We start from the raw sequence: 144179 nt of genomic DNA, 5'->3' as shown, positions 1-144179 counted from the left end.
GATTGTTGGGTTTTTCTCTGTATGTACTGTACCATATGAAGCGCCTTGAGGCAACTGTTGTTTTGATCTGGCGCTGTGTAAATAAAAGTGAATTTAAGATGGAGAAGAAACTGGACTCAAGTGGAACAAGCCGTACTGCCGTTGTCCTGGGTCTTTGATCCAAAGGTCCGTGCGTTGGGCTCCTGATTTTAATATTTTGGCGTGTGAGTTATTAGCTCTCAGTGTTCTTGATATTCTTGACATTGTTTCGTGCTTTTCTGTCTGTGTTTAGTCTTTATCCTCTCTGGCCTTTTTCAGTTGCTCCCCTGTGTCCTTTTTGTCTTGTTGTCAAGTTTCCATCTCTGGTTTTATTTTGCTAGTCTTTTATCTCTTGTGCACTTTAGTTTCGTTTCCTTGTCTGATTACTTAGATTCAGTTCACCTGTGTCTCGTTTCCTCTCTCGCTAATTATCTCATGTGTGTTTGTGTGTGACCAAACGAGATGGCGTGCTCATGCTGTTCATCTGTTTCCTGAACATAATCTCAGCTGGTTTACAGATCTCTTGGTTTGCTTTCAGCAAAGACAAGAAAAAAAGCAAAGGTCAAAAGACATTTTCTGGACAAGTCGGTTCATGTCAGAACGTTTTACAGTTTCTCTGTATTTGAGTTTTTCTGAGATGTCAAACTGGTGAAAACAGAAACGCTTCAGATCAAAACCAAACTGGATCTTTGAGCAAAAGTCCATCTCACTTCATGCAGGGGTCTCAAACTCGTGGCCCGGGGGCCACCTGCGGCCCACATCGCCCCTACTTGTGTGAAGAAATATAATGTAGTTTGAAGTGACTTTTTTATTAGGGAGGATTTGTTTGTTGTTGACTGCAATGTTGAAATAAGTTCTTTAAAAAGAACAAAATGATTTAAAATGAAACAACATGAGCAAAGAGCACAAACATGCTGAGGGATTGGCTGTTCAGTGAGACAGTCAACACTCATGTCTGCATTTTATTTTGTTAAATATGCAGGAGTGCTGCCACGTGTCTGACCAGTGTGTTTATTCAGTAGTTCAATGAAAGGCTTCAGTTAGTGACGAGTGAGAAAATAAATCGTGTCCAGGTTTCCAGTTTTGTCTTGTTACACAATATTTTACATTTAAAAAGCAAACAAAACATTTATTTGTGGCTGTTTTTTGCTTGTTTGGTTTGTTTGGTTTTTTCAACCCAATCAAGTTTGAGATGCCTGATTTAAAGGGACCGTCAAAGCCCTCAGGACGGCACAGGAACCATCTGAGATCATGTTTGGATGTTGATGAGAGAAGTCATTGATTAAGCTTGCTTGGGGTACAGATGATGGAGATAAGAACCAACAGCTAAATGATAAAAGGTCCCTTGTTATGAAGGTTAAACTATCTATAGATCAGGCTGCAGAAAAGTTTATTTGTGCTGTGAAGTTGGACACATCGGTCTGTGGGGACGGGCTCACTGCTGGAGCCTCTGCTGGATGTTAGAAGAACTGCAGGTTTTGGTGCTGGCCTTGTTTTGTCAGTCCTGGGAGTTTCCATCTTGATTAAATCTCAACTACTGTGGTGCAAATAAAGAGGCGCAGCAGTCTCTGTAAAGCATGAGGTGATTGAACCACAGCAGTCTGATAGCAGCACCTAACAGCACATTTGTGGCTTGAGTAACATTTTGTCAGGTATTGTGAAACTTTGATGCTATGAGTCATTTCATCCCGATGAAAGCTTAATTACATCTTAATACACAGATGGTAAATTCATTAGGAACAGCCCCGCTTTGAGCCGGCAGCCACATGCGGCAGGTACAAACCAACGGGGACGGATGAAGAGCTGAAAGCTCGAATGGACCACCCAGCTGGAAGCGGCCAACCTGATTGGTCTTTGTTTCTGTCGACTGGCTATCGGCTAAAGTGGGTGACTGATATTTTCTGCCTTCGGTGATGCAAAGCTTCATTTATGATCTGCACAGTCTGGATGAATTTTTCCATTGTTTATGTGCTGGAAGTCGCTGGCTAGGCTTCAAAACACGCGTATATTAATTACAGGTCATGCATACATTTCTCTTTTCCTTTAACTTAAGAGTGACTTAAGCTTTCGTGCAAGTCACCGCACAGAGAAATGTGATTTTCCCTGAGAAAATAAAGCCTTAGACGCACAAAACGAGCTGCTGCTTGGGCCGGTGGCATTCAAAATCTCACCGCAGACTGGCCCGACTATAAACACTGTCAGGTTCTCATTAATCTGTATACCTGCAGGTCAAAACATTAAGACCACTTAAACCACTGCATAAACAGCATGAAAGATTCAACTGGATATTTCATGCTCCATAAATGCTTCACAATGTCTGACAGCAGAACAGGATGCAGAGCTGTGCCAAAACCTTCCCAAGAAGACAGAGCTCTCCATTCCGACCTTCTTCCTTCCCGTTCTCATCCCTGCAGTCATCGCGGGGTTGATCTCATGTGCATGTGATGTCAGTTTATTCCAAACTTAGCAGCAGTTTTAGTCTGGAATGACTAATCATTTCATGTCCTTAGTGACAACTGATGATGCTCACTGGAAAAGTTGTGCAGGGGTTGAGTTTCTTCTTAAATGTTTCTGCTGACAGGAAGCTAAACACAACTGAAAAACCTCTGAGCTGCAATTTTACAGCTTTGATTGAAAGCATGAATGTTTCAGCTCCAGCCGATTCAAAAGGAACGCTTTAGATTCAGAAAATATTCTCACAGCTCAAAGGGACAACGGCACAATGCCGCTTTGTCCCACCAACAGATCAAACCTCTAAATCATCAGAGGTACTGAAAGGTAAAGCAGCAAAGTGGAAGCACAGAGCGGTGGTATTTTCACAGCTTTGTTTTGTTTTGTTTAAAGCATTAAACCTTTGATTGGCGATCTCTTATTCAAAAACCAAAAGTCCTACTGCAGCATGAGTCACGCAGAGTGACAGAGTCCAACCTGGAATAAACTCTGCCTGCAGACAAGTTCGAGGTGAAAACATCTTCTGAAACATGCTGAACTTTTTAATCCTTGTCTGCCTGAGACGGTTGGGCAGCTGTCAGAGTAACCAACCATTGTCTCCTGGTTATTTTAATACAGCATCCTCTGGGGAGGAAAAACCGCAGTTCCTCTGCACGGCCACTAGAGGCTGGCTCCAAAAGCGAGTCAGTCCCCACAGACACCCAACGTTTGGCCTCTGTGGACTTCAGTGGGTTTTGTTACAGTTTCAGCTCCAACTTACAGAATGTAAAATTTCAATCTACTGAGTTCTGTTTTGTTACCCCTCCCAGATTTTAAGTGTGTAATCCCAGCTACGGTGGCTCCTGTAGGACAGTTTTAGACAGACAAGACATATAAAGTACTACATTTAGATTGTAGCCCACGATGGCCACAGCTGGCAGATGTGTTTCTACTACTGTTTACCTGTGTGCCTTATAGTCTAACGTATTTGTTTTACTGAGTGAACATCTGGATTAGTCTGTCATTAATCAGTAAATGTGTTTGTTTTTTTTCTATTCTATTCTATTCATACAGCTCACTAGCCTAGCTTACTAGCATTAGCTTCTGGGTAAATAAGCCACAATAGTGGCAGCTAAAAACACTGAGGTTAGGAAACCAACTGGTTATGTTAAGGTTCCTGTGTACATCTTTGCTATACAGTCTTTGGACCCCTTGAGTTAAAATTATGCAAAATAAAATCCCCACACTGACAAGCTGAGCATTTTTCATGAGGACATTGTAACAACGATGGTGATGGCCGAGCAGACTGAGAGGTGATGGAAGCGTGGCGGGTGGGTGTCAGGCAGCAGAGCTTCGAGTCAGACTAAGGCTGCTGTGTTTTTCATAGCACCTCCAGCAAATCCAGTTTTAAGTTGACGGATGGAGCTTCAGCCCGTCCACATGTCCTTCAGGAGATTTCTTTGCCTTCATTGATGAGCATGCAGCTACAGGCAGCTCTTCGTTACAGTATGTAAAATTTTCACCTCTAGATGATCAAAATGTTTAATCAGGAAGTGGGTGTGGCTTCTGTGATGATGCCATTCTAGGGTTATCCCCTCTTGTTGACATTCAAAAATAGGAACAAATTGATGCAACTTTTTGCTTACAGGAATGAGTTGTACATACGATGACCTCATCATTTGTAAGTTTGACCATGTTTAATATGAATATTCACCATTAGAACAGGTGGAATTAAAGAAAACCAGGAAAACCACGTCCCCAATGCAAGTGGCTATCCTAAAACCCAGAGTGCAGTTTCAGCTGTTCGAGCTCATGGAGAAAGCGCCGTCCTGAGCAGAAGAGCTGAGATTTCCCCCCTGCAGTAGAAATATGTCGGCTGCATTGTAAGTTGTGACTGCTTGAAGCTGCTGTACGTGTCAGCGGGAGAGAAAGCCTGTTTCCTTTATTATTGTGTGCCTGCGAGAACCTTGTCTGCTAAATACATCCTTTCACTATTTAACGGCTGAGTGGAGAGACAGATGAAGGGAAGGAGGAAGTCGACAAACGTGGATAATATTCGTGTCCCGGGGACATCACGCCGTACACGTACGACGTTTTCCTGCTGAGAGCAAAATGATCGCTGTCGTGGTCTTCATAATTATCTCTGCTATCTGTTATACACTCGAGGTTTTTCACTGCTTTTGTGATTTTGAATGTTGGTTTGACTTCTCCTCCTTCTGGTTTTCTCTGGCTGTGTGAGTTCTGGCTCTTTCTATTGGCTCCGTGTTTTTTGCTTTAGGTTATCGGCTTCTTTGAGCCAACGTACGCCATCGCTCAACATTTTGCTTTCATTAGTTGTGGTACAGTTCCTGAATGAACACCAACCTACAGGACTGAAGCAAAGGAGCCAACGCTGCAGTTCCTCTACCGTCCAGCAGAGGCAGCAGTGAGTCGGTCCCCATAGACTCCCATGTTAAAGCTTTACAGCAGAAATAAACATGTTTACAGCCTGATACACAAACTGATTTGTTCTATAGACAATATCCTCCTTCATAACAGCTGCACAGGGGAGAAGATGTTTCCTGTTTAAATTAGATTAAGGCTTAAAGTTTGCATGATTAGGGGCGTGGCCTCTGTTTGTATTTTTAATGACACTGTCTGACCAATAATATGGCTGCTGTGAGGTTACTGTACTAACAGACCGTCCAACATGTCTAAGCTCTAAGAGCACTAATTATCATCTGCACAGTTCATTGATGAAACTAGCTAACCAAGCTTTCTAGCATTAGCTGAATGCAGAGTCCAAAACCAGTGGTTACTGTTCAGGACTAGTAAAGAAAAATCCTGAAGTTTGCTGTGAATTCCTTCTAGAGATTTCTGCATTTTTATCATAAAAGCAAGAAACATCATTATTGTTTATTTCATTGTTTTGCACATGTGCAGCAAATCAGGTTTCCTACTCCACCACTCGTTAAGTGGGCGTGTCTGTCGACTGCAGATAGATCCCTCCACAGTTTGCAGCATGCTCCATCCAGGAAATGATACCCATTACATAGAGGTGGCATGAAGTAGTGAGCAGCAGAAATGAAGTGCATTTTGAGTCACCTCAAACCTTCAGCACATCGCTGTGCATAAGTCGCATTACTTTGGATATTCTGAGCATAATTTGGGGCTTCAATAACACCACAGTTACCTCATATCACTTTTATGCATCATTAAAAAAAAAAGCCAAAGTCTCCTGTCGTGAGTCTCCAGCTAATGATGACACGAATAACACTCAGATATGGATGCAAAAGCAGTCGAGGAAAACAAATTGGCCTGGGTAGGAAACCGGTCCGACGGCCTCTGGATTCACTCCCAAATGCCGGGGCTTGTCTGTGGCTAATGAGCGGGGCTACAACATGTCGCTAACAAGCAGAAAATATTATCAGAAAGGAACAGCCTGAAACGCAGACGGAGACTCAATTTGATGTAGCCGTCCCCAACTGTGGAGGCTTCAGCGTGCCGAGCTAAAGGAGGAGCAGCAGTAATGATGTCTAATGATAGAAACTAGTTAAACCTCCAGATGTGGGTCCCAGAGAGCGCGCCAGCCAGACATCCATCTCTGGATCCTGTGTTTATTTTAAGGCTTGTTCACCCTATATGTTACTCTAGCCCTCTGCAGCTGGCCTGACTGACTTCCTTTGTTCACAGTAACCCACCACCATCACCCGCGACCCCAACCCCTCTCCTCCTCCTGCCTGTACTTTTATTTTTCCTGGCAGCGCTCACCTCCTGCAGCTCTTTTAGTCTGTCAGAGAAAAAGCACAATACCGTGGGAGGGAAGCAGAGGAGATACCTCTCCATGCAAATCATAACCACATGCTTCTCCTTGCTTCCAAATTTCTGCTTTTCCTCTTATTTTTTTCACTCTTGTCCTTTGCTCCTCTCACCTTTCTCCTAGAAGAGCTTACAGGCAACATTTGAAGAGCGCTTCAGCATCGAACGCTCAGATACTTTATTCATTTCAGCATCTCTCGCTTCGCGTTCTGAATGTATAAAATCCAGATTTTTCTAGGTTTTTACTTATTCTTATCCTTATTCTCCACTCTCCCTCCCCTGAAACTTAAAGGCTCCTAATATTTGCTCAAGGAAGTAAAGCGAATAGGAAAAGTATTTCTTGGCTCAGCATGGTAAGGGCAGCGTGTCTGCCCCCCCCCCCCCAAATCATATCCAGATGGAGCATAAAAAAGGAAGGAGTCATGGATTAGCTGGAGGTAGCTGCCATGTAAATGGATGTTTCCTGTTTGTGTTATTCTGGTAAATACAGATCTATTCGCAAAGGCCGAGGCGAGGCTCTTTATCGTAGCAGCGTGTCTGCAAATAACAGCAGCAGCTCAGGCAGCGTCGGCTTCAGCCGCCGGATGAAGAGTGGTGTTTACCAGCCAGTTGTACACAGAGCTGGTAGAAACCATGTTCGTGGGGGTTAAACTCAAGCTGTTTGCCTCATCTGCTTCTTCTGCTACAGTAATATCATTAGAAACAGTCTGCATTTGTTAGGCTGAAATACTGTAATTCTTCTAAAAGTTGCCAGAAAAGCCTTCAGTTGATCTAAAACGCTGCAGTAAGTGTGGCGACAGCGGCGAGAAAGAGAGGGCAGAGTTCTTCCATATTAGCATCTCTTCACTGGCTCCCTCACTGAGAGGGAAAACAGCCTGTGATAAACTGTTAATAACAGAAACATCAGGTAAAAACACAGACATTTAAAGTATTTTAACAGGGCGTTATTTTACACTATGTCTACCTTGTACGGAGCCCCTCTGATGACATACACAAACTGATTTGTTTCGTGCCCTCAAATAAGTATTTTGTGGCCACAATTTATTTATTTTTTGGACCATGTCATCAGAGAGGCTCTATAACTTTGTTATTTTATAGATACTTCATGCAATTAAAAATAACTGAAAAATTCTGTGGTTGTATTTATAATTGAACATTTATTTTAGTTTTCTTCAGATTAGAACTAAATTTAAAATCCTTCCCTCACATATAAAGCTCTCAATAATCAGGCTCAGCATATCCTAAAGACTGCCGTTGTCAGACTACAGGCTTTTGTTACAAAAGCACAATGTGACAGGTTAAAATTCATCCAATCAGGTCAAGAGAATATCAGCTGATCGGTAGACACTCAGTTTAAACCAATTAAAGAATGAATAAACAAATAAACGTTGGATTTGATGTATTTCAGTTGCATGTTTTTAATGAGGTTTTTGGCTGTGCGGCTCTCAGGTTTCAGGCTTCTTCTGTGGAACTGGCTCCCAGTTTGGATGCAGGACTCACGAGTCTGTTAGCATTTAACTGGAATCCTTAATTCAGCAGTGTGGTGATCATTATTGGGGTTGTGTTGTGTTTACAGCTGATTGGTGTGTGATGTGGTTTCAGGGTTTGTGTGGATGAGAACAGTGGAAAGGTTTAGTTATTAACAGCCCACCATGAGCGAGGCTCTTGAAGACATTAATGACTCCTGCAGGGTTGTCGTTTAACCCGGTGAGGTACGAGCGCGACTAACCTTAACGCGACGATGCTATCATTGTCTGATTGTGAAAATGTGCGACGCACAAAACTAGTTTTTGTTTGTTTGTTTTTAGAATGAGAAATGTTACTTTTTGGTAACATAGCATAAAGGATGTATTATAGCTACAATGTAGCAAATTTTGAAAACTAGTTGTCCTTAAATGCAAACATTGATTAGTTCAGAAGGAAGCACAGAGGAACTTGTTTCAGTTCAGGCAGTACAGTAGAATAATCACAGCGTTCATTTCTCGCATCTGTCAGTTATTTGAGACCGCAGTCAGCTGCACAGTGACCCACAAAAGACACCAACTAATCACACAGCAGATCTGAGAGCTGACAGTAAAAGTAAACATATTTTAGCAGGAGGCCTTCCTGGATTTACACTGGCTTTGAGCTGCTCTTTAGATACACACAGATGCCACATTACTTCCTTTTTTTTTTTATCAACAGCTGAAATGGATTCAATATTATATTTAACCTAAAAGCTTGGAGGGTGGAGCTGGTATTCTCTTATAGTGGCAATAACCAGACCTCCCTCTCCAGGGCCAGTCTCCATCATGTCCTGGGTCTGCAGGGGGCTCCTTCCAGTTGGACACTTCACGTAGGAGGCATGAGGAGGCATCTCGGTGAGATATTAAACCACCTTAACTGACCTCCACCAACAAGGAAGAGCAGCAGGTCTGCTCTGAACCTCTCCCGATGCTGACGATGAACTCCTGTAATGATGGGCCGTCAGGGTTTGGGACCCTTCATGTTTGCTCAGGTGGAAATAGTTGTGTAGCATTTAATCAAGTAAGGAATCCCCCAAACTGATCACTGCTGGCATATTATCACTCGCAGTAAGTTTTTATTAATAATCTATTCAATATTTATGCCTGTGGACTATATGTTCTGTGTGTTTGCGAGCATTTCATTGCAAATGTGACCCCAAAAAACAACGAAGATCCTGTTATTTATTTTAGAGGACTTCCTCATACTCACTATTTGGGATCTCATGGCTTTGTGAAGAAGCCACAAAGAAGAAAAGAAACTGAAAAACGATTCTAGTGAAGCTGCTTCACAACCAAAAAGACACAATTTGAAGACAGACCTGTGCTAGAAAAATAAATAAATAATATCTGAAAAAATAATGCCTCCTCACATCTCCTCTGCTTTGGATTTTTATGTGTTTATTTATTTTTAATGCATTTAATTTTCATTGTTTTTATTATTAACCTGTCCCGTCCAGCTGAAGAAGCTCCTCATCGGCCTTATGAGACACTTTCAGGCTACACAAGGTCATGTGACCACGGACATCCCTATGGAAAAGTGGAAACGGCATAGACTGTACACAAACAATGGACATTACTTCCAGTTCTGAAGCGCAGAGGTGTAACCGGCATCCTCCTTCATGCATCCAGTAGGGGGCGAGCCTTGCTGGATGCAGATGTTGCCGATTAGAGTGAAATGGATTAAGGAAGAAGGAAGTGACAGAAAAAGGAAGGAAGGAGAAAAGAAGGAATGGAAAATATGGACAAAGGAAGCATGAAGGGAGTAAATGACGGATAAGAAAAAAAAAAGAAGCAAAATAAAGGAGTCACCTGCTCCAGGTGAGGAAGGGCGGGTCTTTAGCAGAGGCAGACAGGAGAGCTGAGCGAAGATGTTTAGATCTTCTGAAGGTTTTTCCGTCTCTTCATCATTTATCATGAAAGAGTTTGTGAGAAGAAGGCTTTGAAGCGAACGACACGAAGTGTTGGATGTTTCCGTAATGCTGCGTTCTCTCGCCGTAAAGAATCTCCCGACTCTGTAGACGCTGCTGTTTCATCCCGATAAGACGTTTTTGTTTCTCCTTCAGATACCGCAGCTTAAACACATCCTGCATGCTGTCTCCCTGTGTGGATGTGAATGAAGCGGCTTTCTGTTCGTCAGCAGTGACTCACTCAGCCCACTGCAGGCTCTCTGTTAGGAAACTGACCTGAATTCCAGCTTCCAGAGGAGAGACGAGGCAGCGCAGCTGACTTATCCCCGGCCATTTCATCGAATTACACTGAGTGCTGGGGCCCCGGGATGCCCCCCCTGCCCCTACGCACGCACACACACACACACACACACACACACACACACACACACACACACACACACACACCTTTTATAACAAAAATCCTCCTCCAGATAAACGTGAGCACGGGGCTGACAGAGGCTCATTAGGTTTAAATTTCCTGATGCTGTTAACTGTCAGTGAGGAAGGTGGTGCGCTCTGTTTACATCATCTTCATCATCATCTATCTCATCACAATCTCACAAATACAGTAACTCCATGACGGCTGCAGGATTCTGGATTTATACTTTCATATTTGTACCTGAGGAAAAGTGTGCTGAGGTGAGAGGAGATGAAGGAAGAAGTAAATGAAGGATGCTGGGAAGGAATAATAAGTAAAGGAAGGAAAAAATCAAAATGACGTAAAGAACAGAGGGTAAAGGAAAGGAAGGAAGGAAAGGGATTAAGGAAAGAAAGAAGGATGGAAGGATGGATGTAAAGAAGAAGGAAAAAGGGAGTAAAGCTATGAAGAAAGGAGAGAATGAAAGTAAAGAAAAAGAAGACTGTATGGGGAGTAGAGATGTGGGAAAGGATGAATGAATAAAAAATAGACAGAAGGACAGGAAGGAAGTTATAAAAGTGAAGGAAAGAAGGAAAAGGGAAGAAGAGAGAAATAATTAAGCTGAAGTAACATGAAGTAAAAAGCAAAAGAAAAAAGATGAAGGAAGAAAGGAGGACAGAGGAGGAATGCAAAAGATAAAGGAAAGAAGGATGAAGGAACTGAAGAAGGAAAAAAGAAGGAATTATAAAAGACGGAGAGGAAGATTTAGGCTGAAGGAGAGAAGGGAGGAGGAAAACTAACGATGACAAAAGAAGGAAAGAAACAAGGAAAGAAAGGGGGAAGGAAGGAGGAAATGGTAAAGGAAACATGACAGGGGAAAGGAAGGTTTGACAGAAGGAAGTAAAAATTTCAACAAAGAAGGAAGAGAAGGAGGACAACAAGGAAACTGACAAGGAAATAAGAAAGAAACATGGACAAAGAAGGAAAGAGTAAAGGAGGGAGGAAACGTGTGTTTTTACTGAAACTGAGTTAAAGAAAAAAGCAGGAAGCAACACTTCCCTCTGCTCTGACCCTCGTGCACGGTTACCTCAGGCTCACTATTGATTACAGATTGAGGATTTTATAGATTTGTCAGTGCAGGAACACAACAGAAACACCCTGTGATGAACTGTCCCTTCTCACGGCCACCGCAGCTCCGCTCAATCAGCGTCCACACAAGCACAAAGCAGCAGCAATTCAAATGGGTGGGGGGGTCATGAAGTGGGGGGCAGAGAGTCACCAGAGCCACAAGGGGTGGAGGACTCTCTGTCCCTTTGTGCCCTGACCCAGCAGATCTCCTCTCAAAGGTCTTATTGTGAGCCAAGCAGAGCCCATCAATCTTCTGCTTCAGTGCTGTTGACGAAAACACGAGACGCCGGGTTAAATAGGTGCACACAAAATATTAGCAAGTTCATGCTCCTTCAGGTCGAGCTTCAAATGAAAGCACCAAAACCTGCAGTTCCTCTCACGGCCAGCAGGAGTAACTCTGCATGTGTGGTTGAGAGCAGCATAGTTTTGTAAAGTTTATTCCTCAGCTTAGCTCAAGAGTGCAGAGAGCTTCATGGAGTGGGTTTCTTCCATCACCAAGCACACTGCAGTGGTGGAAAGCACGCCGCCACTGGACTCTAGAGCAGTGGAGACGCGTTCTCTGGAGTATGAATCACACTCCTCCATCTGCCAGTCCGACGGAGGAGTTTGGAGGTTGCCAGGAGAGCTTGTCTGACTGCACTGTGCTGTGTAACACGGCTCGGCTCCCAGTTCCAGTGAAAGGAACTGCTCATGGGACATTTTGGACAATTTAATGGGAACAGTTCCAACATGGCTGCGCACCAGTGCACAAAGCAGGTCCGTAAAGACATGGATGAGCCAGACTGGTGTGGAAGAAGTTGGCTGTCCCGCACAGAGTCCTGACCTCAACCCTCTGGGATGGAGACAGAGCCAGACCTCGTCCTACATCAGTGCCTGACCTCACAAACGTGCTCCTGGAATAACGGTCAATGATTCCCATAAACACTCCTAAACCTGTGGAAAGCCTTCCCAGAACACATCATGTTAAACTCTATGGGTAAAGAATGGGATGTCGCTCACATTCATATGTGTGTGAAGACAGACAAGCAAATACTTTTGGTAATATTGGGAATTAATTGGTCTAATCTAAACATCAATCTGTTTTTCTTTATGTGCTAACCATAAAATAGCAGCTGTTTCCATATTTGTATCAGCCTACAGTGGCTCTGATGATGTTTTACTTTTATTTTTTCCTTTATTACCTCCACAGCACATAAACAGAAACTCTTCCTAATAAACCCTTTCACATGAAGAGGACGCCTCCTTGAGCTGCGTGCTCATTATCTACTGGAGACATGCATATGAATGCACGCCAGCAGTCCTGCTAGAAGCTGCCTACGTGAACAGATGGTGGAAGGATGATGCTGTTGGGTGACAGTCAGTCTTTCCTGATTTCAGTGGCAGTGGGCCAATCACATTATTCATCCATCCACAGGTTTGATGACGATGCTCAGCAGGGATGTTTATGAGTGCACCTATTAAGTCATGGCAGATTTATTAATGATGGCATTGTGCTCTGCATAGACATCGAAGTGAGCGGCAGTATATGCCGACTTTTCACGTATATGACTATATTTAAAAACCCTGCACTGAGGTCAACACGGGGAATTAACAGTTTTACAAGCAGGTAAAATATAACGACGTCCTGCTGGAGGTAAAACTTGCTTTCAAAGAGGAAGCCAGACATTATTGGCTGCATACGTTTTTGCACACTTACACGTTTTTTGTCATTTTGGCTCTGTACAGTGTCGACTTTCAGCTTTAATTCGAGGGTTTAACAAAGGATTGCATGCACTGTTTTTGAATTTCACACAATGCAGAGTCGATTTCTTTTCTTTCTGACTGAGAGAGAAATGAGAACAGTTTGTCGCTTGTTGTATTTCTGCTGGATTTATTCCACAGTCGAGCCTCACGGCCGGCAGATTATTTGGCTGCACTGTGAATAGACACAGGAGTGTTTCTTCCTCTGCTGTATGTGTGACAGAGCAATCACTCCAAGTGTAACCATCAGCTGCAGTAATGAATACATAACACAGTCCGACACTCCAGTTTAGGAGACACTGAAGAAACCAGAGCTTCAAATCAAGCAGGAAGGACTCAAGGGCTAAAAACTCCTATCACGTATATTATGTGCTTCTAAGCAGCATGTGTGTGCCAGTTACCTGCTGCTGCATCTGCTGGAAGCGTTGTGTGTGATCCTGTCACAGCTCAGTCTGCAGACCGTGAAAAACAGGAGCCCAAAGCTGAAGGACATCTGCCATGCTCAGGACCACAGGCTCGCCCAATCTGAAGGTATTTCAAGGGGCCCAGTCCCGGGATGGTAATGTTTCACATCAGCAGGTCTAAACCTGCTGCTGCTGCAGATAACATCTGTGAGATAAAGCCAGTGGAAGCTCTGGAAAAATGTTGGAACCCCTCATAAACCACAGGGATGTGCATGTGTCTCCCCAAACTGAGGGTTACCGTGTCAGTGACTCGGCACCATCACCATCTTACTTTTTAGAACCAGACATCACAAACAGATATCACATGCTGGAACACGAAAATACACCCACTTTATTTATTATTATTATTATTATTATTATTATTATTATTATGTGTCATTATTTCCCATTTTACAGTAAATGGAACCATAATTCATAAATCCAGAATCACATTCAGTGAATCTTGAAACTTCACACACAGGGTGTTACATGATCAGGTTCCTTAACTTCTTCCTAGAGTATTTAAAAGTAGAATGGGAGGCAGAGCCTTCAGTTTTCAGGCCCCTCTTCTGTGGAACCAGCTTCCAGTTTGGATTCAGGCAACAGGAGACAGACACTATCTCTACTTTCAAGATTCAAGCCTTCCTTTTTGCTAAAGCATATAGTTAGGGCTGGACCAGGTGACCCTGAATCCTCCCTTAGTTATGCTGCAATAGGCTGCCGGGGGATTCCCATGATGCACTGGGTGTTTCTTCTTCACTCACTCTGTGTTTATACACCTCTCTGTGTTTAATCATTAGTTATTATTAATAAGATAATAGCATGTGTTCGGTCCTGCCATCATCACCCTCAGTTATGCCCCGCCCCTCCCTGAGCCTGTTTCTGCTGGAGGTTTCTTCCTGTTAAAACAGAGTTTTTCCTTCCTGCTGTTGCCAGGTTCTTGTTAATAGGAGGTCGTCTGATTGTTGGGGTTTTCTCTCTAATATTAGCACCTTAAGGAGAGCGTAGCTGTGGCTTGGTGATATATAAATAAAACTGATTTGAATTGACTTGAAAAAAAATCATCTTCGTCTTTTCCGCCTGTATTTTATGCAAATGTTAAATTTTTATTTCTACAAGTCACAAATTCTCCCTTTACAACAACAGCACAGATGAGCTTGAGACCAAACCTCACAAAGCTGTTAGATTCTTTTCGATTTCTGTTTGAAACTCGGCAGTGAAGCGTTGCGTGTTTTCCCCTCAGTCATTTTCAACATTGTTGAGTATTCAAATAACCAAAACTGTTGCTTTCAGCAAAAAAAATTTCCTTCCATCACTCGGGATCAGAAACACATCTCTCTCTGAGGCCTGAGAGCTGCTGCTGTAACAGTTACTAATAGTCTGGTTAACCGACAGCATTACAGCTCTTCTGTGGGGCTTCTTGGGTTTCCCACGCAGTCCCAAACAGTGCTGTGATTACCACATCTGAAGGATGTAGAAAACTGACACGTAACAGCCAAACAGCTCAGCTACAACAAAAGTGGCTGCTGAAGGACGCAGGCTTTGCTCCTAAAAGGTTTTCAGTGAACACATGTGTGCACTATGGTTACTCCTTACATTGGAGATTAAAGGGAACCCAGGCCATTTCTGCTCACCACAAGAGCCATAAGTGGCAACTGTGACGGTAAAAGTTCAAAGGGCAACATGTAGAGAGGAGTCATAAAGCTACTGAACTCAGTGTAGTTCGCTAACATTAGCTCCTGTTTATTTTCACATGAGAACAAGTAAAAGTTAAGCAGTTCAATAATAACATTGTTAGAACGTCTTTATTCATAGAAGACTTTTTAAAGTTGAATCACACACAAAACAAAAACCCAAAGATTGGAAAATCGAGGGAAGCACCGACTTTATGAGATAACAGGTAAGAAAAGAAAACAAAAGAAGAAAAATTCAAGCAAAAGAGCAGGAGATCAATGAGATGAAGTTTCTCTGATAAGAGTGTCTAAAGGAAGACTGATCACTACATCAGGGATGATTTTCCATGTTTGGGTAGTTGGAGGTCAGACTGTCGAGGTAAACTGTGGCTGTCATGTGATTCCACCTGCAGGTGGCTAGAATAGAATAGAATAGAATTCAACTTTATTGTCATTGCACATGTCACAAGTACAAGGCAACGAAATGCAGTTTGCATCCATCCAGACGTCCTTTAGCCATGGTATAGATATATTACAGGAATGGGTCTATTGTGGGTTGTTACAATGTGCACGGTATGAAGGTATGTTATGAATATGCTATAACTATAAGTATGTACAGGGAATGAACAGGATATGAAACTATACAGAAATATGTAAGTTATAAACAGTTGTAGAATTACAATTTTCGTATGTACAGAATGATTGTTTATACAGAATCACACAGTAGTGCAGTTAAGATAAGTGAAATATGTGGCTACTTTCTACAGAGGCTGTATAAACTGCTAGTGGTTGTGTGTGTATGTTCAGGCCATTATTTTAACGTGGGTCAGATGTCAGGAGGCAGAGTTCAGGAGTCTGACAGCTGTGGGGAAGAAGCTGTTCCGGTACCTGGTGGTCTTAGTCCGGAGGCTCCTGTAGCGCCTCCCAGAGGGCAGGAGGGTGAAGAGTCCATGTGCTGGGTGACTGGGGTCTTTGATGATTTTCCCAGCCCTTTTCAGACACCGCTTCCTGTAGATGTCATTTATGGCAGGAAGTGGTGCTCCGGCAATGCGCTGGGCAGTTTTCACGACCCTCTGCAACGCCTTCCGGTCCGAGACAGAGCAGTTCCCGTACTAGACTGTCTCGATGGTGCAGCGATAGAAGTTCACCAGGATGTCTGAGGAGTAGAGGAAAGGGCTCATCACACGGCCTTGTGGCACACTGGTGTTCATCGTGATTGTAGATGAGCAGTGGTTATCTAGCCAGACATGTTGGGGCCGGTTGGTCAGGAAGTCCAGTAACCATTTACACATGAGGGAACTGATGCCCAGGTCTGTCAGTTTCCTGATGAGTTGTGAGTCTATAAACACCATTGTAGCGTAGGTGTTGTTATTGTCCAGGCGTGAGAGGAGAGTGCAGTGCGATGGAGACTGCATCCTCTGTGCTCCTGTTCTGACAGTATGCGAATTGGTGGGGGTCCAGGAGGGGGGGGGGGGGGAGACAGGATTTGAAATGTGCTAGGACCAGCTGCTCGAAGCACTTTGTGATGATGAGGGTGAGGGCTACTGGGCGGTAGTCACTGAGGCTTGATGGGCTGGCAGAAAGCCCCAGAACACGCTCTAGAACACGCCCGGGGATGCCATCAGGACCGCTCCTACATCGGTGGGGGAGAGAGTCAGTGGGTGGTTGTCTGGTGTCACGTATGCTTTGGTTGTAGTTGTTGGATGCCCTCGCTCAAAACGAGCATAAACATGAAACATGCTGTTGGGCCGTGGATACTTTCAGTCCACCAAATCACCACCAAATCAGGTGCTTTATGTTGTAAGGTAGACCCTACAATAATAGATACAGAGAAACCCAGCAATCATATGACCCCTTATAAGCAACCACTTTGGCGACAGTGGGAAGCAAAATCTCCCTTTTAACAGGAAGAAACCTCCAGCAGAACCAGGCTGAGGGAGGGGCCCCTAATATTTAGTCACTTTAGTGCTAAACATTGTAAGTTAAAGACCCTACAATGAAACATACAGAGAAACAAACCTTTGTCACTGTTCCATTCATAAGTTTTTAGGGGAGGAATTTCTGGGCGGAGCCATGTGGGACAATGCTTCCAGTTTGGTGGGCTGAGGATCTCTGCTTTTGATGTGGTTGAGTTGGCTTCATCAGCTGGTGTCCTTCAGCTCACACTGGAGCAGGACGAGTTTCTGCCCAAAGTGGAGGACTCTAAGTGTCTTGTTCACAAGTGATGGGAGTTCAGCATCTGCAGTGATGTACCTGTCCGCTGTGGGGAAAACAGAGCTGAGCATAAAAGCTGTCAGTTTACTGGTCAGTCTACATTCACGAGTTCCGGGTGCTGACCAAAAGAATGAGATCACAGATACAAGCAGTGGAAGCTTTCTCTGATGGGTGGCTGACCTCCCCCTTAGAGACAGGAGCGAGGAGCTCAGTCACCCAGGAGAGGCTCAAAGTAGAGCTGTTGTTCCTCCATATCCACAGAAGCTAGCTGAGATAGTTCAGGCATCTAACTGGGATGCTTCCTGGGTGAGTTGTTCCATGCATATCCTACTGGGAAGAGGCCTCAGGGTAGATCCAAGACTGAGTGTTGAGATTATGCCTCTTGACTGGCCTGGGAACGTCTCGGTGTTCCCCTGGATAAACTGGATCAGGTGGCTGGGGACACGACCCAGGATAGGCATTAAAAAATGGATGGAATGGTTTTGCATAAGAGTCTGTGCCACTATATGTAAGAGGGTGAGCTGGTCAATTGTCCATCCTGTAATGTGAACGTTAAGAAGTTGCTGTTCACAGGTTGAGACGGGCCATCACGCCTTCTTAGGCCTGACTGAGAGACGGTTTCTTGGAACCTGTAGGTTGTGAAGGGCAGCACCACCCTTGTGCTCGTTGTGAAAGGAACGACGAGCACATCTCCTGACAGCAGTCTCACTTTATTTCTCCTCCATGTTGTTTCCCACCGGGACTACATTATTGTCTTTCTAACAAGCCAGCAGTTTCTTCTTGGATCAGTACCTCTGAGGATCCCCAGGGTAACTTCATAAAGTCCTTCTGTGGCTGGTCTGGGCTCTTATACAGCTAATTTTGCCTGTATGATGCCCCCATTATGTGTCTTCAAAAACTGGCACTGTTAAATTACATTAATTAAAATGTTGGTCTTATTTAATCTACCTGTGTTACCTGAATTAAGCGTCAGGAGAACATTAAGAAATACTTTTTGTCATAAATCAGATTCAAAATATTTGTGACAGTAAATAACTTCTCTTATTATCTCTTGCTTGGTTTTGAAGCCTGCAGGCTGCACAAACTTCAGATCCTGTGTTAGTGGCAGGGATGCTGCATTTGGACAGGTACAGTATGTTCACATGCATACTCCACACTTTGCCAGCAGGTGTGGACAAACTGACTGAACGACTATGCAGCATTTTGGAGGAACAAACATGGTAGAAAAAATTTCCATCAGTCCCATTATTACAGATCAAATATGGCGATTCTCCCCAGCGACAGCCTCGGTGTGTGAGAGTGCGTCAAAGTGCTTTCTGCACTTTCCAGCAGTTAGCTGTTAGACAGCAGAGGAGATAAGGGGTTACTGCGGGCGGTCACACTCCAGCACACTGATAGATAAATGCGAGGAGGTCTGTGCCTCACTCTAACGCTGCACTCAACACATTTCATTTCATCTTTTCACACCACTCGGCAGCTCATTCAGTCCAAAAGGTTACCTTATTCTATTAATGGGCTGCTGCTGCCCGAGGATGTCATCCGGACCGGGGAACCGAAACACATTATTTCTTTGTTCTTCTCACCACATATTTGTGTGTATGCACGCACAGCTGTGAATGTGTGTGAGAGCAGCGGTGCATGTTTGCACAGTCAGACTCTCATCTCCTACCTGATCACCCTGGAGAAAATAGCAGTCACCTGTGGGGTTGCTCTCACTGAGACACGCTGCATTCTGCTCCCTCAGGTTATTGAACTGTGTTTTCTCTCTGCGTCAGTAAAGGAACAACCTCCCGGTGTGCTAATGTCACATCCATGAACGAAGAAGAAATCTGCAGGAAAATATTTCCATTTCTTTTACACCTTTGAGGTCCTTGGAGAGGCTGTGATTGGTCTAAATGAGAGCTGAACACCTTGTGTGTCATGTCGTTTCTCCCCCAGAGCAGTGAGGTTGTGAAGGGGCTCATCATCATTCCTTTCCTTTCTTTCCAGGCTGGAATGTGGAGCTTCTAGCTGCTCCAGCTCGCAGCCATATTTCAAGGTCACTGAAAGAATTTTTTTTAGAGTTAAAGATCAAGAGGTGATGCTTGTGATGTTTTCCTGCTGAGGGTTGCATGCTGTGTTAAAAACTATTTGGAGGATATCCTTTTCATTATATACTGCACTGCTTTGGAGCAGCCCGGGCTCCAGCAGTGAGTCCGTCCCCACAGTCTCACATGTTTACAACCTGATACACAAACTGGTTTCTGTGGATCATTCCCCCCTTTATAATACCTGTACTGGTGAAGATGTTTCTATAACTCACCTGTTTAAATTGTCTTAATACTTAAAGTTTGCATTATTGGGGGCGTGGCCTCTCTGACTGACAGGTGGATGGTGACACAGGCAGTTGTAGCTGCTAGCTGTCTGCTAGGCTTCACCTCAGCTAACTGGAGTCTCTGGACTTGACCTCTGGACTGTGTTTGTGCTGTTGGAGCCTTTTGGTCAGCAACATCCAACAACCACTCATCAACCGATCGGTCATTTTTCCCTAGCAACCAGTGGTTGCTAAGCAGTCATCACCTGGTTTCTAGGCCCATATAACTGCAGTCTAACTTGGCATGAGAGGAAAAACATGACAGAGGTAACATTATTCCAATTCTGAGAGCTGATGGCTAAACGCTGAAATCCTCTGATGTTGTGACTTCTGTCGTGGATAAATACCAGGCTAATTATCCTCATCCCTTCTGTCGGCACCACGATATGTACACAAAATGCACACGTGCAGCATGACCATATAAACATATTTCTAAGGAATTTCTGGAATGCCAGTGAGTCTGTTCAGAGTCCGGCTGCTCGTTGTTATCCTCATCTGTGAAGTGAATTCAAACAGCAGCCCTGGAAAGTGGAGGGTGGGGAGGTGGCGGGTGCTTTCTATGCTGCTCACGTTGGCAAAGAGATCTATAATTCCCTCCAGTCCCCTGTCTCCCACACACAACCATCTTCATCGGCTCCATTCGAACTCCATCTTTTTCCCTTTTTGTCTCGTCCACCTTTCTTCCTCTCTCCCTGCGTTTTGTGTGATCAACATTTTTTTATGTTTCCCTATATCAGATCAGAAATGTGATACAGAGAATCCAGCAGAGAAAGAAATTCTAAGGGTTTGATTTTGTGTTTCACCACCCTTCTCGTGGTAAATGGAGGTTTTCAGACAGATGCGGGTTAAGTTTTTCGTTTACAGCTTATTTCCTGCATGTTTTCTCGCACCTGCCTAACTGCCCACTGACTGGCAAATGAGAACAAATTGGCTCAGATTGGAAAAAGCTGCTGGAAAACAAACACTGCTAGATTTGTTATGTAACGCTGCTGTGTACCGGACAGCTCGGTCCAGTGTTGCTGACAATCAACACCCCTTTACCCTGAATTTAAATTAATGCCTCCTCTCTGGCTGGTGCAAAGATACACACTCCACGGGTCCATCTGGACCAAATGGAGTCAATAACATGACTCATAGTGCATCACTGACATTGATTTTGTGTGTTAATTGTTTGTTTTGTATCTGACAGAGAGTGAAACACAATCAAAGGCAGTTTCCAAAAGCAGGGCTGCATGATTAATTCAAAGTGCTGATAAATCACTCTCAAAATAAAGAATTCTTTCTTTGCACTTTAACCTGCTGACATCGACCGGGTCACCAGCGACCTGTCCGAGGTTAGGGAACTGAAAACTGGTGCCAGCTACTGTTTCCCACCCCAGCAGCTTATCTGTACAGAAAATGAATACAATACAAAGATTCTTTCATTTTCTTCAATTTAGATGTTGGTGAAACTGATGCTACATGTGGCATTGGGCCATATCCTGTTTCGGACTTTAGATAATAAAGCAGTTATATTGTGTAGGTACATTTGTTTCCTCGTATGCAATTGATAAACAGCCGAATCAATAAGCAGACTGGATAAACTCACTAGTATCAATAAAGTGTTATCAATCGCCAGCCCTAGCTTAGCCACATGCTAAACAGGCAAACTTTCAAAAACTAGCAGATGTTCTTTTTCCAATGAAGTCTCATAAATTAATTTCTGTTGGAGTTTTCCCATATGTGTTCCAAACAGGCAAAAATATTTTAAAAACTTCGTACACGTTAAAATAATCTCTGGTGTCACTGGGCAAGAGGAGGGCCACACCATCGACAGGTCACCAGTAAGTCCAGTTCACTTCAGTGTTTTTATGTCACGTTTGCAAGAACAAGAAGCTAAAGACCCAACGATAATAGAGAGGGAAACCCAGCAATCAAATGACCCGACTATTAGCAGCATTTCTCAACAGCAGGGAGGAAGAACTTCCTTTAAACAGGAAGAGACCTTTAACAGAACCAGGATCAGCATCTGGATGTTTTTATTTCTTCTGTTACGACAAATGGAACAGTTACCAAGTTACATATTTGAAAAAGTAACAAAATTCAGGAGCATTCGCTGGATACAAGCTACTACTTGTATCCAGTGGCTATCGCCCCCTGGTGGCCATTAAAACGAATCTGTCTGTGGAACTTCTCCATAGGGATCACTTTTTTGACTCAGAAGCTACTTCCTTTTTTTCCCCTTTGCTGCAAGTTGCCAACGTTGCAGTGATGTGTTGAGGAAACAGCCGTGTGGCGACCTCCCCACTCTGCCTGTCCTTCCTCATTCTGGCTCGGTGGGTAAGAGGGAGCACACCTGTTGCCACTTGGCTAATTGCTTAAAAGAGCCTGCCTCTCTTGTCCCAGCAGATGAGTGTGTGGTGTGTTTACGTCTCACTTCTTCTCTTCTAAAAATCTAGTTCTGTTCCAGTCGGAACACCGAGAGGACATTTCCTATAAAAGCACTCAGACGCAGACTCACAGGGTGATAACAGTGTAGTGTCTGCAAGGCTAATAATCCATATTTACCCCACCCCTCACCTCTTACCTCTTTTCTGCATTCTCTCCATCTCCGCCCCTTCCTTCACTCCTTCCCTCCCCTCTCTCTCTCTCTCACCATCTGCGTGGTAGAGCGAGCAGCTTGTCTGCTCTGCTGCCTCCTTTTCCCCAGAGCCCACGGATAGCGCCGGGCCAAACAAACACAAGTCAGCCACCAGCAGCCACACCAATGCTCTGCTGGAACTGCGGACGCACTAATGCACACACCTGCACCGTAATAGTAGCCCGTTCAACTCAAAGCAAGTCAGAGGGGCTCTTATGGTGGTGTTAGAGAGGAGGAATATGCAAAATCAGCTCGTATGTGCAGTGATAAACAGGTGTGCCGGTGAACGGAGTGTGGCATCAAGCTCGAGTGTGTGAGCTGCCCTGCGTTTAGGCACTACGGGACTCCCGGCTCAGGGAAAGGGCAGGGAGGATTGCCACAGACCCTGCAGACCCGGAACACCATCTGTTCCAGAAACTTTGTGCCACCGTAGGAGAACGGGAGCACCTTCATCCAAAAGAGCTTTTCCAACCACGGTCCAGCCCCTGTAATCAGACAGACCAGTACAAAACCACATAACAAACCAATCCCCCGCACATGAAAATTAAACAGTACTCTCGGTATCATCACCTTTTAATTCAATTACTCCCTGGGTGCTTGCAGCTTCTCTTTGCCTTAACCTGCTGATGCAGAGGTCTCCACACCCAGAACCACAGCTGGCAAACATCTGGGCTGCAACTTGAATGTGAAAATTCTTTCATCTGGGCCCCTCACACTTACACGTTCACAGTTGATTGTGCGTAGGTGGAGGTGATGGGGCAAACGTGGTTTCTCAGGTCAAAGGACTTATAAGTAACTGCAACCATCTTTTATATACAGTCTGTGTTATCATTGGCACTGATGACATGCCCTCCTCCTAATGGTATCCCCCCATGTGATCACATGACCACACCCGTGACCTTGGAAACATCCGGTGCATGTGTGAGAGGACACAGTGTGGATCCACACAGCGGCTGAGCTGAGATCGCTTTGTAAAAAGCACAGTTTGGAATTTTGGAGAAATATCGGTGCGCTGCTGGGGTGTTTTGGATGTGCTCTTCCAGCCTCGGCATAAACAGTGTCCATGCATGTTTCCTCTATATCTTCTTCTATATCTCTCTATCTCTCTCACTCCCCCTCCCTCTGCTTTTTCTCTCACTCAGCCTGTCTGGTAGCCTGGAGGCTGGCCAGCTTTGTGTTTCTCAGAGCTACGTAGCAGCTCAACACCATCAAATATTAATAAGATACATAAAAAGATCGATGGATTGGATGAATTTTTACTCTGTAATTTCAAGAGATAGATGTGTGCACTCACTGACTCTGTTAAAGACCTCAGCACTGAACGTAAATCCCCAGATTTCCTCCCATCTCGCTGCTGAAGTCAACACAGTTCACAGCTCACCTCACATTAACCGTGAGTTGGAAGTAAATTTGAAGATTGGGAGGTGATATCCAGAGCTGAAGTGAGATTGAAAGGTGCATTTTAACAAAGGTACGTTTGAAATATGCCCAACTACATGACACCAGATTTCAGAGGGACACGTGAACATTTTAGACCTTGTCTCTGGACTTTGTTTAGTTTATCCTATGTCAGCCTTCCAGCCTGTCGCTATATTACATATGTTATTTGAAAATATGTGTCAGCGAGCTGGGATTTCTAAAAAAAAGCAGGAACCACTGTGATCCTTTGTACTTTGAGGACCATTATAGTATTTATTGGCTTATTTACTACTGCTGTCAGTGTAATGCTTATAAAATTAATATGAACTAAACAAGCTTAGAATTTCAATTTTTTTATTTAACCCTTTAAGACCCACCATAGAGTCCACCAGAGCTTATCTTTATATGTTTACATGCTGCAGTGCCATGTTTGGGAGCATTTCAATTTGCTATACATCAATACAACCGTTACAGCCCAAATTTTAATAATATGTCTGCATTAAGTTCACAGTAACTACATAAATTGCAAAAAGTGCAATTCACTACAAAAAAATGAAAATCGTTGTTGTTTTTAACATATATTTCTAGTTAGAGAAATTTAAGAGGTTTATCCCTCAAAACTGTAAATACAAAAAAGTTGCACAAAATAGTTTCTAACAACAGGAAATTTATTTTGAGTCTCTTCATAGTTTTATTTTTAAGATACACCAATTTTTATATACTGCAGGAAAACGAAAATAAATATTATAGTGCAAATTTGCAAAAACAAAAACTGCATTTGCACCAAAATAAAGTATTTCCAGCGTTGCAATTTGAGTCCTCAGCATCCCAGAAACGATACAGAAAAGCACGAATTCAAACATGACTTTTAAAAACACCAGTATAGGCTCATGAGGCCCTGAAGGTAAAAGAACTACAATTTCCGCGAAATGACGTCACTTCCGGTTTCGGCCAGGTAATGGCGGACATTGGATAGTTCGCGCTGACATCTATTATAACTAGTGTTACGAACAGCTGATCAGATCGGCAAAGCGTGTTTCTGGAATATTGTGTTTTTGTTGCTGCAAGTGCTTTTTATGCAGTTTTTTGCAAAGCTATATGTGGAAGGAAACCGTGACCGAGGACAAGCTGATGGCATAAGATGTAAGTACAACTCCTCTGGTTTCATGTGCTGACAAAAAATATTGCGCTAGCTTATGTGATTGCAGTTCTACGGGGATTTATAAATAGTTACGCAAAACAGAGCGTCCTGCTCCAACCGGTCTATTTGTAGCAATCTCAGTGATGTTTCAATCAAATACAACAATCTGGATAGTTAAACGTGCCACAGTTAAATCCCTCCTTCCCCTTGGCACTGTGGCCAGCTGTGCTTCTTCATTTCCATATTTAACATGAAATAATCCCAAATGCACAACATACGGTCAATTACAAAATAAATAAATGTTCCACCAGAGGAGATGAGAGCGGTCTGCTTTCCTGTGGAGCGCCCTCTGCAGCGTGTCGCCCTTTTTTACTCACATCTGCGATCCTGCTCATTTACTGAGATCAGCAGAGGTCTCTGGAGTTTCAGATGTATAAATGACTCAGCTCTTTAATGTGTTCTGCAAGTTCTAACTTGTGAGGAATGGCAGTTATGTTTAAATGTTCAGCTCTACAGTACAAACTGTTGACTGCCTCAGTGACCTCACCCCCGTTGATATACGAGTCGTCCCCCTTGTCCCTAGACTCTGCTTCCTCTATGGAAGACATGCTGAAGTCACCAGTGCTCCACCTGCACTATATACAGTGTCTTTTTCCAGGGCCTCTCCAAACTCCTCCCACACCTGAGCTTTTGCTTCAGCCAGTCCTCGAGCCACATCCTGCTTGGCCTGTTTGTAGAATATATATATACTGGAAGTGCTGGGTATACAAGTCTGGCCTAAGTCTTCGGTCAGAAAGACTGCAGCAGTCCAGGAGTTTAGTTCACCGTCTTTAATGAAGCTTCACAGAAGATATGCACTTATAATTGTGGCAGGTGCAGTATCGGTGACTATAAGCATGGTTGTCTGGAAACAGAAACAGGTAACACTATAATTAGCAGGCTCAAAGACAACCAAGCAACAATCAGAACACATCATCTACTCAGACACAGCAATATTTTACAATGTCCACAAGGGGTCGCCGTAAGACCAGAAGTTGGCTAAATAGCACATATCTTCCCAGTTGCTAGTACTAAGGCAAGCATGTGGCAAGCTAACAACAGCTAAACTAAACAATAAACAACAGAAAAATCCTTTAACCGCGGGATATAATCATTGGGGGAGATTCTGGCCACTGGTATTAACTTAGTGCTAGTTAATTAAATAATTAAATAAACCTACTAACGTGGTAGCAGTGTACTGAGGCATAACTTTAGCTTAAACATACACAAACAACTATAACTATTATCATACCAGTTAACCTGTCAAAGGCAATAACACTTACAGTCTCATTAACGCACACGGAATCACACAAACTGCGATACAACTGCCATGCTCTGCTGCTGCTTTTCGTCCCTCACTCTCCCTCTGCGTGATGCGCACATGATCACTGGTGCGCTCATTTGGGTGCGCTTGGTTCTTGCCTCTAGACATCCTGAGGCCGAGTCAGCAGGGAATTTGCACAGCCGCCCCCAAATTCACTAAGGGAATTTGCAGAACACAAATGTCCCTGCTGGATAATATATATACATCTATATATATACACCCCTTCAGTTCTCTGGCATTTTTGGAAGAGTAATGAGTTTAGTCACGGGGCGAATGTATTTAACTCCTTTGATGTCAACCTCAGCTGTGCGTATCTTGCCATCATCACTGGAGATTACTTTAGTTACCCGCCCAACTGGCCACAGGGCTCTTGGGAGCTGTGGGTCAATCACAATGACCACTCGATCTACTGTGAGATCTGGGGTACTGATGCACCACTTGTGACGAAGCTGAAGGTTAGGTAGGTAATTGCGAGTAAACTGAACCCAGAAATGGTCGGCAAGCACTTGGCTGTGTCTCCAGCGGCGGTGTCCCAGTAGGTCACTCTTGCTGTACACTGCTTGTGGTAGGGATGCATCTCTCCGCCCCATAAGCAGAAGGTTAGGAGTAATGGGATCTGGGTCCGCAATGTCTGATGTTGCATAACCAAGGGGTTTCGAGTTAAGAATACCCTCCACTTCTACGAGCATAGTCATCAGCACTTCTTCTGGGACAGCTTGGTCTTTCAGGACAACACGCAGGGAAGCTTTGACCAACTTGATTTCCCTCTCCCAGGTGCCTCCAAAATGTGGAGCAAGTGGTGGATTGAATTTGAAATCAATACTCTGTTCAGCGAGCTGTTGCTTCAAAACTGGTTCCATGGCAGCAAAATCTTCTCTGAGCTCCCTCTCTCCTCCTCTGAAGTTGGTGCCACGATCACAGAGAATCTCAAAGGGTTTTCCCCTCCTTGCCACAAAGCGCCGAAGAGCAAGCAAGAATGAACCTGTGTTCATGCTGCACAAAAGGTCTAGATGTACGCATCTGGTGGTCAGACATTTAAAGATAATACCCCACCTTTTCTCATGCCTCCGTCCTATTTTTATGGTGTAAGGACCAAAGCAGTCGACTCCAGTGGACCAGTATGGTGGTTTAGTGATGCGTAATCGTGCAGCTGGTAGGTCGGCCATCTGGGGAGTGACTGGTTTGCTGCGCTATTTACAACATTCCACACAGCTGCGTTGATGCCTCTTGATGATCTGTCGGCCGCGAAGTATCCAGTAGGTCCTCCTCATCTCTGCAAATATACGGTCAGGACCTGCATGTAACAGACGGTTATCATAGTCCTGCACTAACAGCGTTGTGACAGGGTGGTCTGGTGCAAGAACTATAGGATGGATGGTGTCCTCTTTCAGATTTTCAGCCCTCCGGAGCCTACCTCCAACTCTGATCAACCCTACAGTATGGTCTAATTCAGGTGAAAGCGACAGTAAGCGACTGTTAGGGCTGATAGGTTTACCTGACTGCAATGCAGCCAACTCTGCTGGGAAACTCTCACTTTGTGACCTTTTCAGTAGGGCAATTTCTGCCTCCCTTTGACTGGAGGCAGTCATGGGTAGAGCGGCCGCCCCGTGGAGGGCGTAATATGTGGCATGTACCAGCTCAGTCCAGGATTTGAACTGGGTCAGATCAGGTATCAGCGGGCTGCTTGTGGAAATGTTGCCGCAGAAGGTGGTGTCGCGGATCTCTTCCTCCTGCACTGAGCTCACTATGGGGTGCGTAGGCCAGCTAGCGTGAGGCTGATGGAGGAATGCTGGGCCATCTGTCCAGCGGTTTGGCTTAATTAAATCCTTTAAGGATTTCCCACGTGTGATGTCATCAGCAGGGTTCTCTTCAGAGGGAACATATCTCCAGCTCTCAGCTCCAACAAGCTCTTGAATCTCTGCTATTCGGGTTCCCACAAACACTTTATACTGCTGGGATTCAGACTGGATCCAGTGGAGGACAGTGGTCGAATCGGTCCACAGAGTAGTTGTCTGTAATGGCAGGGTAAGCTCGGTCTGCAGAACTGTGGCTAACTGTGCTCCTGCTAGGGCAGCACAAAGTTCCAGGCGAGGTATTGAAAGCTGCCTTTTGGGTGCCACGCGAGATCGGGCCATCACAAATGCCACTTTAACTTCATTGCTGTCAGCCTCTACTCTCAGGTATGCAACCGCACCATAGGCTCTCTCTGAGGCATCACAGAAGATGTGTAGGTTCACAGGGCTCCCAGCCGAGATACCAGGAGTGTAACACCTTGGCAAGCTGAGGTTTGGCAGGTATGGCAGCTCACTTTCCCATGCTAACCACACGGACAGGAGCTCGTCAGCAATCGGCTCATCCCAACCCCTCTCCTTCTTCCAGAGTGCATGAACTAGAACCTTGGCTCGTGTTGTAAAGGGTATGATATAACCTAATGGGTCATATTGGCTTGCCAGTACTCTGTAAACATATCTCAGGGTTGGTGCAGTATGTGGAATGGCACGGTGCTTGTATCCCAATGTGTCAGAGCTGCAGCGCCACAGGAGACCAAGGGAAGACTCTTCTGGATCAGTCTTGCTAGTGGTTAGCCATAACTCACACTCAGTTGATTTGGCTTCAGTTGGTAGGTGAGAGATAACCTCAGGTGCGTTGCTAGCCCACTGCCTTATCTCAAATCCTCCACTGGCAAGGAGGGCTCTCATCTTGTCCATCAGGTATTTTGCCTGCGTCTGAGACTGTAGAGACTGTAAGCAGTTATCCACATAGAATGCATGGAGCACAGAGTGCAGTACTTCTCCATTGTCTTTGCTGTGATCCTTTACATGGCGCTGCAGGGCATATGTAGCACAGCATGGGCTACATGTGGTCCCGAAAGGAAGGACACGCCACTCGTACACGTCTGGGCTGCGCTCCCTCTCCCCATCTCGCCACAAGAAGCGTAGAAGTGGCTGGTCCTCAGGCAGAAGACGCACTTGATGGAACATGCCACGAATATCCCCACTGATAGCTACAGCATACTCTCTAAATCTCAACAGCACGCCAAGCAGTGTTGACCCAAGAACCGGGCCTGGAAGCAGGTTCTTGTTAAGTGAAGCTTGCCTGTAGTTAAAGGAGCAGTTGAAGACGATTCTGGGCTTGTTGTTGTGGTACACCATGTGGTGCGGGATAAACCATGATTCCGCAGAGCTGCTCACCTCATTCATGCTGATCTTTACTACATAACCAGCTTTCTCCAACTTGTGGATTTCCTCATTGTAGACAGCAGCTTGATCTGGACTGTTACACAAACGTCGCTCTGTCGCTCTGAGGAGTGCCATCACAGCTGTGGGAGGTGCCCGAAGAACAGGTGCATTCTTTCTTCGCAGCAGTGGAGTAGCATAGCGAGCCACTCCATCGACGGTGACCCGGACAGTCCCTTGCTCCAGTCGTTCTATGGCTGCTTTATCTTCGCCTGATCGCGTCACCTCCTTGTTGGTGTGGAAGGGTAGGGTGTCCAGCTGCCAGAGTCTCTGGACGTGTTGATGCAGCTCATCTGAGGAGGAGAGAGTGGACAAATGCAGACAGCTTCTCTCATCTGTTGATTGCTGCAAAAAGCTTGCTGGTCCCTGAATCGCCCACCCCAGCATTGTGCACACAGCCACTGGGCCACCAACTGGACCGGTACGCACAGGCTGGGTAGGTATTATCAGGTGAGGGTTATCAGAACCGATAAGTAGCAGGGGCTGGACTTTGTCAAAAGACTGCAGGGATAAGCCTCTCAAGTGTTTGTATCGTTGTGTCAGGAGGTCAGCGGCACGTGATTGCTCTGCCAGAGTTACTTCGGCGGCTGTAAAAGCCTGGTGAATGTCGTATTTCACTCCCTGGTTTGTCATACCTGACACCTGAAAGGATATAGTGGCTCCCTTCAGCTGTACGATTTCTTGTCGAATCGTCCTGAGGGACAGAATCTCTTCTGTTCCAACAAGGCCAAGGTGATGGATGGCAGCAGGTAGTATGATTGTTCTTTCAGAGCCATCATCCAGGACAGCATATGTGTCCAGTGTTTTCTCCCCATTATGCAACCGCACGGGGACAACCTTTAGCATTACTCGCCCAGAATGGCTGACTTGGTCCAAGAAAACCATGTTAGAGGACGTATTCACGGTCAGGATGCTCTCAGCAGTAGCAACTTCATGTAGTATGTGCAGATGTTGTTCTCCACATGTTGCACAGGGCTTCTTCAGAGTGCAGTTTACTGGGGAATGTCCTCTCCCACATTTCCAACATCGTTTTTTCTCTTTTATCCAGGTAGCTCTGGCAGTACAGGTTAGCGTGGCAAAGTCAGCACAGGCATTGAGGTAGTGCTCCTGGTTATTACAATAAGGACAGAAGGGCTTGAAACGGTCCCTCTTCTTCGGGTGTGGTACAGTGGCAGGGCTCGGAGAAGGATTAGCGGGCTTCGATCCCTGCTGAACCCCAAGCAGAATAGTAGCAGGTTTGACCCTCTGTTGTCTCCCTGCTTTCCGGTCCTTGTACTCAGTATGTGCTGGTATAGCTGGGAAGGGGCTTGTGATTTGGCGAGACACCTGCAATGTCTGGGCCTTCCTTTCCAGCCACTCCGCTAGATCAGGGAGAGTGTATGTACGATCACTGCCACTTTGGATAATTCCTCGATTAAAGCAATGTTCAGCAAATGCATCTCGATAGTTAGTGGGGAGTTTGGTGAGTAGGGTGTCCACATGAGACCCACACTTCAACTCTGACGATGAGGGGCCCTCCATGGTGCTGAGCATTCCCACCAGAGTTCCAACTGCGGTAGCAAAGTCCTCAAATGCTTGATAATCTCCAGCCCTGACTGGTGGGGAATTCAGAATGGCCTTCAGTTCCCCCTGCACTAGCTGCCTTGGCTGTCCGTACCTCTGCGTGAGCGCTTGCATGGCACTTGTGTATGGGGTCTGACTGTTGACATACCTCTTTGCCACTTGAAGTGCCGAGGGGAATGTGAGATGGTCAAGCAGGATCTGATACTTATAGTCTTCACTTAAATGCTTGTGCGGACCAAGTAAGCTGTCTAGACCCTTTTTGAGCATAAGAAAATCACTCTCTTTCCCTGAGCTGAATACAGTCAGTTTGGGTTTAGGAATGCCAAATGATGAAGCAATCGCCATCTCCATCATACTCGGCTGATGTGAACTATCTACTGGGTGAGGTGTTGGATAATAGTGCTGACCACGGGGTCTTCTAGGATGATGCACAGGTGGATATGGCAGTGGAGCAGACTGCCAGGCCCTGGGGAGTGCATCATACTGCTGCTCTGGCGGGACATGCTCAGGCTGTAACGGTGTGGTAGAGGGCACTGGCGGGGGCACATGTGGTTCTGGCTGCGGTGTGATAGGGAACACTGGCGGAGGCACATGTGGTTCTGGCTGCGGTGTGATAGGGGACACTGGCGGAGGCACATGTGGTTCTGGCTGCGGTGTGATAGGGGACACTGGCGGAGGCACATGTGGTTCTGGCTGCGGTGTGATAGGGGACACTGGCTGAGGCATCATTAGAGAAGCAGGAGGTAGTGAGAAGGGCAATGCAGGCTGTGTTAGCCACGGCGGCGAGCAGGCTGAAGGAGCCGTGGATGCGGGGGCTGGTACCGACATCGCTTCTGAAGCAGGTTTTGGGTTTGATGCAGCAGTGTCAACCTGCACTTGAGGAGCAGGGGCTTGTGTTGGAGCGTGCAGAACCTCGTGCTGGATGTTAGGTGCAGCTCTTGGACTGGGGGGCCGAACAGGGTAACCCAGTTCTAAATGGGGGAGGCTACTGTAATGTGGCTGAAATGCTGCATAGCGGTATGAAGGGTGAGGCAGATGTGCACTCTGTGGATACGAAGTCAATCTGACCCTGTCCATTTCCACTTCAAGTTCTTTCATCTGCTGGCTTATCGTTTGCCAACGTGCTTCCAGCCCCTGCCATCTTTCCCCTGCACTTGCCGTACCATAATGACCAGCTGCAGGGTAGTTAGGGGAACTCCCAGGGCTGAGTGGTGCTGCGTAAGTTGATGTCAGTGGTGATGCTGGTCTTACTGTGGTACTATAAAGACGGTGAGCTGGGTAGGTGAGTTCAAAGTCCTCCAGATGTCCGGGAATGCGTCGCACCCTGCTGGGACGGGGACTCAGTGCAGGCTGGTTGTCGTTGAACTCTCTGGGTGTAGCCATAGCGCAGCTTGTATAATCCGGCTCGAAGGACCACTTGTAGAATATATATATACTGGAAGTGCTGGGTATACAAGTCTGGCCTAAGTCTTCGGTCAGAAAGACTGCAGCAGTCCAGGAGTTTAGTTCACCGTCTTTAATGAAGCTTCACAGAAGATATGCACTTATAATTGTGGCAGGTGCAGTATCGGTGACTATAAGCATGGTTGTCTGGAAACAGAAACAGGTAACACTATAATTAGCAGGCTCAAAGACAACCAAGCAACAATCAGAACACATCATCTACTCAGACACAGCAATATTTTACAATGTCCACAAGGGGTCGCCGTAAGACCAGAAGTTGGCTAAATAGCACATATCTTCCCAGTTGCTAGTACTAAGGCAAGCATGTGGCAAGCTAACAACAGCTAAACTAAACAATAAACAACAGAAAAATCCTTTAACCGCGGGATATAATCATTGGGGGAGATTCTGGCCACTGGTATTAACTTAGTGCTAGTTAATTAAATAATTAAATAAACCTACTAACGTGGTAGCAGTGTACTGAGGCATAACTTTAGCTTAAACATACACAAACAACTATAACTATTATCATACCAGTTAACCTGTCAAAGGCAATAACACTTACAGTCTCATTAACGCACACGGAATCACACAAACTGCGATACAACTGCCATGCTCTGCTGCTGCTTTTCGTCCCTCACTCTCCCTCTGCGTGATGCGCACATGATCACTGGTGCGCTCATTTGGGTGCGCTTGGTTCTTGCCTCTAGACATCCTGAGGCCGAGTCAGCAGGGAATTTGCACACTGTTGGTACCTATCAGCTGCCTCCGAAGTTTCACAGGCTAAGTCCTCACCATATGTTTAATGTGTGCCAGGTCTGTCCAGCATCCCCCCCCCCCCCTCCAGCCCCTCTCTATGAGACTGATTCCTGAGTTGAGGTGAGCTCGACTATTTCTAGCCAGTACCTCTCAACCTCACGCACCAGTTCAGACTCCTTCACCACCCGAGACGTGAGGTTCCACGTCCCAGTCGTCTGCCAGGCGCTCCATTCTTGGTCACTGCCTGGCACACACTGCACCCAACCCTACGGCACCTCCTGCGAGTGGTGGGCCTACAGGTGGACCAACACAGGTGAGCTCCAGAAATCAGTGATTAAGGTTGCAGGTCATCACTTATATACAGTCTGTGATTTATTGTATTTTTTAATCTTGGGGTGACCTGGAAGCACTCGGCACATAACTAAAAATAATAAGGTAAAATGGCTCATTTACTATGCTCTGCTAAGTTTGAATTTTTTTCTGCCTCCACTGTAACGATGTTGTGCAGTTGGTCTCGTGCTGCCTTTAAGCAGAATTAACTGAAGTGACTTATCCAACTTTGGGCTGAAACCCACAAATGTCACTTTTAAACCGAAGCTTTTAAACACACCTACTGCCTAAAGACAAATGTTATATCTGATTCATTTTCCTCACCTCCTGTCTGGGGTTTGTTTAATCACTTTACTGTATTTTTATCTCTGTGACCAACAGCCCAGTGAATCTCTATCTGCAGTCTCATTTTTCCTTCACAGCCTTCCTCAGGTTCCCAGAGAGAACTACTGAAGTATTTTGTTCCAGACCACCCACATGCTCCGACAGTTTCCCCTAAATTAGACACAGAGGTACAATTTAATTGGTATATATATTAAGCATTTAGCAACAGCTTGTACATGCTGCAGCAGAGCAGCCCTGCACTGAAATAGCTGAGGAGTGAGAGGAGGGGTTTTATAATTAGTGCTTGGAGATGCAGATTACGGCCTATGGTGATTTGATCTGACCTATTTTGAAGGAAGTAGGCCAGTAAACTGTGTTTTTACGGTGATAGGTGGCCTGCTTCAGCGCTGTCTGTCTGACAGAAAGTGCGAGGTGGTCGCACACTGCAGCGAAGACACAAGCATCTCTTTATTCACCCGACCAAACACCGTTCATTTAATATTTTCTTCAAAAAGGTCCAAACTTTAAGCCTTTGTACTGCTTACAGTAAGTCCATTTACAAACCCAAGCTTGGTGTTTCTCACTCGACGCTCACAGCTCGTGGCTGTAGGCGGGGGCCCCTCGATGTCATGCATGCAGTTGCCTTACAATTAAAATTAACAAAATATACACTTTCAAATGTCGTCAGCTCTTTAACTTTGCAAACCTCATTTCTGCTGATTTTTTCCTTCAAAAGCAACTTAAATAGTTGGATGACCTATCGCAGTGTCTAAGAATAATTCATAATGAATAATCACAGATTTCAAGATAACACATCAGGGTGGGCTCTTTAGTTATCAGTCCTGAGACAAAGCTACTGTTCATATCAATGAATATGTTGCTGGAAAGCACACAAAGCATCCACGAACTGCACGTCGACTTCTCTTGTTTTTCCATCTAGCGTCACCGCCTGCACATTCACTCACCTGCTCTTCCTGCTCTTGCACCGTCGCTCTCTCCCCCCTCTCCATCCTCCTCACTCCTTCATTCAAATCACACACAACTACAACATTACACAACAATATAATCTGATGATGGTTATTATTAGAGCAGGTTGAATTTTTATATCAGTGTAAAGTGAAATCACCATCAATAAATGTGGGCAAAACAGAAGCTACAGCTTTATAATTTGTTCCTGAACTCACCTGTTTCTCTCTATGCTGTATTCATCCTGCGCTCTCAGACTTAAAGGTAAATGTGGCAGTGAAACAGAATTTACAAACCAATAAAAGCCATAAACTGATCCGTATCAATGTATAGCAATCTCAAACTGAATACAGGCTGCTGGACACTGACAGGTAACATCCTTCTGACTTCCTGTCACCTGGAACAGGAGGCGTACTGTTAAAAACACTGAAGCCTCATTGGACCAGAACAGAATCTTTAACAAGCTGAAATAAATACATTAGTTGATGATCTAGGCTACACTAGCTAATGTTGTTTGTGCTATTTAGTGCACAAATAAAAATAAGTAGACACTTTATAAGTCACAGCAACGTCCCTGCATTATCAGAACAGTTTGCACATTTGCTACAGTTCAGGTAAAATTAAATCAGAATCACTGATATGTGTCATGTGTTTATCTTATTTAGGCGGTTAATGACAGGCCACCCTGTGGAAGCAGCAACACCTCTGCGTGAGGACACTGCACTGTTAAGGAATGAAGAACACCTGGCACCTTTCACTCTATCCTGTCTGCAGGAGACAAGTTGGTGAAGCTAACATTAGGAGACGAGGTCAGGAAATACATTTTTATTTCAACTGCTTTTACTATAGTTATTTTCAGAGGTGCTGTGATGAAGTTTAGGGGGTGAGCACCCCCCAAAATGGTCTAAACTCGCCTGTGGCTGCAGGTGAGGGTAGGACTGTGGATCAGCTGGTAGAACAACAGCTTTGCCTGTGCACACACCACTGCTGCATCCTGAATTGCAGATAATGGAGCGCCTTCACCTGAGTCAGCAGCTCCTACCCAACCTGGAGTGGGCAGTCCCTGCCTTTGAATCTTGGACATGAACATTTTCATCTCTGCTGCTTCACTTTTGACCCCAACCAACAAGAATCAAAGACGTGATGCTGACCCTGCTGAGCGAGAAACGCTCGACTGTTTCACTACACCTGGAAATGCTGTCCGTAACAGTTATTCAATTCAATTCAACTTTATTCATACAGCCCTAAATCACAACAACAGTCGCCTCAAGGTGCTTTATACTGTAAGGTGGAACGTACAATAATACACACAGAGAAAAACCCAACAATCATATGACCCCCTATGAGCAGCACTTTGGCGACAGTGGGAAGGAAAAACTCGCTTTTAACAGGAAGAAACCTCCAGCAGAACCAGGCTCAGTTATGAACAGAATATGTGACAAAGGGCAGCCTCAGCGGGATCCATCGTCCACCACGAACGATTTGATTTACTGCTGGTATTTGTGGTCCCTTCACCTCACAGGATGGGCAGCTTGTGATCATTGAAAGAAGTCAGCATGAGTTTTAAGACAAAAACATGCTATATTTTTGAAACTGCTGAGAAATCTGAAGGCTTCCTCCACCTCTGCACCAAAGATGATGAAATTCAGTAATCTTGCTGACAGACAAACAAACAGGTTTGCAGAAGAAAAAAAGCTGCACAAAATGCTTAAAATGCATATTGACTTTCACATCATTTCTGTGAATCTGAACAATTGTAATGTGCGAGGATGATGAATGCACTGCTTCATCATTAGACAGAGCCAGAGGTATTTTCAGCTTTCACACATACCCACACATGCACAAACAAGAGATGAGAGCAGCAGCAGTGAGAGCTTCCTACAAAGGCTCCACAACCAAATGATGTAAATCCGAGGGGAGGCAGGAGGGACAAACACCCTCTGATAGAAGAGGAGAAATTCTCACCATTGATCATTTCTCCTCTGAACACACTGTGTCTCACCCACTGAGTATTTTTAGCACAGTTTGATACGAGCAAGCTGAGAGTCTGCGATCGCTCTCAGTCACAAGAAACTGAGCCGTCACTTGCTGTAAATGCTGCAAAGCAGGTTTAACTGCCACATCTCATTTTTTCAGCTAATATCCAGATTTTTCAAAATAATCCTTTTTTAATCTTATAGCTCAGTTCATGCCCTGTGTGGAGCAAGCTTTTACCTCCTCGAGCTTTAGGATAATACCCTCTGTGTAAGAAATCTTTCTTCCGATTGGCTGGCTGCCAGGTGGATGGGCGGGGCTTCTGTGTGGACCCGTATGAAGATAGCTGCTCTTTTTGACTTCCTAAAGTTCCAAGTGTAGAAAAAACTGTGACAAACACTGTTTAGAGCTTTGTGCGTCCATGTGGTGCACTGGCCTCATGGGTGTCTGGGAATCCTCCTTAAATAATGAGAATTATGCGGAGACTGAAAGCAAAGAGCAGAAGCATCAGCACCTCGGCACACAAACGGTGGTCTCCTGGTCGACCGTCTTATTCAACATCACCCGTTCTGCTCAGATGTTTTATAAAGTCTTATTATTTATTCATTTGAGCCACTTTCCTTTGATGTACGAGTCTTTCAACTTAGCAAAGAACCAATTTTAAAATGTATCTTTAGGCTTTTTGTTATTAGCAGCCTGTCACAAAAGCACATGATTTGTTCTAACTTCTTTAATCAAAACTACAAAAAGATGACATCAAATTGTATTTCTGCATCAACAAGGTGATTCTCAGAAAGCTGAAAACTTAGCATATCTCTGCATGACGTGTAGTGTGTCCTTAAAAATCGGACGAATCTTGACAAAAGAAGATGTGTGAGACAGTGGCGGCTCCTGAAAAAAATCTCAGGGGGGGCAATTTTTATGATATCGACTAAAATGACCCATTTAATGAGTACATCAAACAACACAATTTTAATTTAAATTTAAAATGAACAACCATATTCTGGCCATTTGTATAGATTTGTAAAAATGAACAACCATATTCTGGCCATTTGTATAGATTTGTAAAAATGAACATGAACAGATTTTTTCTCTCAGAACTGCCAACATGCAATCCAGGATCTCGTTCTGGACTGTTTTCGAGGTGCCTTTAAATACAGTAGCATTTTCAAGGTGTTGCCTCAAGTCGTGATCAATTGATGCCATCAAGTCGACTAAACCTCTAAAAATCCCTGGATTGTCTGAGGAATCACTTTCATCATGTCCCCGCATTGCTAGCTCAAAAGCACCACAAAACTTAATACAATCGATGATTTTAGATAAAATATGACGGTTTTTATCTACCTCTTCGTTGTGCCTTCTTAAAGCAATCCGATGTCCATCATCTAGCTGCGCCGCTATGCTAGTTTTCCCTAGCACAGCTAGCTTTACACTGTTGTCCATATGAACTCGTGAGCTTTCATGTTTCTTGATTCGTTCGGAGAGGTGCTTTAAGTCGGTTTGTCCAGATTGTGTCCACGTCAAATCACACTTGTCACTTTTGAACAGTATGCACGGGAAACAAAAAAGTGCATTAGCTGTTCCACAGCCTGTCAGCCACGACTTGCGCTGGAACCAACTCCGACAAAAAGTCCTGTTGTATGCTTTTGACTTCTCCTTCGTTGCCTGGATTAGTTGAATTTCGGGCTTGTCAGGTCCCAACTCTTTAACTTGCAGTTTTTCTGCCATTGTCCTTCTGGCAAAAGGGTAGGTTAGAAGCGATCTAACCGAATTTGGGGGAGGCTGTGCCTCAACCGTTAACAATACCGCTGCCATCGTCTCTCTCTGACCTTATAGCTCACTTAGGCTACTGACTGAGGTAAAATTCTAGAACAGCAAATCTTCGCGCGTTTTCTGCAGGGGCGCAATTTTAAGCGCCCCCAAACCATTTAATTCAGCGACGCTGATAGGTCAAATATTTATTATTTTCCCCTGGCAACCATTTAATGATAGGCTATTTCGCTGCATATCAAGGGCGCTTTGACGAGCGCCCCAGAAGAAGAAAAACACCGTTTGTTGGTTGAACTTTAATGAGTCAGCTGGTGAAAATGTTAAAATACGCCTGGCTGTATATGGGCACACACATAGTAAAACTATCATTGATGAATTTTTTAAAAATATATATTTTTACTCCTCCACATTTGGGGGGGCGGAGCCCGAGCGCCCCCTATGGGCCAGCCGCCACTGGTGTGAGACCAGAAAAAATCTGTCGCAGTATCTGAAAGTCGTGTCCTTCAGGAAACGGGAAATAAAACCTAGCAAAGACGTGACCGAGGACCTGCTGTTCGTGTGCTGTTCACTGAAGCCTCATCAGAAACGGTCTCAGTGGGTCAGTCTGAAGGGGAACAGGAAGAAAGGCTGAGGCAAGAAAATGACACAAGAACTGGATTGAAGCTCAGAGGACCAGGTCTGATGGAGCGATGGATTCACATCATGGTCAGTCTGTACGAGGAGGTCCAACAGTCAGCGTTACAGCCGTCTGTGGTGGAGGTTCTGTCATGCTTTGGGCTCCATCTCAGCCAGTGATGTTGCTGATCTTTGGTAAAACCGGTGAATTATGTAAAAAGTACCATCAGATGGCACCACCGGGAAATACCATCTGATTGGCAGCAGCGTGACAGTGCCGGACCTCAGCATTACTGAAGCAGTGATGCTTTTTTTTTTTTTTTTTTTTTTTTTTTTTTTTTACGGGTTGTACGGAAGCCCCAAACGCAATTTCATTGTTCTTTGACAATGACAATAAATAAATACTTGAACTTGAACTTGATCATCCTGACAGAGAACAGAACAAACGGCAGAAACATGCAAAGAAGAGCTTTGAACAGGGAGAACATGAAAATGAAAATCAGTTGAATCCTAATTTTAACTGTTTTGCTCAAATCGTCAGCATTATGTAAAAAGAAAGTCAACAGGGAGAGCCATCTGTGAAACACGGCGGAGGCTCTGTCATGGTTTGAGCTGCGTGTTGCACAGCTGTCCTGTGCACAGGCGATCCTCCTGTTTTGGAAGCAGTGAGTTGCAGGAGCATGTAAAGTGTCCACGTGTCACTAGGGATGGGTATCGAAACCCGGTTCTTGTTGAGAACCGGTTCCCACTGTTTCAATTCCTTGGAATTGTTTGCCAGTTTTGTAAACGATTCCCTTATCGATTCCAGTCGCCCCGAATGACGTCACCACGTTGCGGAGCGTCATTTACCTGGCAGGAAGCACGGCGGCTCAAACGCTCAAAAGTTTAGTCATACTTTACGAGAACGGATGACAACAGGGCAACTTGCAATACTTGCAAAGTAGATATTTCATTTAAGGGAGGAAACACTACGAATATGCAAAAGCATTTGCTCGCAAAACACGCGATGACCTTAAATGAATGTCGTGTTTTTAATTCCGCTCCGGACTCGTGAATCTCAACCCAGCAGCAGCGGTAACGTTTGCACGTCCTCTCCTGTTAATGCGGCAGGTAAATAATCAGCTAACAGTGCATATTATGTTAGCGTGATCTGCCTTATTACAAACCTGCCATTACTGTGCATTTAGTGACCATGATGAGAGAGACAGAGTCTGGCTCAGATGCTGGCAGTTCTCGCTGCAGTCTGCTGGTAGCGTCTCCTTTCAGGCAGTATAGACGAACGTCACCGAGCAGAGACTCAGTTTGTGGTCAAAGGTTTGCACCCGTTTGCCACAGCAGATGATTTTCAGTAAGTGAATGTGTTTAATTGCAGGCAGGGACATTACTGGATATTCTTGTGTAATTGCTACAGAATAATTTATGTTATACTTTGTTATTGCTACAGAAGAATATTTATTTTATTATTTTACATTTACAATGTTTTTCCCGGGGACCCTGTGACACCCCATTGAAGAGCCGTAGGCTGGATCTCTTAAGATCTCACTGTTGGGTTTGTAAGGCCATGTTACTCCTAAATGTCTGTCTTGTTCAAAGAGAAGATATAAAGCAAAGTTCTGAGCTAATCGACCTTAGTGTTCTCCTTTTTTAAAAAGAATCGATAAAGAATCAAAACTGGAATTGGAATCGTGAAAATCTTATCAATACCCATCCCTACGTGTCACCGTACGCACGTGTCGACGACATCTTTGCGCTCCACAAACAGTAAAAGTCTGCACTTTCTCGTGTGCAGCTGTCTGACCTCAGAGCTGGTCGTTAACATTCAGAGCAGCACAGAGACAGCTGGAAATAAAATGACTTATCTCGTCTGACGCTCTTCAGACTCAATTGAGAAAGAAGTAGAGATGAGTTCTGAGGGCAGAGGGAAAATGCCAGCAAAGTGCAATGGCTGTTATTGGACAAGCTTTGAATCCATTCAGACTGCACTGAGGACATTATTTGGTGCCTCACAGCTCTGTAACCAAGATATCTCAGCATGGTAATGAGTGTGATTGTGTAAGGCCTCTATCTAGGTAAATGTGTCAGAGGTGGGAGACAACCTTTTTGTTTTTCCTCTTGTACCCAGACCAGAGGAGAGGCTCATTATGCAGCAGGGAAATGTAGCTTCGCTCTTGGTTGTCGACTCCCACGCGTTCAGTCACTCTGAAAACACACACACACACAGTCACAGACACACACGTATACACACAGACACATGGACATTTATGAAAGCATCTGTACTGAGTGTAGGCGTCGAGCAGATTTGCAGGTGCAGATAAAAGCTTCTGCTGTTGTTGTTGACTCTCGGCTGACGGGAGAGGCAGACAGTGTGGGAGCACAGAAAACCAAGAGCCTGCCATACTTCCTCACTTGATATAATAATTATAGACAACTACTGTATCTATTTATCATGCACGCAAAAATATTAATCTGTTTTAACACGCCGTTCCCCCTGCCCTTACGCTCAGTGTTTAAGGCATTTTCAGTCTTGCAGAGACTCTTGACTGTTTTCATCTGTTACTCTTGGACTTTTACTTCACACTGGACATCACTCAGACAAAGATCTTTATTTAACAGAAACACAACACGAACATTTATAATAAGAAAGGTTTAAGAATGAGTTGATATCATTAGGATGAATCACCTTTTGTATCACAAGGATGTCCAATCATAGCACGGAATTCAGTTCAGTATTATTTATATAGCGCTGAATCACAACAACAGTCAACTGGAGCCACTTTATATTATAAAGTATTCTATGAGCACTTGGTGACAGTGGGAAGGAAAATCTCCTTGTTAACAGGAAGAAACCTCCAGCAGGACCAGGCTCAGGGAGGGGCGGGGCCATCTGCCGTGATTGTCACTGTAGTGACTGTAGACTGTATATAAATGATGGACATAGCCCGCATGATGTCGCCCAGTCATTCTGGACTCTGTATTTTGAAGCTTCAGCCCTTTAGTTTTCACTGTCTTAGTTTTATTTGGACTAAAGGGTGTTAAGTCATCAGCTGATAGCAGCTACTTTGCCTGATTAGCAAACTGCATCCATAACCTGTGTGCAAAAGATATCAACTACTCAGTGCTCAGTTACATGCAAATAAAATCCTAGAATTTCATAGTGCAGCAAAACTGGAGCTCAGACTTCTCAGATGGTCTATTACTACAGTATGAAGTCAGATGATGTCATTAAAAATGCTCCATAAGGCTCCAACAGCACAAACACGGTCCAGGCGTCGGGTTTAGGTGAAGCTGGCAGGCAGCTAGCTGCTACAACCACCTGTGTCATCGTCCATCTGTCGGTCAAAGAGGCCACGCCCCTAATAACGCAAACTTTAAGCTGTAGTACAATTTAAACAGATGAGTTATACAAACATCTTCCCGCCTATACAGGTGTTATGAAAGAGGAAATAATTTATAGAGATCAAACAGTTTGTATATCAGGCTGTAAATATGTTTGTTTAAACAGGGATGTGTAATGGGACTGACTCACTGCTGCCTCTGCTGGACATCAGAGGAACTGCAGGCTTTGAGGCTTTGGCACGCCATTGGCTTCATTTTTCCGGCCCACAGGTTTATGCTGTCCCCGTGGGTCAGTGGGCGATCCTGCGAAGCTTTAACTGAGACAAAAACAAGTCTTTGAGACTGTTTCTGTTAAAATCCATCTGAAAACACGACCTCAGAAGATTACAGTGACGTTTTGGACAGTATGCAGTCTTTGAGCGTTGCAGTGACAAAACTGTAAGTCCGTTAGCTTGGGCACCGGCTGATCAGTATGCTAGCACTTTTATTCAGGAAATGTTATCACATTTATAACAGTGTGGAAAGCATCCTCTCTGCTGGAGCACTTCATCCTCTTACAAAGCAGGGCTATTTAAAAGTGGCCGATGGTCCACGGTTATTATGATAGCTTGGTGGACTGGTGGACTCTTCAGCTCTGTGTTCTCTCGAAGGTCAGCACAGAGTTGGCCCGCTGGTTGCACAACTCTCGCTGAAATGAATTGGTTTCACACTTTTAAATACATGGCTAATGGTGTTCGTTAAATACCCCCCACCATTGTGGCTAAAAGCTGGGCTCTGCTCTTGATAGCTAGTTGGTAATTTGGTGTGCCATTTGGCGCTCAGTAGGCGAGGCATCCCGTAGAATTATTAAAGCTCATTGTTGAACAGTTTCCTGCTGCTGGACACACAGAGACTGAACAATGAACTGAAAGATTAAAGCTGAAAAAAAGGAATAATAATAATTCACCGTGGGGGAATTTTAATCAAGTGTTTTTGGCCTTGATCTTCAAATTCATTGACATTTCAAGCCTTAAATTAAATTTGTATTGGAGGGGCGCGATGAAGCGCGACTAGGGGTCCCGCGAAACTTCAGAAGCAGATTTGCGTTGCAAAAACGCGAATTAAAGTATGCGCTGCAGTTTGTGTGGTACATTTTGTGCATTCGCACATATCGCGTCTACCACTCGAGATGGAAAAATCTGAACTCCAGCTTCAAGTCACGCCGCAACAACCAATCAGGAGCCTGGTGACGTGATGCTCTGACCAGGGCGGGTCCAGCCAAAGCTCCTTCTCTTCCACTTTAAGCTGGGTCCTTTTTATTCCTGTCTCCCTGTAAATACTTATATTTTCTATATTTATGTTTAATGTTTTTCTGTTTGAGAATTGTAATATTATTTCAAACAAATTTTTGTAATGACTAATGTCTCAGTTCTACTACACAGCAAATATTGGCACACAACTTGACACATGTAGAATTTATTTCATATTATACTAATGAAAAAATATACTATTATATAGGAACATAGTGAAGACCAGTTATTTAAGAGAATAAAGAGAGGTTAGTTTATCTTGGAGTAGAGCTCCATTTATTAAGAAAAGGCAGGAACGCTCTGTTTGTGGGTGGCTCAGAGCCGTTGTTTTGGCTTTTGGCTGCCAAGACGCTGCTCCCTCCGCCGAGAAGTGGGCCATGAACTTCTGCCTCACCAGGACAGCCTCTCTGGAGTTGTTGTTGGGTGATACACGACCCAGGCCTTGCAACGGCCAGAATTCAACCAGGTCAAAATAAAACAAAATAATGTCTTTATAAGAGAGACCTTCTGAGTATCACTACAAAGATTACCAACAGTGGTCCTCATACCACAGTTTGATATCAGCAAACACCGAGGGCATACATTGATATGGCACCACAGCCATGCTATCATTCAAACACTGATAACAGCATAAATCTAATTAAATCAGGACTTGATGAGACCTTTCGAGTATCACTAGAAATATTATAAACAGTCGTCTCCGTACCACAGTATGCTATCAGTAAACACCGACGGCATTCACTGATAGCATACCACATTAAGTTCAGTTCAGTTCAGTTCAGTTCATTTTTATTTCAAACATTTCAAACATGTGCCTTCACAATCATTACAAAATATCATTCCATTATTTGTATGAAAAGGAGTAGGCTGAAGTATTTACTTATTTGTCCCTACCACCTATCAGTGTATAAATGGATAGATTAGCATATATTAGCACGGGTATCAATAAAGGACTACCGTATTAAACACTCTGCAGGTGGGATTGAGTGCCTGTAGTTGGTGTCTAGGTGGGCGATGCTTGGACCGTTTAGGAAAAGGTCACCGTTGGGACTATAAAAATCCTAACACTCCCTAGTAACCAGAGGTTGCCGAGGGTTGTCAATCAGTGTGTAGGCCTGTGTGACTGAGGCCCAAACTTACATGCTGGAGGTTGGAAACTATGACTCCATACAGTATATAGCAGTATGTAACAGATGGACCCCACTGGGTTCTGGATTTAGCATTTTGGCCACCACCATACAGCTCTTGATGAGCCAAAAATGACCATTTTTAATGCATGGTACATGCAGTCCACAGTAGCCTATTATTGGTCACGTGATGTCATTAAAAAGGCTCCAACAGCACCAACTTGGTCCAGAGGTCCAGTTAGCTGAGGGGAAGCTTAGCAGACAGCTAGCATGTTGTGCTGACGCCCTTAAATTGATGCTACAATAAAGTCAGTGAGTGACCAGACAATAATCAATAAATCAACAGAAGTCGTCTCATTTTTCAGTCCTAGAAGTTACATCTTCATTGTTATTACATGTGTTTTGCACTTTGTCTTTAGGCTGATGTGACAGAGAAAAGCAGTAAACAAAAAACTTCATGGTCTTTACAAAAGACTGTGATTATATGTTGTTATAAAACTGTTTATTATGGTGACCGATTGCATTTATTGTCAAGGAGAGCAATAAAAGAAAGCAGTTCTCAGGTTGAGCAGGAGCCACGGCACATCTGCCCAATAACACAGTAAATCTGAGAGAAAACAGCAGCCGCTCCTCTTCAGTTTGTCTAACAAGCGATGGAAAGCAAACTTAAGTCCAACGAAAGCTTCTGCTGACACGATTAGTATTCCAGCTGCAGTGTATTTTTAAACTGGAGAAAAAATGAAGTTATTCATGAAAGGAAAAACTCGCTTTCTGCCCAGCTCCAGTCACAATCAATATTTCTAACTGTGACATGACAGGACGAAAAATATCCACCAATCAGGCCAGTCAGGAACACGCCCACATCACTCACACATTTTTACATATTTATTTATAAGAAACAAGAGTGTCAGTGTCCTACAGGTTAGACAGGATGTAATCCTGTTAGTTATATACAGTAGAGCTCAGGTTTTATTAAGATTATACATTATGCATGAGTGATGGTCTAAAATGTTCCATCAGGCTGTGAATGCTGTGATCAGTCCTGGAAAATCCACACTCCAGGAGCAGGTACCCTCCAAAGTGTTCACCCCCACATCATCTGTCTGTCGCCATCATCCGTCACTTCCAGTGGACGCCCCTTCAGTCACTCAACTCAGAGCTGACATAAGTTTAAACCAGGCCCCGCCCACTTTGTGTCGCTAAGAGTTATTTCATCTGCTGTAAGTTTCAGCAGTTTCACCGGCGTGTGACAGACAGATTTGGCGAGGAGCATCATCACTTGTTTTTTCTTTTTTTTTTTTTTTTTAAATGACATCAGAAACAGCAGTATGCGACATTACGTGATGGCAGAGCTTCAGTTCATCCTTTGTCATTTTTTTTTTTTTTTTTTTAATAAATAGGACAGGGGGAATGAATGAGAGAGAGAGGGGGAGAGAAAGAAAGAAAACCCAAGGGGAGAAGAGACGGTGAGAAGGGGGGGGAAGAGAGACAAAAAAAAAAACTCCTGGGTCACCTGTATGGAGAAAAAACAAACAAACAAACAAACAAACAAACAAACAGAGGAGACAGCAAACAACAAAGAGCAACATAATAATAGAGAAAGCAAAGCACCATCACAATAAACTAGCTAGTCATAGATATCAGTATTTACTAAGTAATAAACGATATTGTGCAGCACGCAAGATAGACAGCGCACAGTGTGCTTTGAGGCAGCAGCCAAGAAAGCTTTAGTCCGCGTCTGTGAATACCCATGTGTGCATACCTGTGTGGATCAGCATGCTTGCATTCCAAAGGTTTCTCCATGTAATGATCTGCTAGGGAGTGTGGGGGGGCCACAGCCCCGTCCTCCAGGGTGTGAAGCGGGTATGGAGGAGATCAAAACTCCAGACATCCAGAGGCCCCCAGAACACAAGAGACCATGGAAGACCAACAGAGGGGCAGCCGCGCCACTGTCAGGAACACGCCCACATGACTCACACATTTTTACATATTTATTTATAAGAAACAAGAGTGTCAGTGTCCTACAGGTTAGACAGGATGTAATCCTGTTAGTTATATACAGTAGAGCTCAGGTTTTATTAAGATTATACATTATGCATGAGTGATGGTCTAAAATGTTCCATCAGGCTGTGAATGCTGTGATCAGTCCTGGAAAATCCACACTCCAGGAGCAGGTACCCTCCAAAGTGTTCACCCCCACATCATCTGTCTGTCGCCATCATCCGTCACTTCCAGTGGACGCCCCTTCAGTCACTCAACTCAGAGCTGACATAAGTTTAAACCAGGCCCCGCCCACTTTGTGTCGCTAAGAGTTATTTCATCTGCTGTAAGTTTCAGCAGTTTCACCGGCGTGTGACAGACAGATTTGGCGAGGAGCATCATCACTTGTGATGAAAGCTGAAAATCCGGCTTTGGATGAGCAGTTTTCAGCATTTTTAGTTGAAAACAGACCCAGTGGTCGGCCGTGCACAGAGCAGATCTTCATCTTGCCGCCATCATCAAACCGAGTTTTGAATGCCAGCGGCGTCTATCGATCGATTTCGTTTTAACTAAACTGATCGCTGCTGCTTCAGCACAGAGGATGGCTACACGGTTCTCTTCACCATTGAGACTGGTGTGAGGTATTCTCTTTCCCTTCCTCTTCCTTCTTGCCATCGACTTTGTTATGCGGACTGCCATGGACTGAGATGGCTTTGGGATACCTTGGCAGCCATCAACATACCTCGACTTTGCGGATGACCTCGGATTGTTGGCTGACATCCAAAAGAACGTGAAGACAATGACATCAAGCTTGGCGCAAGAGGCCACCAAAGCGGGCTTGCAGATCAGTGGGAACAACCCCAAGGTCATGAGGATTGGTTATGTGGCAGCACAGGATCCCATCATCATGGGACAGCACCCGCTGGAGGAGGTGAATGAATTCACCTACATGGCAGCACCCTTGCAAGCAACGAAGATACTGATCACGATCATGAACAACATGGCGGAGGGCTTTCATTGATCATTTATGTGCCTTAGATACTGCATGGGATGAGGCTGAAGCAGTCGCAGCTAACCGAGACTTCTGCTCAATGCGCCGAATGGCGTAGGACGATCTAAGTCTAAGCCAAAGTGACGTGTGAGGCGAGGACTGAGACCAGAACTATAATAGCCTTGTTTTTTCGTCAATGCACAGTGTCCATGTGAAGCATCAGCGTATTTGCTGAAAGCAGTAGGAATTTCTGAATTTCTGCCACATTAGCACATTATGCTTTAATTATTAAGTGGACCACTGGCTGACTTGCCTCTCCTGCCACTTCATCAGCATCTACAAAATGACAATCAAGTTTGAGGTTCGCTGTTTTAACCCAATGGAAGAAATTCAGCTTTCCCCTGAGAGGCAGAGGTGTAAGAGGACCAAACAGCACAGACCTGAAACCCACCCAGAGACGAAGAGATAACTTTGAAGGAGAAATTTTAAAATTTTACATTTTAATGACCACATCTATAAAACCTTTCTTTTTCTATCAGGACACCTCACGCTGGTAATCTAGAAAATGTAGCATGTGTATGTTTTGATTCCACAGTTTTCCATCCCAAAACCACGCCGGTCCACCTGCCATAAAGCTCCCAGCAGGAAAACTGAACCTCGCAGCTCAGTGGTTATGAGACTGGCTACCACAGGAAAAACTACCAGATGATTCACACTTGTGGTCCAGCGGTTTTGTATATAATCTTGATGTGTCATCCTTCTTGTTATTGTGTCATACTGTAACAGCCAGAAGAGGAAGTCCGTAAAAATGTTAGCAGATCAAATGAAAACCAAGGAACTCCACACGTTTGTCAGGGATTTAGAAATAAGTGGTTCAGTTGTTGACCATCAAACAGTCGGAGTACAAGAAACGATGGGAGGCTCAACAAGACATCAGAAGTAAAGTTGCATTGACACAAATCAACAATCAACACAGACAGCCTGTCAGAAGAGTTTCATCACAGCTGAAGAAGGAAAAACTGATTTTACATCATTCAGGTGGAATAAACACTGTTACTGTTAACAGCATCTCATCCAATGGAAACAGCTCTCGTGAACTGATGCGACGTTCAGGACTCGAACCTCCTGAAATGCGAGCTTGCTCTCTAAAAGGTGCAGGCACACGACTGGATCTGCACCAGCAATGTAAAGTCTTGTGTTTGAGTGAAATGGTCATTTTACTGCTTCTTCGTCTAAATAAACTGCCTTTGAATGAATGAGGGCTCATGTTTATTTGTCCATTCTTCTGTATTTGACATAATTTAGCTTTTTAATTGTTGATAATTGTCTACAACTCCAAAACTCTTCAAACACCATGACCAGCGTGCTCTCAGCTAGTAATCTAGACCGTCAACACTGCTGCCTTCACAAACGATGGATCAGTGTTTCTTGGTTTTAATAAAGAAGCGAGCTGCCCCGTGTTCTGAATGATGCCCGGCATGTTCTCCATCACAGACTGAGGGAAACTCTGAATACTTGTCAGCGTTTATCCTCCAAAGTGTTCGGTCAGTCGTGCAAAGAAGCTGAGATGAGATCGGCAGTGAAGGGACACGTCCCTGGATTCCTTCACTCTCGCCTTAACTCTTTGTTTCGACCCTTTTCTCTTTCATGATGTGCTTTTCTTTTTCCATCTGCAGTTCTTTTGTCATGTCAGTGTCCGAGCCTCCTGCCTCTGACCTCTCTTGACCTCTCTAAGCCGCCGTGATGTCCCGCTATAGGCCCAAAATGACCTTTAACCCCCGAGGACTGAGGTCTCAGCCCCTGACCAGTGGGAAAGTGGAACCTTCCCACTGAAACTAAAGAAGGATGATGTGAACACGCACAAACACACACGCGCATTTACACATGCAGGGAAATGAGACAGCACAAACATGCGTGAACAGATCAATGAATACACACAGACACAGAGGTGGGGAGATGGGAGGTGGAGCTCCTCCATTATTGATACTCCCTCAGGGGAGAACTTTGCTTCTTCTCTAATCGGAGGTCGTGTCTTTGTTCAGAGCAACAGCGACACAATAAAGTCGATGAAGTGAACGTAACGAGCAGGACCCTGGAGAAGACACCGAGGTCTTCCTCCAGTGTCTTAATGAGAACATGACCTGAAAACTGTGTGTCAGTAACACTGAGTTAGCACAGACACACGTCTGCTTTAGGAACTGCAAACCGTAATCTACAAATCCAAAACTCTTCTTCAGAATAAAGAAACAATATTAATAAAAACTCCTCGGTAGCAGAAATATTACAGAAAAGACTAAATTTTTAAAAACATTAACCACACATATGTATATGTAAGTAGATAGAGAGATTGCCTGGGGTCTACCACACCAGGTAAGACCCCAGGTGCAGGCTGTGTAAAGATGCCCCTGAGACAATCCAGCACATAACAGCTGGCAGGCAGGGCATACATGGAACGCCATAACCACAGTGGTCCCTCGCTGTAACGCGGTTCACTTTTCGTGGCCTCGCTGTTTCGCTGATTTTTTTTGTGCAATTTTATATGTTTTTGGTTTTGTTTTTGTTTTTGTACAGTGCATTGTGTTCTGCGTCCTGATTGGCTGTAGACCACTGTGCCGTGTCTCCTGTACAGCGCAGAGTGCGTTCAGCTCGTCAAATTTACATAAATCTTTGATCGCTAGCAGTGTGACTCTGAAGTGCTGGACTGTATGTTTGTAAGTCTTCTCCCCAACAAACACAACAATGTCGACGTGACGCTGAAGGCACCTGCGGCACCCAAACGGCAGCGGAAGATGCTAACCATCGCACAGAAAGTCAGACTTCCTGAAAGGAAGATAGAAGTTACCGTATTTTTCAGATTATAAGGCGCATTAAGCGAAACAAAACAGTCAAACTTTACTCAGCTCATTCTTCTTGCTTCCTCCACTTGTGTACCATTGATTCATTAATGTTGAATTCTCTGGCAGCGGCTCTACTCCGTGTTCTGGACCTGAAAACAGGGTTTGATCTTTGGTTTCATTCAATAATACTGAACTTATTTTTCTACGAAGGTTTGAACTTTAAGAGTGTTTAAACAAGAGAGAAACATGTGAAAATGTTCATGCCTGCCTGAGAAAAGTATAAAATGTGTAGTGAGGGGTTTGACAGCCTTAAAACATCTATAATAGTTGTAAAAAATAAAGCTGGCTACTTCACAGATTTCACCTATCCCTGCGACAAACGAGGGACCGCTGTATACAGTATGGCCTGGAAGTCCGGAGGTCAAGCTGGGACACGCTCCCTAGGACAGTCGAGAATGACCCAGCTAAGATCCTGTGGGAAACTGGTGACAGCTAACCAAACTGGACATACAGCCCAGCAGTAGTGGCAGGGAACACCCTGGACAGGTCACCATCTGTCGCAGACAACCATTCACACCTGCGGGCAATTTAGAGTTACCAGTTAACCTAACCCCACTAACTGCACAGCACAAAGACTGTCTTTGAACTGTGGGAGGAGCCGAGTGCCTGCAGAGAACCCACGCAAACACAGGGAAAACATGAAAACTCCTCACAGAAAGACCCCGGCCTGATGGTGGAACTGGACTCAGGACCTACCTGCTGTGAGGTGCTAACCGCCATTCCACCGCGCTGACACGAAAACAACAATGAAAGTAAAAATTACAAACATCTCACCAACAGAGTTCTGACTGTCTCGCGTTCCATACAAGGACTAGGCGGTGATCTAACAGGACACACGGACGACTTCACGCTTCTGTACAAATCCAACATATTTGCTGTAATTAGCACCGCGCTGCCGTCCAGCCTGGCACATTTTCAGACGCAGGTTTGAACGCCGACTTGTAAGCAGTGTTGAAATGAACAGGTGTGAAAGGCGGAGGGGCGGAGTTAGACCACTCTCATCTTTGAGCCAGTTTTCTTGAAACAAACACACACTCTCTCTCTCACACACAGTGAGCACTGCCAAAGACGCCTGGTAGAAATGATATTTTTGTACAGCTAAACACAAACACGAAAGAAATACTTTCTATAAAAGTAACAAGGAAACTCTGACATCTACGACTGGAAACATTTTTCTACCAAAGTATCTCATCTTGCTTACAAGAGAGATTAGATTCCTGCAGCACTGGTGAAGCTTTTGATTGTGTTGATGAATAAAACAATGGGAAACATTCACCGCTGATGTTTGCTTTTATATAGAAAAGCTGAGAACATCTTGATAAACAACATTACATTTGCATTCAGCAAAGCAAAACAGCATATATATCACTGCTCACATATACAGCACGAGTACAGGCATGAGCAGAGGTCAGCATCCTCCTCTGAATCTGAGGAACTGCACCACTGATAATGCAAACTTTGGGGGCGTGGCCTCTTTGACTGACACAGGCGGTCGTCGCTGCTAGCTGTCTGCTAGCTGAACTTGACCTCTGCACCGTGTTTGTGCTGTTGGAGCCATTTTTAATGACATCATCTGGCAGATAATAATGGGCCATTAGATGAACTGCAGTTTTTGGCGGCTGACACACAGATTTATGCACAGATATCTCTGTGTGAGTCAGTACAAAAAGATTTCCCTGAATCACTCTCATGCATTCTGTGTTTCTCCTTATTTGCTATAAGAACTGAAACTGCAGTCGTTCTGTTTGTTTTCAGTCAATAACCACAGTAACGAATGAACTGATTAATCCACCAGTTCGATGAGCGACTTTCTGGAGCGATGCTGATGTTTTCTCGAGGCAGCTGCTTCCTCGTTCATATCCTCTGCGACATTAGCACCAAAACAAAGTGGCAAACAAACAGACTGCAGAGTCGTTCTGTAATGACAGAAGTAGAGAGGCCGACTTTGTCCTGCAACCGCGGCTAAAATGCTGTTTATCTTCTCGACATTATTGAGTAACTCGGGCCTGCTAATCAGTTTGCCTAAATGTATCTAATATAACCCATTTAAGATACGACCGCTTCGGCAGTTTGAGTGTTCCTTTGTCCTTTGTCAGTGAGTTTCCTGTGGTCGTGTAGACACAGAGCGAAAGAGACAAGAGGCGGGAAGTAAAAACTGAGATGTGAGATCAGAAGGCCAAACTGTGCAAAAGATGTAAAGAAAGCATACGGCAGTTTATTTGTTCATTTTTATTTATTTGTTTTGCTGCTGGGTGAATTAATTGGTAAATCCTGCTGTTAGGACTGAATATTGTGGAGAGAAGAGCTCTCGGTTTGTGATCGCTGATAAGATCCAGACCCTGCTCTGGTTGTGTATCTTTATGATGCGACTCAGAGATATGAAATGTTTGTGCCGCTGCTTACATGATGCACAGCCATGTTTTACTAATTTTGTTACCTCTGCATTTAATATTAGCTCCCAGCAAGCATGAGGCGGAGCCTGTAAACTAGCAGCTTATTGATTCTCCCAGCTGATTGGCATTTTGATCTGTTTATTGATATGGTCGGACTTTTCTGTTGGTGCTCAGAGGAGGAATGCCGCTCCTTACAGAGGGAAGTGCGATCTTATCTGGGATGTGAGGTGACGCAGGGCAGCAGCTTTTGTTAGGAAAGAGTTGTTTTCTCTTTTCTCTTGTAACAGTTTGACTTGAATTGACTCCACAGTCTAAACAGTAAACTTCTAACAATAATTATCAGCCAGCAAGACCACCGTTTGCACAGATATAGAGGCTGAGGTCTTGATGCAAGCTCAATCATCCAGGTAGGAAAATCCCAAAAAGTTGATTCTGTTCATCTGTAGCGTTTTCAGCTACAGATGAACAGAATCAACTTTTTGGACGACCTGTCAGAGACTTTAAAAATAAGACACGTCTGTCAAAACAAAAAAATGCCTAGCACAAGAATGTGCAGTCCTACTGTGTCCCAACTAAAGAGTCTTACCTTTGCAAACAAAGCCTCCTCATAGTTGTATGCTGAGGTGTAGCAGTGCCAGTCGTGGTTGCAGAGAGACCCAACAACCCTTCAGATCGCCTGCTGCACAGTAAACAGTGTTAGAGGAGCTTTGCATCGTTCACAGATCCAAAAAGCCTTAGAGAAAGAAAATGTGTTCATCTCAGTCGGGCAGTTGTGAGGTTGTCAACCAGTCAGGGGTCAGCGGTTCAATCCCTGGCTGCTCTAGTGCGTCGAAGTATAATTAATGAATGTTGAATCCTGAGTTGAATCCTGAGTTGAATCCTGAGTTGTCTCCAATGCATTTGAGTGTTCAGTCAGAGAAGAGCAGTGACAGGAGCGGGCTAAAACAAAGAAAATCTGGCAAAATGTAGCTTGATCTGATAAACGAGGTTTAACGTCATCATTGTGTAAAAGATGGGTGCAACTTCAGGATCTGCGAAGATTATATTGTTATTAATCACCACCAGGGGGCGATACCTGTGGTTGCAAAGAGACTTCTGGTCTCAATCCTCAATCCTGACCTCACAAAACACTTTTCTGGTGAGTTTTTTAGCTTTTCTTTTGCGCCTCTGAATCCTTCTCCCTATCTGCTTCCACAAACCAAATCTGGGTCATTTAGTTCATGTCAGAGCAGAGCGTGCCAAACATTTGGGTCTCATTGCTGGAAATACTGATGACTGGAAAGCCTGACCCTCTGAGGTATGCCTGCTTCAGTCCCAAAACCACCATTAGCTGGCTGACACACACACACACACACACCTACACACACACCCTTGTATCCATGATTTGAGGAAATTTTCTAAACTCTGTCCCTGATCGAGGCTCTGTTAGAGGGCTCTTCCTGTCAAATAGAGGTTCTTCCTTCCCACCATTGCCAGGTACTGACTGGGGTTCTCTCCAGTGTCGTTAGCTTACAGCCTCACCTTAAGTACACGCTTCCACCTTAAACTGTAATCATTTAAATTTCCGGGGCTCGTTTTTGCTGCAGTGAGGACACCAAAAGCAACTTTTTCTTCTACAAACCTCAACAAAGTAACCAAACGTTAGGCTTTCATTAACTGTGCGATCAATAGTGCGGTCCTGAGATCTGTCTCTCAGTCCTTACACCAAGAAACTTCAGTAAATGATCATTCACATCAGAGCTAAAGTAAGGTAGAGTAAACAAATATTACCCACATACAGTCATGTAATCTGCCGCTGCACAGTGAAAACTGCTGATCTCATTATGAGGATTTTTGTGGATAAATGCCATCTTTGCCAATGTCTCTGTATTGCCACAAGAAGTATCTGAAGCGGTCTAGAAGTGGCTGAAGTGCAGAGTTTCAGCTTTAATTCAAGCATTTGAGCAAAACCGTGACATTAAACTTTAAACAGTGATCTCTGCAGACACGCAGCCAGCCGTCGAAGCCTCTGCAGGTTTTCATTCTCTGAAACATATTAGACAAACATAGACAGGCTGAACCCTGCAGACGTCCTCGGGAGTCTGTGCTGTCTCTGCAGCTACACCCGATCGATGCGAACTCGCGGCCGAGGCCAGAGGAATGAAGAACGGTGTGTGTGAGATACTAACGAAGGTGCCGGTCTGTGAGATGAAGAATGACGCCGAGCCCAGCAGAGCCAGAGGCTCTGAGAAGGATCTTTGGATCATTTCTGAGTCTGCAGTCATTTCCAGATCAATCGCAGGATTAAGAAGTAATTTACAGTAGGGAGGAGGTTTGTGATTATGCTTTCACAACAAGTGTGAAACTAAAGAGCATTCTCTCACTGGGAGGACATCATTGTGTTATGAAGTGGCTGCACATCAGTGCTTGGTTTTGTGGAGCAAAGCCTGCGAGCTGCTTCGAGCGTGCAGCGCGTCATACGTCTCCCAGTTTGGTTTTCTCCTCTCTGACATGTCAGTGCCACTGCTCTGCTTAATCATTCCTTCAACACTACTACACCCCCAGAATCCACCTGGGGAGTATTTATATGTAATATAGTGCAAGAATTGATTAGCTCAGAGCCGACACACCAAACTAACTGTACTGTGGAGGATGGCTGAGTGTGGGAGGTGGAAATAAACGGGCCTTTAAACAGTTCAGTAGTCCAATCTTCCTTTTTTTAATTTCCCTTTTTTATGTCACAGTGGATGAGTGCACTGCATTTACAGGACAGATTAAGCTGGCAAAGGCTGGAGATATGCTAATATCAAACTAGAGAGAAGAATGAAAACTAACTTTAAAGAGTGTTGCAAAACTAAATACAGCAGGAAACAGATCTGCACGGGGCACACCGCCATCATCCATCACCTGTCTATGCAGACAGTAGCTTCTCCCTCCCCAGGAAATTAGGATTACAATTAAATCCTAAATTAAGTTAAACCACCTCAACTTGCTCCTCTTCATGAGGTGGTCTAACTTGATTTAGCATTTCATTGTAATTTTTAGGAGCCAGTTGGGGTGGTTCGGGTATCTAATTAAGATGCCTATTGAACGCCTCTAAGGCGAGGTGTTTTCGGGCATGTCCTACCGGGAGGAGGTCCCAGGGCAGACTTGCTGGCTCAGGAACGTTCCCCCGGATGAGCTGGAAGAGGTGGCTGAAGTGAGGGAAGTGTGGGGTCTCTGCTTAGACTGCTGCCTCCACGACCTGAGGATGGATAAGGATGGATGGATGGATGCTTACTCTATTATTAAATGGACACCTGTAATAGGTTACAATGGGAAACATCTGTAGTTATGCAGGCAGAGAAACTGCTCTTAAACGGACACAAACTTCAGTCTAATCCCCCCCTTCTTCATATACTTGGTACGTTCCTGCAGGAACCATAAAAAGAGTCAAAAAGCAAATCAAACACATGTCTTTAACAAGAATATTCTAGACTTTCCTTTTCACGTGTCACCGGCACAAACACACTCAGAGGTCACGAGGCCAGCCTGCAACATCGTTCTGCTGCTGCAGCCAATCAGTCGTTTTGATCAGGAGATGTGCGACTGTGAAGGAAGCTCTGAGTCCTTAAGTTTGAAGAGATTTGAGTGGAAGCAGCACATACGTGAAGGTGGCCGTGGTGGCAAAATTACAACCACTAACGTGTGTTTAAGATCTGCACACAGAGCAGCTGAAGTGCATTCAGAGCTTTGATTAAAAGACAAAAAAACTACATTGCAATGCAAGCTTTAAACATAAGTGACCTGACAGTTTTTCCAATACACAGAACAGCGACAGTCGGGCGCTAATGGACGCTGAACATATTAGAGCTGAGTGCCCGTTCGGGGTTGTGATAATTGGCTGAAATGTTTTAAAGTGGCCAGAATCTGATCAGGTAGCTCATGTCTGACATCAGGTGTGCGGTGGCAAAATGGAGGTGGAATCACTTTGTAATGGGATATTCTTTATTTTCACATTGCTGAAAACCCCACATATCTCCAGGGGAAAGCAGTGCTGCTTTAAAGCTGTTTCAGTCTGTCTCTTCTGGTTTATTTACATCTTAAATTATGATTTCTTTAAGGCATTTTATGGCTTCTTAGTATTATTCACAAAAGAAAAATCCATAAAAACTGCAGGTTGAAGAAAAAGGTATTCACAGATTTTTGTGATGAAGATTAAACAGGCGGGTGGTCTAAGTACACTCATGTCTTTATATGTTGCTTCCAAGGACACACCGTCTTGTAATTTTGTCAGATTTCTGGGCTTTCTGAAGGTCTGTCAAACGTTTTCTTTGGACATCAGCTGCTTTTTCACTCATTTGAGCCTCTTTGTTCCAGAAACACAGTTATTCCCATTTCTTTAGTTAAATCAATGGAAAATGGCAAAGATGGCAGTTTCACACAAACAAAACAAACACACACACATGCAGCAAAGACCTGATACAGGACCTGAGATGCATCATTCCTTAGGAAAAGAAACAGGGAGGAAAATGACACAAGAACTGGACTGAAGATCAGAGGACCGGGTCTGATGGAGCGATGGATCCACTTCATGGACAGTATGTATGAGGAGGTCCAACAGTGAGAGTCTGCATCCACCTGTGAAGCACGGTGGAGGCTCGGTCATGGTTTGAGCTGCATGTCAGTGTTTAAGATCTTTGATAAAACTGATGAATTATGAACTCGGAAAGAAACATCAGACTTTGATCCTCCATGAAATACCACCTGAAAGCATCTGATTGGCAGCGATCAGTCATGGATCGACTTCCCCGGGGCCGGACCTCAGCATTACTGAAGCAGTTTGGGATCATCCTGACAGAGAACAGAACAAAGGACAGAAACATCCAAAGAAGAACTTTGAGTCTCCTTCAAGAAGCCTGAACTATACTTTTGCCTCATATTTTATATTTCCAGGTATTTTGTATTTGCATGTTTTAATAAATGCAGCATTTTCATAATCATCCAAGCACTTATGATTCCCATTCATAAATATTAATATGCACCGCATAAAGCTTCTTCATGCCTCAGAGAGCTGAGGCTGTGCTGAAGGATAAACTTCAAACTCTTCTCGTCTGTGTTCATGTACTTCAGTAAACCGCTGCACCCATTTTCCTAAAAAACAATAAAGACTGAGGGGAGACTGGGCGTATTTTTCCTCCTCGCATTGGCAGCAGTTAGATTACAAAACAGCTTCCATCATCCTGCAGCAATCTGACCCTAATTTGCATGTAGACAGTGATACAATTTGTAATGTGGCCAGTCATATCTGACTGCTGGTAAGCAAAATAATATTTGATCTGGATTTTATTCAGACAAGAGACCCAAAGTGTTGAGTGGGAAGTGTTGCAGCTTAAGGGAAGAATCAGTGTACAGCAGAAATCTCTCCAACTGTACAAACAGTGCTGTTGCCATATTTTTTCTGAAAGAACTAAACTGCAGTCTCACATTAGACTGTTATTTCTCTCGCTTCAGTATAAGCATAATACTGTGATTAGAGGGTCATTCGTATTAATAAAATGAATCTAAATATTCGAAAGAATCCATCCATCCTATCATGTCTGAAGGAATGTGAATGGAAATGCAGGCAGTGGGTTTTATTCAGGCATCGCAGAAATCCAAAAAGGCAGAAGACCAAAGTCTCCAAACAGAAGACACGCTGGGGACGAACCCAGGAACAAAGGATAGCAGACGTCACAACAGGATGTGGAACAGCTGGAGCAAATTAACACAGGTGTAGACAATCAACACAATGAGGCAGGAGAGGAAGTAAAGCTAAACACAAAACACAAGAGACAAAATAACAAAATCAGGAAATCAGGAGCAATAACTATCAGGGAAATAAAGACAGAACTAACACAGGGAAGTGACACAGGAGGAAAAATCAGGAACTACTGAGGGAACATAATAAACACAACAGTAATTTAAACTACACAGTCAAGACTGAAGCACTACGGGGAACACACGAGGGCAGACGTGTAACCCAAGCTAAGAACCTGAGTGAAGATAATTCATGATAAACTGAAGGAACAAAAAGCACAAAACGTGGTAAAGATCCAGAACTATCAAACATCCATCCATCCACCTGTCCATCCATCCATCCATCCATCCATCCATCCATCCAGCCATCTGTCCATCCATCCATCCATCCATCCATCCAGCCATCTGTCCATCCATCCATCCGTCCAGTCATCTGTCCATCCATCCATCCGTCCAGTCATCTGTCCATTCATCCACCCGTCCATCCGTCCAGTCACTTGTCCATTCATCCACCCATCCATCCATCCATCCATCCCCCTGTCCATTCATCCAGCCATCTGTCCATCCATCCAGCCGTCCAGCCATCTGTCCATCCATCCATCCGTCCCCCTGTCCATTCATCCATCCGTCCAGTCATCTGTCCATTCATCCACCCATCCATCCATCCCCCTGTCCATCCATCCACCCATCCATCCATCCCCCTGTCCATTCATCCATCCGTCCAGCCATCTGTCCATTCATCCACCCATCCATCCCCCTGTCCATTCATCCATCCGTCCAGCCATCTGTCCATTCATACACCCATCCATCCATCCCCCTGTCCATCCATCCACCCATCCATCCATCCCCCTGTCCATTCATCCATCCGTCCAGCCATCTGTCCATTCATCCACCCATCCATCCATCCCCCTGTCCATTCATCCATCCGTCCAGCCATCTGTCCATTCATCCACCCATCCATCCATCCCCCTGTCCATTCATCCACCCATCCATCCATCCCCCTGTCCATTCATCCATCCGTCCAGTCATCTGTCCATTCATCCACCCATCCATCCATCCCCCTGTCCAGTCATCTGTCCATTCATCCACCCATCCATCCATCCCCCTGTCCATTCATCCATCCGTCCATCCATCCATCCCCCTGTCCATTCATCCATCCGTCCAGCCATCTGTCCATTCATCCACCCATCCATCCCCCTGTCCATTCATCCATCCGTCCAGCCATCTGTCCATTCATCCACCCATCCATCCATCCCCCTGTCCATTCATCCATCCGTCCAGCCATCTGTCCATTCATCCACCCATCCATCCATCCCCCTGTCCATTCATCCATCCGTCCAGTTATCTGTCCATTCATCCACCCATCCATCCATCCCCCTGTCCATTCATCCATCCGTCCATCCATCCATCCCCCTGTCCATTCATCCATCCGTCCAGTCATCTGTCCATTCATCCACCCATCCATCCATCCCCCTGTCCATTCATCCATCCGTCCATCCATCCATCCCCCTGTCCATTCATCCATCCGTCCAGTCATCTGTCCATTCATCTACCCATCCATCCATCACCCTGTCCATTCATCCATCCGTCCAGTCATCTGTCCATTCATCTACCCATCCATCCATCCCCCTGTCCATTCATCCATCCGTCCAGCCATCTGTCCATTCATCCACCCATCCATCCATCCCCCTGTCCATTCATCCACCCATCCATCCATTGCCCTGTCCATTCATCCATCCGTCCATCCATCCATCCCCCTGTCCATTCATCCACCCATCCATCCATTGCCCTGTCCATTCATCCATCCGTCCATCCATCCATCCCCCTGTCCATTCATCCACCCATCCATCCATTGCCCTGTCCATTCATCCATCCGTCCATCCATCCATCACCCTGTCCATTCATCCATCCGTCCAGTCATCTGTCCATTCATCTACCCATCCATCCATCCCCCTGTCCATTCATCCATCCGTCCAGTCATCTGTCCATTCATCCACCCATCCATCCATCCCCCTGTCCATTCATCCATCCGTCCATCCATCCATCCCCCTGTCCATTCATCCATCCGTCCAGTCATCTGTCCATTCATCCACCCATCCATCCATCCCCCTGTCCATTCATCCATCCGTCCAGTCATCTGTCCATTCATCTACCCATCCATCCATCACCCTGTCCATTCATCCATCTGTCCATCCATCTGTCCACCCAGCCGTCCATCCAGATGGACATGCTTTGAATGCTTCTCAGGTCGAAGAATCCAAAAATCATCCTCAGATTAATTCCCAGTTCTTGCCTGTGGTTCTTGGACATGAGGTCATGGAGGTGAGGGAATGTAGAGTGACCGTCACCACAGCAAACCTGCAGCCTCCACATCACTGTAGATGCTGCACCAATCCATCTGTGGACCTCTGGTTCGCTCTGTCCTTCACCCCTCAGGATAACCAGAGAAGCTTGAACTCCAGGGTGGGAACACCACCCATTTCTGAGTCAGAGCTACAGCCTCTGCCTGGGAGGTGCCGATTCTCCTCCCAGCTGCTCAGGTCAGTCGTATGGGAATGTAATTTTCAAGAATTACATCAAAACTGAAAAGAGTTAATTTATCATTCATTACAATCAAATTACGACTGAAATATCATCTGTTTATGACCATATGTTTATCCAGTTGCACTCGAAATAGCATCAATCACGTACACTTTACTTCAGGTCGCGTCAGGTCGGCTCTATGCGAGCATTCGTCTGCACGTTCCGCTGATGCTGCTGTGAATCCAACTCTTCTTCTCCGCTCCACTGAGCACGAGTCAGTGTACAAACCGCTCCATGTATTGAAGTCTTTACAGAAAGATTAGCTTGAGAGTTTGTTTTAGTACCTCTGCTGTGCCAGATGGGATTCGTTGTGTCAGTCAGAATCAATCAACGAGACGAGCCCGAGTTCCTGATTCCCGTCTGCTGGAAAACAGCTCGGGATGTGCCAGATTGATTGATGATGATGACGATTGTGCCCTGTCAAAAACAAAAAGGAAAAAAATGGCAGAAAGCTAAAGCCATTAAAACAAATCTCGTGTCGACTGAATCATCTTTATATAAGTTAAACTACATTCATGTGTGTTTATTTTGGGTTTGTGGTCATGTAAAAATCTGTTTTATCCGTGTTCTCGTGGCTTCCCAGTGTGTGCAGTTCATGTTTCTTTCACAGTAATTTCCCCTTTTATTTTGTTACTTTCCTCGGCTGTTTTGGCTGGTTTTACTTCCTGCCTCGGTGTCTTTCATCTGTCAGTCCGTCCTGTGTAACTTCCTGTTCTCCAAACGTGGAATCACTGGAACATTTTCTGCTCAGCCATCTTTACTTTAACATATAATGAGTGCTGTGAAGTTTTAGCTTCTACATCAAAGACTTTTCAAGATCCATTTTTTGTAAAATGTGTCTTCCTGGCCAATTTCTTTTTCACACATTGAACATGAATATCTTAAAATGAATCAGGATTTGGGACAGATGTCAGAGTTCTGAATGGTAGACAGCAAAGAAAATGCATAAAACACTTTTCATCCAGAAATTCTTGCTGAGATGAAACGATCCAGAGTTGTAGTTCCTTTTATTGCCTTTATTTGGAAGGAAAATCTTGGGAAAAAAGTGACACGCACTAAACTCACACCTTCAAATTGGCAAAGTCAAAATGTGAATCCATAATGAGTCACACAGGTGGAAGGGATTCAATTTAAACCTCTGACACCGAGGCATCGAGGTATGTGGGGTCTTAGGCCTGAAGGAAAAAAAGGCCTATGTGTGTGTCTCTGGATCAAGTAAAAGATTTTCCAAACAACCCTCAAAATATTAGAAAGCATTCACTGCAGGAAAGTAGATTATACATGACGGCACATTTTGAAAAAGTTTTCAAGGACCCCAACTTCAAAAATCAAGCCAACCCGGAAGTGCCGAAAGCTGCAGCTCCTCCAACGTCTGCTTGAGGCTGACTCTAAAAGTAAGCTGGTCTCTCTAATGGGCAGTATAAAACGTGGGCGTAGCTGCCTGGTCTGAAAAATCTTAAACCTGACCAGGAGTCTACGGCTGTGGTTGCAATAAGACCCTACAGAAGACTCGTGGTCGTCTTTAGCGCTGGCCTTCTGTTTTCTGGCTTTCCTGCTGAATATTTAGGCTCAGTCACTTGTTCTGATTCAAAGCTGGAGATTATTTTATAGCACAAAATAAAGAATTATCTAACGACAAGTTGTTATCCAATAAGCACGTGCACTCTACAGTGAAATAAACATGTTTATATTTTAAGCTTTAAAGCTTAAAGTTTAAATTGTGAGGGGCGTGGCCTCTGTGACTGACAGGCGGCTGTAGCTGTTAGCTGTCTGCTAGACTTCACCTCACCCTGAACTCGACCTCTGGACCCTGAACTGGACTGTGTTTGTGCTGCTGGAGCCATTATTCATTCAATTACCTGACCAATGATATGGCTGCTCGTTTGTTGCTTAGAACTAATTAGCAGGTAGACGTGTCTATGGATGCAGCTCGTTAACTAACATTAGCTCATATAAACTAAAAAATGCATGAAAATGCTATTAAACATGCACTGAGCTTTACAATGCTCGTGTTTAAAGGTTTTAAAGAATTAAAGTTTAAGAGTTTGGCCTAATACTCGCACAGCCGCCACTTTGACATGACTCGGGTCGCTGCTGTTTGCACAAATATGACCTGTGTGGGAGACGCGCCTGGAAAAAGCCTTTGCTGTCCAAAAAGAACATCAGAGAAAAGTTACAGCCTGCTAGTGAACATGCAGGCAAAGAGCGGAGCTCTGGGAATAATGTGCTTTGAAAAGATGAATCGGAGATAAGATTGTTTGGGCCGGTAATGGTAGACGTGTCTGCTGCAGACCAAAGGCTGCTTTTCAGAAGAGGCTCAAACCAGATGTGGAGGCTGGTGGTGGAAATGTTCTGCTTTGGGGCGCTGGGCAGAGTTTAAAGATCAAATACAGTTATGACTATATTTGTGTTACTGAGGTTACTGTCCGAAGATGCTGTTTCACAGGGGATGTAATGTCTGACCGTGGCTCAGGGGGTTGGGAATCGCATCTGTAACCGGAAGGTCGCCGGTTCAATCCCTGGGCTCTCTGTCCTGGTCATTGTGTCCTTGGGCAAGACACTTTACCCTACTTGCCTACTGGTGTTGGCCAGAGGGGCCGATGGCGTGATATGGCAGCCTCGCTTCTGTCAGTCTGCCCCAGGGCAGCTGTGGCTACAACTGTAGCTGCCTCCACCAGTGAGTGAATGTGAGAGTGACTGAATAGTGTAAAGTGCTTTGGGTGCCTAGAAAAGCGCTATATAAATCCAATCCATTATTATTATTATTAAAATATGTTGTAAAAGTAAGAAAATGGGATGTTTTTCTAGAGGACTTTGTGAGGCTCCTGACGTGGGCTCAAAGGGCAGAGTGATTAACTCCTGTGGTCACCGTCATGTCCTGAGGCAGCTTGGCCACAGCGGGTGGACGTGGTGGGAGCGTGGTGGGTCAGTGTTGAAATGTCAAACGTGAACATCTGGAGCAGTGGTGGTTTTTCCGACTGAGTCAGCTGATCTGATCTTTTTTCACTATTCAGCACAAACATTTGCTCAACAACAGAGACCCACAGAGAGCCGGGGTCTGCAGATACGTTTGAATTACAGATGGTTGTCTTCTGGTTGTCTAAAACAATTAGAAGGTAGCGTTTCTGCATTTCCACAGAGGTGAGACCTTTAACGGTTTCTTCCCATTTACAGCACGATGACAGCTGGAGCTGGTCAGTAAAAGGGACACAAGTTGACTTTATACGTGGAAAAGATGGGAAACGTCACCTGTTATCTAAAAAATGTTCATTCATGAATCTCACAGAACAACAAATGACATCGTGGTCATGCTTTCTTTTTTAAGACCGAGTTTAAAAAAGGACTTTAAGGCCGTCTTGATTTGAACATTAAATCTGCCTGAGTTGCATAAACCAAACGTTTGGCTATACTTGAATATATGATATCTATATTCTTCTTCCTCTTATATTGGTGTCATCTTGTTTATTAAGATTCATGTAGCAGTTTAGAAAAATCACTAAATGCAAAAATGTTAACAGACAAAGTCATGAGGTTTTCACGCAGTTAAAAAAGACTTTTAACTGTAACTGTTTCTTTTTTGTCTGACCTGACCTCTGACCTGATCCAGACAAACATATTAAAGTTCTTATTGTTATGAATGTAACGCTCACATTGTCACCTCTGACATAACCATATTTCCAAAGATGCTGATGTGTCATGATGTGGGATGCACCTTGTTATCAAAATAGTGAGACGCGTCCCACTTGCAGAGTTACTAACTTCAGTTATGTCATTATGTCGTTACGTCTTCCTTTTCACTGCACACCATTCGCTCGATGAAGACTATCAGGATTCTCAGTCGGGTTCTGAAGCTCCACATTTCCTGCCTACAGGGAAATCCTCTCGTTAAAACAGCGAGAGGATTGTTCTCAAACTGCAGCTCGGCTTGTAGTGCTTTAATTAATCACAGCCTTAACTTCTCCAGATTAGCCAGGACTAAAATCCAGATGATTCCAACTTTCATTCACAGTTATTGAAATGTTTCTGTCCAGACGCGGTGGCCTGTAACGACAGATCTGCTGATATAACGGCGTCTCGCGTCCCGCTGGTGTCGCCGTGCATTCAACGCTTACAGGGAGAGGCGGAGAGAGAAACACGAGTGGAGGAGGAGGGAGAAGTAAAAACAGTTGGAGACAGACGGGTGGGTGGACTTTCTGGCTGTGGACACATTACTGCGATGCTGCTGGAGGAAACAGGGATGAGCGCAGGGCTGCAGTGAGAGATGGAGGCATGCAGACTGATGGAGATAATTGAGTACACACATAAAGTAGGTGGATATCTCTGAGTGGCTGCAGGGATGAAGCAGTGAAGAGACAGATGCCCCTCTCATCATATCGGCACATCTACGACTTACCTGCAAGCCCAAGGTCATAGGGTTGCATCTTCTGTTCACACATGCACACACACACTGCCTCCATCAGATCCAGTCTGGTTATGGACTTTGCACGTTACCCATCGTGACTGTAACCAGTGGGGGGCTTGTGCAGCTTCCCCCTCACAGAAGTCTGTAAAGTGCTTTTGCTGCTGTGACAACATCCACAGCCACCGCAGCTAACAAGCACATCTGGGAGCGGACTCGGGATGCGAGACGGTTAAGGTGACGGTGACCTCTCCACTTTCACTGTGCTCTGAAGAATATTAGACTTCAGGGACCAGCAAACACCAGCCGGAGGTTTCACTCCATGTGTCAAATGCATTTGTTCAGCATGTCGATATTTCACTTTATCGCCAGACGATTGTTTCCTGGTGCGTGTGGAAGCAGCAGATTGGTAGTTGGCTGTTAGCAAGTGGGCAGAAAAAACAGAACCCCATCATATGTCACATGAATCTTTAATCCTTATTATGTAAGGCTAATGTCACATACGATCCACTAATGAGGCTGCCATCGTATATTATTGATCACACTGAGCCTGCAGCTCAGCTGATTTTCTCACTTATAACCAGGAAGACATGCAGACTCACAACTCTGAGCTACAGATTTCTGCCTTTTTCTAACAAAACAAGCCAAACCTGCAGGTGCTGGATGGTGACATGTGAGTGACAACTAACCATCGATGTCCCGCCAAAGGAAAGAGACGCAGCAAAAGCCGGCCCACTTATTGCTTTAGCTTCACTGGGAGCGTCAGCCGCCCTCATCCGTCATCTAGCTGTCCTAACACGTTGTCAAGACTGAGGGAGACCACGAAGGTGAACGGGAAAATAATAATATAGCAATAATCATATAAAGTCAAAGTAAATCTGTGATGAATCTTAAAACATCCAAAATGGTTTTCTTAAAAGGAACATTGATACAATTCGAGGGGGAATTAAATTTAAAACATCTAAAAAAGTTTTTCCATCTCTGTGTGTGGAGTGAAGCTGTGGAACAGACCACAGTATGGGAGGAGGCTGGGCTCTGATTGGGTGTATCACCCACTGCTTCCACAGCAGTGATTGTACTGTATGTAACAACAAGATGAAGAGGGCATAAACAGGAAGTGTTGACTATTAGTTACTAAATAGTGGAAAGAGGGGTGAAGCTCGTGCTTCTTCCTGCTCCTGTTTGAACATGTAAGTTATTTAGAATTATTATTGTTTTGTTTGTTTGTCTCTTTTTTTCTCTTTCGTTGTTGTTATTCTGTTTTAACATGCTCAAAATAAAGATTCAATACGATCCAGCACAGAGCAACACTGCAGTCAGAGCCACGATTTTTAAAAAGCTGAAATCATGAACCTGAATTTAAACTCTGCAAGAGAACCAAAGTTTTATTTCTTCCTAAATGATTTTTGACAGAAAACAGAAATGAAGTGGTCCCTCGTGCGTCCAGTCAAGCACTTTGTTCTAACAATCACACTTCAGCAGCAGCCAGGGATCGAACCACGAATCCTTACCATTATTAGATGACCCGTTCGACCTCCTCACCTGCAGTGTTAATGTTTTACATTTATGATTTAAATGATTTTCTAGCTCTAAAAGTATTTTAAATGTGTAAAAGTTGAACTCCTGTGTAGTCCGGGGGCTCGAACCTGTGGCTCCGGACCCTTTTTCACGTCTCCAGAGACTCCTGTATGTTTTATTATTTATCACTGGCTTCAGTTTGATCCACTTACACAACCACAGGAAGGACTCGGCACCCCCATGCTTCTCCTTCTCCTATAAGGAAAGTACAAAGCAGTAGGAAGTCATAATAAAGCAGACTGAGCAGCTCTCACATATGATGAAAGACTTTAAATGAAATCCATTATTAGCGCCGTCAACACACTAATTCATACTTAGCAGCTTGTGTCACCTTCATTATGAGACCCGAATGTGTTTTTAGGCTTCATGCAGATTTTTGTGGGAGCAAAAATTACTCAGAAATGACATCTTTTATTTAAATAATGAAGTTTATCAGGCCCTGCTTGGAGTAATGCAAGCTTCACCACAGCAGTGCTGCTGTTTCAGTCTTTGCAGAGTTGTCCTCCGGGTCAATCCGGACCCTTGGTGTGCCACTTCTGGCCCCGGGACTCGTGTTTGACACCGTGCTGCAGAATCATTTAGCGCTCCTGATGGTGCCCTCTTCTGAGTGTGTGGGCGGGTCAAGCAGGGCAAACAAGCCCCATGGCAACTGCTGCCGGTCTCACACCTGTTAGCCTGGGCTTTATTATCACAGCTTCCTAATGACATCCACACCTCTGCTGCACAGACACAGGGAGGAGGGGTCTCGGCCCGGGAACATCTGCCCTGGCGCTGTCAGGGAGGAGCAGGCCAGGCAGCTGTCGGCTTGGGTTAATGTCGAGGTGGAGCAGGAGGACGCTCGCACACTGACGCTCACTGCGCTGCTCTGATCAGCGGTGACACCCAGACGAAGCCGACGCTGGACTGTCGGACGCCAAATGAAAGGGGAACAGAGGAGTTCAGACGAGAGACAAATCAACGATGGTGTGTGAGGAGATTTCAGACCTGCATCCTCATGGAGTCTGCAGAGGATCTGATCTTAACCTGCAGGGCTCGTTATAGAAATCCACTAACTGCACAGCAGCCACGTTATTGGTCAGATCAGTGCATTAAAAACAATCAAATAGGCTCCAGCTGCCTGTGTAACCTCACAATATCAGCCACCACACCTTGTGAGATAGTGAGGAATTAAATTTTTCACATTTAGACCATTCCCACTGAAACCCAGCTATTATTGAAGTGTAAGTCCCAAAGAGCTAAGAAAATCAAATCAACAGTCAATGATGTCAGATTCATATTTAAAATGCATTAATCTGGATTCCAGATCATCTGCTGAGTAACACGAAGAAAACGTCCACTTTAAAATCTTCACCTTCACACGGCACCGTGGATTCAGCATCTGTTTCTCATGTCTAATAACTGGAAATGATTAGAAGGTAATAAATTATCATTTCATATCCAGGAGGTGCTAAAAATAGTCATTTCTAAATGAGGCTTTTATTGTGAAGGAAGGTGTTGTGAAAAGCAGAAAGATTTATTTCAGCAAACTAAAGCTTATCTTCATCCGTCATATTAACTTCAGGCGTAACAAAGTCCAGACGCTGCATTACTGCACTTCAAGGTATCTGTACTTGTACTTGAGTATTTATTTGTCATATTTCAAACTCTGCTCATTACTTTGGGTAAAACATTTGAGGGGAGTCATTATTTCCTCTCGCTGCTCACCTTCAAACATCAGATTGATCTGAGTCTAGATCATAGGTGTCAAACTCTGGCCCGCGGGCCAAATTTGGCCCGCAGCCTAATTACATTTGTCCCGCGAAGCCATACCAAATTACTATTAGAGCTGGCCTACTGGTATTATACAGCTAATATATATATTGTTTAGTATTAAGCTTTGCTTGTGTCACTGTTCTGGGTCCGTTGGACCCAGTATGTTGAGTTTATTATATTTCGGTTTAATTCGGCTTCATGGATTGTTTTCTTATTCTCGTAGTAATGATGAAGATTATTATTAGTTTCTTGTTTCTGTTTATCCCTGCTTAAGGATTTGTTCTCGGTTATATCTCACGTTTAGTTTAGTTCACGTTCCATGTGTCATTCTGTCTGTCTGTCTCTCAGTGTCAAGTCTGCGTGCTTGTTTAGTAATTCATGTTTCCTGTTTTATTGTGAAAGTCTGTCTTATGTTAGTGTGTGCAGCTTGGTTCCCCCCGTCTCGTACCCTGATCTCTCCCAGCTGTGTCTCCCTCCTGTTGCCCATTCCCTGATTACCACCCTGTGTATATTAGCCCTGTGTTTTCCTGTGCTCAGTGTCGCGTCGTACCATCAGATTATACCTGTGTGTTTTTGGTCTCAGTGTTCAGTCCTCACTTCATGTTTTGTTTTCTTGCCAGCAATAAAGCTGAGGTTTTTGAGTTGCATTCTGTTTTCTGAGTCCTGCATTTGGATCCTCATCTCTGCCTGCCTGCACACAGAGTCCTGACAGCTTGTTCCATATTCAGTTTTTCAGCAAAACTTGTTTGAGTCCATAAGAAAAGATTCATTCTTATATCTAGAGGAAGATTTTTTTTTTTCAATAAATATTAATGTTAGCCCGCGACTTTGTTCCAGTTTTGAATTTTGGCCCACTGTGTATTTGAGTTTGACACCCCTGGTCTAGATGGAGAGAATAGCTCATAAAATGCAGTGTATCCATCACTGATGCTTATTGCACACAATAATATGAATTAGGCAAAAAAAACACAAAATGTAAACATGATTGATACTCAGAGTTTAAAATGGACCAGAATGATCAGCATCAGCGTTTGGGGTGCAGATGCTGATACGTTGCTGTTGTCTTGCTTCAGCATCTAGCTAGCGCTAACGAAGAGGAGCGAGCATAAAGGGAGTGACATTTTGTCAAGTCATTTCAAATGCAGCGTTTCTAACAGTTCAACAAATACCAGCAAACACACAAACTGTTTGTCACACAGTGTGTCAGAGCTGAAGGTCCAGCTGCTGTGTTTCACAGAATGTGAGAGAAGTTTGCTCAAAGATGGAGGAAAAATGGGACAGGAGAGAGATTCACTGTTCAGTGACATTTCTGGGCTGCCAGTTACATGTACAATGTAATGATGTGTTGCTGAAGTGCTGATGTCCTGTAAAACAAGCTGAGATATACTAAAGCCTTGTTATCTAACATCTGCAGGTCAGTCAAATTTACCGCGAAGCTCTGTGTTGGACTCGTGCGGAGCAGCTGTGGCGTTCATGGTCAGCGTTAGGCTACATGAAGAAAAGCAGAGATCGGATTAAATCTAAGGTGATGAAATGCGCTACCAGCTGTAAGGATTTTAAATCAGCCTTGATGTTTCTTGTAACAGATATCTTGATGAATTCAGTTAAAACCACAAAGAGCAGCGCAGCTGATAACAGCCTGGACACAAAATCTACTGAAACCAGGGGTGGGGAACTCCAGGTTTCGGGGGCCGGTGTTCTGCAGGTTTTAGATCTCACCCTGGGCCAACACACCTGAATCCAATGATTAGTTCATTACCAGGCCTCTGGAGAACTTCAAGACATGTTGAGGAGGTCATTTATTGACTGATTGAAATCAGCTGTGTTGGATCAAACATCTAAACCTGCAGGATGCCAGCCCTCGAGGCCTGGAGTCCCACCACCCCCGTACTGAAACTCACATTAAATGATTGTGACTTATTTCTGAGTGACTTTTTTCTTACTGCTACACCACTACAGGCATGTTTAGGTTTCCTCCACCTGCTGAATCCACTTTAACCCCTGATTATACTCATTCTTCTTTGTACATGTGGGGGGAAAGCAACCCATGGTTGAAACATTTTCAAGTGGTTTGAATTCATCAGAATTTGAATTTGTGTTTAAATAAAGTCTGTATGCTGTGTGTTAGAATTATTTTATTATGATATTAATGTAAGCGACTTTTGCCAAGCTAACTAAGCAGGAGGTTCAGTTATTATTAACCATTAAAAACACTGTTTATGTGTCTTTCTATCACACCAGAGGCAACATATCCAAGCAGAGCGCTGAGCTTTGGGGAACATGTAGTGCCTGAAGATGATTAATGCACTAGTTAGCTCCTGTCTTGCTGATCAAGCTTGTAGCGCTTCGAATGTGGCGAGTTCTGATTTTAAAACCAGACTGGCTGTAAAGCTTTCACTTTGAGTCTTTGGAAGCAGTTTTGATGCTGGATATAAAAACTTCATGCATGCCTGGATACAATAAAGTTTTTTGTTAGTAAAGAGGAGGGAGGTTAAAAGTCTATTTCATAAAAAAAAAACAACCATGCTTCAGTTTTATCCATTTCCACATTAATTTCCAGTAATCGGTGTTTCCTGAAGTCATTCATCAGGGTGGAAAATCCTCTAGTCTGAGAGATTTAAAGATCTGAAATGCAGTGGAAGAATTAGGGGACAAAAAAGAAGAAAATGTATTCAAAGCATATCAGCAGTAAATCCGGTAAATGTCTCCACAAAATCAATTCCAGTTGGAGCTTCTGAAAAACAGTCGGTGCCGTATTGATCAGCGACTAATAGGAACCAAAGTGCCTCACGTCCATCACATCAGCGTCGAACGATTCTCAGCAAAAGGCCAAACTTTGGGGTCTGATAGACGACGCTGAAAGGACCAGAGATCTGACTAACGCCATGACAAATGGCATCAAAGCCGTCCAATAAATTTCCAATCTCCTGAGTTTCTTTTTTTTTCTCCCATCGAGGCGGCTCCTCCACCACGCCAGATGTTTTACTGCTTGCCTGGGAATTCCAGCTTGCAAGATCTATTGCCTCAGTCTAAAAATGACTGTTGCAATTGGAAAATAAATATTTCATTTGGCCAAACACCCAAACACAAAGGCCTGTCTGAGAACTGACACAAGAGCGCTCTACAGCTTTGGACACAGCCTCTCTCAGATGGCTATTGATGGTTAGGAAGGCCTTCTCTCCCTCTGTTGAGATAAGAGTTGCAGATGCATTGGATGCTCGCTGTCATGGTCCTGGGTCAGTGACCCAGCGCTTTTAGTTTGTATTCACTTTCTAGTATGATGATGATGATGGTTTGAGTTCTATGTGTTATATTCAGTCTGCCTTTGAGTCTGCGTCTGTGCCTCTGTCTATGATGTCACCCCATCTGTTTGTGAATCTGTCTGTTTAGTTCAATGTCTTGTCTGGTTCCATGTGTCTAGGGTTTCCTGTTTTACTTTGTAGGTCTGCCTCGTTATGCCCATTAGTTCCAGCTGTGTCCCCTCCTGTGTGCCATTTCCTGATTACCTGGTGTGTGTATTTATAGTTGGTGTCTGCCTGTGCTCCTCGTGGCGTCGTCTGCGTTTCTCTGTGATCCTCTCGTGTAGTCTGCTCTGTTCCATGTTTCTTCGTGTCTCTCTGCCCCTCGCCTCGTGTCCTCCATTTTGCATTAGTGTTCCCAGTTTAGGTTTATGTTCGGTTCTGTCCACACCTTGGTTTTCTGCACTGTAAATAAAACCCACTTGCACCTCCGCCATTGTCTGCTATTGGATCCTCCTTTCTCACCCTCCACACGACTGCCGCCCCAGCCCTGACAGTACGACGCCACCACAAGATGGATCCAGCAGCTTTGTCCGGAGAGAGTGACCTCGCACGCATCCAACGCCTGATGGACTGGGTAACCCACACCACCAACGCACGGGCAAAAGTGGTGGGGTTAAACGCCATCGAGGCAATCCTGGAGGGAAATCCCTACCTCTGCCAGCTTAAGGGAGTTTCAGCCTTCGTTTGCGACCTGCATAAAGCCCGGGGGGTGGTGCAAGCTCGGGGATCCACAGGCTTTGTCCAGCAGCAGCGGGCCACAGCCGCCCCGGAACGGCCACGTCAGCTTCGCCCGCCGGAGGAGTTACCCGGCCCGCTGGAGGAGACTTTGCCCAGCCCGTCGGAGCCGTCGGCAGGGAGGAGGCGACGATCGCGGCGTCAGCGCGTCACCCCGCAGCCGGACATCAGGACTTCAGAGCCACCGGCTGTGGTTAGTGGGAAGGACCCCTTGTCTGTTTTGGACTGTGGGACAGTTTATTCAGGGGCTTTGTTTGGTGCGGCAGATGACAATGAGAACTGTTTGTTGCCTGTTCATTCTCCTGCTCGGCTGTCTTTGCCTTGTTTAGCTGCACAGCCGCAAGCTCGTGTAGATGCACTGCCGCAAGCTCGTGTAGATGCACTGCCGCAAGCTCGTGTAGATGCACTGCCGCAAGCTCGTGTAGATGCACTACAGCATTCAACTCGGCCCCCGGCATCCCCGCTAGCCCGGTCATCTATGCCGTCTCCGTCTTCACCGACTCCCTCTGTACGGGAGGCTGTGCCTGTGCCTCCCATTTTGGACTCTTTTTCTAGTACGCATTATTCGCAGAGAGTCAAGCACGTTAAAAATGCAATCGTCCCTCAACAGCTGGCTAGTTTAGAGACTGTTACTTGCTCCAGGGCCTCACCAGAAGCTAAGTTACAGCCCTCAGCTGACTCTGGACCCCTGGAGGCTAAGAACCCAGCTCAGGACTGCACCCGGCTGTCGCTGCCTGAGCAGGGTCGGTGCTCCGCGCAGCCACAATCCGATCTGTTCCTGCCAGAGGCCCGTGTGCCTACTGGTTCTGATCTGTTCCTGCCAGAAGCCCGTGTGCCTGCTGGTTCTGTTCTGTCCCTGCCAGAGGTCCCCGCGCCTGCTGGTTCTGTTCTGTCCCTGCCAGAGGTCCCCGCGCCTGCTGGTTCTGATCTGTCCCTGCCAGTGGCCCGTGTGCCTGCTGGTTCTGTTGCGTTCCTGCCAGAGGCCCGTGTGCCTGCTGGTTCTGATCTGTCTCTGCCAGAGGTCCCCGCGCCTGCTGGTTCTGTTGCGTTCCTGCCAGAAGCCCGTGTGCCTGCTGGTTCTGTTGCGTTCCTGCCAGAGGCCCGTGTGCCTGCTGGTTCTGTTCAGTCTCTGCCAGAGGTCTCCGCACCTGCTGGTTCTGTTCTGTGTGTGCCAGGGGCTCCAGTGCCCACTGGTTCTGAGACTGTTTTTGCTGGGGGGCCCGAGGAGCCCGTCCAGCCATCTGCCTCGTCAGCTGGGGGGCCCGAGGAGCCCGTCCAGCCTTCTGCCTGGTCAGCTGGGGGGCCCGAGGAGCCCGTCCAGCCCTCAGCTGCAGTCTCATCACCAGCTGCAGTCTCATTACTCTCGCCTGGTCCAGCATCTGGTCCAGCATCTGGTCCAGCATCTGCTTCAGCATCGCCTGGTCCAGCATCTGCTTCAGCATCGCCTGGTCCAGCATCTGCTTCAGCATCTGCTTCAGCATCGCCTGGTCCAGCCACCGCTTCAGCATCGCCTGGTCCAGCCACCGCTTCATCAGCTGCTTCATCCGGTCCAGCCACCGCTTCATCAGCTGCTTCGTCCGGTCCAGCCACCGCTTCATCAGCTGCTTCGTCCGGTCCAGCATCGCCTGGTCCGGCCTCCGCATCCTCGTCAGCCTCGCCTGGTCCGGCCTCCGCATCCTCGTCAGCCTCGCCTGGTCCAACTTCATCTGGTCCAGCCTCCGCTTCCGCCTCGTCTGGTCCAGCCTCCGCTTCGCCTGGGGCTGCAGGGGCCACGCAGCCTTCGGGTCCCCTACTACCACCTCCACATCGTCGGTCATCTGCCAGGCCGCTTGTTGGGCATCTCCCCCACCGTGGACGCCCTCCTGAACGTCCTCCTGAACGCCGCCACTGCCTTCCGCGTGGCCGGCCTCCGGACTTGTTTCCACGCCGCTGTTGCCGTCCGCACAGCCGGCCCCCAGAACTGTTTCCGCGCCACTGCCTACTGCGTGGCCGGCATCCGGACCTGCCCCGCTGCCGTTCGCATGGTCGGCCTCCTGAACTTGGCCATCTGGGCCTTTTTGGACTCTGTCCCTCCGTCCTGGGCCCCCTCCACCCACCCTGGTTGGGTCGTTTTCTGTTTTGTTTTGGGCGGGTTTTGTGTTTCTGTTGGGCTGCCTGGAGCCAGCCCTTGAGGGGGGGGTACTGTCATGGTCCTGGGTCAGTGACCCAGCGCTTTTAGTTTGTATTCACTTTCTAGTATGATGATGATGATGGTTTGAGTTCTATGTGTTATATTCAGTCTGCCTTTGAGTCTGCGTCTGTGCCTCTGTCTATGATGTCACCCCATCTGTTTGTGAATCTGTCTGTTTAGTTCAATGTCTTGTCTGGTTCCATGTGTCTAGGGTTTCCTGTTTTACTTTGTAGGTCTGCCTCGTTATGCCCATTAGTTCCAGCTGTGTCCCCTCCTGTGTGCCATTTCCTGATTACCTGGTGTGTGTATTTATAGTTGGTGTCTGCCTGTGCTCCTCGTGGCGTCGTCTGCGTTTCTCTGTGATCCTCTCATGTAGTCTGCTCTGTTCCATGTTTCTTCGTGTCTCTCTGCCCCTCGCCTCGTGTCCTCCATTTTGCATTAGTGTTCCCAGTTTAGGTTTATGTTCGGTTCTGTCCACACCTTGGTTTTCTGCACTGTAAATAAAACCCACTTGCACCTCCGCCATTGTCTGCTATTGGATCCTCCTTTCTCACCCTCCACACGACTGCCGCCCCAGCCCTGACACTCGCGGGGGTTTCACCACTTGCAGCTGTGCTGTAAATGGCACACTGTTGTTTGTGGAGTTGCATTGATCTGGGGGATTTTTAGGCTCTCTGTGAACTTCTTTTCAAACACAGGCAATCGCTGCAGGCTTTCATCATTTAAATGTTAATTACACTGTTTGCAGGAATAAATATACACTTTAATTTGTTATTACTTTGGTGGTCCTCAGAGAATCAGAGTCACTACAGTGACTCACACCGCGGTCCAAAGTCTAAGTTGAAGTCGGTATGGGAGAAGTGTGGGAGCAGTAAGATCCAGAGTAACCTCCTGGAACCGTCAGCTTATGAGCAATTATATCTAATAGGAACTTTAATCCACGTTAACATCAAATGACTTCATATTCTGTGACAGCATGGAGGTTCCTCGTCACTAATAAGAAAATAAAGACATCCAAGACACCAAGGCCTGCCTACCCCATCAACACATCATTTCCAGGAGAAGAGTCGGTGCTTCAGCATCTAACTACTGCTACAGACGAGGAGGTGACTTATTTCTCCACGCTGCCAAATCCAACTTTATCCCCTGGTAAGTTCTGAGGTAGTGGTGCAGTGGGGCTCTCCAACCCTTAGCCAGTATAAAGCTAATAGAAATGTGGAGTTTGTCAGTGAGACTAAAGAGCAGCACACACTCTTGAAATGCCTCCAGATTTTATGTGGGCAGGTACTTAAAATGATCTAAATTAACTATAATAAGCATGTTTAAAATCACCACTCAAATCTTATTAAAACCACCTCAAGTTTTCTGAATTTTCCCCCAAAAAAGGCTCTAAAATTCTCCTGCAGATTTTAAACACAATCCTGTGCTACCCATGACCACACCTAGCAGCGACCGCAGGTTGTCAGGTTTGATTTTTTTTAATTCAGTTTTATTTATACAGCACCAAATCACAACAACAGTCGCCTCGCGGTGCTTTATATTGCAAGGTAGACCCTACAATAATACATACAGATAAAAAGACACCAATCATATGACCCCCTATGAGCAGCACTTTGGCGACAGTGGGAAGGAAAAACTCCCTTTTAACAGGAAGAAACCTCCAGCAGAACCAGGCTCAGGGAGGGGCGGGGCCATCTGCTGTGATTGGTTGGGGTGAGAGAAGGAAGACAGGATAAAAACATGCTGTGGAAGAGAGACAGAGGTTAATAAACTGTCCTGCAGCAGTGCACCAGTCCATCACTGTTGACTGCAGCACAGCAGCGCTGACTACACTGTGTAGCCTGAGCTTACCGTCCCGTGTGAATAACATAAAATTATCTCGTTTCTCGTCGAACGTTTCTCAGTAAAAAATAATTAACTTTAATTAACAATAACTTCATCATTGCATCGAGCTCCACAGTAAAGGTGGTCTCAAAAAGGTGTAGACTTTTATGAAGACATGCCCTGGAAGGATGCACATGCAGATGTCTGGATGAAGAATCACCAAAGATGTGATTTGGGTGTTTGCTCATCAGTCGCTCATCAGACCCTGCTGTGGGAAATGGGCGAGAGACCAGTGTCGTAGTTCTGGGTCATTTGATCCAGCCTTTTGAGTTTATGGTGTTTTTTGTGTTGTAATATTTGGATTTTCTATTTTTTGACTATTGAGTTCTCCTTATTGTTGACTTACAATTTCTGTTTCCCTGATGTCTCTTCAGGATGCCTCTCTCGTGTTCCCTCGCTCTCTCTTTCTTCTGCCTTTCTTCTGTGTCAAGCTCGTGTCTCAGTCTACATCTCTGTGTTTCCTGTTTTATTTTGATAAGTCTTGTGGTCCTTGTTCAGTGTGTTTAGTTTTGCTTTCCTGGTGCCGTCACGTTGATTTGTATCAGCTGTGTTCCCCCTGTGTTTCCACTTCCCTCATTGCCCTTCTGTGTATTTAAGTCCTCAGTCTGCCTTTGTTCATCTGATCGTCTCTCTCCTAGTTTTTTTTCCACAGTCCCAGTGCTTTGCTGTTAATTTAGTTTTTCCCAGTTTAGATTTAGCCTTGGTTTGTCTATTTTTGCACCTTTGTGCCTCAGCCTGACTAGGCAGCTCGCGTTTTGTTTAGCGTAGTTCTGTCTCCTCGTGTTGTCTGCTTCTGGGTCTGCTTAAATAAATATAAGATCTCCCTTCGCAGCTCTTGACAGCCAGCCCTGAACAGGTTTACCCCTGAAACAGACTGGAAAGACTTAGAAAATATTGATATAGCATCAGTAAATGAGCAAAGAGCAAAAAATAATGTTGGGAAATTCATGTTCTAATAAATTAAAGGTAGCATTTATTTCACAAATTGCCATCAGGCCACTTTGGCCATGTAAATGAAAAACAGGAAAAACAGGTTTCCTGTTGGGAATATGGCGTCCTGCAGCCGGCTCCTCGCTGAAACACGACGTGGATGCTCTGGTTGTCATATTCAGAGCAAATACATATGTTTGTGATTCTAATAACTGTTTGGTGTTACTTTGTTAGAGGACAGCAGGTCTCCTCTCTTATTACCATTATGTGGTTTTACATTGAGTTGTGTTGCACGTCTGTAATCTGTTACAGAAAGCTACCGTAGTGTTTGGCCCACTTAGTTCAATACAAAAGCCCAGTTACAAGTTAATGTGACCCAGTTATTTCAGAGATGCCACCTGTCAAGCCCTTAACGTCATCATCGCCCCGCATCCAAACACACTCACGAGGACGGAGTGATTTACTTTCTTTTATTTATGATTTTTACATTCGAGCGGAACAAGGAAACGAGCGAGCATTTTAGTGCGTAAGTGACATTGGTGATGAATGTGTTTGAATAAGCATATTTCATGAACTGTGTACAAACAGAGGCTGACAGACCATTAACAATGTTTTTCCCTAAAGAGCACGCTCTACGTGTAAGACAAGTTTTAAAGACGGATCCAAAGTCAAGCTCAACATCTCAGCACCAAGCAAGGCTGGAGGAAGAAGCAGGAGGAAACCCGACACACTTTCTGTGAACCCCTTGGTGGAAAATGTTTTTACACTACGTATACATCAGGTCAAAGTTACAGGTTTACAGTTAAGATCCTCTCTACTGACTGGAGTCACACAGAATTATTTTTCAGGTCATGGTTTGGAGATAAACTCTGATTCATCCAGGGAACAACTTTCTTTACACTTTAGCGCTCTTAACACGTCCTTGGAAAGTTCAACCACAGTCAAGGCGCCTCCACAGAGGATCACATGTATGTAGCGGCTGTAGCTTCTAGCTGTCTGCTAGCTTCCCCTCAGCTAACTGGAGACCTTGAACTGGACCTCTGGATCAAGTTTGTGCTGTTGGAGCCTTTTGAAGAAATTTTAATGAGATTATTTGACCAATAAGATGGCTGCTGTGAGGTGAAGCGTTGTAACACATCATCCAAGAAGTCTGAGCTCCAGTTTTTCTGAGTGAAAATACAGTTTAATTGGAGTTTACTCCGCACTGATTAGCAGGTCAAAGTCAAGCTAGCTAGCTGGTAACTTCCTCCCTCTCATAAAGAAATGCACACTTGTGGTTCCAGAAAAACCTCACAGTGGTTAAAATGCTAAAGTTGATGCCGCAGAATGTGACATCCATCTCAGTCTATATCCACACAGCTATGGTTTGACGACCATTAGAAGAGTTTCTAGGTTTTTGCACTGGGAGAGACCACCCTCTATCTGATTATTAAGTGATGACGTGACAAATCCTACTTCCGGGCCTAAAGTAGTCTGCGTTTAATATGGCTTTTGTGTTGTTAACATGTTTAATGTTTTGTATTTTCTTCTATTTAATCTCAAAAAGCTCCTAAAACAGTCAGTGATCACTGTTGACCTCCCTCGGCTTTTATTACCGCTAATCATTTATTTAAGCTCAGTTTTAAAACCTTAGGATGTAGCTACAGCCCAGCCCATGCAGCAGTATATGAATGACTAACCTCGTATTGTGGATGGATTATCTCAGTTGTTCTCCTGGCTGAAGTTTGGTCCGTTTACAGCATCCTGCCATGCGATTACATTGTTTCCAAACCCCCGCAGTCAGGACATGCTATATTGTATTTAGATAGAAGCTAGCGAGCTAACTTCCTGCTAACTTCTAACTCGGTTAAATGTCATAAATTCCGTTTTCATGGATGCCTGGATGTTAAACTCAATTGTTACACCTGGTAGAGCAGAACGCTGATCATTTTATTAAAGATGAAAGACTTTAGACAGTTTTTCAACTCTCAGTAATGCCATAGTGATCGTTTGATATATGGACCTGCAGCGGAGTTTAGACCCAGACACGGCTAGTGACGTCAGACTGAACAACCGGATAACTTCTGATGTACACTCAGTCACTTTGTTCTATACGCTGCCCTGAAATATGACAGAAAAGGCTGTCTCAACTCCAAAGATTTAGTGATGGTAATGGTTGCATTCATCTGCATTATGACCTGATGTGTTGAACGCATGTGAGCAGCAGGCTGGTTTCGGTGTCAGTCTTCAGTCGGGCCTTTATTGCTGCGACTATATATTTAGCTTTTATGATGCCTCGCTTCATTTTTAAATGTTAATGAGAGAAGTTCGTTGTTGATTCTTGTCATGGAACTATCGGCAGCTTCTATTAACACTCAGTGAAATGTGTTGATACTTGATAGAGACACACACACACACACACACACACACACACACACACACACACACACACACACACAGAGAAAGGCTGGATTTTAGGGCCTTCAGTGACCCTGTGACAACACCCCCAAAACTAAAGACTAAAATTTACACTAAAATACCATTTAACACATGTCATACAGGTAAATGTTCCAGTGTAATGAACATAAAGATGACAGCATCCTAACAGGAAACCTATGGAAACATGTTAGCATAAAACAGGAAGCAGTTTAATGGTCATCAAAATCTCTCTGACTGAGAAGCAGCAGGGTGGGGGATCTCCTGCTGCAAAAACACACTGACCTAAAGCGTGTCCACCTACGCAGGGCTCCGGTGCTTTATGTGGTCAAGAGAGATGGCTAAAGTGCTGTTGCTGGACCATTAGCTTCGTACCAGAGGCTTTTACACCCCCACCTAGCCTCCCAAATGGAAGCTGGTTATCACTCTGTTCTCTCTGCTGCTGCTTCCTGTCTCCCTCACCAAAGCAGAGCAGGAGAGTGATTCACATTCGGATCATACGAGGGTTTGTAAATTTACAAAAGTTCTTTTTTTTATTGTGTTTACTCAAACGTGGTCATCCATTTGGCCTGTGTTAGACTAATAGCAGGCACTCTGCTTACCTCAGCTAGCAGAAGATCACGATGTCGACTCGATATAATTAATAATTCATGGATCTGATTGCACCGGGAAAAGTCTTTTCCGTGCCAGTGCTAATGTGGCATTCCCACTGTGGTCGGGTAGCAAACTGAGGGGATGATTAACTCAGCCTACAGTAAATTATCATCGTGCTCCAAAGTTTTGCATTAATGCTTTTAATTCAGCTGAGACTTCACCAGAACTAGTGATGCAAATGAACGCAACTTTAGATGAATTCATTTGAAGCCTTCGCCTCTGAAGATGGGGTCAACGCTGCCATGTTTCCACGCTCGCCCTCTCGTCTTCTCTGTTTGTGTGTTTTGTGTGGTTTGCATGGCAACGTGGGCTCGGTGACCTCCACTTCCTGCCTTTTCCTTGGCTGGCACACCTGGCTTCCATCATGAAGCTGCCTCCTCGCCAGACCATCCCATCAACCGGCTCCAGCCCGCAAATCTCTTGCCACGCCAAACATTTGCCTGTCCGCCCTCTGCTGACACACCAGCGGCGTTCAGCCACAAAAGCTGACAGCATGTTTTGAGGGAGCGCAAATCAAAGTCTTTTCTTCTTTCTGCTCTTAAGTTGAAATAACAGCAATCACGCGCACTCCCTCCCCCAACAGAAAGGCAGTTTTCTGGGAGGAATATTGATTAAATAATGACACCAGCTTACCTGCACTATCCGTGACTGAGTGAAAAAGCCTCTTGGAAGATGGCTCTGGGAGATTTTTGGTGGTTTCCAATCATTTCAAACGTGACGGGGTAAAATTGTAAATGTCACTGCCTTGATGAACTTACTTGTATAAACAGGTTTTTAAAAAGCCTGTATGTAATAGGTAGATAAATAGCTTCTTCAATCACTGAGCTGATCCCGCTGTGAGCTGCTAAATGCCAGGAGAAAGACTAATTCAATCAGAGGGGAGCCGAGGGGAGAGCGGTGAGGGGCGACGGACTGTATGAAAAATAACCTGCTACAGCAGCAGCTTTCTAATGGCTTATGATGAGTGTTAGTGGGAAACGCTTGTCATACAGTAGGATAGGATGACTGGACAAATCTCACTCCTGTTTTTATTGTGTTTAATCATCATGAGGTTCTTTCCAGTCTTTGAGGCCAGCTGTGTTTGTCGGTGTTAGCCACGTTAAACTGGTTATTGTGGTTTGAACAAAAGATGGAATCAAAGCAAAATGTTTCCTTGGTACGTTCTGTGCTGCTTCAGTATGAACTGTGGATGAAAGAAATGTGCAGCAGCACATTCTTTCCACGATGACCGCATGATATATTAGCAAGGGCTTCTTCTGGCCTGAAAGCCACTTTCAGATATACCACAGGTTGCAGTAAGTCCGAGTGTTTTAGCCAATTACAAACCTTCCTTTACGTTTTACAAAAAGCCTCTGAGGGTTCCTTTAGAACGACCCTCCCTCCTCGCCTGAGGAAGTCATTGAGAACCAGCATGTCTAAAATTTGCCATATTAAATTCTGCCTTTTATATCTGATAATTATAGTTTAACTAAACTTCCTGTCTCAGAGTGACGCTGTAGTTTCTTGTCAGTCTGAAGAATCTGTTCATCCAAAACGAACTGTTCATGTCATCTTTTGTCTTGTCTGTCAGTCATTCAGGTCATCGTAGTCTAAGGCAGCGGTCCCCAACCCCCGGGCCTCGGACCGGTACCGGTCCGTGAGTCGTTTGGTACCGGGCCGCGAGAGTTGAGGCTCAGGTGTGAAATGTATAGTTTTCAGGGTTTTTATCGGTTTTCAGCGTTATTTTGTTATCGTTTTTATCGTTAACTCGGTTTTCCTGGGTCTTTTCACGTGTGTTATGAATAAATCTTCTTTTATTCGGAACCAGTACTAGTTTTATTTTGTTGTATTTATCCGCGACACCTTAAAGGCCGGTCCGTGAAAATATTGTCGGGCATAAACCGGTCCGTGGCGCAAAAAAAGGTTGGGGACCGCTGGTCTAAGGAGCTCGGAAAGAAAAGCGTCTGGACTTCTCTAAGTTTCCTTGAAGACGTTTCATCGGAGAAGCTTCTTCAGTTCTAAGAGCAGCGAGTGGTGGAGAGTCCCAGGCCTACGGGAGTGTCCCAAAGAGGGCCGTGGACCCCCTATTGATCCTCCACCTAATCACACGAGCCAAGGTGTGAAAATGCCCATGGGTCAAAATCAGCCAAGGTTTCCGGTGAGCCCATTATGAAACCTAGCCTAACCCTATCATGTGACGTCCTGATGTCACATGGCCCACTCACATCCTAACACTTCCTGTTGAAAAGGAGTTCTTCCTTCGCACCATCAGCAAGTGCTGCTCACAGGGATCGTCTGATTGTTGGGTTCTCGCTGTAACACTGTAGGGTCTTTACAGTCGAAAGCACCTTGAGATGACTTGACTGGTGCCATATTTATATAACGAAAACCTAATTATTAGTTAATTACAGCTGTTCCTTCACCATGTTTCCGATCACCTTTACTTAAGCTCTCCTCCCTGCTTCTCCTTTCCACCCCCAAACCCCTCTCCGTCTGACTCCTCCCGCCTCCTTCCCTCCCCGCTGTATCTCCAGCACAGTGTGCCATTGAGTTGACTTTAATCCCTGCCTTCTGCCTCTCTGCTGTCAGCTCTCAGCACTTCAGCGGCTCCCCTCCACCTCATTACTGTTAGTGAATGACAATCCACGGCCATTCTCCAGAGGGGGAGGAAGGGAAGGAGGAAGGCAGGCAAGGGAGGAGGCTGATGAGAGTGAACGAGAGCCACCAACATATCATACACTCAGTCTGCATTCATAACCTGTGTGTGTGTGTGTGTGTGTGTGTGTGTGTGTGTGTGTGTGTGTGTGTGTGTGTGTGTGTGTGTGTGTGTGAAGTGCTGAAAAAGGGAACATTTTGTCTCATTTTCTGCCCTCTTGGTTCCTCAGAAGAGTACGTGGGAGAAAAGAGATGTTACATGTGGCAACTTATTTCTTTGTCATTTTCACCCGAGCAACACACACGCACACACGCAGTCATAAGCAGTGTATGGATGTGCAGCACACATACAGATGTTTGTTACTGTATCTGTCACATCTGTATATATCTATCTGAGCTGTATATAGCATTTGTATTCTATTTTATTCTATTGTATATAGTATTTTTTTGTATTCTATTCTATTGTTTACAGTTGTGTACAGTATCGTATTCTTATCATCTTATCCTCCAGTGTTTTCTAGTTTTTGCCATGTAACTTTGCACTGTCCACTTTCTGCTGTAACAAAACAAATTTCCCACATGTGGGACTAATAAAGCTTATCTTATCTTATCTTATCTTATCTTATCTTAACACAGCTTCACCATCAGTTTATTCAAACTAGCTTCTATAATGTTTCACTCTTTAAATGTTTCATTTAAAGTCAGGATGTCTTAAAGTTTGCAAGGTTTCAAATCACAGTCCAACATAAAAGTCGACTGACACGACCTGTGAACTCTCCTCACCTGGACTGTCTCACAGCGTAAAATGAGACATTTTTTCCAGCTTATAAAACACTAAGTTACTGAAATGCGCACCTCTCTGCGCAGGTAATTGAAAGCATTTGTGGTTCCAGTTGCACTGGAGCATCACGTAAGCCTGGTTTGAGGGACCAAATGAAGGCCAGACACGGCTATAATGGCCACTATAATAGAAACCATATTCTCATCAGCAGCTCCTCGCAGTTTACATGTGGAAGTGCACTGCATGAAAACACTCAACAAGAGAGGCGGTGTAAATCTTCATGACTGAGTTTCCAGGTATGGCCTGATAAAGGTCAGCTAAAGGAGAGGCGCTTTAACCAAATCTAAAGATCATCAGGATCCATGTTAGTCTGTCTTTGTTGGTGGTGTGAAGCTCGTCACTCAGCGTGTCCCACCATGCAACACTCGATGCTGATGAAGTTTCTGTCCCCAGTAAGTGAAACGAGGTTCAGACCGAATCATCAAAGTGAGGTTACAGTTTACAACCACGCCAGCGTACGGCTGGACAGGAGGCCAGCTGCTTTTTATGGTGTCGCTCCAGCATTCAGTCCCCACTTTATGTGCTAATATTTACTGAGTAAAGTGTTAGTGGGAGTGGGCCAATTAACCGCCATAAGGGTCTGGCAGTGGGCCTAAATTAAAAGCATCTTCTAGGTTTTTGCTGTGGTGGGAATGGTTCGTCACACTGAGCCACGCAGGGAATATTTCTGCTTACATTGGGCAACAGTTTTTCCAAAGTACATTAGGGTGGATGATGTGTTGGAGGAATGCTCATTAAGCCGCCAAAGCTTCAGCTTCTAGTCATGTGTTTTCTTGGCTGGGCATAACCAGAATCCATCCATCTATTTTCTGCTGCTTATCCGGGTTTGGTTTGCAGATTAGGAGACTGAGCCAAGCTTCAAAGAAGCATCCTAATCAGATACCCGAACCCCCTCAACTGGCTCCTTTCGATGTGGAGGAACAGCAGCTCTCCTAAGAGTCCCACTCGAATGACCGAGCTTCTCATCCTTTCTCTACGAGAGAGAAAGTCGAAGGTCAAAGGAACCTCATTTTCACCACTTGCATCTGCAACGTCAAAGCTGGTGGCCATAGGTGTGCGTAAGAACATAGACTGACCGACAGCCTCCACATCACTGCACTCCAAACACAGCTTAAGGTACAAGGAACATTCCTAGGTCCTGGTGCTCTGATCCACGGCTTCAACAACTAGCATAACCAAGATTTTCATTTTTATTTTTAACATATAATCCTGGTCTAGCGACACATTTCCCTCAGAGGGTGTTTTGTTCATGCCACACTGACAGAATCCATCATTTTAGTCGACATGCTGCCTTTTGCTAAAATTCCAACTGGTGATGCAATCATAGATTAATGAGGAAGCACCTCGGTGTTAACAGCTTCCCAGGACCGATCCATTGTTTGCAAACAACTTTAGACTTGCCCAGTCAAACAAAGGGTGGCCGATCTAATTTATCAGTAGTGTTTGCAGTCAGTTAATTTTAAATTAATTTCATATCAAAGAAGTTTTCCATGTGGTGCATTTTGTTAAAGCTGTCAACAACCAACAAGGCATGTAGTCTAAAAACTGACAGGATATCTAAGTCTATAGTCTCTGAGCACATCAACACGGCTGTGTTTAACTAAGTACATGCTAATAATAGCTTTATAAAGGCAGACACATAAAGTAGATACAATTCAGTTGACAAAGTTTTAGAGCCAGTAGGCAGCGTGAGGACAATTAAAAGTGTGTATGTATTACACATTTCAGTGTGAGACTGGGCTGTGGATGACTGGCCCATGCTGCAGTTCACACACATACACTGGTGTGATCTTGTTCCACCGTTTCAGCAAGACCCAATTAAAAAAGACTCGCCGACCGAACCGAGGAACACGGTTCCTTCTGCTGCTGTTCTACAGGCTGAACTCATGAAATGTATCTGCCAGTGTCTGTCACTTCAAACTCATTAGCACATTTTTCTCCTATATAAGCAGTGAAGATGCAGCTGAAGATGAAGTGTGGAACTATGCTAACTTACTTATGATAAGGCTTGGGCAGGCTGATGTTCAGTGACACTTCCTTCCTGGGCCCATCAGGCTTAGCACACTGGCTCTTTATTGATCACAGATGTGCTATCAGATAAACACAGAAGCCTGCCACAAAGCTGAACTCACATCAACACCCAGAGTCTTCCCATGTCCCCTTGCAAACCATTTGATTCATGTCTTTAAAGATTTAGTGACTGGATCAATAGATGGCATAGAGGGCATGCTGAGATTAAGATTTACTTTGGCGTTTGCACTAATGACAGAGGACTGTGACCTTCCATGCTTTGTTTTGAAATGAGTAAGTGCACAAATTTACACAAAGAAGAATGTACAGGGATAGAGAGAAGGCTAATGCGTCCCAGAAGCTGCAGTTCCTCTAATGTCCACCAGAGGCTCCAGCAGTGAGTCAGTCCCAGGTTTAAACTGTGCTTTTTGGTTCCTATAGACTTGCCAACCAAGCTAGCCATTGCTAGTTGATAACTACCTCCACCCTCTTGTGTAAATATGGTAACTTCTGCACCAAAAAAAGGAAAAAAGAATGAAAGAAACAACTAAAATTGAGGTCTGTGAAGGTTCTCAATCATCCAGGTCATCGTGGCCTGAGGAGCTTGGAAAGAAAAGCGTCTGGACTTCTTTAAGTTTCTTGAAGACGTTTCATCAGAGGAGCTTCTACAGTACTAAGAGCAGCAAGTGGTGGAGAGTCCCAGATTTTAAGCCGTATGGGAATGTCCCCAAGAGGGCCGTGGACGCCTTTATTGGTCCTCTACCTAATCACTTTAAAACAAGACTTCAAAAACCAGTTTACCACGGCCTCTTGGCGATGTCCATCTTTGATCGTTGGGTTGTCATCTGTCTTTTTCCCCTCAGCCCCAACCGATCTCTGAGAACCTGGTTCTGCCGGAGGTTTCTTCCTGTTACAAGGGAGTTTTTCCTTCCCACTGTTTCCAAGTGCTTTCTCATAGGGGGTCATCTGATTGTTGGGGTTTTCTCTGTATTACTGAAGGGTCTTTACCTTACAAAATAAAGCGCCTTGAGCTGAGTGTTGTTGTGATTGGGCGCTGTATAAATAAAAATGATTTGAACTGAATCTACAGTAAGTACTACTTTGCCAGCTTGGATAGCCCTCTGTAATTTTGACTTACCAAACATGTAACAAACTATTTCCCAGTTTGAAGACTACAAGGATTTTCTTTCTTTTTTTCCTGGAAAGTGGATAATGTGCTGAGGGGGAAAGCAGAGAAGGAAAACAGGAAACCGAGAATGATTCAGAGTCCGCCCAGGATGGAGAAAAGTGTTCAAGTGTAACTCTGAGCTTTGTACCTGCTCTAAAATGATTGGCAGACCGTTTAGCACACAGACTAATTCTAATAACTACAACAACCAATCATCTTCCTGTGATAGTCGAAGGGTGTTTCTGTAATGAAAACAGACACTTTCAGTTTAGATCATTGGACAAAATACACCAAGGACATATTTTATTGCTCCATTGTGTAATAATGACTTTCTAGATGGTGTTTGATTCAACATTTTGTGTGATGCAGACTTTGCTGCCCATCGTTTCCCCACCATGACCGTCGGTATAGTAGCTGCGATGTGGTGAAGTTCTCACCCTCTTCATTTTCTCCTGGAGCCGTGGCAGGAGCACACCGGTGTACGGAGGCACCTCCTCATTAAAACACTGAAACTTTGACACTTTGACCAGCGACTGGCTCTCAGAGTAAATCAGGTCTTGCTTGCTTTCCCTCCCTGCCAGGTTTTATGACTGCCAGCAGACAGACTACAAAGAAGCTGTTACATTAGCAGTGACTTACGCCAGTCACTTTATCCGAGCCATATGTGGCTGAATCCCCGGCCTCTGTGCACGGTGCCGATCAACACCCTCGGCACTCTGCAAAAAATGATTAATGGTGTGTGTTCGTGCACATGCCTCTGAACACGCTCGCTGCGTGTGCGCCGCATGTGTTGCATGTTTCAGAAACGCACATGTGTTCTTCTTGTGTGTGCATGCATGCACATTTGTGTGCGAGTGTACTTCATTAACTTTGAGCAGGTCTATAATGGTTCTGTGACCCAGAGGCCCACACCTCATCCCTCACCGATCGCACGCCGCTCTCTCAGGACAGCAGAGCATATGAGAGGAGAGGGACAGGTCAAAGAGAGAGAAAGAAGAATGACAGAGTGACATACATACAAAGAGTGAGAAACAGAAAGGAGTGCACCGTGCAGCAAATTTAACACCTTAAACACTTCTAACATTTCTAATATATTTCTATGTGTGTCGGCCTGTCTATCATGGACAAACAACAACAACAAACTTTATTTATATAGCACATTTAAAAACCAGTGGTGCTTAACATGCAAGAGTGTAAGGTGAAGTAACAGGGAAGGATGAGGGCTATGGCAAGGTACCAAAACGTGCTAACAGGTTGAATGGCATTAAAACACACGAAGGCAAAAGAATCGCATATAAAAGCATAAAAGAAGGCTAAGTGTAGAGGATAAAACAGTCAAAAAAAATTGAAAATGAATTAAAAGTAATTAAGAATAAGCCGCAGATAAGAATAAGCGTTAACCTAACTATCAAGCAAGCGTTAACTGGTAGAAAAGGCGAGGCTAAATAAGTGGGTTTTTAACCGCGATTTGAAGGAATGGATGCAATCAGATTATAGCGATGGGGAGGTTATTCCATAAATCGAGTGCAGCCGAGGCAAACGCGCGGTCACCTCTAGTCTTCAGCCGGGATCTCGGCAGTACCAAGAGTGACTGGGAAGATGATCTTAGTGCTCTAGTAGGGGTGTGTGATCTAAGTAGCAAACAGCAGCTATCTAACAGCAAAATACTGACATGACTTAATAAGGTCAACCCGACTACAGACAGAGTACAAGGTGGATGTAGCTGCAACAGGAAAGTGCCTTAAATCTGCATTCTTGTTATTGGCCAGCAGGGGGTGACTCCTGTGTGATAAGATAGATCAAGAACAAAGAGATGCAGCATAAGCTAAAAATGATAAATATATTTTCTAACATAATTTTTATAAAATAAATAAACTCCCTCGTGATTTTAGTAAACACCGGTGACTTTTTGGGTTGGTCGCTAAGTTTAAATTTGAATGTGTGGTTCATTTTGTACAGTAGAGCTAATATTATAGACAGAAGGGTTATCCAAGGTATAGTCATTGGTGAGTTTGCGATGTCCTCGGCTCATCGTGTCTGACTTAAAAGCATCAAGGTAATGACAGTGAAAGGCTTTCTGACACTGCTTCACTACGTGTAACCAATGGATGAGTCACAGTATTTCCATCCTTTTTACTGTTTGTGATTGTTCATGAGATGAGATGAGATGATGAGAGATGAGATGAGATAGCCTTTATTTGTCAGTTGCAGGTCTTTTGCCCACAACCGAGATGACAGACCTTGCCGACCGTACATACAATACACAAACATCACATTGGGGAGACAGGTCAGGCCAGGTAGCGAGGAAAAAAACATCAAAATGTGTAACACAGAAGGATAATACAGGAATGCACAGATATCAACACACCATAGCACAATAAACACCGACAGCAACATGGGAAAGAGTCCCAGTGTGTACATCTGATCTGGGACCGCTGCAATCTTTCGACTGCGCATCCAACTGACCCGATGTCCACATCAGAGGGGAGGTAAGCGTTGGAGGTGGCGTTGGATCCGGGGTAGTGCAAGCAGTGCAAGTGTACCTGTCAACTTCTTCAGACCTGGAGTAGTTCTCCAGGCTTCTTGAAGGACATTCAAAGCTCTTCTTTGGATGTTCCCACACTGTTTCAACAACGCTGACGTCCCAGCTCTGGAGAGGTCAGTCCATGATAATGTTGTGCTGTTCCACTGTGTGTTTTTCAATCCAGGTACACTTATACTGCACTGGCAGTGTTTTTGGGATCATTGTTGTGCTGAAAAAGCCATTTCTGTTCTTAATTTCAATTTTAACAAACACCCCCACACCAGACACAATGCAGCCCAAACCATGACAGAGCCTCCACCGTGCTTTACAGAGACTCCCAGTGACCTCCTGAACAAAAAGGTTAAATTTAGATTGTTGCTTTGTGGCTCAACAACAACTGAACCAATGTCCAAAGGAAAGCTTTCTTTCAGAAAGCTGGAGAACTAAAGTCTGGATCCTTGGAAGCAAAATATAAAGAAGTGAAGGCTCAAGAAATCTGCACTGTGCTGTGTTTAGTTTCATATTTAATAGTTTTAAAATTTCATCTCTCAGTCTTTCTGTTGACAAGCAATAATCTCATCTCATGTAGTCAGTCAGTGATTTGAAGACCTAAACGGTCCGTCAGCTGCTGTACAAACCCGACATCGACTGGAGTCCGCAGACGATGGCTGCTCGTAAGACACCAACTGTGCACGAGAACGTCAGCAACCATATGTCAGCTTTCTCATTGGTGTTTATTTTCCCTAATCACACTCTGAGGGAGTTACAGCATGTGAAGCTGCTCCCTGCTGGGGGGCGCCGCTTCACCAGTGTGACTGCAGCTCAGTCTGTGTCTGCATTTTTTGGCATCTCGTTGCATGTTTTTGTAGTTGTCTTTTCTTTATGACTGTTTGTGCAGCTACAGCTATGGTGTTTTAATTATCAAGATAACCACAGCTAGCTGAGGAAAGCTCACCTGACTGCAGGACTACCTGTTGGAGCTTTGCTACTACCAGCTGGAGGCAGCGCACACGTCCCTCCTCCTAAATAATCTGTGGATTTATTCTGACTCAGCATAAAGAAAAGGAGGCGGGGCCTAAAGGCGCGGACAGCCATCGGCATTAACCTGCCATCAAACGCTCGATCACTACAGAACTTGGCTGAACACTTTCTACTCCCACGAGGTTCGACCGGTCTCTTCTGAGATGGGAGCCCCTGAGGACGTAGTCTTTCATCTGGAGGAGTTTCACATCACTGGCTTAGATTGAGGGAAACATGTGGTCAACAGATTTCACACCGAGACAAAATGATTGCTGTAAGCACTGTGACTGGTTTATTTACCTGGACCTGATTTTACTGTAGCGTTTGGACACACTGGGGGCATAATAACAGCCGACTGAGCTGTCAACCAGCCAGTTTGTTCTTCTAGGAGATTTTTGCAAAATATGGAGTAGTATGCACCCCCGCCTCCTCTGCAGACCACCTCAGTGGTTTCTTTAGCCAGTTTAAAAGCTGTAGTCCAACCACCAGCTCAGCCCTCCCCAGTCCCATTCACCAAACTCCCACCACAGGTCAGGAGCTGGTGACCATTTTGAGCAGCGTCAGTCCACAACAATGGGCTCAAAGCCGGCTCTGCTCGGGTAAACTGGGCTTTCCCCAGTTTCAGGGCTTTTCAGGACTCCGGCTTTATTCTAAGGCTGTGGGAGGACTAACAATAATCCCAGTTCCATAAAAGACACATGCTAACAACTTTTACAACAGGCAAGTTACACTGATTGTTGGACAGGGTAAGTGGACACTTTATTTTAATAAATAAATAACTTATAATTACCTCTGCAGCATGATGTCCATGCATGAATGGATCCACTTGGGTTAATCAACAAGGTGCAACATGGGGCAGACGATCAAATTCAGTATATCCCCCAACTAAACATTTACATGAGCTCCTCTTCTGCTTTTAGTAGCATAAATACAGACATCTTGCTGCATGGCGAGCGGCGGGTCAGCCTGACACTGATTTCAGGGATTAAGAGTTTTCTAAAGGCCACAGCTGGAGGCTGGAAATGGTTTTTAAATCCACTAAGTTGATTTTTAACCACAGGACTCCCCCAAAGTTGAGCTTCATCCACTATTCTCCCCTCTGTTTACACCAACAACACATCCTGCAGCCTGAATGACATTTTTAAGGCATGACCTCAGGGATGACTTGGCCTTGGCGGCTGGAACACCATTCAGAAAACCATCAAGTAAACGAACTAACACTTCCAGCCTCTCGCCATCAACAGTCAGCCAGTAGAAAAAGCACAGTCGCTTAGAAACCTCTGGGTGACGGCACACGGCATCTTATCTTCTTTCCAGCACCTGCTGAAGAATCTCATGTCTCCAAAACTATTTAATTACTGGCTCACAGTAAAATGACTGAACGCCCAGTCACAAGCACTTATGTTAATCAGGCCAATAACAATATGAAAGGGAATCCCAATGACTCCAACTATGAGCAGAAGTCTGTGTTGCTGGAGGAGACGAGCCTAAAGCTGAAGGCGCTGCCACCCAGTCGACTATCAGAACCACAAATAAGCCTGAAGTCTGGGAAACAAGAGTTCTGTTAGGATGACATTAGAGTACAAAGGTGTCCGGACCCTGGCTCCTCTGTCTCTCTGTTTGTGTTCAAGATCATCCGTGGGCAGGACTCCATCTGAGTCTCCACCCAACTCAGCTGTGGCAAGTTCACCACCTGTGGAGGAGGAGCAATCAAGGCTCCTACTTAACACGTGGGTAGACTGTCAGTCATCGCTGGTACGTTTGGTAGCGAAACCCAGGCTCCTAGCTTCGAGTTGGATTCCCCCATGTCTGGACTCCCCATGCTCCCCTGGACCCTTCCCCCTCCCGGATGTTCCCTCACCAGGCTGGGTTTCACTAAAATCATCTACCTGTTAATAAACACCCTGCCTTTGAGTCCACTCACCGAGTGCCTGACGTGACAAAAGGTCTTTAAGATATGACGGGTCTGATCGGACAGGACTTAAATGAGAAGCTATGAAAAAGATTTAACCGGGAGCCGATGAAGAGGAGCTAATGTGGGAGAAATAAGGTCTCTGTCCAAGGAAAATCTTTGCATCTTATTCACCCAAAACTACACGTTCATAGATTTTGAATGTCTTTGACTGAAGAGAAAAACGGAGCGTAACTCACATCAAACTCTAATAATCCTCAGAACTGTGATGATGTGAGTGATGAACCGGCTCCTTGAGCAGGTGTGAGCCTGAATGCAGATGTTTTGCTGTCTGCGAGTACGGAGTCGCGAGCTCCTTCATCTTCCCTCTCTGCTGTTCATGCAGTCGTTCACAACTGGGCCAGTGTTTCCCAGTGCGCTCGCTGACAGGTCGTTCTTCATCCGTGACAGGGGCCACTGCTGCCACACAGGGGCCACACGGGTACCAGGCGATGGCCCAGATTTTACAGGGAGGAGCACATGTGTCGCTGCCTGCCTGCGGTAGCTGTCTGCTGACACTTTGGGAGAGTGTAAAAATATGTTTGTGCTGTTCTCTGCTCTTTACCTCAGGTAAGGAAAAGATCTCCAAATAAAAGCTCTGTGGCAAAGAGCGCTGTTGCATCAGCGGTCACATGCTTTGGTGGTCAAACAGCAGAGGTCATTCAATCCTCCAGTCAATCAGAATGAGTCCGGGTGACATGCTGTTAGTTTGCTGGACTAATTGCAAGTGCTCACAATCGTTCAGAGTGGCTAAATTCCCATAATCCTCTCTGCAGGTGGAAAGTTAAGCAAATGGACGCCAACGCTAAGAAACATTAAATCTCCTTTAACGGAGCAGGAGTCACTGAGACGCCGACGATCTCGTATCAAATAAAAAAGCCGCCATCCACTTGATCCTCGGTGTCTGAAGACTTTTAAAGACAAACTAAGAGAATCTCTTAACTTGGAGTGGACGCGTTTTTTTAAGTTTACTTTTTTCCCGGAGTTAAAGCTGCATGACTAATTTCTGCACGCGAACAGTAAATCAAACAGCTGTACGATGGAAATGTTGCTCAGACGTGAAATTTCCTAAAACTGCAGCGACTCTCAGCTTAACGCTTATTATTTAGAGTTCTGCTGCCTTTCATTCTGCTCCTTTATTTTCCCGCAGACGCTTCACGGGTTTCTTCTTCATGTCTTTATGAAGAAGAAACTCTGGTTTGATGCTCTTTATTGCTGCAGATCATTTTGTGCTGACACAAAACCATAAAATACACGACGCTCTTGTTTACAACGTGTTTACAAAGTTCTGTCAGATGAATCCCGCAGGACAAACTTTTTTAATGCAAGTGGAACTTGCTGCATTTACAGGAGGAGCAACATTATATTAAAAGTTTAACAGTTTGCAGAAATGAACTTGACTTTCTTTTTGATGGCACCGTGATGAAGACGTGGAACGAAGAGAAGAGGTAAAGAAACAGAGTGTGAGGTGGAGGTCCTCGTTCACGAAGCAGGGTGTTCATTTTGGAGCATTTTTACGAGTCAGCTTTTTACTTGGGTGAATTTTAAAGACGACAGATAAATACAATTATTGAAATCCTGCAAAAAAGAGAAAAAATGCTGTGAATGGACTCATGGAGTCATCGACAGCTGTGCTGACCAGATTTATTCAGTTCATGTGGGACTGCACAGCGATTTGATCTCCTGTCCTGTTTCTCTTCAGCTCCAGCTCACAACACTGAAAGTGTCACATAACAAACATGTGGCTGAGAAAAAGATTCGATTAGAACATGTGAGTGTGCAAAGACGATCACACAAGACCAGAAAAACAAGATTTAACTTCCATTTATTCTTTAAATAAAATGCAGCATTTTACCTTCACGTGACTGAAGGCAAAACTTTTAACCTGCACATTATGCATATTGTTTAAGTTAGATATATCAAATTAAAAACTGTGCCACGCACAAACACACTCTGTGCCCCAGTACATTCATCCAGTCAGCCAAGCGTCAATACTGCAATAAGCAGCAGTTACAGGGGACAAAAAGACCTGCTGCAGGTAGAAAAGTGATAACAGCAGCAGGAGGAGAGGAGTGGGTGGCGCCTATAGGTGAAAAATTCACTGCAGAATCTGGCGAGACATCGATGGCAGGAATCCGCCAGAACGCTGTAGCGCACAGAGCAGGCAGGAACGCCACAGCTGCTGAATGTGACGGTGGAGGGAAGGTTGTGAAGCTTCATGTCAGCGTCACTCACAGAACACCTGCCACGTGCACAAGGAGCAAACCTCAGGTTACCACATCCTCCCACAGTCCTAACTCAAGTTCAGCTGTTATCTCTACGTTCGCCTTTTGTATGATTTCAGTGAGCATGTCTGAGTGTCGGCTCTAATATCCATAAACTGATGAATCTGCAGTCCTGTGGTTCTGGAAGCTTTCTGCTTTCCATCTGTGACGTGCCATCAGTCCGATCATGTCTGAGCAGCTGCATTTTGTGCAGAAAACAAAGAAACTTCAGGCTAGCGGTTTCAAAGGCTAAATGTGCCCCCACCCCCATTTACAGTTGTTATGCTAAGAGGGCAGCAGTGGTCTTTGTGCCACCTGCAGCTGCACTGCAGGACTCCAAAGCACAGCTTGGAAACACAATAGAGACACACATGGTTCCAGACCCAAGAAAGTAATACTGTGAAACACACACACACACACACACACAGAGCCTTGGTGATAGTGATGTCATCCCTCACGGGGGACACAAGCGGTGTCACCGCACATCTGTCCCACTTAACGTCCCCACAGAGGTGTAGGTGTGTTTGCGGTCGGTCAGGCGGCGGAGTCGTCCAAAGCACCGACGGGGTAAAAAGAGAAACCACCAACAGGCTGCAAGGACGACCGAGAGCAACACGAAAAAACTGTTTATCTCTAATTTATTTTCTTCACAGAGGACAGAGTGAAGAACAGCGATGGCTTCACACCTGAAGTTTCTCAGACTCGGGAAGCACGTCTGAAGGCAGCGAGGAGGGACGTCAGGTCACACGCTGACCTTCCTCTGTGCTGCATTTAAACACACCTGCACTCACCTGACAGGTTTGTCTACGCTGCTCATTGTGTCGGACGTGTCGTGTTACAGCAGCTCGATCCTTTGGAACGCCGTCTTAGTGCCAGCTTTGTTTTTGGGTCACAGATCCAGCTCATGTGCTGTTGTAAAGCCTAATCTCTATGAGCAGATAGCTGCAATTGAATATGAAGAATCTGTAATATTGACCAATCATATTTCAGCAGGTAGAAGGTCTGCGTGAAGAGCAAAGCAGTGCATGTGACTGTTCTGGCAGAGATTTGCTGCTAACCCTTCTTTTCTTTTCTCTCTGTGTGTTAGCTTTCCTCACCAAAGTCACAGGGATGTCTAACAGTATTTAATGTGAGAGCACAGTCACCACGTCTTGTTTTGCAGCAGTTTAGCTGTTACATAAGACTCTTGAGTGCTACATTCCCTCTCCTCTGATTAAGATAAAGTCAGGTAAAATGTTTTGTGGACCAGAGGGGGAATGTGTCTGAGGCAGCTCGTTAATCCGTGGGCTGATTCCTCCTGCTGCTTTTTTCCTTTTATTTATCAGGATCCGAACCTAATCACACATGCCTGAAGTGACCTTCAGCTACAAAATGTACAGTAAAGTATTTCTAACCTTATTACACTGCAGTTTGCACACTTTGATATATCAGGGTGTTTTTCTATTGAACTTTATTCAGCTTACGTATGTAACGCCGTCATCAGGAGGAGGTGGGGGTTGATGGTGGGTGTTTAAAGAGGGGGTCTCGTGCAAATGTCCGAATCAGACATGAAATCGTCTTTAAACTGCCGAGGTCCAAAGTCTCAGCGAGTCTGTGTGATTATTGTCGTGCATGCAGCATCCTTGCCTAAAGCAAAGTGTAGCTCTTGTCCCACCTGTGTCTCCCCACTCTGCACGAGCTGTCCTCTCCCCACAGCTGTATGGACTGCTGACTGCTGGGGTCACAGCTTTATCTGTCGAAACACCCAAGTTTGAATCCCACAGACCTTTTTTTTATTTGTTAGTTTCTTTCATATTAGCTCTGTTAAAACTGGTCTGTTTTTTCTCCACAAAAATGTGTTTATAAGAGGACTAAAGCCCAAAACAGAATCTGTTTCTGCACCCATCCATGCACGAAAAGACAAAGGTGGAAAAACCGAAGCAGGAAGTCATTTTTTCAACTTCTGTATCCAGGGATAGGTGGAACCTCTCACTCAGCAGCGCCCTACTTCATCCAAAAGAAAAACCACACACTCGCCAAATCAGCCAAACAATCTGGCTTCACAGATGAATGCTGATGGAAAATGTAATCATCTAACATCTGGATTCAGAATCACGTCCAGCTGATGTTGTAAAACAGACACAGAGTGGCTCCGAGCGAAAGTCATCACAGCAGGAGGACATTTTTCCTGCTCTGAACGTGAAAATCTCTCCATCAGGAAATATTATTAAACATCTTATTATTATTAATATTACAGCTTCTAAAAAGAAGCAGCGTCAGTCTCACCGAGACAATCAGATTAAAAGGAAAACACAGACATTCAATTTTAGTTTTGAAACTTTCCCCTTTTTTTGCAAGAATTTTGCAAAAAGCCTGACGAAGCTCTCCATCGCATGGAAACTGCCTGTCTGTGCTGCGGTGTGAGCTTTAGCCTTCATGTGACAACTGCACACAGATCCCACACATTTATCACAGGTTACGAACTTCAGAAATATTTGAAACTCTTAGAAAGACGAAGAGTAAAAGACACAAACTGCAGGAGAAACACGAGCGGATGATATGTGACAGTGGCTTAAGGGCAAAGAGTTTCAACTTCACTTTAAAGTCACAACATAGGTCGTCTTTGACACTTTGCATGGAAAGGTCACGACCTTAGAGTATTATAAAGGGAAACTCGAAGACGCCCTTTGAACAGTACTCGCCAAGCACTGGGAGGAAACGCCTTTATTAGCAGGAAGAAACCTTTGACAGGCGCAGTCTGAGGCAAGCGGCCATCTGTCCGGGAGGAAGCACCGAGCAGCAACCGCCAACCGGACAGCGCTCTGAGGGCGCGCCCTCCACCAAGGTCAGCACCCTGTTTTTTGCCATTTCAAGATAACCACACCAAATATGAAGGCCTCTGTTTCCCATGCTGCACCTCTTCTCTAAGGTAAAAGAAAATCAGTAGTTTTTTGTTGTCTTGCTGACAAAAAGCAGAGCTCACATCCTCCGCCTTCGCTCTGCACTGACAGACACATAAACCCATGTTTCTCCTTCCTGTGGCAGGCGTACATAAGGAGATTATCGTAACGCCGCGGGATCGCTGTAAAAGTAACGGCTAACCTCAGAGCTCTGCAGCGAACTCCACAGACAAAGAGACGCTGCTTTTATCTTTTATTTAGAGCTGCAGATCATCTAAATGTGGGCTATTATGACAAACGCTGAAAGAGCAAAAGCCAGAGGAAGTCGCCTCTCTTCTTTGGTCCGAGGTCAGGCATTACTCTCCCTGTTAGGCACGATTATTACTGTTAAGTGATATTTAATAGTGCTCGCATTATTCTACGCATTCAAATGTGCAGCAGTAAGTGCTGAAGCTCGAGCGTTACAGTAAATAGCTCACAATCCAGGAGCGCACACCGTCTGCTCCACGAGGCCCTCACAGGAAACGCTTTGACTCGTCTGTTCAGGTTATCGATGGTTAAAGCTGGCATTTGAGAAACAGCTCAGGGTGAACATCAGCCAATCAGAGCAGGAGACGGAGCGCATTACAGCCAACCTGTTCTGCTCATTTCCACCTTCATGCGCCCCTCCATTCAACTTCTGCTCCTCCCCTTTTAAGGCCAATCACCTTTTTAGATAGTCTTTTTTTTTGAGCAGCTGACAACTAAACCAGGTGGGCGGGGCTTCTGTGCTCACAGTCAGGTTTGTGAGATGATCTTATGAAGAAATCTGTGACATCATACAGATCCAAGAGTCGAAACAACTGTGATAAACTGAGTGTTTAGACCCTCAGTGATTTCGTACTTTGCACCACCGAGTCCCTGTGACCACAGTAACAGTACGGACATGAATCATATCCGTACTGTTTTTGCAGTAAAAGATTAAAAAACTGATTGTTTTTATTTTTTAATAGAAGATCTGTGGCAAAGCTTTAGTTTTCTTTGGTTTCTGAAAGTGGGTGTGAGGCATGAATTAAACAGGAAATCTTTTCCCCGTCCTAAAGCTCGCTGGCATCATGTTATCTCTGATTATTTCACATCCCAGAGTATTTAAAAGCAGAATGGGAGGCAGAGCCTTCAGTTTTCAGGCCCCTCTTCTGTGGAACCAGCTTCCAGTTTGGATTCAGGAGACAGACACTATCTCTACTTTCAAGATTAGGCTTCAAACTTTCCTCTTTGCTAAAGCATATAGTTAGGGCTGGACCAGGTGACCCTGAATCCTCCCTTAGTTATGCTGCAATAGATGTAGGCTGCTGGGGATTCCCATGATGCACTGGGTGTTTCTTCTTCACTCACTATGTATTAACAGACCTCTCTGCATTGAATCATATCTGCTATTAATCTCTGTCTCTCTTCCACAGCATGTCTTCATCCTGTCTTCCTTCTCTCACCCAACCAATCACAGCAGATGGCCCCGCCCCTCCCTGAGCCTGGTTCTGCCGGAGGTTTCTTCCTGTTAAAAGGGAGTTTTTCCTTCCCACTGTTGCCAAAGTGCTGCTCATAGGGGTCATATGATTGTTGGGTTTTACTCTGTATGTATCATTGTAGGGTCGACCTTAGAGTAAAAGCACCTTGAGGCGACTGTTGCTGTGATTTGGCTGTATAAATAAAATTGAATTGAATACTTTATATGGTAGAGGTGAGGGAGCTGCTTGAATAGGAGGAGACACTGTGCATGATGCCCACGTATTACATTTTCTATTTTTACAATGACCCATCCTATACGTATGGTGCTGCACCGGGAGGTCAAAGAGTGTCTGGTGTCCAATCCCAGCGTGTCGGATATTTGCATTCCCACTTTCACCTGTTTTGGGAATGTTTAAGAGACATTGAGGGATGAGTTGCATGTGTGAAAAGCTGTAGTACAGATTATGTAGTGATGGATTACCGATCCTCAGAGTCATCACCCACCTTCTGCAGAGAGAAGGTTCAGTTTCCACTACCTGCAGTGTCTGATGCCTAACACTTCTCGTAATGGACCCACAGTAGCACATTTTCTTTGTCAAAGCGGAGCACATTAAACTACTCCAGCAACGAGGCTGATGGGATTGCTTTATATAGCCTGATGTCTGCCCACCACTCTTTCAAAAAGCTGTTTTATGGCCTGCGGGTCACAACCGGTGAAAAGCTCGCTTTCCGCCTCATTTCACCATAGCCATTATTCCTCACGCCATCCTCTCGAGTCTGAAGGGAGCCGGCGCCGCAGTCGTTAGAGGATCATGCTTGTTATTAATCTCTGTCTCTCTTCCACAGCATGTCTTTATCCTGTCTTCCTTCTCTCACCCCAACCAATCACAGCAGATGCCCCCCCCCCCCCCTCCCTGAGCCTGGTTCTGCCGGAGGTTTCTTCCTGTTAAAAGGGAGTTTTTCCTTCCCACTGTCGCCAAAGTGCTGCTCACAGGGGGTCATATGATTGTTGGGTTTCTCTGTATTGCTGTAGGGTCTTTACCTTCCAATATAAAGCGCCTTGAGGTGACTGTTGCTGTGATTTGGCGCTGTGTAAATAGAACTGAATTGAAAATTGAATTAAATTATTCAAAATTATTCAATATTCTCCATTTGGTTCACAGTCTGATTATTTTTTTCATCTGAGTCTTTCCACTGTTAAGTTTGTTGTCTTTGTGTCTGAGTTGTCATGTTTCAGTTATTGTCATTCACTTCCTGTTTTACTTTGGTAGCAGTTTATTTCCTGTGCTTTTCATGCAGTTTTACTTCCCCTCTCGTGTGACTGTCTTGATTACTTTCGGCTGTGTTTCGTTACTCTTCTGTGTCCACTTCCCCTCATGACCTCCAGTCTGTGTATTTAAGCCCGACTCTGTCCTTCCTGTATGTTCTCCCTGCTGATTGGTAGAATTCTGGTCTTCTTCAGTTTGAATTTGTTCAATTCAATTTTTTTTTTATTAAAATGCATCTTTAGTTAATTTTGTCCTTCTGAGTCTGCATTTGGGTCCATAAACAGAAAGTTGTGACAAATTAGGAGAAATTAGGAGTATTTTTATATGACATATAACATGGATTAGTGCATGGTGACTGCATCCATCTTTTATATACAGTCGACGGTTGAAGCACTGATTTTAAGGCTCCTGATTTCAGCATACATGTCATTATGTTGTCTCTCTCACCTGCATGCTTTTGTAGCTCGTTCTTCTTTTCTTCTTTGTGAGGTTTTTCCTGTTTAAATTAACAGTTTTTATCATGCAAGCCAAAACATCCTCAAAACACACACACAAACACACAAGCACATGTTTGAACACTTTGTGATCAAGGCCACATCTGCCTTGTCTTTGGTGCCTGCTGGCCTGCATCCATATGTGAAAACAGCCGTGCCTCTATTTCTAACGCCAGACCCCTGCACAATAATCACGGTGGTAATTTTAGGCTGCACAGCGTCAGCGATGGGACCGAGACATCATTAGCATGTGACGAAGGCGGCCACTGTGAGGGGTCATGGAGGGGAAGCTGGCGTCCTGCCAGGCTGCTGAGCGAGACGTTGGAGACGATCAGACGATGAGGCTCTCGGAGCACGTTAGCTGATCAGGGTTATTGATCAGAGGCAGTTTGGTCTCTCGTTTGAAGGTGAGCAGCTGTGGGCAGGTCAGTGGGAGGCTGTTTGCATGCTTGCCGTGGTGCTGATGATGAGGACGGCATTCACACCTCGGACCCCGTTCGTACCCTGCATGCTGGTACTTGCCCCTCAGTGGGGTGTGGGGCATGGTGGGGGAGCTCGATCAGCCCTCGAGTGTTTCTGCATTTCTAGACTGATTTTGCTGACGATCAGTGAAACCGCTCGAACCTGCCAACCTCTGCGCTCGCATGAATTTAGACTGGGTCGAATTTCAATTTCATTAAACCCCTGACAGTTTTACCATGTGCTTCTGAAGTATCAGAGGCACGACACATCTGTTGCCTTCTCACTTTTTTCCATGTATTTCATGCCTAAGCTGACGCTAGACAAGCCCAGCACCTGTCTACATTTTAATGCCAAAAAGAAATGCGCACACACACACACACACACACACACACACACACACACACACGTGCACGCTCCTAAAGCCCGCACACACACCACAGCTGCAGCCCACTCTGCACCTCTCAGCACAGCTCTCCAGCAGCAACAGTACGAATGAGTCAGGAAAATGTGTAGGTGGACTCCACATTCAACCCAGTCATTAGAGGAGGGAGGAGTGTGTGTGTGTGTGTGTGTGTGTGTGTGTGTGTGTGTGTGTGTGTGCGCAGAAGGGGGAGGGGGCACAGGTTCTGAGTAGCTGGCTGTGCTTGTACTGTTCCACTGTAAGAGGCAGTTCATGTTCATGGATTTGGGTTTGCTAATTGCAATTACTGCTCTCATCCTTCCTGTAGCTCGGGATTAGAACGCTCTCTCTCCTCGGCACTAATTAAAGGATCAGTTTGGACAAATGAGCAAAGAAATATATTTTATTCTTGCGTGACGTTGGCTGAACAGTGATTGTATGTAAATGAACATTTATAAAGTACTAAATTTATTATGAATATAGGGTGTCTCTACACAAACGCCACTGAACTACTTTTAATCTTTTAATCTTCCGGTCTCTGTTGGAGGACGGCGTGGATAGGCCCCCGGTGAATTTTGGCAGTGTTACTGAAGTACAATTTTAATGTACGAACCCCCCTCAGAGACATTGATACTGGCAGACTTCAGCCACTATTATCACCAAGGACCCCGGACGCTCACTCTCTCCCCCCCTCCCCTCTGGTAAACGCTACAGGCTGTCAAACATGCCCCACCTCCACCCTTACTGACGGTTAACTGTTAACCTTTATGGACATTTTCACTGTAGTTATAAATAACATTCCTCCCTCTATTAATAAACCGTATTTATTATAGTATAATGCAACCAACATTCCTACCGCTGGTCTCTACCGCTGATTACATTGCACCTGATATTGCACTGACCACTTGCTCCTTTATATTGTTGTGAGTGGGAGTGTCTGCTGGGAGGTTTTCCACCTGTAGCAGCTGGTCCTCCCGTTTTTGGGTGGCACCTCCAGCACCTCACCTGTGATTCATCTGCAAGCAATCAGCAGGAGAGCTTCTTTAAACCTGTGCAACCCTCACCATTATGCTTTCCACAGTGGCAATACGCTACGATGTGAAACATGGGGCTGCATGAGAGTCTAAACGGATGTTCTGCAAACTCCCCAAAAATATTTTGACTTTTTACTGAAATACAAGTTAAAACTCTTCACGTAGCTTAACAGCGCACATATATTCAAATATATTTATAGTGGGGTTAGTGGGGGTGTTGCCATCCAAAGCCCCTCCCCCTTCTAGACACACCCATCGTTCCAGAGTATTCTGCTCTGTGCCATTTACTTTAATCTTTAGTTACTTATTGTTTTTCATATTTACACTATAAAGCTGTAACAGACGCAGAGCAAAGGACTCGTATGCAGCACAGCAGGCGGTGGAGTAGAATCCAAAGCAGGCAAAGGTCACACACAGGTAGACGGTTGGCGAACACCTCCGACAGGGAGCAGGTAAAAGGTCAGTCCACGGAAAAAAGAAGCAGCAAACAGAAAAACTGAGTAGACACGCTGAGAAAGCAGAGGACAACAGGTGAGCGCGGCTCAGTTTGGATGAACGAAGGCAAAGAGAAGCGTGCACCCAGGACGAGTGTGTGGGAACAGGTGTGGCACTTAAAACACAGGTGATACTAATGAGGGCGGGGCAGGCAAAGGCAGGAAGTAAAATGTGCAGACAGTAGACAATAAATCACTAATATTGAATAATGAAACAATAATGTGAATCGTAATTATGATCCAGTAATATCATGATTTTGAGTAACGAGTACAAACATTTATCTAATACAGAACTCAAAATGCTCTTTCTGATTTCACCTTCTGGAAAAACTGTAAAAGCAACATTCATGAAATGTTTTTGTGCTTATACATTATTTACGGGCCTGCTGGTGTCAGGTCGCGGCGTCCTCAGAGAGTCCCGTGGGACACTGGATGAAATCTGTACTAACAGCTTTTAAAGACTGAAGGCCACTGTAGCCGGTACAGTCGGCGCCCTGTCCAACAGACGAGACGCCTCAGACGAATCAGGAATGACCTTAGCGGCGCAGTTTGGCACAAAGTCGCACGTTTCCGCTGGCACTCAGTCTGCACTGTTAACTGCTGTCAGCTGTAACTATGGCAACAACCAGGAGGGAGACGTGGACTCAACAGCATACCCACGTTATGTTCACGTCTCGGCACTGATTATTGCTCAGCAGGTTCAGTTAAAGTTTCAAGCTACTGGTGAATAAATTGTAATTATGATCTAGTTGTTATTTATTCATTTACTGACTGATTGATTGATTGATTGACAGTTTTGTATAGATAGAATGATTTTATTTCAAACATGTAAATATAACTGAAATAACACGAGCAAAGGAAAAATTAAAAACATCAAGCTTTCATGGAAATCTGTCTACACAATGTTTATGCTCGAAAGCAGTAGGATAAAGTTTCCACTTTTTCTGCTCCTACCCTGTTAGTTCACATTCCTTCATTTACAAATCAATATTAAGAATTGATTATATACAAGTGTAGACTTTATACAAGTCCACACTTGTATACAATACACACATAAAACAATTTAAGCTCATAAACCAAAACAACAACAAACTACATTTTTACATAAACTAATCAAACTGTGATTAACAGCCACTGAATCTCTGAGCTTTGTGAAAATAATCTTTTTATAACTGTCTGTATAGATATGTTAAAAGGGAGTTTTTCCTTCCCACTGTCGCCGAAGTGCTTCTCATAGGGGGTCATATGATTGTTGGGTTTTTCTCTGTATGTGTTATTGTAGGGTCAACCTTACAGTATAAGCACCTCGAGGCGGCTGTTGTTGTGATTTGGAGCTGTATAAATAAAGTTGAATTCAACTCATTTTGGATTCTTTCTTTTTTTTCCAGTTTTGTATAGTTGACTAATGAACCCGTTGATAGTTTGGAGCTTTTAAAGGAAACGAATGAATAATTTTTAAACTATTTCTTCTTCGCTGTGATTGAACTTTAAGCTGTATAAGTGCCAACAGCTGCTCTGGTTTGTTAAAACATCTCCTTAGTTCCAAATGTCCTTTAAAAATGTGCATCACATGAATGACCTTAAATTAACCATGAAGTTGATTTGCATTACTTGTGGTTGTGTTCTGTGTGAAAGTGGACTGTGTACGTTTTGCTTTTCTGAGTTTGTTTTTCAAAGTCGTTCTACAGGCTCAGTCTTGGTAATATTGTGAGAAAACACTGCATTTTCAGTTCTATGCAGACTTTTATTCACCAGTGCAGTCAGGTGACACAAATTGATTAGTTAAATCAATTTGTGTTTGTAGTTCCTTCCCATTTTTTGTCGTTGTTGTTTAAAGCTCCTTGAGGTGACGGCTGTCGTAAATTGGAACTATATATTTTTAAAAAATTACACTGAAAATCAACATAGTGTATTTATTTTATTGTTTGTTTTTCATCTGTCATAATTGATAATTTCCCAATACTGAGGATAAAGAAAGTCTTACTTTTCTGTTTGCCACCACTCGGGACATCATGTTTGCATCTCAGACTGGCTCATTCTGCCTTGACCCCGATCACACCGAGCGCCCCTCCAGCTGATGCGGTCCGGCATTCTACATTCCTCGTGGCTAGCATGCTACAGCTGATGAACAACAACTGCCAAAGCATCCCGGGTGGAGCTCAGGCTGTACGTCAACATGAACATGTCATAGGCTGTTTGGACAGAGATGAATACACCCTGAGTGGCCTGAGGAAGGCACCAAAAGCCCAGTGCCACCAGATCCACTGTTTCTTTAGTCAGCTCTGGGTGCCTGTGTCCTTCCACAGGATCTCTGCTGGGAGGAGAACAGAGCCTACTGGACGGACCTCAGTCTGGTTCACAGGCACCAACGTTCTCTTATAAAGTTCATTGTTTCTGGGGCTGACAAGGTCAATAAGCAGTTCCACACTGACAAACTTGGACAGAGATTAGATTAGATTAGATTAGATTAGATAGAACTTTATTAATCCCTCGGGTGGGTTCCTCTGGGAAATTCGATTTCCAAAAAAGCACAGCACCGACAGAAGTTACAGAGTTACAGAATATTTTATATATATATATATATATATATATATACACACACACACACACACATATATATAAATACAAAGACAATATAAATAAAATATACGAAGGGGATAAATAGAATAAATAGGAATAAAAATAAAAATACAAGTGAATTGCACATTTCAAGTATTGAGTCTATTGCACTGTTGACTATTTACAAAAGTATTGCACAGTGAGGTGAAGAGGCACTACAGCTTAGTTGTTCCCCCCTCCTTTGTCCTCCTGTTTCCCCTCCCTCTCCCCTCCAGGGAGGAGTTAAACAGTCTGATGGCGTGTGGGACAAAGGAGTTTTTAAGTCTGTTAGTTCTTGTCTTGGGGAGAAGCAACCTGTCACTGAACAGACTCTTCTGGTTGTTAATGGCCGTGTGCAGAGGATGCCCAGCATTGTTCATAATGTCCATCAGTTTCTTTAATGTCCTTTTCTCTGCCACTGTCACCAGAGTGTCCAGCTTCATGCCGACCACAGAGCTAGCCCTCCTGATCAGTTTCTCCAGCCTGGATGAGTCCTTCTTTGCTGTGCTGCTCCCCCAGCACACCACAGCATAGAAAAGTACTCCAGCAACCACCGACTGGTAAAACATCCTCAGGAGCTTCCTGCAGATGTTAAAAGACCTCAGCCTCCTGAGGAAGTACAGTCGGCTTTGGGCTTTTTTATACAGGTGCTCTGTGTTGCATGACCAGTCCAGTTTATTGTCCACCCACAGCCCGAGGTACTTGTACTTGTTGACCACCTCCACCACCTCTATAGATTATAACACAAGCGGCCGCTTACACGAGCGTCGAGCTGAGACTGACTCCACGCCGTGGAGGAGAAACACTTGCAGATGTTGCTGATCAGCTCGTGTGGACCAGGCTGCGTTTTAAACTGTTCGTCTTGCAGCGTCCTGATGACTGAAGGGTTTTTTCTATGTTATGTAAAACACACTTTTACACTCTGCTGCCCGAGTTTGCTGCCTGTGCTGCATTCCCCTGACACTCCTTAACCTCCCTCTGTGTTTTCTCCTCTCTCTCAGTCACACACTCACACACACACACACTCACACACACACACACACACTCACACACACTCACACACACACACTCACACACACACACACTCACACACACACACACACACTCACACACACTCACACACACACACTCACACACACACACACTCACACACACAGCCTGGCCTTCTGAGCCCTCGGTGACTGAAATATAAAGAGGAAATGCTTACACAGTGATATCATTTTCAGCAGAAGGACCATAAAGTCTGTCTAGTTGAACCATTTTTCCTTCCACCAACATTTCCATATGTCTTCACACTTTACTCATACGAGATCCAACTGGGCAGCTTCCAGTGCATCGATTGTAGATGGGAAAAAATGCTGTTACTGACTTACTCGATACATCAGTATACACTGACACAGCTGTGCCCACTGATTCCTGTTCCATGATCCAAACTGTGGGCTATCAGTTCAATTCAATTTCTTTCTGTTCAGTTTTATTTATACAGCACCAAACCACAACAGCTGCCTGAAAGGGCTTCAGATTGTACGGTAAAGAGCGTTCCATCAGACGGCCCCTGTGAGCAAGAGTGGGAAGGAAAAAACTCCTTTTTAGCAGGAAGAAAACTCAAGGCTTTTAGGACTTCCTGATAATGATGAATCACAGCCCATAAGCCAGAAACAACCTGTCAGATGCTACAGCGTAAACTTTGAAGGATTTTGTACCTGGAAGCAGGAGAGTGGATCGAGTCCTGAGAGCCGGTGAGCCTGTTGGTGTTTCAGCCTCATTTTTATGCTTAAAGAAACACTGATTGAGAACAAACTGGGAGGTATGTGTCCCGTAACCAGTAAAATGAAACTGCATGAATAAATACAAAGAAAAACAAATGCAAATAATTCTAAAGTAACACAGTGTACGTCCAATCATGCTCTCTGGCACGCACAACTAAGCAGACTGGTTTCAATCAAGGTTTGAAGAAAGGACTGAGGTTATTTTGGAAGAGACTAAAGTGACCTCTGCTGCTTTTAGGGTTCGTGTGTGTGTGGTCGTATGAAATGAATCACATTTAAATGAGGTGAGGTTTTTCAGAGGCCCATTCATACCTGTTAGCGATCTGTACACGTATGTAGTAGCATGACAGAGTTTGTGTCTGTTCTTGTGTTTGTGGCAGGACAGTAATCAGGCTGAAAGGCCAGTGTTGCTCACAAACTCGTGGAAAGTAAGTAAACTGAAACAGCTTGAGGCAATTTTTTGGATTTCTAATCGTCATTCCATCCTGCAGATCGACCCGGCTGCAGTCCAGGCTGCTCCATCGAGGACTTTCAGTTCCACTGCATGCAGACGCTTCTCTGCTTAGCTGGGTGAAGATGCAGAGGTTGGTTCTGTTATTTTTAACAGTTTGCACCGAGAGGACAAAAAAAGACGACTGTTTCTTCTTATTTCTCAGCTGTTTAGGAGTGAAGCAGCATCTCTGTGTGACGGGGAAGGCTGCCAGACTATATTTACTTCTCTTAGTGCCCTTCCAGCATACAGCATGATCTTTAGTTACATAAAAAGGAAAATCAATAACACACACACACACGCATACGTTCCTTCATGCAAACCTTTGAGTGGAGTCTCAAGGCAAGATTGTTTCATAAAAACATAAATCCTACATTCATATTCACCGCTGTGTGTTCTGTGTTTGTTTCTCCGCTCTCTCTCCATCTGCTCCATGTTTTGTGGCTCATAACATTTTCATTTCTCTTCTGTTTTTTTGGTCGTGTTTCATTTGCTGACAAATTAAGGCCATAATTTCTTCAGTCACCCTCCTAAATCTTGATCAGTTTCTACATACATGCAGCATTTTTTTAGATTCAAGAGAAGCTCAGCCGGGTGCAAACATCCGTCATCAGCCACTGAATCAGGTGCCGTCGACTTCAAATCCTGCATCTGAGAGCAACTGTTGTCCTCAGTACAAAGACTGTACGAGTGAGTGGCAGCCACAGACTGTATTTAAAAGATGGAGCACCATGGTGCCAAATACTGCTGCTAAGTTAATTATTAGCATTGGTGGTATTTTCATAGCCTCTCCTGGTTTCTAACCTCTCCTCCATAATGTTCTATTAAATCATGTTTAATAGTACCGAGTGCTCAGTTAGCTATCCAGCAGCTCCTCGGACCTTATTAGGACCACAGAGATACAGAAGCTGAGCACCAACGGAGACGACCCTCCACCGAATTAAAACAGAAAACGATGATAAAAGCCGCCTGTCCTATAGCCACAGCTTGACCACATGTTGATGGTTGAATATCAATACTACAATCTAAATATCAGGAGAGCAAATCAATGTGCTTTCAGATGTGTGGCTACATGTTGGTGACCTTTTCCTGGATTCTGGCTCTCAGTGTCATTTCGATGTTAGCACATGCTGGCTAATGCTAACAGGGTCTTGTAGCTCTGAGCTGGTTGGACTGTGTGAAAGTGTTGTGTGATGAGGTGAGCGAGGTGAGGTGCTAATAGAAAACAAATTACAACAGCTGTACTAGATTCAGATTTCACAACTGACCCGTAACGATACCGTCTGCTGCTCTGTGCAGCTGTGATACAGGTGTGCCGTGAAATTTTGCTTTTCCGTTTTGTCTACGAAGGAAGCCCCAGCGTGAACCGTCCTCCTCTGTCAGCCAACCACGCTCCCTCTGCAGTTCAGTGGGTGTAAAATGTGACTTTTACAGCATGTGAAAGTGTTTGATCAGCTGACCTTGTTGTGATGCCAGGCAGGAAGCAGCTGGTCGAATGTGTTGTCTGAATACTTCAGAAAGTAAAAGTCTATGGTTTAGACATCCGAACAACCTCGGGGGAAAGGTGGGATGAAAGGCGGCCCCTCTCAGAAATGTAGGAGATGCAGCTTCATCTGAATATGTGTGAAAAGTGACAGAAATCGTTGTGAAGAGGGAAGAGGAAAGAGCAGAGGGCACGAGAGGGAGAGCTGGGTTCTTTTGTTGCCTTCAGACTGTCGGCATCGAACGTCCTTAAAAACTTGCTGACTTTGCATTAAAAAGTTTAATGCAAAGTTCTGTGCAGGCCGAAATTTCGAGGCTATTCCAGCGCTTCACAACCAGCTCTTCAGTTGAGTTTGGAGTACAGGGTGCCTGCATTAAAAGGACACACCTGACATTATGTTGCAGGCCAGATGGAACAGCATGACATTTCATCCTGGTCAGACTCTGGGGAAGTTTCTCTCTTCTCACCTGGACGTTTCACATTCCCAAACTCAGAACGAGCACCTTTGAGCTCAGTGAGAGAAGGAAACCCTGCTGCCTGCTTAAATCAAGCCACAACTCTTCATGCACATCCAAAACATTGATTTGCACTTAACACTCTTTCCTTACTTCCTCTCAAAACTCACAAATCTGCTCCGGCACGCTCCAAATCTGGACTCTGGCGCCGGTTTGTGATTGCTTTTTGTGTTGTTCTCTCACAGTGGCTTCCATGCTTCAGTGTGCAGTAGTCACAGCTAACATCCAGACACACTCAGCAGGAGGAAGCTAACACACACACACACACACACACACACACACACACACACAGAGGATGGGTTTTCCCACTCAGCTCATGAATGTGTAAGGCCCTCTGAGCCTGAGGGGGGGCGGGACTCAGCAGCAGCACTGCACAGCAGTTTGCATCACTTCACACACCGGCTGGTCAACATAAGAAATGGGTCAGCGGGGTGGGGTAGAGGGGGGTCTTTGGAGGAGGGAGGGGAGGGGTTTTGTCAGGAAAATGGTGCTCCCGGTTTCTCAGGAGCTTGGCAAATGTTTTACAGTAGCAGCCCTGCAGGGAGGATGGAGGAAGGGCATCAGGGTCAGCTGTTCCATCAGTGTTCAAATGCAACTTATTCAGTTCAGTTTTATTTACACAGCGCCAAATCACAACAACAGTCGCCTCAAAGTGCTTTATATTGCAAGGTAGATCCTACAATAATCAGAGATGGGCAGTAACACGTTACTTGTAACGCGTTAACGATTAAGGTAAGGGATTACTATTGCAAAAACGGTAATTAGATTACTGTTACTTTCCCGTAGGAACGCTGCGTTACTGCGTTACTAAAACCGTGGGTTTTTTGCGAGAATGTCTCATGACAGTGACGTAAGCGAGTGCGCCGTTCTGACAACAGCTGTGTGCAGATCAACAGTGGATCACATATCGAGTGTGGGAGAGAGTATGAGCGTGCAGCGTTTAAAGCGTGGAAGTACTGACCTTACTTTGAGTTTGATTCCATAAAAAGTGACAAAAACATTAGTGTCCGCTGTGCGTGGGAAGAAAACTTCTTTTTACAGCGAAAAAACCCCTAAACTTCCAAACAAGCACAGAGTAGCTACGACGTAATGGGAAACTCACAGAGAAACTCGCGGATTCTTCCACTGACCGCGGCACACCTGCACCAGGGTAAACCTCCGCCTACCCCACTCCTGCTTTACAGGTGAAAATAGAGCAACAGGACCGCTGAGTCTTTGACTTTATTTATTTTCTGCTGTGTTTTACTTGCATCTATTTGAAAGACTGAGTGTAAACACAAAAAATATTTTATTTTATGAGCTGGAATGTGCAGAAAATAGGTTTCAATGTTAAACTAATTTCTTCCAGTCAGAGAATGTTGCAGATAATTAAATGTTTGCTTGATGCATAAAGTTAAAAGATTAAAACTAATAAAACAAGTTTTAAAAAGAGACTTTTCCATTTGATTACATTTTGTATGATGGATTATGCAGGAAAAGTAGAATTGGGCTGAAAGATCTATCACTTTATCACCTCTTCAGGGTGTAAATCGTGTTTTTAACAAGTAACTAAGTAACTCAAATCAGTAATTAATTACTTTTGAAAATAAGTAATCAGTAAAGTAACGGGATTACTTTTTTGGGGAAGTAAACAGTAATTAGTTACTGATTACTTTTTTCAAGTAACTTGACCAACACTGACAATAATACATACAGAGAAAAACCAACAATCATACGACCCCCTATGAACAAGCACTTTGGCGACAGTGGGAAGGAAAAACTCCCTTTTAACAGGAAGAAACCTCCAGGAGGCTCAGGGAGGGGCTGAGTGTCTAATTAAAGATGTGCAGCAAAATCAGCCGTGTGCTCTGAAACTACAACAGAGAGTAACACTGGTGCATGTTGGAACCGACTTCTTACTGTAGGTCAGACTGAACAGATAAGCAGAAGGTAACTGTAAACACAGTAAATCATAGCGAACAGGAACTGTGAAGAACTCCTATGAAGAACTATAAGATCTCCTGCAGAAGAGCGGCAGAGCAAGCTGCTGGTTGTTTGACTCATATGTGAAGATACCACATATATAAAACAAAATGACCCAGCACCAGAGGTTTGTGCTGTAAGGCTAATCGACCGCTCACTGCTACAGTTTCACTGAAGAATGTGAGATATTTACAGTGTAGCTGTATGTTTCCAGTACCAGTTAAACTGGGACATGCTGTACATACAGACTGGTTTCTACAGCTCGTGATTAAAAGATGAACACTGTGCCTGCCGATGGTGTTAAGAGGTCACTATCACAGGTCACACTCCCACTCATCCATGCTTGGGACAGGCACTAGGGGCACATTGGCTTGTGACCCCCCTGCAGTGGCTGGGCTTCCTGTTTTTAATGTTCTACTTACTAAGAACATTTAATATTGATCCAAAGGCTGATCACACCTACAGCTGAAGACAGGCTGAATGAAAGCCGTGTGGCCGATCAGCCTCTGTGGGAGCAGCAGTCACGGCATCATCAGCCCGAAGCCAATCAAGAAGGCAGCTTGCCTTTCACATGCACGCAGCAGCCTGGATAATCATCTGCCAATCACTGACAGGAAGCCTGAATGGAAACGCAGGGGGTCCACGCACTAGGCAGGCGTGCATTAACTCCTTGATTGCTGCTTTTAATCAATCAGTCAATCAATCAATCAGCTTCCAGCAGGTACAGGAAGCAGGATGGACGACACTGTGCTGTATGGAAACGTGTGCATCAGCACTGTGTGATGCTATCCACGACACCAGTGGAGCCGAGGTTTGGGCGCAGTCGGACCTGTCCCCACACACACACACACACACACACACACACACACACACACACACACACAGTGAGATTTAGTGACAATAGGCACTAATCAGCAGAACTTTCCCTCCTTAAATCATTACAGGCCGAGCTTCCATCAGAGGGATTATTGTCCATTCATGGCTGCACATAGAGCTGCATTCCTTCTCCCACACCTAAGCCTCACTGTAATCCCATCCACGGAGCCGTTAGCAGGAGAACCCACACACACTCCTATGTGCACACACATGCACACATTAAACCCATAGTTGGCGATTTAGCTGTGAAGATTAACTCCCGAAGTCAGATTATAGACAAACAGAAGCAGTGCTGCATAAGATATATGAGAGCATGTGCGTCCTGTATGCACGCCCCACCTCTCCCTGTGTACCCACGCACGTGTGGATTATTAGTGGCTGCAGATCGATTAGAAAGTATGAAAGACAGTTTAATAAAAGAAATAAAAATCCACTAATGAGCTCAATAGAATCTTTTTCTGAGACAAACGCACCGAAGCTGCGCTAGTTCTCAAAAGATGCCGTGAAGAACTAGAAAACTAGTTACACTTAATATGTTACATTTGAAAAACAGGTTTGATTCAAGGATTCAATAAAAGCAGCAACAACATTAAAGCTGCTTTCAGCTGCCCCCGATGCACAGCAGGTACCTCCACATGATGATTCAGCAGATCTAAAGCATCCTCCTGGGTTTAGACAAACTGCTGCACTAGAAACACAACAAGAAGCAATAACAACAACAAAAACTTTTCTTTATAAAGCCACAAACCTTCTTAACTCTTAAGTGGACCCGTAAAAAAACTACAACTTTTCCATGACTGCACACCGACTCTCTGATGACGTCATTGTCCAATAAGCCTCCTTCGTTTCTGACTTGGTTATCTGAATAACCACGATATATAAAATACCTTTGCATACATGTGCAGAGGACGGCGCTGTTTGTGATCATGTGATCATGTGATTTGTGATTTTTCCAAGCATGTGAACTTCTAAACTAAAGGATATCTTTCCATTATCTGGATTTACTTATCCTGATGATCGGGAACATCAGGATTATCGACTTGCTCAGTTACCTGATCTAGGAACATGTTAAAGGGACCAAGTGTCTGAGAAAGAGGCTAAACACTGAACACAGAATGGAAGTAGCACACAGATAAAGCACTGTGCAGTAGTTCAGTGTTTACAACAGTGATGGATGTGTGAGCGCGTTAAACATTTTGGAAATGAGCAAAGATATTAATAAAGTTTATTTGACAGCAGAAAGAAAAGCTGGCAAAAATAAATCAAGGAATAAAGTTGCATGTAAGAATTTATCACTGATGCTCATTCAAGAAACACCAAACTCTATTAAAGTCTCAGAAACTCACATTCCCATCGGTACGTTATCTACAAATACATAGTGAGGTCCAGGTGCAAGATTAGGATACTGTTAGCAGGACAATAACTATATACAATTGTATGTGGCTTGTAAATAAATGTGTTTATAGATTAATAATTACCAAAAACGTGGTGGTCTGTCTCTTAATTTTAATTGGTCGATAACCACTGCTGGATGTCAGTTTTATTTACACAGCAACAAATCACAACAGTCGTCTCAGGGTGCTTTATACTGTAAGGTCGACCCTACAATTATACATACAGACAAAACCCAACAATCATATGACCCCCTGTGAGCAAGCACTTTGGCGACAGTGGGAAGGAAAAACTCCCTTTTAACAGGAAGAAACCTCCAGCAGAACCAGGCTCAGGGAGGGGCGGGGCCATCTGCTGCGACCGGTTGGGGTGAGAGAAGGAAGACAGGATAAAGACATGCTGTGGAAGAGAGACAGAGAGGATGTTTGATGTGAAAACCCAAATTCTGAACTGCTGCAATTTTTATAAATGCTGGGAATTGTTCTGTCAAAGAAGTCATTGCTCCAGTCCTGATGGGTGAAGCTCTCTTCTTTAAAGATCAGACTTTAAACTTCTTTAGCTCTTGATCAGGTGACCCTGAGTCCTAACTTAGTTATGCTGCAGTGGGTGTAGGCTGCTGGGGGATTCCCATGATGCATTGGGGGTTTCTTACTCACCCACACTGAGTTTGTACACCTCTCTGGCTCTCACAGCGTGTCTTTGTCCTGTCTCTTTGTTCCGTGTCGCGTCATCCCTCATGGTCGTGTGCATTTCCTTGTGTCTCCCCTGTGCCTTAGCTTTTAGCTTCTCCCAGTATAGAGTTGTATCGCTCCCTGTGTTCCTGTTAATAAAGCCGTGCCTTTTGAGTTTATCCCCGTGTGTCTTGAGCAGTGTTGGTCAAGTTACTTGAAAAAAGTAATCAGTAACTAATTACTGTTTACTTCCCCAAAAAAGTAATCCCGTTACTTTACTGATTACTTATTTTCAAAAGTAATTAATTACTGATTTGAGTTACTTAGTTACTTTTTAAAAGCACGATTTACAACCTGAAGAGGTGATAAAGTGATAGATCTTTCAGCCCAATTCTACTTTTTCTGCATAATCATCATACAAAATGTAATCAAATGGAAAAGTCTCTTTTTAAAACTTGTTTTATCAGTTTTAATCTTTTAACTTTATGCATCAAGCAAACATTAAATTATATGCAACATTCTCTGACTGGAAGAAATTAGTTTAACATTTAAACCTATTTTCTGCACATTCCAGCACATAAAATAAAATATTTTGTGTGTTTACACTCAGTCTTTCAAATAGATGCAAGTAAAACACAGCAGAAAATAAATAAAGTCAAAGACTCAGCGGTCCTGTTGCTCTATTTTCACCTGTAAAGCAGGAGTGGGGTAGGCGGAGGTTTACCCTGGTGCAGGTGTGCCGCGGTCAGTGGAAGGATACGGCTGTGTCTCTGTGAGTTTCCCATTACGTCGTAGCTACTCGGTGCTTGTTGGAAGTTTAGGGGTTTTTTTCGCTGTAAAAAGAAGTTTTCTTCCCACGCACAGCGGACACTAATGTTTTTGTCTCTTTTTATGGAATCAAACTCAAAGTAAGGTCAGTACTTCCACGCTTTAAACGCTGCACGCTCATACTCTCTCTGCACTCGATATGTGATCCACTGTTGATCTGCACACAGCTGTTGTCAGAACGTCACACTCGCTTACGTCACTGTCATGAGACATTCTCGCAAAAAACCCACGGTTTTAGTAACGCAGTAACGCAGCGTTCCTACGGGAAAGTAACAGTAATCTAATTACCGTTTTTGCAATAGTAATCCCTTACTTTACTTGTTACCTGAAAACAGTAATCGGATTACAGATTACAGTGGTGCGTTTGGGTCCTTTCCTGCTTACACACAACTGAAACCTGACAGGTGCTATGTAAATAAAATCTTACTGACTTACTTAAAACAGAATTTTCTTCCCACTTTAGCCAAATGCTTAGTCACAGGAGGTCGTTTGACTGCTGGGTTTTCTAGATTATTGAAGGATCTTTACCTTAAATTAAAAAGCATTTTGAGGTTGTTGTATAAATAAAAGAAATTCTAGTTTTCTATTGGGATGCTACCATAGTACCGCACAGCTTTATATAAAGCCAACAATCAAAGTACTGTAACTTTCACGTCAGTCTGTGTATTTTTGTACACCATCCAGCAGCTGCTAACGTAAGGCTGAGGCGGGACGTGTATCGTAAAGCAGGGTTCCTAACAAACTGTGACGTTTTGGGAGTGAAGATGTTTTGGCTCCACGGGTGAGTAAACCTTTACGTTTCACCGAGTTTCTGTCGTGTCCGGAGAGAGAAGCCCTGCAGCTCCGAGCGCACAAACAAAACATCTCCGAGCAAACGCACAATGATAATTAGCGATAATTAGATCCAAAGACTTACTACACCTACTTAACCGTGCTCCCTTCTTAAAAGTCCCGGGGCAAGAGGATACAAAAGGAGCGCTTATGAAAAATGCATCCGGGAGACCCTCTTATCTTTCATTAGGATTGCTTTGTTTTGTTCTGCTAGCCAGCCCTGTTATTACGCTTCCTCTCCAGCCCCACGCTAATGACTCATTCTGCTCTTTCACAAAGTATTCCCACTGAAACAACAGCCAGCCGTCCTACTCGCACACAGTCGTGTGTGTATAATCTTCAGATGATATCACCCAATGATTTCTGGAGCTCATCAGCTTGACAACGAGATGTCGAGCACAGACGTTCAGCGGCGAGACACTGTGACAAAAGCCATTATAACGCGAACATGTACAGTGTGTCTCTGGGTGCAGCGGGTGGTGCTCAGACTCAGAATGAAAGCAGGCAGGAGACACTTTGGTGGAGGAGAAACAATCATTCAGAGCATTTCACGGCAGGGAGAAGAATATGAGCGAGCGGCGGCCTCATGCTGCGTAGGTGTCATGATGCAATATGCGCACCCTCCCCATTCATTCGAGGCTGTGAAAGCATGCGGCTCGGTGATAACATTTTACCCGACGAGATCTGCGCACAATCTGACGCCTCCCCACCACCAGCAGCACCACCAGCTGCACCACCACGTCGCCTGTTCTGGGGAATGAAAGCGTGAGATATGCAGTGGCTCTCATTCAGCAGCCTGAGCCAGTTTACTCACTAATCTGTGCCACCGTTGGCCCTTTGCTGTCTTTGCGTGGGGGGGGAGCGGGCTTTGTCTGCTGTATTTAACCCTCAGCGCTGTTGCGTTGGCTTCTCCTGAGTCTCTGCCAGCGGCCAAACACTGGTGATGCAAATTGTCCTCGGCCACGCTGACAGAAAAATACCAAAATCTCCTGAAGGGCTGCAGATGTTGTTTACTGTGTGCGTTCATGTTTATTTTTACACAAAGAAAAACATTTGTTTTTGAGCTGTTTAATGTCGTTACCCTGAAATTTTATTTGTCTTATTTTGGAGCAAACCGGTGCACAGGAAGGACAGAGGGACATCCACAAAGAGCCGAGAGGTTCGTTCCAACGTGCAAAATTAACTTCCAAATATCCAGATTGAGTGGACGTTGCCACAGTGGCACACTCACCGTTTCTGTGCTCAAGCGGACATCAGAGGAACTACAGCTTGTGCAGAGGAGGGAGAGTGGCTGCAGTGGGCAAAACAGAGGAAGATGAAGTGAAGGTGTCATGAACCACGGTTCACGCACAGAAGAGGAACCCAAAGGCAGACTCAACACAATTCTACATGAACTATGTACAAGTTTTATTGGTAAACAGAAAAGACACGGAGAGAGTCACAGCAAGGCAAGGTTCGAATAGTCGGGCTTATAATCAGAGCCGGACTGTGGGACTCGGAGGGGGAGTGTGTCTGTGGGAGTGAATCTGAGGAGGCAGAGACGAAGACTGGAGGTATTCTCTGGCATCCAAACGGGCAGGTGGCATAAAACGCCGAACGGTAACCTGAGCACACAGATGCAGGATTAACACAGAACTTACACGGAGCCAAGTTACCACTGAAGGGCGACTGACGGGGTCGGTGGTTCGATCCCAGGCTGCCTCCCGGCTGCATGCCAAATATCCTTGGGCAAGATGCTAACCCCGTGTTTGCCTACTGGTGGTGGTCAGAGGGCCCGCTGGCACCAGTGTCCGGCAGCCTCGCCTCTGTCAGTGCGCCCCAGGGCAGCTGTGGCTACAATGTAGCTGCCATCACCAGTGTGTGGATGTGTGTGTGAATGGGTGGATGACTGGATGTAGTGTAAAGCGCTTTGGGGTCCATAGGGACTGAGTAGAGCGCTGTACAAATACAGGCCATTTGCCATTTAACGGACTGGCGTGGAGCAGCCGTCTGTGCTGGGTTAAATAGTCCTCCCGGTAATTGCCGGGATTGGGATGCAGGTGCGATGGTGACGGCCCAACCCGAGGGTGTGGCCACCGGGGCAATCCAAACACTCCCCGGACACCGAGCCACGGATCATGACAGGAGGACGACATGCAGACGGTTGGCGCAACAGAGGATGCTGGGATAGGAGGAGATGGAGGCAGATGATCCGCTAAAGAAGAAATAAGAAGAAACTGGAGCACCAGAAAGGTCCTGCCCGGGTTATAACCCAGGACCCTGCTGGGAGGCAGCACCTGCGGACCCCCGCCTCACTCTGCTCACATGGTTTCCTGTACGAATCTTCCCATCTCTCCCTCTGACACAGCGCTGCCTTCGGTTTTAATCCTTCCACCGACCCAGTGTCCACCTGCAGGCTCAAAGCTCTTTGTACTCAGCTGATGTAATAAATCAGTTTCACATGTGCGTGCAGCAAGAACATAAACTGTTAAACAAATAAGCTCGGTAATAAATCTGACAATCAGCAACTTTATCATCTGGACTTTAGGACGATTGGCTCCTCGTGGTCCTGAATCAGCTCAGAACTGATTTATGAGAAACCAGAGAAGCACCTCTGTGGATCTGCTGCTGGATATCTGAGAATAAACCAGTTTTTTCAAGGAAATGGAGCAACACGACCCGGGTTAGTCTCACTGATGTGTTTTTAATGCGGTCAAAGACAAAGAAGCTGTCAGGTATCATTATACATGTATTTGAGAGCATGAGGAAAAAAATTGTTATGTCCTTAATGAAAATGAATGTAGTGCTAACGCCGTCCCTGCTGTGAAGCATGGCGGCAGTACCATCATGATGAGGGGGTGCTTCACATTGGCACAGATGGTCCTTACAGGAAACTCCTCTAAAGCTGGAGTCAGGTTTCAAAATTCAGCATCAAGTCAACCTGAAGTCACCTGCTGACACCTGATTCTCCAACATTCCTCGAGTGGCCCAGTCGTAACTCTTAAAATCCACAAGTCTAAGGAAAGACCTGAGGACAGCAGCTCATGGACAACATCTGGATCTGCTGGAAGAGTAAGATAAACTGTCCAGATGCAGACATGCAAACCCTGCAGAGGTTTCCTCGGGATGACTCAGAGCTTCACTGGCTCCCACAAAGCTTCCAGTTATGAGAGTTTATAATGTGATAATTCCTTAACTAATTTATACCACAAGGCCTCTGATGATAGAAACCGTGTGATGAGCTTAATTTACCTGAAATAAACTCTGCTGCATCCTGGAAGAGCTCGACACTCTCTGAAATGGCTGATTAGTATTTTCGGTGCATATATGATAATTAGTTTTTTCATATTTTGTCCTTTTCATATTTACTTTAAAAGGTCAGAGAACATTAATTACTTTGTGGCCTATTCAGTCAAAAGTTAGTCGAAAAATGCAGAAAAATGCAGAAAAAGGCAGAAAAAGGCAGCGCACCTGTCTGAAAATGATTTTTGTGTTCTGTTCTTTCTCCTTGGTGTTCGTGCTGCTTCTGCAGATGCAGATGCAGAATATGAAAAACGAAATACTCTCTTATTGCTCTCGAGGACAAACCAGTGTTTTTACCTGCTGGTCCAAAACAAACTGCGTCTGCTGTCGCGTGTGCTCGTTTCTTTACACACTGATACGTAAAATTTGCACAAATATTTTGTTGCCATTATTTTTTAGATAAAAAGATTTTTTGCACAGGAATAAACAGATGTGACCAATCAGACAACTGCGTTTGGCAACAAGCCGCTCATAGTGCACCAGGACTGATACACAGTGATATACTGAATTACCTCACAGCTACACGCTGCTCCGGCTTTCTCAGGCGTGGTCCCAACTCTGAAACTGCCCCACCAACAGCTTCATGTCTGGGATCACTGGCATCCAAAACAGTTGGTGTGCCGGCAGCCACTGCCCTTCCTCTCCGAAGCCTTCCCCAAACCACAGCGTCTGCTCACGGTCACTCACCCATCATCGCACGTCGTAACTGAGGATGTGGTCCCAGTTAGTAAAAGTCGTATTATAATCTCCATGGATCGGAGTGACGTACACCTGATCAAAACATACAACACGCGTGTATAATGCTGCGCTGCTTTGACCTCAGAAGTCCTGATGGTGGAACTGGAAGTGAGTTTTACAGCTGTTTGCGTCGCACTGCTGCGATCTGCGACTGTGAAATCAGGGCTGGTGGGGCTTCTCCAACCTTTTCAGTGAAAAGCTGACTCGAAGGATTTCCGATTTCCAGTTTAAGGTGGATCGTTATAATCCCTCGCTGATAATAACCCCTCTCTATGACATCATAAAAGTCAAACAATACACAGGTGTCGAACTCCAGGCCTCAAGGGCCTGCAGGTTTAGATGATCCTTGATCCTACACAGCTCATTTAAATGGTTAAATGGCTTCCTCAACATGTCCTGAAGTTCTCCAGAGGCCTGGTGATGAACCAATCACTAGATTCAGGTGTGTTGACCCAGGGTGAGATCTAAAGCCTGCAGGACACCGGCCCTCGAAGCCTGGAGTTCGATACCCCTGAAATAATAGAAGAAAACTAGTCGAACTGAGTGTTTACAGCCGTCTGCAGCCCAGATTTCTCACTCACCTCATTATCTGAAACTCTGGTCACATTTAATATGAAGAGGTAAGCAGAATAGGTCCAATTAAAAGGTGCTTTTAAACTAAATTAACCTAATCCTCGCATAATGACAATCTCATAAAGCTGCTGTGAATGTCTCCTAAACTAAAGGTAAAAGCAGGAGAAATCAGAAACCTGTGTGCTTGAAACAAAGCTCCACTTCCATCAATGCAATCTAATTAGATCCATCAAACATCAGCAGATGGACACACCGGATCTTTGAGTACTCCGCCTGCTGCCTTGTCATGAGCCAACGTCGGCTCACCAGACAGAGGACGACTGAACCAGTGACGTGCTGGCACGTTTGCATGGAGCGCTTCAGCAGGTGATCACATGGTCAGCAACACGAGCAACGCTTGGAAGTAACTGCAAGTCACCGCAGCCTTACAGTGTGTGTGTGTGTGTGTGAGGGAAGGTAAAAATAGAACTAACAAACAGGAAAAAGCATCCAGCATGTGATGATTAGTTCCATGAGGAGAGTCTCAGAGGAGCGCACCTTTCCTCCGATATACAGAGGCTACCATCAACATGAGTGTGTGTGTGTGTGTGTGTGTGTGTGTGTGTGTGTGTGTGTGTGTGTGTGTGTGTGTGGAGATAGAGACAGAGGGCAGATGCCGGCCTGGTATGTCTCCGCTGATACACTCTCCGTCTGGCATAATAAAGACCATGTGGAGTCAGACAAACTGTGACCGCTGTGCTCTGCGAAGGATAAAAATCCATTATGCACATAGAGACACACACTTACACACCCGCACACACACACAAAGAGTGTAAAAAAAAGATAGAGGGAGCGAGGGAGGAAGAGACGTGCCTCAAAACCCTGCTCATTTATAATGCATCCGCCGAGCTCGGGCTTTGAACAACAAACCCGATGCTCTCCTCCTCCTCTTCCTCCTCCTCCTCCTCCCTCAGCCGTGGAGGGGAAAACCCACAGCCTGCTCCGACTGCTTCTCACAGGCAGGGACACGCTCAAGGACAGGAGGCTTATCCATTACGAGGTTTTGAAGTCAGCTCGCGTGGACCACACTGACCAGCTCGTATAGACTCTGAAACTGAGAACGATTAGTGCGGCTCTGATGTTTGCTGCATAAACACGACGTCATCTAACATCTACAGGAAGCAGAACTTTGGTGTGAATTTGGTTTATTAGCTGAGGATGATGTAAATCTGTCTATCTTTAAAAATCTGCAAAAATCACGCTGAGAGGGCGACAGCGTCCCGGACAAATCAGACGGCCCGAGTGAATGTAGGCTAGCAAGATTCCAGTAAGCTGAGTGTGGGGCAAACTGTGCATGTGTGGAGAAAGATGGCACACATTTCTTAAAGAAGTGCACACCAGCCATTGTTAGGGACTAGTGACTTTTTTTAACAGCCATCTTCCTCGATAGCTAAATGCAAGCTTCAGCGTGTCAGACTCTTCATGTGGTCCGGTTGGCCTCATCAAGTGGTGACCTTCAGATCACACTGGGGTGGTTTGCAGCCGAGCGTGCGGTGGTGTGGATGAATTAGCATCTCCACGTCTGAGGCTGGAAAAGGGTGGAGCAACCAGCCTGGTCTGGGAGGGAGTCGCCGCCTCAGCTGGAGGAGTTCAGGTATTTTGGGCTCTTGTTAATGTAAGTGGAGTGGGAGATTAACAAGCATACTGTTGATTAACAGTCAATGGTCCTGCCTTCACTGATCGCCGTGAGCTGTGGGAAGCACCTGAAGGAACGAGCCTGCAGGTACAAGAGTCAGAAATGAGGTTCCTCCAAAGGGGGAGGAGCTTGGCCACTGAGGGCACTAACAGTAGAACAGCTGCTCCTCCAAACAAACAGAAGCAAGTGGATCAGCATCTGCAATCCTGGATGAGGCATTCTGGACAACTCCAGGACACGAGGAAGAGGTGATGGCGTCCGAGAGGAGCAGGAGGAGGAAGCTGAGGAGAGGGAGGTCAGAGCATCTCTGCTTATACTCCGGTTTCAGACCGAGCATCAGGACAAAGGTGGACGGACAGATACTACATTTGTGTTTTTTACTGCCATACTGTCTCCACACACTTACAGTTGTGGTCAGAGGTTCACATCCACTCATCACAGGCGTAATTTTAATGATTTCTTTTTCCAGGGTGGAATGTTGTACAGAATAAACCTTCAATGACCTTCAGAGCAAGAACTGGGTTATCATCCAGAAAGGGCCAGAAGGATAAATACTGGCTGAAATATACACGTGCACCCCCACTAATATTTAGTCAAATGTCCCTTACCAAGTTGCACCTTGACCGGATGTTTTTGGTAACCATCAACAAGCCTCGGGTGTGGATAAAGTTGGATATTTGATCTCTCTTCTTGGAAAAAGCCGTAGTCATTGAAATTAGTTGGTTTCCTGGCAGAGACCCAGATTTTAAGCAAGTCCACAAGTTTTCGGTAAGGCTGCGATTGGGACTTGGGGCCCCCACCATGCTTGACAGTTGGTACAGTCTTTTGGGGTTTAAAGAAGCCATTTAGGCTCGTTCATGTGGGCAGCTGTAACTTTCAGTCGACCGTGCAGGTCTCGATTTTGGAGCAGGGGCACCCTCACCCAGTATGCAGTGATGTCAAACTGGCTTCACTGTGGACCGTGACACTGGTCTTTCACCAGTTTCCAGATCATGCCAAGCTTGATCCTTAGTGGTTCCTGGGTTGTTCCTGGTTTTTCGGGTCTTCTTTCAGGTCTCGGCAAACGTTGGAAAAACCTGTACTTGCATGTAAATCTACAGACTCTCCTCCTTAGATGCTGACTGACTTCCTTGGTCCTTCCTACTGTTCTGAGTGTCGGTCAGTCCAGTGAGTGCTGTTCCTTGTAATGCTGCAAAGAGAAACTACCAGTTGCAGTCCTTCCTGATTACTAGTGAGAACTTAACAGGCCTATATTTGAGCCTGCATATCCACTTTTGATCCAGAAGTGTCTCTACATACATTTCCAAAATAAACTCAAACTCATGCACCCAAATCTTGTTTTTAAAGTCATTAAGGATTCATGCGGTCGAATCACTCCAGCCTGGAAAAAGAACATTTCAAAGACATCATTAAAGGCCCAAACTTACCAGGACGTCCATCCTCAGGATGGATGTATACAGACTTCTGACCACAACTGTATGTGCGAGATACGATCAAACGGTTCTGGTAACAGACTCATAAAAATCAAAATCCTGGTTCGTGTTTTGCTTGGCTACTTTTCCCCTTTTCCCTGTTTTAGGCACTAAAAACTCAGTTAGGCTGCAGAAAAACTGCTTTGAGGCCAGAGAGTGAGAACAAGCTTACGTGCAGCACAAACGTATAAAAGCACAGACTGCAGCGTACGATTTGCACATTAAGTGACAGGAAATGAATAATTTCTCAGTAACACTAAACTAACTTGAACTATAAGACTGAAACATCTCAGCATGAACTCTATTAGCAGTTGAGCTGATGGCTAAAGGTAGAGACTGAGACTCGCAGAGTTGGAATAAATCTTTTAAGGAGCAGAAAGTAAAGCAGCGAGCTGCCCTCGTATCACTGAACCACAACACCTTGTCTCACTTTAGTCTTTATCTTTGTTGTAATGTAGTGAATTTTAACTCAAAGCTGGACCTGCGACAGACTCCTGTTAGGAAAAAGTGAGTTTAAATGGGCGAATCACATCAAGTAATGGCCCGACTGCTGAGTGGTGACAAGCAGGGAGCACAGCATGAATAAAATATAGATATTCACTCTGCACAGGCCTGCCTGCTGCCTCCTCTGTTTCTGTAGGAAGGGTGTGTGTGTGTGTGTGTGTGTGTGTGTGTGTGTGTGTGTGTGTGTGTGTGTGTGTACGCAGGTCCATTAAATGCATGAGATGTAGGTCAAAGCGTGGAAGACACCAGACATGTTCTGTTGTTCCTCTGCTGTTAACACAGCCTGGCACACCAGACTTCTCCGTCTGCAGCCAAATGCTCAGTCAGACGGAGCTTTTTAAAATATACAGCACGGACGGCGAGTTGTCATCTCGCTCTGTTTAAGTCTCTGATGGCTCAGAGATCCAGGCTGCCGCCCTCTTTCTGCTCCACATGCACCCAAAGAGGAAGCAAACAGACTCACAGACCCATCGTCACTTTCAGAGAGGTTTCATTATCTGTCTCACAGAGCTAATGCATTTTTACCCACGTGTCATCTCTACTGACCATAATGCGTCACACGTGCATCAGTACCAGTGTTGGGCAAGTTACTTTGGAAAAGTAATTAATTATAGTTACTAGTTACTTCTTCAAAAAGTAACTGAGTTAGTAACTGAGTTACAATATTCTAAAAGTAATTCATTACTTGAAAAGTAACTATTGCGTTACTTTGAAAAAAAACATTTAACCCTCTGGGGTCCAGGGTATAATTGTCCATTTTTAACTACTTTTCATTTTCCCTCCACATTTTACCTTTGCAAACTATTTACTTTGCCTTGTTTGGTATCATCAGCACAGCCTCACGTGTCTGAATTTACAGTCATGTTTTCATTTTGACAAACTGTATTAACACAATTGATCTAAAATCAGACAGAAAACATAAAATCAGAGTAGAAAAGGTTATTTTTTACTGTAACAACCACAAACATGTTTAGTGAATCATATTTCATAACTTTAAATGCAAATATAAATTGTCAATTTTAAAATCCTACGCACAAGTTTTGCAAACAACAAGGTTCTTTGCATCCATTTACCTTTTACCTTGATTTTTTAAGTAACCATTTCAAACTATTCTGCATTAAATAAGATGCCAAATTATTTGTGCCACTCCAAAGGAGAACATCACAGCCTGATACCTGCAGCTCTGACAGCAGCAGGTGTGTCACTGCTTCTATCAGATGTTTAATCATTGATGAATGTGCTACCACTGAGTATATATCCATTTTTCATTGTTACTAAAGTGCAATAATTCAACACAGTTTGCGAGTCTTTAAGTTAAAGGTTCATAGAACAGAAGCAAAGAGAGATTAAAGAAACTTTTTTAGGAAACATAATAAAGTGAGAAATTTGGGTCTTCAGTGTTTGCTGCAAACATTTAAGCTGTTACAAGCTGCAGCCAAATACATTTTACAACGACTCCAAGTATGATTGTTATCAATAAACAGCTTTTAGCATCAAAATGGATTCATCATATCATCAGTAACCAACACCTTCCCCACGCTCTGACCCCGGGCTCGTCTTCTGTCCGGGATTCCTTCCGGGTGAAAGTATTTTCTGCAGCGGCCGAACGAGGACGAGCAGCTGTTTATATTCACACAAACAGAAGGAGTGAACTTTAGATAAATGATCTTTAATTAATGTTCAGTTTATTGTTAAACTATTTGTCATTACGTCACAACAACAGTCAGCTCAGCGTGTCCCACAACACTAATGTCCCAGTCTACTCTGAAACACGGATCCCGTTCGGTCAGAGAGTCAGAGCTGCTGCGACTCATGGACGTGTGAAACCACGACTTCTGTTTTATCCCAACTAGGAAGGGCAGCAAATCTGCAGGCAGCTTGTTGCACTGGTCCTGTACGTCTCCTCCGTGGCTGAGGAACAGTCTTCGTCTGCTCCTGCACATCTGACGTGTTCTGGATATTTAACCTTTTGTATCTGCTGTTTATGTTTGCAGTTTCTTTTTTTCTGTGTTTGGTTCATTTGCATCAGAATTGTTCTAATTCTGTGTTTGCAGTTTAAAGAAGAAGTTGGTTTTCAGTTTGTGCTCGCGGATGTGGGTGTGCGTTCAAGGCTCGTTGCTTTCTTAAGGGGAAATAGACGCTAATTACGAGAGGCTCCCGTGGCTACAGCTTACAGGTGCTCACATCAGCGAACACAAAATGGAGATTGTCATTGTCGCTAATTAGGACTTTAACACACTTGACTTGCTGTAATGTGGAGGTACAGATGTAATAACCTGAGGTGGTGGCGCAGCTCGCTCTCCCGGGGCGGCGAATATTGCCGCCGGTGTCTCTTGGATCCGTGGATGGTGTTCTTTGGTGCTGATGTCTTGACGTATATTTGAGGGAACTCCAAAATAATCTCACGTGGACGTTTGTAAACGAACGCTCATAAATTTAAGTGCTCGAGTTCATGTTTTTAACCGAAAACACCAAACTTAACCCAGTCTGACAATTAAGCAACAGAAGAAGTCAAAAGTGTGTTTAATCACCACCCAAATTATTTTGTGACTAAAAGCTGGCTCCTCTGTTACTGTTATATAAATTTTTAAAGGCTCTGACTATGTTTGTCATACGCTTCGTTTTTATGAGTTAACTTTCTGCAGCAGGGTCCTACTCCAGGCATCATTAACCCTGACCCTGTTTAACTGAAAAACATCATCAACATCAGCTAGTGTCCAAAATTATAATCACATCATATAAGAAAAAAACGTGCACATATTTCAAAACAGGAAGCTGTCGCAGCAAAATGTGAAACCGTCACAAACAACGAATCCGGTTTTCCACGGACACGATTTTCAGGATTTCTCACGACAGTCATCGTAACTTTGTATTTAACATCATATCTGCAGCGCATACAGTATGTTGTCCAGATAAAGTGTGAGAACGCCACCAAGCAAGCAAGAAAATCCATCTTTAAAAGAAGCAGCAGCCTTTTTTCAGCTCATATCACCATATTTAATAAACTGTAGCAATATATTCAATAATGATGCAGATTAAGTGTGAACATGTGTAACATGTACGACTTGATTCACTCCAACACAAACATTTCCGATCTCTGAATCAGGATGTTGTTGCGGTTTAATGAGGAAAATATTTATTTTGCACATGGATACATGAAAAACTGTGTTCACGGAGCACAAATCAGTAGATTAGAGGTCACGTCTGCTGTGAGACCAACGAAACTTTGCGTTATCCTTTGTGCATCAGTGGAAAAATCCCCGTAAAATACTGCGAGTCGCAGACTGACTGAGAACTTCATGGTAGGAAAGTATTTTATGATTAAAATAGAGACACACAGTCACTCGAAGGCTCAAAGCTTTCATCTGCTGACGTCAGTAGTTGGGTAGGAACAGCATTAATGAGATTAATGATCGTAGGAATCAACTGTGTTGTTAATGGATATTTTCCTTAAATCAATCCAGATCTATTACACGTGTTATTTCAGCTGCAGCGTCACAGCCAGCGTCCATAAAGCACAACGAACCTGTGAAAATAAGGATTTTTTTTCCACGAGCTTTCATGTGAATTATCGTTTTATTCAGATTACACCTCTACACTCCACACGAGCCTTAAAGTGTGCTGAGAAAAACATCTGAGAGCTGCTGAAGTTTGAAGTGCATTTTCTAAATGCCAAGTGGAAACTCCACCCGGGGCAAGGCTAATTGAGGCAAAGCGAGAACCTTCAGCCAAATATTCACGATTATCTCCCAACTTAATGACTCTGAGTGATAAATATTCAAAGACTAGAGAGAGCAGAAAGCGTTGCTGGTTATTTACAGGAAATTAGAGGTTTTAGGTGAATAAACAGAGGCTCCACAACTCCGCACATAAATAATGCAAAGATTTGCTTCACTCCAAACACCTCTCCACGCCGGCCTGTGTAAGCCTCCTGGATGAAATGATCGGTTTTTCGTGCAGGGCGGTGATGCGGTGTCACGGGAACCGAAGAAAATTCAAAGTACAAATTAAACCATTTGCTCCAATTAAACATCTCATCGAAGTTTCTCACCTGTGGCACGCCACAAAAAGATGGCACTGCGTTCTGGGATGTTTCTGCAGTAAAGGTCTCTGACCCAGCGATCCTACTGAGCCAGATCAAACCAGTATAACAGACTTCTTGCACACAAGCTTCACGCGGTGCAGAAACCACACGATAGAGAAAAGTCAGGTGATTACGTTTTATTCAGATGGTAGATAAAAGCTGGACGTAGGCACCCTGGCATTGTTTCGACCACCTCCGTGTTGGTTTTTTGGAGCCATATTTGGATGAGAGTGTAGAGGTCAAAGCTTGTGTCTGCAACTCACAGAACACGCGTGCGCTAAACCTGAGCCAAAATGGAGCTCAGGCGTTGTGAACGGTATGTCAGCTTCACGCCGGTACAGCCTACAGTCAAATTATTTAAGGCCCGTTCACGCTCACGAGCTTCAGGTGGTGACCGAATGAACGAGATCATTCAGCAAAGGATGGCTGAGCTCTCAGAGATAGGTGAGAACAACACGGATGATTGGACGGGTTTACGCGCAGTGTGGAAAACACTCGGCTGTTCACAGTGAAACACAGTTTATGACTGTTCATCAAAAGCATTTATGTGTTTGTTCAAATATGCAAGACAGCATTAAAAAGAGAAAACCTTCATATTTTCTTTCATTTATGGGCAGCGAGTATATAAAATAATTACCTAATGCTCTCTAAAGTTCCTTCAAACTGCATTCTCCACACTGGCCAGCAGGTGGTCATCAGCCTCTCAGTGCTCACCTGACCTCTGACCTCAGCAAACACTTTCTTGATGCGTTTATGGTCCGAATTAAAGACGGTGTTTATTTTGGAAATGACGGCTCAGAACCCAGAGCGATGGTGACGTGTGACCTGTCAGCGTAGGCTTGTGGTGGGCGGACCGCTGTTTTTGACTGCTAAGCCTTTACAGCTGTGCTGCGCTTTGAGGTGAAATGCAGAGTCATCAAAGTGTCTGATTTCAAGTCGTTTAGCTCACGTCTAAAGAAGACTTGATTTCCTTGATTTTGCTTCTACTGACTGGTCCAATCAGAAGAAAGTGGACATAAAGGGGGAGGAGCTACAGCTGCTTATTTCAAGCAGAGGGAGGACTGAGGAGTCGTACCAAGGCTCAGCATGAGATAACGAAGGATTGTTTTGAGCTGTAAATCATGCAAAGCTGCCCTAAGAGGAGCATGAGGCTAAAAGTGTGGAGCTGGAAATGAGCAGAGCATACTTTTATCCCCCCAAACATCTCACGTGCTTCAATGTGCTGGAGTAAAAAAGTGCTTTCAAATAAAACTACTGATGAAAGGAAAACTGATTTCACATTTCTGTTTTTCTCTCCTGGCCTGCAGACGCAGGGACCTTCTTTCAGTGAATCTGCAACCACAGAAGCACTTTGTGAACTCCATGTGTTGCACATTTGACTAAAAACACTTGTCAGCTCTTTTCCGCAGCCGTGAGATTGCTTCCTAATAATATGGTTTATGGGGCCAGTTTCTGCGGGCCCCTGTTGGATGTTTCCATTTTAAACTTATCATTAGAGCCGGCTCTGTCCACATTTACTATCTTGCAGCGAAGTGTGTGTTTAAGCGTCAGTGTTTCCAGCAGGACCGCATGACTCGGGGATGCACTTCGGCACAGGGAAAGGAGGTGGGGGGAGGGGAGAGAGCAGCAGCTGTACGACGCAGAGGAGACGATGCTGTCGGCTCCTCGCACTTCCAGCAGGTTGCAGTTAAAATTAAATCAGGGCGTGCACATCAGGTTCTGACCGAAACACTGGAATTCATGTGTCACGCTCTGCTTTCATGTTCAGTGTGTTATTAAAGGATCAACCAATGTGGATGCTCGCTGAGAGCGCTTGGCTTTATGCCTCCGCAGTAGAAACTTACACTCCTGCACAAAAACTTCCCGACCACAATGACATTACTTAGAAGCTCTGAGGCAGCAGGAAGCCCGAGACTCTGCTGGATTCTCAGAAACAGTTTCACAACGTTTCCCTGCGATAGCTGCAAAGTCCACTTCCCCTCATCATGGAACAAAATAGCAGCCGAACAGTTGCTGTGTGTCGGTGATTTCTTGGTGCGACTGCATTTATAAAGCAGCCCTACTTTGACCTGAGGCTCGACTTAAGAAGAAGAAAGTTATCAGCTGAGGTTTAGGTCAGGTCCGTCGGTCAGTGTTGTGCCTCTCACTCCCATCTCATCCAATATGGATGCTAAGCCTTTAAAGCCGCCAGGGCTTATCTTTATATTTTTACCTGCTGTAGTGCTATTTCAAGAGGCTATGTATCAATACAACCGTTATATACCAAGTTTTAATAATATCTATGCATTAAGCCCATAGTAACTACACAAATTGCAAAAAAGTGCAATAAACTACAAAAAAATTGAAAATCGTTTTATTTACACATATTTCTAGTTTCAGAGGTTTAAACTGCATCCATCAAAACTGCAGATGCAAAAAAAGTTGCACAAAATAGTTTCCAACCACAGAAAGTTTATTCTGAGTGTTTTCATAGTTTCATTTTTGAGATGCACTCATTTTTATAAGCTGCGGAAAAAATGAAAATAAATATTTTTGCGCACAATTTGCAAAAAAACAGCAACAAAATAAACCATTTCCAACAACAGAGCAGAAAATGTACAGAAAGGCATAAAGTCACACATGATGCACAAAAACCAGTAAACCTTTGAAAGGCCTTGTAGGGAAAAAAACTACGTTTCCCACGAAATGACATCACTTCCTGTTTTCGCAGGTAACGGCAGACATACGATAGTTCGCGCTGATGTTTATTCCAAGTAGGAAGTGCTAAGAACAGCTGATCGGATCATGTTTCTGGACTGTTCGTTGACAGCAAAGCCAGTTGTGGAAGGAAACGGCGACCTGGGACAAGCTGAGCAGTGTTACATAAGTACGTCTCCTCCATTTTCATGTGCAAGAAAATGGTTGCGCTAGCTTAGTGGTGCCAATTCTACCGGGATTTAAAAATAGCTATGCTAAACGGAGCGCGCATGCTCCGATGGGCTTAAAACGGTTAAGGAGGCCTGGCTGTAACGCGTCATCGTTTTTCAACATGCATCATTTGGCAGAGTTTACTATTTTTTCAACCACATTTACACGTGTTACATATAACACTGTTACAGTGACAGCAACAAACATCAAAAGCAGCATTTTTAATGTCTCTTTGCTATTTGGGCTGATTGGGACCTGATGACTGTAAAAACAAAGAATTACCTGATTTTTTAAATTCTTTTTTTACCTGATTGTTGTTTGTGAGAAAAATGAGATCCACATATGAGGACATTCGCTCCAAATGTGGATAGAACAGTAGCAATAACGTCCTCATAAGTGGATATCGGGCCCTTGTAGAGAACAATTTAGTATTTTGGTCTGAACAACCCAGAATGTGATGCCCACATATGTGGACGCCAGGTCCTAGGAGGCTAACAGAGTCACACGGGAATACGAATCAGAATCGGCATACTTTATTAATCCCTAAGGAAATTATGTAAAAAAGACAAGATAAAGATTAAATAAAAGCTCTCCAGGCAGCGCCTCCTTCAGAACGACCCGTTCTTTCACAGGTGTTTGTAAAGGCAGACTGAGTGGCCAGGTGCTGGATTTTATACACCTGTAGCAATGGGACGAACACAACTGACCGCAGAGAATAACAGACTTTTTGTCATGTGGGTAACACATCCGCCTTACACGTGAAACATCCCCAGTTTGTTTCCAGGAGGAGACACAGATGGAGGTCACGAGCTGGTGTGACTCCAGTGCCAGTTCATGGCCAGGATAAATGGGAACGCCATGTCAGGAAGTGCATCTGGTGTTAATCTGTGCCAAATCAGTCATGCAGATCCATCCACTGTGGTGAACCCTTGGAAAATAAGCGAGCAGCCAAGAGTACCTGTGTGATAAATGGTCGGTTTCTTATGCAACACCAGATTTTAGGTTACTGTGCTCCATCGCGACCTACAGATTAACGCCAACCTCACAAACATGAGAAACCACACCGCACATCCACAGCAAGCAACATCTCAACACAACGCAGCCACAGCAGCCGCAGCCGAAGCAGCAGCCGCAGCCGCACGACTAAATCAGGGACTCAAACATTCATGTTTGGAGTGTGCCATGATCGGAGTGACCTCATTCTGGGATTGCTTCACTGTGTGTTAAATGAAGATGATGCACTTGATGCTACATGACTTCAGATGAGTTACTGAGTTATGAGCAGATGGCTGACACAGAGTGAACTGAGAAGGAAAAAAATGTTGGATTACTTAAAAGTCGCAGCAAACATTTCATCACTGACCGTCTTTTCTCAACAACTAGATTTGGTTGAAAATTTGTTCCAGAATGAAATTTGACTGTTCACTGGACCTCCTCAGACTTTCTGGCTACGTTTGTGTAAAAGAATGTTCTCTGATAATGTCGTCTATCAGTTAGAGATGAATAAAAAAATTTCACTTGTGAGAAGTGAAAGAAACTCATGAAAAGCTGAGACCACTCTCAGATACTCAAACCGATATCCTCGAACTCTGGACCTCGTCTTTTATTCTTCCAAGCTGAGAACCAGAAAGAATTTACAGCTATTTAAATGCAAATGGCATTAAAATATTTGTTATATTGATAAAACGGACACCCGATGACAGAAGTCTGAGCACATGGAGTGTCTGTCAGATCCTGCTGTATTAAATACAAACAGACACATGACCTACAATAGCGTGAAAAATCCTTTCCCCTCTGAGTGAGAGACGTCCGTCTGAACCGCTGTCGCACAAGGACGTGACATCAGCACGCGCGGAGCTCTTTGGACCGAGGGGGCGGGGTTTGAACCGTTTTCTGGAACTGATCTGGAGCTTGTTGTTAGTACTTCTTCCTCCTGGCGCTGTCCCAGGACCCAAAGGTTGAGAAACCAGCCTTTATTTCCGCCCTCCTCCCAGGTCGGCTGGCGGTTGGTTAATGTGTAATTAGAACCAGATTTAATGGGAGAAATGATTATCCCAGCAGCTGATTAATGATTTACATCCCCCGGCCTCGTCTTCCCGGGTACGATGATTCCGTGTTTTTCCTTCTTTTGTATCTGGCTGTGAGAGTTTTTGATTCTTGGACATCTTTTAAAATTATTTTTAAAACATTCTTATATTTGTGATATAAAATCACCGACTGTTGTGCCTCTTTCTGGACATTATTAAACCAGTGAGGAACCAAAGCAAATGACCACAGGTGCACACAGAACCCGGGGCCTTCGTTAGTTTAATTTCCCCGACCTTTTTCCCAGTTTAACAAAACGTTTAAATAAATTAAGCCACGAATCAGCACATATCTGAATCTGACCAAACACCTGCTGAAAGTGACTGTTGTCTCTCAATCAGCTGATCGATCAGCGAGTCTGTAAAATGATTTTAGGGGACAATCAGCTGTTTCTTGTCTGTGACGTGAAACTTCAAGGATGTTCACTTTAAAATGAGCAGAAAACAGAAACTGTTGAGGATCTGAAGTAAGAAGACTTTGTAGGTGTTCTTCTCTTCAATGACTCACATTGTAGGCGATTAGCTGTCAGTTAACCAAGTGTATCATATTGAATACGAGTTTTTGAGGCGTCTGCATCATCAGTGTAAAAACCTGAATGAATCACAGCGTTCATTTTTAAGACTTAAACTCTACAAAAACACCAGATGTAGCAAAATGATATCAGATAAAACTCGTCTGTACAAACTTTTCTGAAATTTTCTGCCCTTTTTTTCCAGGTTAAGTTAGCAGGTCAGCACATTTTAAACCAGAGCACTCTACAGTACAGTAAACGGGTCCCAAACGACCCAATGAGCTGACGGCTTTTTCACCAACTGGTTTTCTAAAATGCGACCACCTAGCTTTTTCAGATCTCTCAGTATGTCCCGCTTCATCAGTCCACCAAAGCCCACAGGAGCCAGATTACGGTCTGCACACCAGCAGATCTGCATAAGAATAGGTCGCACAGCTCTTCTAATTAGTGATAAGGCAGGCCGAGTCCCACCGTCAAAGCATATCCTCCATAATTAGGCTGCGGCGATAATCCCGCCACCTCCGAGCTTCTATCAGGGACCAGAGAGGGGTCGGCCGCTCGGAAAACTATTACGACTCCGATCCACATCGACACGTGAAGGATGGACGAGAAGCAGACACCAACATCGATGTACCATTTTTATTGGACTTATATAGAAATACTTAAAAAAACATGAAGTAGCACCATTACTTTTTTTATCATGTATAACTTTAAATGTCAGAAAAATAAAACTCTTGATACATTTTCAAATCTTGTCTCAGCAAATATAATATTAGTATTTGACCATGAGGTTAAAGGCCCTTTATCATAAAATAAAATATACTTTGTTCTTAAACTTTGCTCAATAAAGTACATTTACGCTCAAGTAACTTCACCTACATATACATAAACAAGTGGTAAACAAATGTATTAAAATAGAAATACTAAAACTATAGTGGTGCAACAGAAGCCTGTAATTCCCACTGGAATCTAATTCATACAAATTTTAGAAAGCATAAACGGTTTCTTTGTGTTCAACTTACTAAGTTTTGTACATTTCAATGTTTCATAATAATATAGAATAAAATATGCTTTATATTACGGAATAAAAAATATGCTGGGTGAAGCAGATTTAAAAGACTTTTTTTGCTGAACCTATAAAAACTCCATCCCAACAGAATACTGTCAAATACACATTTTTGTGGACTCGGATTTGCTCCCACAGTCGTGTGATATTAAAATAATACAGTGATCAAATGCCGTAAGGCCGTACTAAAAAAATGAACAATATTTCAACCCAGCTACAAAAAAGTTCACTGAACTTAAATTAAAATATCTGTAAACATCTTTGCAATAAGAAATATAATCTTTCAAGTCAAAAAAGAATAAAATACTTCAATCTGTAGTAATGTCATTTAAAACTTTCAACTTGTGGAAATTGATTCTATACATATATATGTAGGATATGTTGTTGCTCTCCCTCCCTCGCGTGGTTTCTGACCTCGAGCTGCAGTATCTGTTAGGCCGGACGCCCTCCACGTTTCCCAGCCGCCGCCCCCCCTCACTACACTTGATCGGCAAACCTGGAAGGCTCGTCCCGCCGAAACGGTCTACAGGCGGACCCCCGTACCTCCGTCCTGACCCCAATGTCTCTCTTCGCTTCATAAATATAGTGTACAATTAACTAGAACTATTGATTACTATACTGTAATATTTAAAACATGCACTTAGATGTTGAAAATATTTCCCCAAGCTACAGTACGTTATTCACAACTAGCCCACGAAGGCTGTCTGTCCCTTCTTCTGGATACTGCAGCCTCTCTTACATACATATGTATATCTATGTACACTTTCCAGACTGACGATTGGCTGATCGTTAAAGCGGTATGAAGAGTCTGTTGTTGCTATTGTAGTCTGTCTCGCCGACGAGACAGTCCAAGAGTTTCACTTCTTATGAAAATATACGTATAGCCTGAGTGACGCCGGTGTGGCAGACGGGGCATTTGGGGTCGCTCCTCTCGCAGATCCGATTGGCACATTCCATGCAGAAGAGGTTGTGCCCGCAGGGAACCAGCGCCGCGATGACCTCGCTCTCGAAGCACACCGAACAATCGCGACTGCCTTTTCGGCTGGTACCCGAGGAGGTGGATGAGGAGGAAGAGGAGGACGACGACGAGGCCGAGGAGTCGCACGGGACCCCGGGGAGGTGGGGGCCCGGCAAGGACGCGATGGAGCCGGAGTAGCCGGGGAAACTGAGTGGGCCTCCGCCCGGGTCGCTGCGCACCCTGCGGGCTAACGGGTGCTCGGCGGGCCCGCCGTTGTGGCTGTGGAGAGGAGGCGACAGGCGAGGCTGCGGGGTGCAGCCGTTAACCCTCCTCTGACTCCCCGCGATCCCGTTGGCATTAGCCGAGCTGTTGGTGGGGAACATGGCTGAAGTGGAGGTGGGGGAGCTGCCTCCGGTGGAGGAGGGGGTCATGCGACTGTCGTACGGGGACCACAGGAGGCCTGGCGGGGCTGGTGTTGGGTCAAACCCTGGCGAGGAGTCAAAAGTCAGATCAGTGCAGTCGGGGGAGATGACGTCGCTTCCGTAAACAAACCCGTTGCCGTTGGTGTTGACGTTGATGTTGTTGTTATTGTTGTTGCCGTTGTTGTTGGTGGTGGCCGTGTAGCTGAGCGCGGGGCTGGGGGGGCTGTAGTCGGCCATGCGCGAGCTGTTGTTGCCGAAGTAGGAGTCCGTGGAGGCGCTGCCCAAGGAGGAGGAGGAGTCGTTGCGGTAGTTGGAGAAGGGTTTGCGCACAGAGGTGGGGGTCATCCCCGCGCTGGGCTTGGACCACAGGGTGGCGTGTCCGTGCAGGTCGAAGCCCACATCGGTGCCGTTGGCGTGGAAGTCGTTTTCGTCCTGGAGCTCGATCAGGCCTCCGGTCCTCATGGCGATGTGGGCTTCGATTTCTTCGCGTGCTCGGTCCACATTCTCCGGCATCCCCGTCACCTCAAACACCGGCTCCTTGTCCCGGCTCGGGGTCACGATGTAGGTGTGGGTCTGCTGCTGGATCCGCTTGATGGTGGCGCCCTTGGGCCCCACAACCAGCCCGACCACGCGGTAAGGCACCCGGACCTGGATGGTGGTCTGTCCAGGCAGGTTAGGCGGTCCGGGGACCGGGGTGCCGCTCCCGTTCAGGCTGGTGTTTTTGTTCCGGGAGGCTCGGATCATGGAGAAGTGCTCTGCAGCCGAGATGATCTCCCTCCTGGCCATGGCCACATCCTCCCTCCTGCCTGTCACCACGAAAACGGGCTCCTCGCCTCGCACCGGAGTCTTGATGTAGGTGTTGGTCTTTGCTCGCAGGGCTTTGATCTTGCAACCTGAGGCAAAGGAAGCAAAAGAAGAAAAGTGAGGACGTAGAACCTTGAAATGTGGCACATGTTCTCAGAACAGATGTTGCGTGCTTGTTGTTGTCTGTCAAAAAGTGCGAGCAGGTGAGGAACCCTTTTAGAGAAGAACAAATCTAAACCACGTGCCACCGCCACGAACATACAGCAGGACAGAAAGAACAGCGAGCAAGTCTCCTTCAGCAAAACACAAGGACGGCTGCTGCGAGACACGCTGGGGAAAAAGGGGCAAAGCTACGTAAAGACTTCATATCCTGGAAGCTGAGCTTTAACTCACATTCCAACGCCCTGAAGCACAGGCACACATCTTTATCATCAAAAAGACCAGCTGAGGAAACAGCCAGGGAAGAATGACATAATTAGCCAAGCGAAGCCAGCTGAGTGGGACAGGGTGATATAACCAGCAGAGGAAGGAGAGTCCAACTATACCGTAAACCAGTTTAAATCCCGAGTTAGCGTCAAACTGGTGCAGGTTAAATAAGGATAGTCTCTCGCATTAAAACAACACCCCCGGGTCACGGCTAGTCCACCATTTTTCCTCTCCGTGCTTCTAGCCTGACTTAACCCGACGCAGGGGGCTGGGTGATGGTGTTGGATGTAAACAAGCCTACTGCACAAATGTCGCACTGTGGCTGCTGTAAAGTGTCCTTACAGTTCCTTTTGTTTTTGTGGGAGCAGCAGCAGCAGCACAGGGAGGGGAAAAGATTCCGCATATGTAACCAAGCACCAGTCCCGCCCTGCAGCCCTACAGCTGGAAACACTGAGAGATCTGTGCAGCTATGGGCGTCTGCAGCCTGCGAGGCAAGGTAACATCGTGACCGCTGTCCTAATTCGATCCGATCACCATCACAGCCATTAAGCAAAGAATGTGTGAGGAAAACACACGCGCACACAGTGACCTACAAACACCACATGATGATGATAATAACCTCTGTCCTGTCAGCGGTCATCGCCAGGCTTCACCCAAAACAGCTCGGATTTCATTTTAATTCTTCGAAACCAAACTCCGTTCATTTTGTCAAATACTTGAACAAACGCGTGCCTGCCTGCAGAGCACGCACGATAAACAGCACGACTTTGGTGTCTTTTCTGAGCTGCTTCCTGCTTCTCTTCAGTTCGGCAGCAGCACGGGCTGTTATTAATCTCAATAAGCACTTATTCCAAATGTCAACTTCTTGAATCTGTGCGCGCTGCCGCCCACCGCCGTGTATTTATAGAGAAGGAACAATGTATGACTAACTGGCGAGACAGAAACTGAAGCCCGGAGGGGAACAGGGAAGCCGAATTCACCAGCAGAGCTGCAAATGTAGCCTGAAAGCAAGAAAAGTGACACATGCGCGTCCTCCCACACGGGACACGGTGCTGTTTGGGTGCATGGCCGCGCTCAGCTGTGCTGCAAGACAAACACCAACCGTCTCACACACACAAACACACACCTTGTCTGCCCACGATCTCAGCCACATGCTCGGAGCTGGGCACCGGGACGCACTCCGTCATGTTGACGCTCTTCTTCCGGGGCTCCTGGCCGTTGTCGTACAGCGGGTTCTCGTCGTTGTCCAAGCCGAGAAGGGAGAGCTGGTCCAGGGCGATCTGCAGCGCTCTCTGGTCGTCCAGCGCGTCTCCCTGGACGCTGCTGTCGGCGAACAGCGAGCTGGGCATGTTTGCGGCTTCGCAGGGTTGCGGGTGGAAGGCAGAAAATAATACAGGAAGGAGGGCGAAGAAAGGAGAGGGGAAGAGAGGAGGAAGAAGAGGAGGAGGAGAGGGGAGAGGCACCGGAGCCGGTTCTCAAAGACAACTGGTCAGTGCAAAGAAACCAGTGCGGCTGAGGAGGGGAGGGAAAGCAGCGCAAAGGAGCCACAGTAAAACCATCCACCCCCTTTGGTTTCCAGGCCGAAGCTGGACGTCCCGGTTCGAGCCGAGCCGAGCCGTGCTGCTGCAGGAAAACGCGTGTTTATTCCACAGCGGTAATAATCCGTGCTGGCTTCCCCTCAGCTCCTCTGTTGCTTCTGTCTGAGTCTTTGCAGAGCCAGACAGAGAGATGTGCGGGTGACGTCACCGCCTGGGCAGGGGCGATGCGGTGCCGCGGCTCGTTTGCATATCCGGGATCCGATTGGCTGCCCGCAATGACTGGGCGGGCCCGCTCGTACAGGCACGCCCACCTCTTTGTTCCCAGTCTTGCTCTTTGTCTCTTTCCCGGTTCGCGCTGCTCAGGCCGGCTGGCAGGAAGTGGAGCTGTTCACGCGTTCATCACGCATCACATGTGTTCTTTCCCCGAGGATCTCGGCCCTCTTCCACTCCAGTCAGCATTCTCGTTTTTTCTCTTTAATTTGACCACGCAATAATAATAAACTGTAAATGAAAGATGGACAAACACAGCCACCTATGATGTCATCATTTACCTCAGTGTTAACAGAGGCAACATAACTCTCTCACCTCGCATACATATGTGTGCAGCGTATGTATACAGTGCCTGAGTACTGTGTGTGTGTGTGTGTGTGTGTGTGTGTGTGTGTGTGCGTGTGTGTGTGTGTGTGTGTGTGTGTGTGTGTGTGTGTGTGTGCGTGTGTGTGTGTGTGTGTGTGTGTGTGTGTGTGCGTGTGTGTGTAAGACAGTGTGTGTGTGAGTATGTGTGTGTGTTCATATTTTTGTGGGGACCAAAATCCTGGTCCCCACAAGTTTGAAGGCATTTTTGAGACTCAAAATGTTGTTTTGGGTTACAGTTAGTTATGGTTAGGTTTAGGTAACTAAACCTTAGGTAACTAAAGGTTAGTGTTAGTGTTAGATATTCATTTTTCAAGGTTACTGTTGGGGTAAGGGGCTAGCGAAAGCATTATGTCAATTAGATGTCCCCACAGGATATGAATACCCAACATGTGTGTGTGTTATCTGTTTGTTTATGTGGTTGAAATGCAGTTTCCAGGTGTGCACAGCCAACATCGTCATGTTTTCTCTGTGGTTCTGACCCGTTCCTCTTACTGTTTATCCACATTGTACAGAATCTGGCTGCAGTTCTGCCTGGGCACAGCAGGGGGGAGGGGGCACTGCTAATCCTCATTGTTTTGGAGTGAATAGAGCTAAAGAGCTAAAATAATTATTTCCATCTGTTTCTTGACAAAAAAAATCCACATTTATTTTAGTTATTGCAAATCCATCGTCAATACTTAACTGAAGTGAGATCAAATCGTCCTTGCAGTGAAGCTGATTTTGCCTCTGATGCCTCAAATAAAGATGGAGGATACTGTAAAAAGAAAGGTTTGTGGTCCATAATACTCACAGAAAGGTATTTTACTACATTAAAAACCTGAAATTAAGAAATGTGAAAGTAGAATGATTGTTCTCTATCAAAAACACAATGACGATTTAGTTCTGAGAGCTGCGTGCGCTCGAGAGCGCCCCCTGTGGAAGTTCACTGGTGTGTCAGGTAATCGTAGCATCTGAGCCACAGGTGACCTGATTATAACAGGAGTCTTTGGAACTCACCAGTTTCTGCCTGATTTTACTGGTGACGGTTAAAATAACTGTTGGTTCTGCTCATCACGACGACGACACAGTTCACAGCATTAGCATCTATTTGAGTTTCTATTGTTGCAGCTTGGACATGGAGTCGGTGCGTGCAGGTTCAGCATGAGCGCTGAGGGTCTGGGCGTCCTCTTCAGCACTTCATCTTTGTAACAGAAAACACAAAAATGTGAATAAACTGGAGTGAGGCGCTCTGAGTTTCTCATTAATGTTTAACCCAAGAGAGCAACAATGGAAACAGTTTGGAGAGAGTAACCTGATTAGATATGCACGTCTTACCTGATCACTAATCAATGACAGTGATAACAGCTCTGATGTGCTCAGCACAGTTCAAACTTTGTCAATCATGCACATATTTTTACTTTGGGATTCTAATAATTTACATGCGGGTGACGAGTCGGAGTGAAGGCGATTAGTTTAAATTAGGAAAGCCTCAGCAGCACTTCACTGTGTGTCTAATGTACAAGAAAACACACATAAGAGCTGCGTCACCAAGTAGGAAATAGACTTATGCAGCCATCACGTACTTTTATACATTTTCGAGGAGTTTGGTCACAACCATATTTCTACATAGCAGATGTGTCTGTGAGGGTCGGGAGGCTGTATTAGTCACTCAGTCCCGTCACATCATCTGTGCTGCATCGTGTCAGCACGTGTCCCCAAACAGATACTGTAGCCTGAGCCTATGAGCAGCCCGTCATACATCAGGTTCATCAGAGACTGAACTCGCCTGTGTCTCAGCAGCATTTTACAGCGCGCTGTTACGCTGGTGTACGCTCATACTCAACTGTATTCTCTGAAGTTTAAATATTTGTGTCCTTTTTCTACTTTTTGAATAAACTCCAGTATAGAAACTGTATTTGGTAACATGAGATCAGTGCAGTGCTGAGACGGACACACGGGGAGCTTTTTGACCCCTGCCTCTTTCTTCAGTGCAGCGCGGCATCATGAAGCTGAAAGGTTAAGAGCACTGCCGGGCGATGAGGTGGGAGAGGCTGGAGGATGGTGGAGGCGGTGGACCGGTGGGTGGGGGCTGTTCGGTCAGGGGGCCTTTGACCAACACAAAGGGGATTTCAAGCCGATTCAAAAACCGTTGAGACCAGAAGCATTTTGCTTTGTCACTTCACTCCAGGAGCACAATGCCAATGCTAATGAGGAGGAGCCGGAGGAGGAGATGCGATGGGATCCTCTTGTTGATATTTGACACCTCAGCTTCCCCCTCACCGTTCATCTCGTCCCGATTTTCTTCTTTTCTACATTCAATAAATGCGTTTCATACTTTCTTAAATCCTCGAGTACATCTGTGCATCTGCACGTTTCCGATTTCGAGTCGAGCACACGTGCGCCATGCGTGATTTATCAAATGTCTCTTACATCATCCCTTCCTTTCTGGATCTGCGTCGCTAACTCATCCACCGAGTGCAGAATCAAATATTTATCTGTTTGTGGCTAAGCTGAGCTGTTGTATTTGAGTAAAAGGCCTGCATTGCTGCTGGCTGCACCTAACCCTGATATGTGGAGAGCATTCCAGAAACATGAAACCCTCCCCGCTCTGCTCTGCTCTGAAGCCTCCACTCTGTTCGTTGTAGAGAAATGACCCAGAGCAGCACTTCTTGCAGCTGCGTTTATCTACATTTCCCTCTCTGCTCGTGTTCATTCTTCTGTAAAATTCTCCCTAAGCTTTGCAGGTCTGAGGAAATAAAGTGCCACCGCACGGGCCTCAGTTTGCCCCGCTGCTCTTTCTTAAACCCAGACGGACAGCGATCGCAGCATCACGGCTGATCTTTGTTGTTGGGTATTAGGCGTTAGCCAGCTG

General features: G+C 44.9%; 1 protein-coding gene across 1 annotated transcript; it reads right to left on the bottom strand.

The window, feature by feature from the left end:
• Positions 1 to 136103: 136103 nt before the first annotated feature.
• On the bottom strand, positions 136104 to 140875 carry mex3b (mex-3 RNA binding family member B). The gene is made up of 2 exons (XM_085469279.1): positions 140281 to 140875; positions 136104 to 138817 (listed from the first exon to the last, which is right to left on the bottom strand). The coding sequence occupies exons 1-2, from the start codon at positions 140501 to 140503 to the stop codon at positions 137409 to 137411; spliced, it is 1632 nt and encodes a 543-aa protein (XP_085325405.1). The 5' UTR covers positions 140504 to 140875; the 3' UTR covers positions 136104 to 137408.
• Positions 140876 to 144179: the final 3304 nt, after the last annotated feature.

This window comes from Copadichromis virginalis, linkage group LG1 (genome assembly GCF_057382275.1).
Source record: "Copadichromis virginalis isolate Kocher_CV1m ecotype Utaka linkage group LG1, C_Virginalis_male_GT1.1, whole genome shotgun sequence".
NCBI lineage: Eukaryota > Metazoa > Chordata > Actinopteri > Cichliformes > Cichlidae > Copadichromis > Copadichromis virginalis.
The sequence above is the reverse complement of the archived record's forward strand: the minus strand, read 5'-3'. Positions and strand labels throughout refer to the sequence as shown.

What these genes read in the sequence shown, in the direction of transcription:
- mex3b (XM_085469279.1), bottom strand. Translation starts at nt 140,503, where the DNA reads ATGCCCAGCTCGCTGTTCGCCGACAGCAGCGTCCAGGGAGACGCGCTG. An exon ending in TGAGATCGTGGGCAGACAAG is followed by an intron (nt 138,818 to 140,280) that starts GTGTGTGTTTGT and finishes CCTTTGCCTCAG; the next exon opens with GTTGCAAGATCAAAGCCCTG.